This window comes from Dreissena polymorpha, chromosome 4, assembly GCF_020536995.1.
Source record: "Dreissena polymorpha isolate Duluth1 chromosome 4, UMN_Dpol_1.0, whole genome shotgun sequence".
NCBI lineage: Eukaryota > Metazoa > Mollusca > Bivalvia > Myida > Dreissenidae > Dreissena > Dreissena polymorpha.
Window position 1 is genome coordinate 73,107,286 of NC_068358.1, and position 144,179 is coordinate 73,251,464.

General features: G+C 34.9%; 3 protein-coding genes and 2 long non-coding RNA genes across 5 annotated transcripts; 4 read left to right on the forward strand and 1 right to left on the reverse strand.

The window, feature by feature from the left end:
* The first annotated feature begins 13,546 nt into the window (after positions 1–13,546).
* On the forward strand, positions 13,547–26,847 carry LOC127878508 (putative nuclease HARBI1). Its single transcript, XM_052425039.1, has 5 exons — positions 13,547–14,041; positions 15,824–16,370; positions 16,922–17,057; positions 17,555–17,705; positions 26,608–26,847. Exons 1-5 carry the CDS (start codon positions 13,547–13,549, stop codon positions 26,809–26,811), a joined length of 1,533 nt encoding a protein of 510 aa, XP_052280999.1. The 3' UTR covers positions 26,812–26,847.
* A 16,480-nt stretch (positions 26,848–43,327) lies between these two features.
* On the forward strand, positions 43,328–44,460 carry LOC127878509 (FMRFamide receptor-like). Its single transcript, XM_052425040.1, has one exon. It carries the CDS (start codon positions 43,328–43,330, stop codon positions 44,378–44,380), a length of 1,053 nt encoding a protein of 350 aa, XP_052281000.1. The 3' UTR covers positions 44,381–44,460.
* Positions 44,461–52,329: 7,869 nt separating this feature from the next.
* Positions 52,330–68,405, forward strand: LOC127879144 (uncharacterized). The gene is made up of 5 exons (XR_008048935.1): positions 52,330–52,406; positions 66,606–66,662; positions 66,878–67,008; positions 67,267–67,723; positions 68,039–68,405. It is a non-coding gene; the product is annotated as an uncharacterized LOC127879144 (long non-coding RNA).
* A 981-nt stretch (positions 68,406–69,386) lies between these two features.
* On the reverse strand, positions 69,387–112,034 carry LOC127877604 (F-box only protein 22-like). The gene is made up of 5 exons (XM_052423636.1): positions 111,867–112,034; positions 93,847–93,961; positions 78,586–78,799; positions 77,514–77,802; positions 69,387–70,894 (listed from the first exon to the last, which is right to left on the reverse strand). Exons 1-5 carry the CDS (start codon positions 111,992–111,994, stop codon positions 70,462–70,464), a joined length of 1,179 nt encoding a protein of 392 aa, XP_052279596.1. The 5' UTR covers positions 111,995–112,034; the 3' UTR covers positions 69,387–70,461.
* Positions 112,035–130,440: 18,406 nt separating this feature from the next.
* LOC127877216 (uncharacterized) lies at positions 130,441–130,930 on the forward strand. Its single transcript, XR_008048289.1, has 2 exons — positions 130,441–130,628; positions 130,722–130,930. It is a non-coding gene; the product is annotated as an uncharacterized LOC127877216 (long non-coding RNA).
* The last annotated feature ends 13,249 nt before the right edge of the window (positions 130,931–144,179 follow it).

Genomic DNA, 144,179 nt, shown 5'->3' on the forward strand with positions numbered 1-144,179 from the left:
TTGGTCCGATCGCATAGATGGCATACAATCAAGACCTTTAAGTAAATGTACATGTGTCGAAGTTTTGAAAGTGTACAGTGATGCAAGTGGGTTTGCCTGCGGGACTTACATTGTTGATGGGCTAGATTTCATTTTTCATGATATATGGTCCAATGATGATTGCAATAAAAGTTCTACTTATAGAGAAATTAAAGCATTATTTCTAGCTTTACGGGCTTACGGTAACTTTTTAAGGGGGAAAATTGTAAAGTGGTTTTCTGACTCTCAATCAAGTGTACAAGTGGTGAAGATAGGAAGTTCTAATCTCGAGTTACATGATCTAGCTCTGAGCATTTTTAGTATTTGTTTGAAGATGAACATAGGACTAGAAATACAATGGGTTCCTAGAGAATTAAACTCCATTGCCGATAGTATTAGTAAAATTAATAATACAGATGAATGGGAAGTTTCACGAGATTTCTTTGAGTAATTGAATAGCATCTGGGGTCCATTTTCGATTGATCGCTTTGCTACTTTTAATAATAAAAAGACTTTGAGATATAATTCAAAATTCTATGATTTTGAAACGGAAGCAGTTGATTGTTTTACCCAGTTTTGGGGTACCGATTTGAATTGGTTAGTATCACCTATTTATCTGGTAGGAAAAACAATTATGCACCTTCTAGAATGCAACGCGCGTGGCGTTTTGGTGGTACCCAGATGGCCTAGTGCAGCCTTTTGACCATTCTTATTTGAGGCCGGCAATGTACAACAGCATTTTATAAAGGATATTATTGTGTTCGACAAAGGTCAGAATATTTTTGTGAACAACAATCACTCTGTATTAACCCTTTACCACTTAGATACGTATTTTGACGTTTTTGTAGTCCCTTAGAAAGTTAAATTGAATTTAAGACCATTCTTACTAGATTCAAATTTTAAAAGCTTCATTTTCAACCCTTAGATACTGATGAGAAGCAAACAGCATAAAACCTGAACAGACTGCGAGTTACTCGCAGGCTGTTCTGGTTTTATGCTGGTTGCAAAAGCCATTTTCACTTTGCTTCTGAGTGGGAAAGGGTTAAGCTCAAGACGTTGTTCTAGTAAAGTACTTGCTATTCGAATATAACTACACTATTAGTGCGTTGTTAGGTGAATGTGATATGAATGTTTTCGACTGTTTTGCTATACTTATGGTATAGTTTGGATACGTCACGTGTTTTTATTAGTATTTATGATTTAATGGATATGGTTTTGCATGTATGGCTATGAAGAATGTATAGAAACCTTGTTTGTTGAATATTTTGTTCGACTGGTACCGTTTGCACCTGGTGCTTACGAAGTCGTGTACAGTACACGAGGAATGGAATATTTGCAAAAAAGAAAGCACATGATATGTTTTTAAAAGGATAATACTTGCAAAAGAGAAAGCCAGGGTTAAAATTAACACTTTATAAATTATAATACTTGCAAAAAAGAGAGCAAGGGTAATGTAAATTCAAATTGGAGATTACTTGCAAAAAAGAGAGCAAGGAAATTATTAAAGTAAGTAAATTTACAGTATTAATGTATGCTTTTATTGGAAATGATTTATACATTTGACAGATGCCTTTAAGATGGGTCGCTGGGTCAGCAGAGAATGTCTTCCATCAGAATTGCAAAAGTCTCAAGAAATTCTGAAGGATTTGGTCAAAACATCAAAGTCAGATAACACCTACAAACAGTATAATACTTATTTTAAACCATATAGTGCATGGTGTAAAAAGTACGACTTTAATCCTTTTCCATCGACGGATTATCATGTTAGTCTGTTCTTGGCTACCCTTGAAAATTCTTGTCCGTCTGCCTCAAAAATTAACGCGATTGTATATGGTATTTCATCGGCTCATAAAATTGCGGGATTTTGTGATCCTTGTGAGTCTGATCTGGTTACTTTTGCTAAAAATGGATAAATAAGGTCAAATTCAAAACCACCAGTTCAGAAATGCCCGATAACTATAGAGGATATGATAAAGATTGTTAAACAATTTGGACACTCTGATTCCTTATTAGATTTGAGATTCGTCACAACGTGTTTGGTATGTTTTTCAGGTTTTTTTTTAGATTTAGCGAATTGGTTGCTTTAAAAAGATGCGATGTATCATTTTTTTGAGGATTGTGCTAAAATTAACATTTGTAAGAGTAAAACGGATCAATTGTGCAAGGGCGAACAGGTGACTAGTTGTAAAACAAATTCAGATCTATGCCCTGTATATTACTTACAAAAATATATCTTTGAAGCAGCTATTCCAGATACTTCAAAAGATTTTTTGTTTAGGAATATAAAACATTGTAAGAAAATGCATAAAGAAGTGTTAGTTGGCTCAAAGCAGATGAGTTACAGTAGGGCACGAGAAATCTTACGCGACAAACTTAGTGCTATTGGACTTATTCCTAATGTTTACGGTTTGCATTCATTTCGGTCAGGGGGAGCAACTGCTGCTGCAAATAGCGGTGTGGCTGATAGCTTGTTAAAAAAGCATGGGCGGTGGAAAACTGATAATGCTAAGGATCGATACGTGAGAGATTCAGAGGAAACACAAAAAAGTGTTTCTTCTCATTTGGGTTTGTAAATATATATGGTACTTGATGTTTGAAATTCAAAATTTTACATCATATTTTGCCCCGTTCTTTTTCTGTCGATAAATGACCCTGCTTGTCATGACACCTTAACAAATGTGTTTGTTTTTATTATAAATGGTTAGATGATAAATTATTTATGTTTGACATAAAATGAAATGGAATATAAAACATAAATGTATTTATTATCGGTGTTTGATTGAATTAAGTTGTTATACAGGTTTTGAAGGTGCGCATGTTCAATGATGCGGAAATCAAGATTTCCTCGTGCATAGATTTGTAGGTTTGTTCATTCGACAGGCAAGCAGGATAGAGCGTTGACGTGCTTTAAATCGTTTTATTTTTTATTTGCTAATGCTTTGTTTTGTTTAAAGGCTAATATTATGCTAGAAAGGGGCATTGGTTCCGGACATTAACGAGTATACTTGTTATACTCCATTTTTCACAGTTCTATGTATAATGACACTTATTTGCCATTCATACTTTATGGCAATTTTTTTTTGAACCAGTGTCTGTGCGTGTGTTTTCAAGAAATAAATTACCTTGCTTGTCATGACACCTAAACAAATGTGTTTGTTTTTATTATAAATGGTTAGATGATAAATAATTTATGTTTGACATAAAATGAAATGGAATATAAAACATAATTATTTTTATTTCTTTTGACCTTTATCTGCACAAAAATGTTCGGTATAATATAAGAATTAGACAAACCTCACTTCAGGCCCAATGGCAGAATAGTGACCAGCCAGGCAGCCCCATAAAGTATATGTACCGAAACCTCAATGAGGTTTTCTATTTCTTTAATAAAAACTTTAACATAACATTATTCACAGCGACTTCTTCAGTTCAGATTCAATACAAAGAGTGTGTAATATCTGGTAAAAAGTATCGAGTAATCGGGAATAGAAGTGCCCTTGTCATACAGATGATCGTAAAAGAAATGTCAATGAAAATTTGAATCTCAAAACATTTGAAAATCCTCAAATATGTAAAGTAAAATGTTCATGGTGTAACATTAATGGACATCTTGGTCTTTCGATGAATAAGCATGTTCCGATATATTTCGAAATATGTTTTTTTTAATATGTAAAGATCATCAAATTGTTGTTGTTTATCGATGGAATATTATCGTTTTTAATATATAATCCACCGTTCTTCCGGAAATACCAAGTGCTATACCATTGCACGGCCAAACAATGTTCCGTGTATGAAAACCAAATGAACAAAACATAAATGCAAACAAATTGAAGAACTCTCTTCTCGCGCGTAGCATTGGTTGTTTTCTGTTATCGAAGTGTCATCTGTTTTCAAAGTATCGCCATACCCAGCGTGTTATAGGTGAATTTAAATTTCCTTTCATTTCCCATTACATTCATATAAAACAGAATCACGATAAGGACATCTTGCCGTCGGTGTAAACAGGTGTACGGAAGAAACCCCCTCCGGAAGAAACCCCCTTCTCTAAAAACAGCAGGGCGGAAGAAACCCCCTTGCTAATTTTGCATAGGCGGAAGAAACCCCCTCGCTAGTTTTGCATAGGCGGAAGAAACCCCCTTCCATAGCGGAACAAACCCCCTTCCAGACGATTTAGTTACATTCAAACGCACGGTAATTGTTGACAGAAATTCACTTTCATTTTCAGAAAGTTCCCGGGGAGCATGATTCAATTTTTTTTTAAAGACGAATGCTTCGGTTATTGTAGGTAAATATGTACGAAATATCTTCGTCACTATTGGCTTTGGGCGCTAATTTTGTGTTTTTGTTATTTTTATCAATCTAGTACAAGTTAACGCATATAAAATGGTATAATCTCACTGAAACGAGTGCAAGACAAATTCACACGAGCATCTCATCATTAACAACTTGTGAACACACGGCCGGTACACCTCTTTACTCAGCACATAACAGTTTAGAAATAGATGTTCGCACCTCCATTTATTTATATAAAAGGTCCTTTAATGTACCGGCTATTGTAGATAATGATGAGAAGTTGTGTCATGATCGGCGCCTTTGCGGCTCGTGTGAAGTTATGTACAGTTTTTTCGGCGTAAGCTGCATAAGCCAGCTTTTCACCTTAGCCTGACCTTTGTAAGTGTCCAATAAAATTCCAATAAAATTTCCCGCGGCTAGGTACGAATGAATACACTTCATTTATTCCATTGGCTGATTTGAGTATACCACCAGAACATTGGAAACATATCCGCGTCTTTGTAACACTGTTTTACTGTATGAAACAATTTTATCTCGAATGAAAAGGCTTAATAGATAGAACAGTTTTACACTCAATTCTCGACATCAATACAGTTTGTGCGTACACCTTTTATTTTCAGAGTATTACCAGCGCAAGAGCGTTTATACTTAAAAGGCTATGTTCTCATATTTAGTACTTACTTCCTTATTCCTGTCAACATGTTAACATGTAAAAGTATAAAGAGCAATGGAAGCGAGGCCTCACTTTAAAGCATTGCATTTCAACCCGCGATGTATATCGGGTCAATTCGCGGACATTCAGAGTTTATATACAGGTCATCACCGGAGTTGGCGGCCAGTAAAATAATCGTTATATAATAAAGACGCTATCCGTGAACTAGGTGACCTGGAATTTTCTTTAGACCAGAAATATGTTAAATGAAGATATTCAGCAATATAATTATGGTATGTAAATAATAGATTCTTAATGTGTTTTCAACAATACAATGATAAATATTATTGTTGATAAATTTAACAATAATTATTCGTCCATATTGCCTAATGTACTAAAGTGATATTATGAGCATGTAACAGTTTATAGGTGTCTATCGCAACCGTTGATTATTTTTGATGTTTCTACTTCATATACACTTATATTAATTAATGCAGCATCATCATACTAAAACAATATACCAGAAAGAGAAAAATAATGCATTTGAATATCAACCGTACTTTCGTTTGACAACTGATCATGCGTTTACGAGTTGAACCTAAATTTAGTTTTAGTGCAGATTTGTTCATACGACACAAAGACACGAAATTGTTTTACGGATCATTTCAGCTTACAGGACTGGGTGGGTCACGTAAGAATATCGAATATAAAATATATTTTTATAAACAACTGGTAGCAAGGTGAGTTGCAGATAATTAATCAGTAACCACATATTAACTAACTATTTTGACCTGTTAATTCTTTTCAGCTCAATTCAACAGTGCAAAATGCCCATAATATCACTTTAAGCATTAGCACGATGATAATTGATACTGTTAATAATCGAATCAAATAGCAATGCCCGGCAAACCACTAAAACAGGTTTGTCTGACTATTGGGGTTATTTACCCTCGGGACTTCGGTTAAAAACCATTGCCCGAGCACACTGCTTAACATAGAACTCTGCATAAAAAGCCGAAAACGGCCATAAAATGGACAGCCCGATTTTACTGGGCTGTACCATTGGTATAAATATAAAACTTTGCAGTGTTGGTGCGGTGCCTTAATAAAAATCTATTGGTTTAAAAATATATAACCTTTATATGAAGCGTTAAAAAGACGCAGTGCTATACAGTGAATAGGCCTAACGCGGTTAAAAAGCGGCGTTTTAATTGGTTGATGCGCTTATATAACGATGGCGCTGATTGGCCGAAATTTCTTATTAAGGATTGCCAGTAGGTCAATCCGTTTTAAAATAGATTTTCCCACGGCTGACTTTGTACTTTTAAGAAAAAGTAAACAATGATGGTTGATATGCAAAAATATAAATGAAAGAACAAGAATGAGTTAATACAAAAAAGATTACTATGTTTTGTTACATTACTGTACTTATTATTAATTTATAGACGAGTTAACGCGTGACGTCACACGCACCTGCAAAGTTTAGACTCCGCCCACTGGTTGGCAAAAGAGGTGGAATTTATATAAGCGCATATAGAGAAGGTTGACGAAATCTTCTTTTTTAATGATAATCATGCACAATATCAAATATAATTTTACTAATTATGTCTGAATAAAACATTAGCATGCAAGGAAATGCATCTTTGGAACGATTACATTGTTGTTATTATTATTTGTTTTTACTGACAACGAACTCGGGAGTGGAACACAATCTAAGAGTTCGGTATGTGGTTAAACAAAAATCTCTCTATTCTTGGCACTTCCTCGCGACCATTTTTAGTTAAAAAATGCTCAGAAATTGAAATTCTTTCAGAATAAATTAAATTTAATGAACGAAAACAAATAAGGATAAAAACAAACGACGAATAGGTCAATTGTATGTACGCGACTTATAGGGTAACTGATTTGAACCTTATATGTCTGGAAAAACTTACCTTCTTACACATTCAATAAATTATATTGTTTAATGTAATTGTTTTATTTAATTGTTCACACTAATTTAGGCACTCTTTGTAGCAGCATTTATATCCCGGTGTTTAATTGCACCTTTGTTATCACTAACCGATTATCTCGTTATGATCGGATACTGTCCAGACAATTACAAAGAAAACATGGTGTCATCAACCCAGGGACCTATACTTGGGCCCCTGCATAAACCACATGTTGCAGACGAGTGTCTGGTCAGTAAACATAAGTCACGATACCTCAATGTCATCTCTTGGCATATTGAGCAATCATTTAAGCCACATTTTAAAGCTTAAAATACTGATAAGTTAATGTTAAAATGAAATATTTTAAAATTTTAACAAAAATGAAGTAATTTGCCGGAAATGTATTAACGGGAACGAGTGTATAAATTTATTAGCCAGTTAAACTTAATAATACATTGTTTAATAACTATACATTTTAAATATTGGGCAATTTTACTGCTATGCAATTAAGGTATTAAACGGGTACCGGCAAAAGTTAACTCCGCTATTACGTGTAAAGATTGTACATTACTGCAGTGTACGAAACACGATCATGAACATAAGCAGTCACAAAAGGGGCCGTTAGATAAATTAAATATATGCATTTAAAAGCCATTTATCATAAAATGCTATATTTTCATCACTCCTTATTACTAATAGAGATTTCAATAGACATGCAAAAACAGTTCAATTTGCGTAATTAATATGCAGGGTTTTTCCGTTTGCATGCTAAATTGAATTTATATTCATTCAATGTAAACGAAACGTAAATTCATTCAATGTAAAAGAAAATTACCACAATATTTAAAAACAGTACTGTATGCCGCTTTTTAGGGCTTTGTTTTTATAATTGATTAAATGCACCTCTGACTCTATCGATCGCTGATGAAATAAAACACTATCCACACCACTATTAATTATAATACAATTAATATATGTTTTATTAGTGTTGAAATATAATTTATTCAAGTCTTATTATCAGAAAGAATACGGATAATTTATTATTTTGTTTTGCGGAATTGTCAGTATTAAATCTTCCGATCACGTTTACTATATGCTAATAACTACTTCGTATTTTTATGAAGAGGGAATTTTATTTGTGAATATACATTTATTTGGTACTAAATATGCTATACTTGCACTTTTTAAAAAAGGGTTTTAATGTTTATTTCGTTTTTATTATCAATTTATTGACTAAACAAAAGCCCTTTATACATGTTTTACGTTACTGTAACCAGTGTTTTTGCCAACCAGTCAGTGCGCATGCGCGGAAAATCCCGAATGTAAACAATAACAATTAACTCGTCTATATCATTCATATGATGTTGTTATTGTATGTTATTCTTTGTATTGTTTTTTAAGGAGGAGAGAGAGAAAGAATAGCCCAATTTTTATAAGTAAAGATGGTGAAAACACACATACTGTTGTATGTGGCAGCATCATTACCAGACCCACTGTTCAGTATATACTGCAATGGGTTTGTTGGAGTCTTTAGACTTTGTGATCTGTGGTTTAAAAATTTTAATCCAAATAGGACTATTTAATATATTAATTATAGAAAAAGGAATACACAGATGTGTATTATGTTTGTGTAACAATATAATAATATTTGAGGGTTTTCCAGATCACAAAGTGGTTGAACATTGCCACAATATGTTTACATGCATAGTCAAGTACCATTTTTATGTGTATGTTTAAAGTTTAAACTAAACGCCAAACAACAAGATCTAATCATAAGAGAGATATGTTTATATCTAAGAACATTTATTAATAGGGATGCCAGAGCCTGATTTAACAGCTCTCAATTGTAGAGTGAAGTTGCATGTGCAAATGCAATTATATGAGAAGGAAAGGAAAAAAAAGACAATATATGATATCACATAGAGTGTGTAACTCTCAATTATATATTAATATTGCAATTGAGTATTGAGTTGTTAAAAAATTAATGAGTACAAGTTTATGTATGTGGCTCAATGTTGAACACTTGCAGACAGGGAATATAGCCGTAATGCTCCAACATAAGACCCTGTCTGTATGGAACTTAAGGAGGATTGGGCTATGGAAAAGAGAGATCCCCCCAGAGTGGCATTAAAACAATATTTAAAAGTGGGTTTAGTAATAAACCCTTATATGTTAAGGGCAATAACTTACGTGTCTCCAAACGGTCACCTTCATAGGGCCACATAAAAATTAAGGGTAAGACAATGTACTTTACAGTTAAAAATAAGACAAAGACAGCTAAATTTGTACAAGATGTACATTATTTACAATATGTACAGGACTATATGCATATATATATTTAAAATACATGTTGCCACCCTGGAGGGTTGAAAGAAGGAGAGATTTTATGGAAGTGTAGGCCGATGTGGGTGGGGGAAAAGAAGAGCCAGCAGGGGTGGTGTCACTCAGTTGTACTAAGGGAGATAATTGTGATGATGAAGTCTACAATGGTTGTTTCCCCTGAACCAGAGGGAGTGCACGGTAAATGAAAAATAGTTTGTATACTATTGAAGGAAAATTGATAATGGTGAAATGGTGAAATGTAAAATGGTAAAAAGACCAAATATTACCTAGATACGTTAAGATATACCCAAAAAGTTCTAATCTATCCAATATTATTAGTATACTGATGATAACATTGTAGGAAATAATAGTAAAGTACCTTATATGGTATCCAAATGACAATTAGACAGTAAAACCGAGGCAATTTGCTATATAAAATAGCAATTTAATATAAAAAATTAGGATATTTGCTATAAAAGTAGCAATTTTAACATGAGTTAATGCAATAATAATAAAATTAAGGCAATTTGCTATATAAAATAGCAGTTTTCACAAAAAATAAGGAAATTGCTACACAAGATAGCAGTTATAATAATCCTTAATGTGCTCCAAGGTACAAGATTAGTACTTTCAGCAAGGTCGACAATACTTTGTCCTAGATAGGGCTAAATAGGTGTTTATAATGGTATAAGGCCCTGCACCGTGCACTCCAGTCCGACATGGTTCTTCGAGTTTGAAGGGGAAAGGGTGGGGTGTCAAAGAGGAAGGGAGGGGGTGCAATGCAGCGCACAATCCCAGGTTACTGGACAGCCTCGTCCTTTCTTGTAAACAGGTTTGTTCGAAGAACGCGCCTATAAATACGGATACTTCTCGTGTGGCCGGTTGACTCATATGTTTAAATTTCACTTCCATTCTTCTTTTGGTTTTCTGTTTTGTATCTATAGGTTTATGACCAGCAATATGTTATAATGTAAAATAAGCCGCGAAAACTCCCCGTAACATCCCGTACTGCGTGTGATGCAGCTAAGAACTGCACAGAAAAAGACATTCGCTATCCTTGATCTCATTCATTAAACTATTTACGCCGTATATTTTTTTAAAAGATATTTCTTGTTTAAATTACATTAGCATTCGGCTATAATTGTGTGATTTTAGGGAATGATTTGATCTTTGTAAATAAATGTAAATATATGCCTGTTTATCGTTAATAAATGCGTGTCTTTTTTTAACAACAAATTGTTTATTGCTTTTTAATATATGCTTGTTTGAGATCTTTGTAAATAAATGTAAATATATGGCTGTTTTATCATTAAATGCGTGTCGTTTTTTGCAAAAACAAACTTGAAAAGTAGCAAGCATGCAGTAATAGAGTCGGGTTGAAACAGATGTATTGGGGAATCGTTCGGGTCGGGATTTTTCTACCTCTGCGTTAAAGACTTAACACTTAGGAAGGGGGTTTATTCCGCCTCTCTGAAAACACGAAGGGGGTTTATTCCACCTGTCTGAAAACTCGAAGGGGGTTTGTTCCGCCTATGCAAAACTAGCGAGGGGGTTTCTTCCGCGTATGCAAAATGTGAAAGGGGGTTTCTTCCGCTATGCCGTTTTTAGGGAAGGGGGTTTCTTCCGAAGGGGGTTTATTCCGGTAATCCTTGCCGTCGTTCAATGGCACTCATCTCGATTCAAAACCTCAACTAGTCATAAAGCCGATATGAATGTTTACAAACACCTGATATCCGATTAGTTTTGTGTTTGTTACGTATTGTGCTATTTCGTACTGTTTTGGCAATTGGTCACTTCCCTTAAATGAAGGACCAACACATTGTATACAATGAGAATGCAATACTGCTCCAGCAGCTGGAGTTCCACTTCTTTATATTGAAACACATCGCCATGTGGGCCCGACATCGACATTCGTTATATCGATATCATAAAGGCGTTCATCGTAATGGCACACATATTAATAATTATGTCTCTATTTTAACCCTTTTTTTGGACACTGAGTATACGATTTGTGAGCAGTCAATGCTTTAATACTCATATTTGAATCAAAACCAAAATGCCTTATGTTGTTATTTGAAGATATATAAAAGGGAAATAACACACAATACATTAGCAAAATTGTATAGTCTTGTGTTTTTACGATTTGTATTATAACATATACAGATTATTTTACTGAATTTTTAATTTACGGAAAAATTAAGAAGGACACACTCACACCGTGTATGTTTAAGAAATAAACGATCAACCCTGGCCCCACTGTATACTGCTGCTGGTGACAACAGTGTTGGAAAGTCTTGGTTGTTGCTATCTATCGATTAAACAGAAACATAAATATAACAAATCCATTTCTGTTATTCCAGATGCTAAGCATAAATTGTTTTAATATGAATGATCATGTAACCCGGGAACACGTCTTAAGGCATGTGAAAATAATAAGATGGTCAAGGAAAGTGTCGTGGAGATGTATAAAACATAAACACATATAAAAGATTCGCATCTTCATACAATCAAGTGTAGCTGAAACAAAAGAATATTACCTCTTATTTTATATATATTCATTAGGTAACGATCAATGTAAACATATTAAAACAACAGCTTCCTTAAAACATGAATAGTTAATAATGTGCATTATTTAGAAACATCCTGCAAAAGAATGACTATAGTAACATTTCCTGGTACGTTCCAAACGCAACAAGATAACGATATACACCCATTGATTTTTTTTACTTAAAATATGATTCGCTCTAAACTACTTAGAATATAGCCTCTATACTGGTAGCTTCGGACAGTCCGGTAGGTTCGGACGTTTTAAAAATGACGTAAAATCGAAGGTATAAACGCGACGTCGCGAGCCAATCTTCTGACAATATTTTGACAAGAAGACACACTGTCGTATTCCAGTAAGAAAAATCAGCAAAATGCGCCATAAACAGGTAAGAATTAAACAGTTTGTGTAAGAAAAACATAAAACGAACCTATTTATCAACGGTCTCCATGGCGAAACTCACAAATTTATCAAGAAATCAACAAAAATCGTCTGTCTTATATCCGACAGGGAATTCAGCAAAGGGAGACAATCATAATATTATGATTATACGTCACAACCAATAGGCGCTTTAAATAAATAGAGGCCCCGTATGGGGAAGTTTTATGCGTGTAAATTTTATGTTGCAAATAACGTCATCTGGTTTTCAATTAGCGGTCAATTAGTATAGTAGTAAAGTTTGATATCATATATTAATGGATATCTTGTACTATGTATTACCCTTTCTTTTAGCCGAAAGCATCGAAATATCATGGTAAATACAGGGGATACATAAAAGAGGCACTTGTTCTGGCTGTCGAAGCTGTCCAAAAGGGATTGTCGGTGCGGAGAGCCGCAGCACAATTTTGTGTGCCACGGGCCACCCTTGCTGATAGAGTATCGGGACGGATAAGTGGTACAGTAACCAAGGAGACACTCTTTAACCAAGAGGAGGAATTGAGGTTAGTGGAGTATTTAGAGTTACTGGCAAAGCTCGGATATGGGGCCACTAGAAGTCGACTCAAAGATTTGGCTGGGGATTTAGACTTTAGCCTTGGTAAACGGGGAAAGAATAAGCCTTTAATCAACGACTGGGTCTAGGGATTTTTACAGAGATGGAAAACACGCCTGTCATCTGTTCGCCCAAGTGCATTGGAATCTTACCGTGCGAAGTATGCAACTCCGGAATCGGTGGATCATTATTTCAAAAATCTTGAAGAAACATTAAAAAAGTATGACTTATTAAACAAGCCAGAGTGCATTTACAATTTAGATGAGACCGGTATCCAGCCAGAACATCGCCCCCTTAACATTATTGCCCCCACCTGTGAAAAGGCGCAGTCAGTTACATCCCCGAGATCAACAACAACTACCGTAATTGGGTGCGCAAATGCTATGGGCAATCACGTTCCACCTTTCTTTGTTTTTAAAGGTAAACGGGAGAATCCCGAGCTTATGAAAGGTAGCTCTCCGGGTTCAAGATTTTGTATGTCCGACTCTGGGTGGTCAAACAGTAACGTTTTAAAAATTTATCTTGAGCAGCATTTCATTCCGAACGTCCGACGTGGAGAGAATGACAAGCAACCGATATTGCTTCTTTTTGATGGGCATAGTTCTCACACATCCACTGATCTTATTGAATGGGCCATTTCAAAAAATATTATCTTATTTGTATTACCTGCTCATACATCACACATATTGCAGCCATTGGACGTAGCTATTTTTGGCCCCTTTAAAGGTCATTATTACAGGGAATGCGCTGCATTTATGCATAGGCATATGGGTAGATCAGTCACCAAATACGACATGGCAGAAATTGCGTGCACGGCATATTTGCATGCAATGAGTCCCTTAAATATTGTATCGGCCTTTAGAAAGACGGGAATATACCCCTTTAACCAACAGGAGATTCAGGCTGAAAAATTGTTCCCATGTGAGACTTTCAGGGAAGACACGCCCTTACAGAAGGTGATTGCAATGAAAACTGGTAAAGAGGCAGTTGATAAATACTTCGAAGACAAGTACAACCGTAGAAGTTCTAGCCCTATGTCACCAAAGACAGGTGTTCAAGTATCCAAATGCACTTGCAAAAAGGCCATATTGAAACCTAAACCCAGTGGAAAACAAATAACCGAGGCCACTTTCTTGCAACAGCTGTACGAATACGAGCATGCAAAAGAAACCCGTACTGGCACAACTGCAACGAATCCGAAGAGTCCCCAACCATCGACAAGTGGAATTCACAACAACTCCATTGAAATTGCTTTAAGCGATAATGACATTTCCGATGAAGACTCTGAGGTTTGCTGTGTATGTAAGAGTTTTTACCCACCATCGGAAAAAAATCCTTATCTTAAAATTGTTAATTGGGCCTATTGCGATAAATGCAGTCATTGTGTGCATCTATCTTTTTGTCACGAGAAACGAGTCATAAGGAGAGGAGACACGTTTTTGTGTCCCCACTGTGTTTAGTTAATTAATTATTGCGTTACGTGTTCTCCCTTATCATGCTTTTCATATTGTTCTCGTCTTAACATTTATATAATCGTGCGTAGTCTTTTAAACGAGAAACATAAGTACCAATCTTAAAAACACCAAGTCGGAAGGGATGTGTGTATAGTTGTGATTGACGGCAAAACCATACACATATCCGTACTGTTATCATTTTTCAATTTTTGCTGTGTAAAATCTGAAAAGGATATTGTCGTTTCAAATTATATATATATATATATATATATATATATATATATATATATAAGCAGGATAAGGGAAGTTAGATACAGTTAAAATTTATTTTACGACACGGGGTCTCGATCGAAAAGGATACTAGTCCGTTTTATCAGCTCGAATTGTAAACGTCATTTGCAATTGAGACCGTCGAAACGTTACTGACGTTATATTTATTTCTTCATGGTTATATCACAATTGTACCTATTTATTATTCGTTTGAGCCCATTTTGGCATGTTAATTGTTTTAAAATGAAGAAGACACTCTCCTTATACCGTTGCACTAAAAATCAATGTAAATCCCCCTTCGAGAGCCTCATGCAACTTCACAACATCCGGGCGTCCGAACCTACCGGTGCGCCCAAGCGGCACAGAGAGGTCAAATGGGTCATTCTCTATTTTTAGTAAGTAAATGTTTTCGGATTGTTATGATGAAATTTCATGTTGTTGTTAGTTTGTTTACTGTTCATATTTCAATAATCCTGCACTTTTTTGCTACTTTTTGCTTAATGTCAATACGCATGCGCCAGTCGTATAATTAAAGTGTCCGAACCTACCAGTTTCCAGGCTATGTACATTACATTTGTTATAATACATTATGATTTCATACGCAACCGTTGTTATGTCTGCCCCGTGTCCCACCGATATTACTGAGACCTGAAATGACATGGCTTTCTTCAATCAAAATAATCCAAAACATAATAGCACCGCTTACTCGTTAGGCACTGCCATTACACGGCCAACATCCGGTCAGTTTGAACACGTGTCAGTGTTATATTGTCCGAATTATTTTGTGTGATCTACATAACGTTACTGAGTCTTCAAAGCGCATGATTCCATTACTATTATATACTATGGTCGAGAGAACTGTAAATTATTCGAAATGACAAGGTTTCGATATTGCTCCTAAAAATTCTTTGTTGCCACAACATGGCCCTTTGATCAAGCTTTAGTAAGACTTTACGATCTATATAGACCATGCTTGATGTATATTTCTTTATTTGGAATACATTAACGAATAGTAAGTTGTTATTCTCGCGCCATAGTGCTTTACCATCGGAGAAGCCTTAATTGTGCAATTTCCTTTAAAGCCACACACCTTGAAATGAAATACATGGCGTAGTAAATTTAAGTATAAATAAGAAACATATATTATTTATGCCAATTAGAATATATCTGGGCCCGGTTGCTCAAAGCATCGTTAAGTCTTTACGGACCGTTAAATGATAACGGGCCTGTTAAAATAAGTGTTAGCGTTAACATTGGGTTGCTCAAAATAACGCTGGCTTTTAACGGCCAGTTTAACGCCAGTTTCTGCCGTTAACTTTAATTGAGGTTTAAAGCACAATTAAACAGTTAACGCAAGGTTTAAAAATGGCTGCTATAGCTGTTCTGCCATTTAGGAAACCAAAGGAATTTCGACTGTCACATCATCTTGATGAATTAACTAGTGAAGAGTTTATTGCACGTTATCGTTTTTCTAAGAATGGAGTCTCTTTCTTGGAAAATCTTCTTAAGGACGATTTGCAACGGCAAACAAACAGAAACCATGCGCTGACATCAATCCAACAAATCCTCATAACATTGAGATTTTTTGGTACTGGTGCATTTTATTCAGTCATTGGAGACACTCTAGGATTCCACAAATGTACGGTATCTAGAGTTGTTGAAAATGTAACGGATGCCATCATCAAGCACTTGCACGAGTTCGTTGTGTGGCCATCACCAGCGGAGAAGGAAAGAGTTAAACAAGGCTTTTATGCAGTTGCTGGATTCCCGAATGTAATTGGCTGCATAGATGGAACACACATCCGCATTCAGGCACCTCATGATGATGAAGCTTCATATGTCAATCGGAAAGGCTTTCACAGCATAAATGTCCAAGCTGTCTGTGATCATCAAGGTAAACTTAATGCTGTTTTATTGTTTCCATTGCATATATATATATATATATATATATATATATATATATATATATATATATATATATATATATATATATATATATATATCATCTGAAATGAATAAATAAATGCATTAAGATCATGTGCTTATTTGTTTGTACTTGTAGATTTTTATTTGCAAAATCAGCGTTCAAATGAAATGTTTTGTAAGCATTGTTAGCAGTGAGATATCTAAATTAATCAAGTAAATACTAAGGATATTATAAATTTGTATCTGATTATTTAATATGTAAAATAAGTTTTACATGTACAACTTACCTGTTATTATTTTTCTTTATCAAATGTTTGAACGTTTATTTTTGGGTGCAAGGTTTTAATGGTAATATTAAAAACATGGGAGATAATTTATTGCAGCATTTTAAGAGTCAAAACGGTCGTTAGTTAAAACGGGTTTCGAAAGGGGTAAATTGTGCCTCATCTTAAATAACTTTAAGGTGTCACACTCAAATACAAAGCCTTCGTGTTCATTTATAGTTTGTGTGTGATACAGGGAAATTTACAAGTGTCAATGCCAGTTGGCCAGGGTCATGCCATGACAGCCACATCTTCAGGACGTCGGGTCTTTGTGCAAAGCTGGAGCGGGAGCATACAAACTTTGCAGATGGTGTGCTGTTAGGAGATAGTGGGTATGTTAAACTTGTTTTAGCTAAATAAAACTTATTGGTGTATATTCAATGGAAACTAGGATAGAATAATATTAAGTTATCACAGAAATAAAATTTCATCTAGTGCGGGGTTCGAGTTTGCAACTTGCTTTACCAACTGAGCTGATCTTTCTGACTCACGCACAATTAACGCCTCCTGCAATTTAACTTTGACGCAGACTTCCTGATATTCCTACCTATAACATCTGGCCTCATATAGGTCACCCCAAAGGAAAATTGCGCCCGCTGCGGATCTCGAATCCGTGACAGACACAACAAAATCATAGCAATCTGGCTTACCGCACGGCTGATTCTTTCAAAATACCTCACAATAGTTTTAAACAATACTAATATGGTTTTCATACAATTCAAATGTAACATTCCCATATTAAATCTTATTTTAATGAAATGGACATATGCAAATAGTTATGGTGTCTGTTCAAAAGCACTGAACAAATATAAACTTTCACCACTTTCAGTTACCAATGTAAAGTGTATATGATGACTCCTTTCCTGGCGACGGATTCTGTGGCAAAGGAAAGGTATCAGCAGGCCCAAACCCGGACACGTGCAGTCATTGAAAGAAGCTTTGGGAGACTCAAGCGTAGATTTGCTGTTCTACACTCTGAGGTATTTTTTAATGAAGCATTTAAAGTGGGTAGGACATACACTTTTCAACCAAATTAACATACAGTGAATATGTACATTTGCCATCTAACAATAACACTATGCATTTGTATATTTCCTTTTTTATTGCATTTAAATTACTTTGATTTCTAAAAAAAATTTAACACTTGACATTTTTAAAATAATACAAAATATATTTGACCTTTGACCTTGAAGGATGACCTTGACCTTTCACCATTCAAAATGTGCAGCTCCATGAGATACACATGCATTCCAAATATCAAGTTGCTATCTTCAATATTGCAAAAGGTATGACAAAACTTTAAGATTTCTTAAAGTTTTTGACAGACAGACAGACAGAATGACAGACAGACAGGCCAAAAACAATATACCCCTTTTTTTAAGGGGCCATAACAATTAGTAAATGTTCATTACATAATTTAACCTAGAAATCATTAAATGTTTCTATATTTAATATGCCCATACCTGTTATATAATTTCAATATTTTTTTTTTTTTTTTTTTTTTTTTTAAATATATATATTTATTCATCAATACACAATACACTTACACGCATGGAGTTATAACAGAAAAAAATACAAAGAAAAAACAATACTACAAACATCTGTCGAGAGTCTTACAAGAGACTGTAGCAAAAAATAATTTAATACAATTCGACAAAATATATCGAAGCATAAAGATGCATATTCAGACTACAATTTTAAATGAATTATCTTAAAAAACTATTCCAAGTTGTTCTAAAAGTTTCTATTTGATTTTTATTGAAAGCAATTATCTCCTCAATTTTGAGCCTATTCTGAAGAAATGTTATAAAATGATTAATATTGGGTATATTGTTCTGGCACTTACTTCTAAAAATATAAAATTTTGCCAACAATGTGATAAAATTAACAATCTGTGACATGTTCGAATGACCTGTTGAAACGTTACAGAAGCTTATATGTTCATAATCAAAATATGAAATAAACGGCAAGTTCGCTGTTTGTTCGATATACACTTTAACACCGTTCCAAAAATGTTGAATTACAGGACATTCCCAAAACATATGCACATTCGAATCTACTGACATACTACAAAAATCACAAATATTGGATTGTGTTAAACCACATAACAATAGATAGCTATTGTTTGGAATAATTTGCATAATATATTTATACTGGAATGATCTTAGCTTGGTATCATGTGTCAGTCTAAATGGTTGAATAAACAATTTATTCGTTTGCATTTCTTTGTTAAAATATAGTTCCCATTTAGCAATTGCCTTAATTGGATTGATCTGCTTTGACAGTACGAGTTTTTGATATACTAATTTACAAATTTTAGTTGACTCTGAAATTGATGAGAGAAAATATTCTTGCGGTTGATTACTAATGTTTTCAGATTTCAGCTTTTCTTTCCATTCTAGTGGCACACTTTTTATAAGACTAAAGTATTTTAGAAAATCTCTGGTACTTAACCCGTACAAGTTTTGTAATTGCTCAAAACTATAAAATTGCCTTGTTCCATAGTCGTATATTTGTTCTATATGGATGATTCCTTTAATATGCCATTCTTTATAGAAAAAATAAACCGTTTGAATTTTTTATAAATGAATTATTCCAAATAATTTCTTTTCCGATTTGTGCGATTTTATTTTGTGCGTTAACCTTATTCCAGACCTTTAATATGTCCTTTAAAAATACTGAACGAATGTTTAGTGTGTTTATATCGTCAGGTTTGATGCGATTCTTTAAAATAAAGTAATTACCATAATTTTCTAGAAAAATACTGTATAATTTGGTTATTTTTGATTCAGGTTGATGTATAAATCGTTTAATCCAAGTAGATTTGAGACCATCCACAAAGCTATCTATATCAATCATTTTCAAACCGCCGTTTTCATATTCCTGTATAATTTGATCACGTTTTATCCTGTCGGGTTTATCATTCCACAAAAATGTGAACATTTTTGTTTTTAAGGTTTTCATTTTATTTTCGTCTGGTCTTTCTAAAACTGTAAATGGATATATTAGTTTTGGTAATGCAAAAGTTTTGATTACTGTGATTTTTCCTATCAGTGAAAGATTCCACTTTCTCCATTTATGTAAACAGTTTTCAAATTCTTGAATTTTATTACATATATTGTGTTCAGCCGTTAAATAAGTATTATTGTATATTGTTATTCCCAGTGTGGTCGCGCTTTCACAGTTCCAATCAAATTTTTTATGTGGACAAAATTTTACATTTTTGTTTATAAGTGCACCTAATTTCATTACAGAGCATTTATTGTTATTTAATTTTAAGCCGGATATAGCGGAGAATTTGTCAAGGGTAATAATTAAAAATTCAAATGACCTTTGACTGCCATCGAGAAGAAAACAGGCATCATCTGCGAATAATGTTTGTTTGAGTTCGATGTTACCAATGTGAATTCCTTTTATATTTGTATTATGTCGTATATAGTTAGCTAGTAATTCAATGCATATGATAAAAAGATAAGGTGAGAGGGGACAACCTTGCCGTACTCCCTTTTTTATGTCGAAGAATTCAGAGAAATATCCATTATTAATTACACAAGATTTTGCATTATTATAAAACAGTTTCACCCACTGTATTAAAGACTGGCTAAAGCCCATGCCATCTAAACATTTGTACATAAAATTATGGTCTAAGCTATCAAAAGCTTTCTGAAAATCGGAGAAAAATATCAATCCTGTTTCATTTAAATCGTTCACTTTATCAATTACTTCATTCAAAATTCTTATGTTTTCTCCAATATATCTCCCTTTTATGAATCCTGTTTGATCTGAGTTAATAAGTGTTTGAAGAAAAGGTTTAATTCTATTAGCTATAGATTTACTTGCAATTTTATAGTCAACGTTTAACAAAGAGACTGGTCGCCAATTATTGATAGATAGAATATCTTTATCTTTTTTTGGCAAAAGTGAAATAAGCCCTTGTGTTTGTAGTTCAGTTAAATGTCCGGTATCAAAAGAATAATTTATCGAGCTGATTAAGTATTTTTTTATGACAGTCCAAAAGAGTTTATAAAATTCTGTTGTTAGTCCATCTGCGCCTGGGCTTTTGTTATTTTTCATGTCTTTTAGTGCCTGGAAGCATTCGTTTTCGGATAAATGGTCGGGGTATTGTTCTCTATCTTCGTTTGATAATTTCGTAAGATCTTGAAAAAATGGGTCACTGTTTTCTTGATCCAGAGTTACGTCTATTTTATAGAGTGAGGCGAAATATTGCTTAACGTGTTCTAAAATTTTTGCATGATCATGTTCTATTTCATCATTAATTTTAAGCTGTTTAAGTACTTTTTGTTCCGATCTTTTTGATTCCAAATTGGAGAAATATTTAGTATTTTTCTCGGCTACCTCAATCCAGTCTGCTTTTGCCCTTATTAGAATGCCTTTGATTTTCTCTTCATTTATAGCATTAAAATTATCTTTTTCTGTTTGATATGTTTGTTGTAATATTACGTCATTAGGGTTCTTTTTTAATTGTTCTTCAATATCATGTAATTTTGCTTCGATTTCTGATTCTTTTTTTAAACTAAGTTTCTTTTTATATGTTGAGTATTTTATGCTCTCATCCCTTATCCTACCCTTAATTAATTCCCATAAAATATTAGGAGTCGTTTCTTTATTAAAATCAACTACCTCTTTTATTGAATTTTTAATTGAAGTTTTATAATCTTGATCAAATAGAAGTGAGCTATTTAGCTTAAAATAACCTGGGCCTCGTGTTAGCGTATCAAAAAGAATGCTGAGTAAAACAATTGAGTGATCCGATTTGAAGCCAGGATTGATAGTGCATTTTTTCGCATTACTAACCAGTGAAGATGCTAACAGAAAATAATCGAGTCTGCAAAATATTGGCGGGTCTGAATTCGAATGCCATGTATATTCCTTTGCATTTGGGTTAAAATTTCTGTAAATATCCACTAAATCGTGTATTTCCTTTATATCATTAATTTTATCAGAACACTTTTTATTGGTGTCATTTCTACCATTTAATTTGTCTTTTAAAAAGTTTTGCACGGCATTGAAGTCACCACCCACTATCGGCAAGAATTCATCTAGGTCAGCAATAGTATTTTCAAGTGTATTAAAAAACGTAATGTCATCATTATTTGGTGCATAAATGTTTATTATAGCTATTTTGTTATTGTTGACCAATAGTTTTAACACCTGGAGTCTTCCTACTATAATTTCATTATGTTCTATAAATTGTATTTCACTTTTTCTATTTATCAAAATTCCTACTCCTAAACTGTTGGTACTTTGGCCACTTAAAAACGTATCCCCTGCCCAATCTTTGCCCCAGGCCGAATTATCGAGTTTGTTATCATAATGAATTTCTTGCAGCAGTGCTATGTCAATTGATTTTGATTTTATATAAGTTATAACTTGTTCACGTTTATTTTTACAATTAAGACCCTTGACATTAAAGGTGCACATATTAAGACTCGTCATGTTTTCCAGTGAAATAATTGGACTATGTTCTCATTATATTTATCATTGTGTTCGCGATACAATATCCTGATTTTTAGTTTTAAATATGCTTTCTTACATGAAGTAGATGAATTATATGTAGACCCGTATGCATTTTTGTAAGAAATGTAAATAATAAAGTTTTGCATTTTGTATGTAGAAAAAAAAAGGTGAAGTGTCAAGGTTATTTGAGATGTACTCACAACAGCAATTTGACGTTAACAGAAATTCATATAAGTCAAAATATTATTTACATAGGGTTTGACAAAAACGCACGTATTTACATTCGTTATGTAAATAAAGGAAAATATAACTTATTATAAAAAAATTTGAGGGATACAAAGTTCTCCAACAACAAAAAATTCATTATTGTAAAAACAAAAATTTACAATTGTTCTTAGACAGATAGACCGCCAAAAAAACACTTTGTAATATGTGTTAAAAGTGTTGTTGTATTGCATTTCTGAAGCATTTAAAAGAGACGTCGTCTCTTACTACAGTATCATACAATATATAAGGGGAAACACATATGCATATAGACACGCATACAAATACATCTTAAAAAACATATGTACACATACATACACAGACATTAACGGCAGTTGCATGAAAGATGCAACAATGTTTTCTTTAATTGTTTAAAAAGTAAATGTGTTAATATTATCTACGTTTCATTTTTTTTACTAAAATTGTCCTTATTAATTAAACCTCCTACATTACTTAAACCTCATACTATATGTAGAAATAATCATTTGGGTCTATTATTTGTGCTTTTAAATTCCATCTCGCAAAGTCACTTTTAAACATGCGAAAACGAAATTACAGAGCATAATTTTGCATAATTTTTTTTAACAATTATTGTTGTGTACCTTGATGAAGTTAAGGGCAATATATTAAATGTTAAAACGTGTTTGAATATAACAGTTTGTAACCATATTACTCATATTGCATACTTTACACGCCGTCCAATAGCTATGAATACATTATAAGTACGTAATAATGTTGTATCGCAATAAATTCTAAAACTTTATTTTGTATCTATATTGTATGAAAAACCTATGTGTTGATCTCACTTAACCCCATACTATAATCTTACATGGATATAAGAAAAACGATGGGGTCGGCGACTTTAAGCTGTAAATTTCAATAATGCTAAGTAATCTTAGATTTGCGAAAGCGAAATTTTCTAAGATTATTTTAGGCATTCATTCTTAGTTCCTTTTTGATCGAATGTTAACATAAAAATATGCTTTCTTAACAATATATTTTATATTTAAATGTTTATTTCTGAATGTGTCTATCTAAGTAACTCTTTGTATTCCTGTGCTCATATAACATATCGCGTAATATTTTGTTTTTAAAAGCACACACGTATAACCATCCTATTGCAAAAACCAATACACTAGAACCTTATTTTAAAACACATAATGTGTACACAATTCGTCCTACTGTTATTCATACAAGACAGAGACATCTTTTTTCACATACTATAAACAAAATATTGCCATAATTTCAACTAAAAAGGCCTGCACACATATCACCGCTTATAAACGTACTTATAGCACACACTAATATATATAATAGACAAAAAAGCAACTGTGATGCTATAAAGATAAAGAATAAGATAAAGATAATCGCATCAACCTCGGGAGCATGTCATGCATCATAAATTTTATTCAATAGATTGTCCGATTTACATTGTAACGTGTTGTGAATATCACCGTTAGAAAATGGCTGCATTACAAGATTCAATGACTTATCATCATTTCGGGCTTTACAGTGTATAACAAATAATAACGTTTTTGAATACAACAATTTGTAGCCATATTACTCCTATTGCATACTTTACACACCAGTCCAATAGCTATGAATACATTATAAGTACGTAATAATGTTATATCGCAATAAATTCTAAAACTTTATTTTGTATCTATATTGTATGAAAAACCTATGTGTTGATCTCACTTAACCCCATACTATAATCTTACATGGATATAAGAAAACGATGGAGTCGGCGACTTTTAGCTGTAAATTTCAATAATGCTAAGTAATCTTAAATTTGCAAAAGCGAAATTATCTAAGATTATTTTAGGCATTCATTCTTAGTTCCTTTTTGATCGAATGTTAACATAAAAATATGCTTTCCTAACAATAGTTTTTATATTTGAATGTTTATTGCTGAATGTATCTATCTAAGTAACTCTTTGTATTCCTGTGCTCATATAACATATCGCGTAATATTTTGTTTTTAGAAACACACACGTATAACCATCCTATTGCAAAACCAATAGACTACATTCTTATTTTAAAGCACATAATGTGTACACAATTCGTCCTACTGTTATTCATACAAGACAGAGATATCTTTTTTTATATACTATAAACAAAATATTGCCATAATTTCAGTTAAAAGGGCCTGCACATATATCACCGCTGATAAACATACTTATAGCACACACTAATATATATAATACACAAAAAGGCAACTGTGATGCTATCGTCGCATCAACCTCGGGAGCATGTCATGCATCATTAATTTTATTCAATAGATTGTCCGATTTACATTGTAACGTGTTGTGAATATCACCGTTAGAAAATGGCTTCATTACAAGATTCAATGACTTATCATCATTTCGGGCTTTACAGTGTATAACAAAGAATAACGTTTTTGAATACAACAGTTTGTAACCATATTACTCATATTGCATACTTTACACACCGTCCAATAGCTATGAATACATTATAAGTACGTAATAATGTTATATCGCAATAAATTCTAAAACTTTATTTTGTATCTATATTGTATGAAAAACCTATATGTTGATCTAACTTAACCCTATACTATAATCTTAAATGGATATAAGAAAACGATGGAGTCGGCGACTTTTAGCTGTAAATTTCAATAATGCTAAGTAATCTTAAATTTGCGAAAGCGAAATTATCTAAGATTATTTTAGGCATTCATTCTTAGTTCCTTTTTGATCGAGTGTTAACTTAAAAATATGCTTTCCTAACAATAGTTTTTATATTTGAATGTTTATTGCTGAATGTATCTATCTAAGAAACTCTTTGTATTCCTGTGCTCATATAACATATCGCGTAATATTTTGTTTTTAGAAACACACAGGTGTAACCATCCTATTGCAAAACCAATAGACTAGATTCTTATTTTTAAGCACATAATGTGTACACAATTCGTCCTACTGATATTCATACAAGACAGAGACATATTTGTTTACATAGTATAAACCAAATTTTTACATAATTTCAATTAAAAAGGCCTGCACATATATCACCGCTTATAAACATACTTATAGCACACATAAATATATATAATAGACAAAAAAGCAACTGTGATGCTATCATCGCATCGACCTCGGGAGCATGTCATGCATCATTAATTTTATTCAATAGATTGTACGATTTACATTATAACGTGTTGTGAATATCACCGTTAGAAAATGATTGCATTACAAGTTTCAATGACTTATAATCATTGCGGACTTTACAGTGTATAACAAAGAAAAGGCGGTTTATTTTTTTAAATACTATTAATATGTGTACGAGCATTTAATATAGTATAACAGTAGTGTTCGTAGTACATGTAAATAATTCTGTATCTATAACAACATTTTTATTTTTTATTTTTATCTAGAAATTTACATTTTTATTTATTTATGTAGATCTATTTATTTATATATTTATTAACTTATTTATTGTTTACACGTGTGAACTTTTATGATTATTCCCGATGTCTAGGATATTTATGGCCATGGTAGATCAATCCATTCTTGGTAGTCTTCATACCGAACCACTATGATCTTTCCGGCCTTGTCTTTATAACGAATAGAGCCGTTGACCGTCCAGGCATCTTGAACCTCGTCGTTCATTTTTTTCTTAATGCACATCAAGACGTTAAGTCTTCATTTATAAAAACACCAGTATTTTTAAGTTTCCTTCTCTGGCTCATAACTTCATCCCTCACCAGCCGAGATACGAAACGCACTATAATGTCTCTGTTCTTGTTATGGGTATTGGGAAGACGATGAGCTATATCGATATCTGAAAGACTCAGACTCGCTATATCTTTTTCTTTCAAGAACTGAACAATCTTCTTGGCTGAATCAAGGGCTGTTTCTCTAGGGTCTGTATCAGGAAGCCCACGAATTTTTATATTGTTCCTCCTGCTGTATTGTTCTGTTTCATTTTCTAATTTCTTTATGATTTCTCCCTGTTTTCGGATGGATTCTTCTATATTTTCTTTTTCCAGATTCTTTTCAAGAATTGTTTTATCTAGTGATTGAATTGATTCTTTTAACTTGTCATACTCCTGTTCTCTCTCGAACATTTTTCCTTCTAGATGCTCAATTCTATTAATGACCGACTTTATAATTTCAATATTTGCAGGTTAGATTGAAGCCTGCAAAGATTTGCAAGATAACAACAGCATGTGTGATACTGTACAATATTTGCATCAAACTCAATGAGCCTGACATTGGGGATTCTGATGAAAATCAAGACAATAATGATGCAGTATTCAATCTTGCGATGAACGGGAATGGAAGCGGGACACACATACGTGAATACATTGTGAATAGATATTTCACATAATGGAAAAAAATTGTTTCTCAAATTTATGTAAGGACATTAAATATCGAAAAAAAATTCCATTGATGATCTCATCTACAACGTTCTGGTCACATCTCATTTCCTCTTTCAGCAGCATACGAATCCTTATATCAAGTAGTTGTTTCTGAAATATAATATTGCATTCTTAAAGACTGGTTCTTAACAAGTAATTAAAACTGAAACTTAATACAAACATAGATCATTTTGATTTTTTATGCATTAACAGTACAGTAAGATAAGTAGTCAGTCTGAACAATTTAACATTAGTTCTTTTGTAGACCTGGTGAATGTTATTGGTTGAATTTTCATATTTAAAACATGTCAGAAGACATTTTCTCAACAGAGGTAGTATGTAACAGGGTATTCACATACACTTATTAACATTTATTTGAAAGTATGATATTTGAATAATAATATGGAATAAATAATGCCACATTGTTATCACATTCTTACCTCCCGTTCCTGCTTTTCCACCTCCCCTTTGAAGTATTGTACCTGCCAGTACTGCAGTTCTTCAGACTTTGTTGCAAACTTCTTTTGCTTCTTTGCTGGACCTTTATTACAACACTCACTGAAGTTAAAAAAAATACATATGCAATAAACACTAGGCTAATTTTAATCTTGAATTAAAATGTTTAATGTATAACACAATTATACTCTGGTTCAAAGTTGTTACTTTACCTTTCTTAAAATAGATTTCTGAGTGAAGTTAACCTTTTTAGTATTGATTTGTAAACTCGACCGCACGGGTTTTTTAAGATTGTTTATAATTGTTTTTTGTAAGCGTTGAACACCCAGTGTTAAAAAATTTGAATTTCCCAGTTCAACCCTCCCAAATAAAAGTAGTTTTGCGTAAATCATTTTATAGAATAGGTCAGTGTGATAAGAGAATTGATCATTTGTTATTGCTTACTAATTTGCTTTGTATCTTTTGTTTGTAAAGGGCTTGCATTTATGACATTGTCTATTTATTTACATATTTAATATTTGTTTTCAGCTTGAATTGTTATTAACATATTGTATAATGTTTAATGCAAGGAATGCTTGTATTATGCTTTGAATGCGTTTGCATGAATATTCTACGAATTATAACACGTGACTTATAATTGTCATAAATGAAATTGTATGTATGATCAATTTATATTTTTGATTTACATTACTTCGTGTTCGATTTAGTAATTCAATTATGATATTATTTGAATTAATTTTGCTGTGTTACAAGGCTAATAAAATTTGACTATCGTTGAATTTGTTATTTATTGTAGTTATTACTATATATATATATAATTTCTCGACGAATAAAACTTAAGGAAAGAAATTGCAAATTGTATGATGAAGTACATGGAGTTTACAAATATTTTAAATACAGCATTCTTAACAGCATTTGATCATTAAATAGTACGTAATATAATTATCACAAATAATAATAGTTAATACTGATAGTAGAAGAAGTGTGGTTGGAGAGGCAGCAACTACTACTTAAGTAACTAGCCATTATATTAGTAACTACTTTTAGTAGCATTAACTACAATTAGTTAAAGTCAAAACTACTAGAAGTGGTAAATTTTATTAGTATAAGTAAATACTAAAAATAGCAGTAACTTTAATTAGTATTTGTGTTATTTTATCAATACTTTATTCTTACCTTTACTGCTCCATAGATAGTTGTATTTGTGTTATTATTATTTTAGAAACATTATTTTATATACCTTGACTGCTCCGTTTGTTCAACTGTTCCCACAGCGGGCGCAACTGTGGTGTTGGACAGAAAGTGACGACCATCTGTAAAAATAAACACAACACCATCAGAATTGTGTGTAACCTTTGCAGCTCACGACGGTGAAAATAAAACTCATACTGTAACCCGCAAATGGCGCAATGCCATGTGTCTAAGCGAGTGTCATTGTGAGAAATTGGATACTTATTGGACATAATTTCACATGAAATGGTGAGTATTATTGTTGCATTATGATTTGTGAATGTTTGTATGCAGTTTGAAATATCACATCAATAAAACTGGACTTAATTGTTGGTTTAAACAGTGTTGAACATGGGAAAAACCCTGTTACTATTGTTGTGACTTTGCCTTCGATCTGTACCGAGCCGAGAGAAGACGGGACGTAGACCAGACGAGTAGTGCGGGTTTTAGCGTGTACCGGTAGTGACGACAGACGATGCGGGTTCAACTCTGGCATTCGAAGGACCGAGACGAAGCGAGAAACATCAATTGCTCTTATCTTGTAAATAGTGTAAATAAATTGGTATTTTAACTCTGAATAGTCTCGGTTATAATAGTAGAAATACATAATTTCACATTACTATAAATAGCATATATCAAAGCAGACGGCCGTTGACATTTCATTATTTACTTTTTATTAATTGTTTCAATTGGTCGTTTTTTAATGATATATTTAAAAAAAAAGATTGTTAGAACAAACCAGCTTCATCGCTGTCCAATCCTCCAATAATCCCATTGAAGGATGCCGAATCTTTATACATTTCGGCGATCCGAACTTTTTGTTCATCGGCGACAGCTGTCAGTGTCAGGGTCCCTCCGCCCGTTTTACGCCGTTCTAACTTTTCACTGGTAACTGCTGCCTTGCTCTCTCTTTTCAAGTTCTGCCATTTATTACTACATTCATCCGCAGTTCTAACTGCAATTCCTTGTGCAGAAATTACTTCAGCAATTTTCGTCCACATATCTTTTTTCATTTTATTATTTACAGTGTTTGAAAATTTATTAGTTAATATTGAAAATGTTTTCTCATCTTTAACCAGCTCTTCCAATTTCAATATTTCTGTATTGCTAAAGTTAATGCTCCTTTTCTTTCTTTTAATTTCAGGTGAAGTCACTGAAGATGCGTCTGCTTGGGATGCCATTTTGGAATTGGATAACAGGAACAGGAAGTGGAAATTTGGAATGGATTGTGGGATTTAACATGGATGTTAAAGTCTTAACGCTGCGTTAATTAACGCTAGCGTTAAAACTTGTTGAGCAACATGAAGTTAACGGCTGATTAAATTACGCTGCGTTAGGGTACTTAACAGAGGTAAAGCTTAACGGTAATGTTATCTTAACGATGCTTTGAGCAACCGGGCCCTGGTGTTTACAAGGTAGAATCCCGTCTCTTTTGCGCTTAAAAACTTAAAAATAATCGCGTTTGTCGAAATGGACGTATACGTCAAGAAATCCTACTTTCAGTTTTAAAAGCGATACCGTTTGAAAAATAATAAATTTCTTACTTCCTAGGCTATAGATTTAATTATATCTATCTCAATTGGAACATATCTGGTGGTAACAAGGTATAAATCCGTCATTTTTTGCGCTTTAAAACTTTAAAGAAATCGCGTTTGTCGAAATGGACGTTTAAACGGATCTTTTCACGCTTTGGTAAATTGACAAAATTGAAAAAAGTTGTTTCAGATTCGCAAATTTTCGTTTTAGTTATGATATTTGTGAGGAAACAGTAATACTGAACATTTACCATGGTCTTATATAGCAATTATATGCATCTTTTGACGATTTAAAAACCAAAAAATTATAAAGCGTTGCAACGCGAAACGATTGAATAATTTGGAGAGTTCTGTTTTTGTCGTTAAATTTTGTGAAACTACGAAGATTGCTTATATAAGGTATAAAATACTTCATGTATATGTACTCGGCGGAATAGCTCAGTAGGCTAAAGCGTTTTTACTTCAGGACTCTGGCAGGACTCCAGGGGTCACTGGTTCGAAACCTGGTCCGGGCGATATTCTTTTCCTTTTTTTAATTTTATTCTTGATTTTTTACTGGAGCTTTTACGATCCAATGTTTACATTTATCGATATAAAGCATTTAATGAATAAGTTAAAAAATGCCAAAATCTGTGAAAAGGCCCCTTTAAGTATAGAACTCCTACGTTCGATTTTAAAATTAAAAATAAATAAATTACTTGCTAACTAGGCTAAAGATTTAATGACAAGTTTGAACACTTTCAAACTGCATCTATATGTATTGATTTACATGTACTTCATTTCAAGGTGTGTGGCTTTAAGACGTTATAAAATATCCAAAACTGTTATACTAAAATGATATATAACTATTTGAAATTTGATATAAATATTTACATTCAATAATTGAACACGATTTCTAACGTTCAATCAGTCTAAAAACAGCACAGGAAAGAAATAAAATAAGAAATCAAAAGACATTCAACACATAATATATATACATGTATATATATATATAGATATATATTTATTTATATGTATATATATATATATATATATATATATATATATATATATATATATATATATATATATATTCACTATTCACTTTTATTTAAATATTTTCAATGAATTATTTTTTTTTATAAGTAAGGACTAATATTAATTTTGTTGGTTTGTCGGTTTGCATGTTTCGCATGAAACGTGCTTCATCGTAATTTTCATAGGTAAATGGATAGAACATGACATGTTTCTTTTACTTTTCGGTATTGAGTTATTTATTTATGATCATCTGATGGTCATCTTTAGAGAATTGCAAACTATATTTACCCCTAAACAGGCTTTTTAAACATCTTAATATCTCTGTGTTTCGCGTTTTTTTTTTGGCAAAATGAAATTGTTTACAAGCAACCCGCATCACAAAATCAAATTTAATGCATTTAATCGCAAACAACAAAATTATTTCTATAAGTTGATTTGTTACTTCGAGATTGTGTTGCAAACACGAATATGGCAGCACGAAATTTTAACTAGAACAGAAGAACAAAAAAGATCAATTGTTTGAGCTAATAATTGCACGAACTCTTATTCATCCCCAAGCTCTTTGCTACTGAATGGCACACTCAATATGTGAAAGCTTCTTTGTTTCATTTTCAATGGCGGAATCGACTAATAAAGTAACTTACACTGGAAATTCAATACGAAATGATCTTCAAATGACATATAGGCAATTTACTGATTGGTAAACATGTATTTATAAAGGTCAATGTAGCACGTGATAACAGCTGGGAAGAGTGATACTGATCTATGATTTATCTACACTTGTGAAAAAACATATTGTGCGATTTCTTAACATTAATATTATGACAACATGTATATCTTTCCGAATAACTGCGGCTTGCATGTACGCATATATGTACATGTGTGCACTCGATTTTTAAGAGTAGCTAAAACAACTGCGACTGGGCTATTAAATTGTACCAGATGATTGGAATCGTTTGGAGTGTTTTCTGATTTCTTAATCTAGTGGTACTAGCATAAGGTGAAAAGACTCGTTCCATGCGTGTAGAACACGGGAATAAGAACTAGGTAAGTTTTTTAAACAATAGTAATACGCACACACTAAATGTATTGCTAACGTAAGGTGATCTCGGTTTTTTATATTGATCATTTGTATACCCGGGATCTGTAACATTATTTCTTTATTTCGACTTACTTTTTTATTGTAACTACAGTAAATATGAACTCTATTTGTAATATCTTTAAAGAAAGTACATTCACATTTCAAATTAAAAAATATGTTTTCAAGCATATATACAGCTCATCGACATTTAGTAATAAGTAATAACCTACCTTAACGATTTAGTACAGTATTACACATATCATAGCACATGTTACCGTATGGCCAACATGTTGACGTGGCGTCCCTTTGATTGTGTATTTATGTATTTAACAGCTTAAGCAAATTCGTCCATTGGGCTGCGAATACAATGTAAAGAAATTGAATAAGTCTTAAGCAGATTATATATAAGCGTACCCAATTTTAAAATGTTATTTCATGAGCGATAATAATAGCAATAACACAAGTCTGTGATGTTCATTTGTTAAACAACGTTACGAACAACCAGGACACGGATTTTTTTCCAAATTGCATTAACAATTTTAATTATTCTAATAAAACAGTAACATATTAATGTATCCATAATAGGCACGATACAATGTATAGTCCTGCAAACATATACTACTATATAATGTTTAAGACTAAATTATCGTATTAAAAATATTTAGATTGCATCTATAGTAATTTCACAAACAAAATTCATCAAGATTTAGACTAAGCGCTCATACATTGGAAATATATTCCGGTAGACATAATAACATAATGAAAGATGAACGCAAATGTAAACTATGTATCGCAAACGCTGTTGAATCCGAATATCGTTTCTTTCTAACTTGCCCAATCTATGAATATCTACGAACAAATTATATTCGATCAAATTTAGTGAACTTCGAAACATACTGTCTTGTCAAAATAATGAAGTAATTAACAATGTTGTCACATTTATTACTTATGGAATGAAACTCCGTGAGGCAAAATAACAAGCCTTTACATTATTGCTTCTGAAATAGATATATGCATTATATGCTTTCCGATGGTTTATAGAGAAATATCAGTTAATTAAAACTAACTGTTTCATACATTAACAAATAACAGTGAACCGTACATATTTTTAGTAATCTTGATTTTACCTATTGTGACCCCAACTCTGCATTGAATGTTCATTAAAACATGCGGATAAGCTTCCCTTAAACATTCATGTAATAACATTTCGGGGCGCCTAACGGGAAATTATATTGTCCGAAATGGAAAAAATACAAAAATAATCATTTGTAAGAATAACATAAAGATAAAGTATGTTTGATTTAGTGGAATATCGATTTTAATTCACTCGTAATCATAGAACAAATATAATTTCATTCGTTGCTGGGCCACTCGTGAAATATCATTTTCTTCGATCACTCGTGAATTAAAATCGATATTCCACCACATCCAACAAATATCATCTATATGTAAACCAAAATATATTGTTTATATTTTTACTCATTTCTTAGTGTTGAGTTGTTGTTAAAACTTACACGTTTGTGCATATTTTTTAACACTTTCATTGAAATTTCATGTTAGTGTGTGTTTATTTACACAATGCATTCTGACTATACGTGTTAACCTGTATGTAATAGTCAAAGGCGGTTTGTCGAGTTTCCAAATTAAAAAAAGACTCGAACTTGAACTTGTACATGCAGCTGTATTAGCTATGGCGTATGTGGGTCTGATTGCATACATGCAATGACATGGTGATATGGTTTAATACGAAATTGTACATGTGCAACAAACGTTCCGCTTGATAATGCAAAAATTATAAAGAACCGGTTCTTCTAATTATGTTGGACTGTATTGAAGTAATTTAAAGACACGCACGTAGTCGTAGTGTGAATTGATACGATTTCTTTTTTGAGATAACACTTTCTATATACCATACAATTTGTAAATATAATTTAATATATTCGTGGAAAGGTAACATTTTTTTTATTTAAATATATTCATCATTTTGTTCCTTATGTATACGTCTTTACGTAACAGTCTGACCACTCTATACCAGACTGTAACGTAATTGAATGTTCACTATGATAATGGGAAAACAGGTTTTGTAATGTATTCGTTATGCTTATAATTACTTTGTGCTGTATACATTACTCTGTGTTTACATATGTAGTGTAAAGATTCGTTTGTATGTCGACAAAATGGTCTGTATTTATATATGTAGCATAAAGATTCGTTTTTATTTCGACAATCTGTGCGTCAAACAAAATCACCGTGTTAATATAAAACATATTTGTTTGATTTAAACATTTTCTCCAGTACTAAAACAAATTCATAGCGAATGCCTGTGTCCGTTTGCTTGGTAGTGGAAGAGTTGCATATTTGTGTACAACTCAATAGGTGTTCCGTTTTGCAAAGCGTTAAATGCATGAAAACAGTTCGGTTGGCCGAGTTGTTTGGTCCACAGCTTCTACTTTGCTTCTTTAGTTACCATTTTGAGATTTCAAATGAGAGTACTAGAAAATCAACTACGAACATTTCCGAAAACTGCTAACACGTCCATTTGAAACTCGTATCAGCAATTCAGATAAACTGTGTTCATTAACAAAGAACGTAAATGGATGTTAAATGTCACCAAACGTAAAGATAACGGTTAACACAATATCAAGCAAAATCATTCGAAATATGGAAATATTTGTATTTTCTTACTTTTTTTCTTTTTATGAATAATGTCTAAACAATCTACCTTTATAATCATATTTTACAGTCCACAATGAAATAACATCATTAAATAACAACACTATTTTTCTTTACCACCATCATGCTGTGTATAATTGTGGCAGAAATATAATAGAACTTAGCTAGGTAAAAATTTTATCTCGCGGTATTTGAAATAGTGCTATTAGTTAAAAATAAATAAAAACTTACAGCGTAAATAGCAACACAATACTATTGCATTTGTTTATAATATCAGTATAGACAGCTTCAATACATATCTAATACATATCAACGTAACTAGATATCAAATTAGGTATAATCTAATGTAAAGGTTTCGTTTCCCAGCGACGAACTTGTTCATATGTATTGACACTTGCGGAGCATTGTACATACCCTATTATGGTCGGAAAACAGACCAGTAACCCATCGCTTTTTATAAAGAGATATATAGCGTATTAATGTAAAACGATACAACATCTGTGAACATGGATCAATATATATGTCATATATATATGATAAGTTGTTAAATGCAACCTGTTGACATAATTGCAAAAAATATAATTATTATGATAACTTGTCAATATGCATTAATGCATGCGTAGTGTGTACTTCCAAACAGTAACATTTATGTATACGTTAGTAAGAGCAGCTTAAACTACGTCGGATAAAATATAAAATGGTAAATAAGTGTTGTTTTAATCAGTAATCTATAATTTGCACTTACTACTACTTATGTTATTAAATGCAAAACATGCAGTAAAGAAAATAGTGTATAGTGTAAACATCAGGTATTTGTATATAGCACAATATAATAATGCTTTTGACAAATAACGATGTTTATCGGTTTTTGACAGTGTTAATTGTTTGAAACATTTCTATTTGTTCTATGCTGAACCGAAACGATCGGGTTATAACGATTTTAGAAAATAATGAATCAAATGGTATAGCTTATTCAGAAGTGCATTATCAGGCTTCGATTATCGGAAAAATATTCTTTTTAACGTCGCATGTTTAAATCACAGCTGGTTAGCGTGTGGATATGATTTAAATTAGTGAAAACATCATTTTGAATGATAAATTATCATATATTAACGAAAAATCAACTTTCCTGAAAAACAATTTTCACTATCAATATATATATATATATATATATATATATATATATATATATATATATATATATATATATATATATATATATATATATATATATATGGTATGATATAACAACGAGTGTCAGATTTTTTTTATCACATGCTTTTAAATGAGCAAATTAAATAAATATTTAAGCAAACATAATGATTAATCCCGAATATTGTTTACATTTCGTGACGTCATTTGACGTTGCAACATCATTTCAGCAAAATAACAAAATGCGATTGGTCAATAAACGAAAACTAAGCAAATGAAAACGCTTAAAAATGTTTAATAACACATGTGTAATAAAAATATATGTAATGGTTGTATTACATGGGAAACAGGGTATAGTATTTGATATATATGTATATAACAAGGTATCCAACTCAAAATCACCCGAAAACGGGGTGCATCACTTTGAACAGCCATTACTACATCAATTTTGCAGCGATTTTTACGATCTTGGTCTTATTCAACGCAGAAATAAGTTTTCTTTCTGAAATGTATATGTCTTACAAATACTGGGTCAACTTTAAACAAATAACACGATACACAACTCGCGTGACCCAGTTAGCATCGATCAGACAGTATTCATGACTGAAATCTTCAAGGAGTAAAGGGCATTTTCCCTGCCACGTTTACGGACCTCGATACCATAATTTAATAAAACGTATGAAAAAACATTCTTACCGTGCTTGCCGTTACATTATGCATCAAAACTAGCTGTCCAGCGCCGTTTGAAACCTTTGTTTACATACATATCAACTAACCGACATTTTAAACACACTAGTGATTTCATTGGTCCAATGCGAAGGTGTGTCTTTTCAACAGGAGATTTCATTCATGAATACTGTCTGATAATTGTCAAGTAGGTCAAGCGAATCGTGTATCGTGTTATTTCTTAACATTTGACCCAGCATGTGTAGAAATATAACAATATATTTGCATTTCCAGAATGGAAATTCATTTCTGCGTTGAATGAGACCGGGTTCATGAAAATCGCTGCAAAATTGATGATGTAAAATCTGTTTAAAGCGACACACCCCGTTTTCGGGTGATTTCGAGTTGGATACCTTGTTATATATATATTTGATAGTGAAATTGTTTTTTCAGAAAAGTTGATTTTATTATTATATGATAATTTATCATTCAAAAAGATGTTTTCACTAATTAATATCATAGTTGTTTAAATCAACGTAGCGTCAAATAGCATCAATTATAACATCAGTTACAGCGGTATTGATGTTAGATATAACGCGTCATTTGGATTGACTAAGAATGTATACCTCTAGAATGATCACATTAGTAAATCTAGGAAAACATGGTTCAGGGGATGTTTTTGTATTTATAGTGTTAAAATACATAATTCATGCAAATACAAATCTTTAAATGAAGAACAACTGAAGTGAGAAAATCCGCATTGGGTTCACCAAAAAGACGTAGATCTTCTCAATAAGTCTTAAAATAGGAAAATGCCAAAGTTAAAATGAGGTCAAGTGATGTGACATACGCTAATGAGCGTTTGTCAGGTTATGTAGGTGTGTTGATAGTGTTAATGGATAAAATTCAAACGCGTATCAAAACTTTGTAGAATGGGGTATTGATATGAGAAGAAATTTTTCTAGCAGGAGGTATCAATATGAAAATTAACTTTGTAGCAGGAGGTATTGATATGAGAAGACACTTTATAGAAGGAGGAATTGATATGAGAACAAACTTTGTAGCAGGATAAATTGATATGAGAACAAACTTTGTAGCAGGAGGTATTGATATGAGAAGAAATTTTGTATAAGGTTGTATTGATATGAGAACAAACTTTGAAGCAGGAGTTATAAATGTGAGAGGAAACTTTGTCGCAGGAGTTATTGATATGCGAAATAACTTTTTAGCATGAGGTATTGATATGAAAAGAAATGTTGTAGCAAGATGTATTGATATGAGAAGAAACTTTGTAGCAGTCGGTATTGATATAAGACTGGACTTTGTAGCAGGATGTATTGCTATGAGAAGAGACTTTGAAGCAGGAGTTATTAATGTGAAAAGAAACTTTGTCGCCGGAGTTATTGATATGCGAAGAAACTTTGTTGCAGGATGTATTGATATGAGAAGACACTTTGTAGCATGATGTATTGAAAAGAGAAAAAAACTTTGTAGCGGGAAGTATTGATATGGGACGGCACTTTATAGCAGGAGGTATTGATATGCGAAGAAACTTTGTAGCAGAATGTATTGATATGAGAAGAAATTTTGTAGCAGAAGGTATTGATATGAGAAGAAACTTTGTATAAGGAGTTATTGGTATGATAAGAAACGTTGTCGCAGGAGTTATTGATATGCGAAGAAACTTTATAGCATGAGGTATTGATATGAGACGGCACTTTATAGCATGAGGTATTGATATGAGAAGAAACTTTGTAGCAGCATGTATTGATATGAGAAGAAACTTTGTAGCAGGAGGTATTGATATGAGAAGAAACTTTGTAGAAGAAGTTATTGATATGAGAAGAAACTTTGTCGCAGGAGTTATTGATATGTGAAGAATCTTTATAGCAAGAGGTATTGATATGAGACGGCACTTAATAGCAGGATGTATTGATATAAGAAGGCACTTTATAGCAGGAAGTATTTTTATGGGATGAAACTTTGTAGAAGGAGGTATTGATATGTGAAGTACTCAGAAGCAGGAGGTAATGATATGAGAAGAAATTTAGTATCAGGAATGATTGGTAAAAGAAGAAACACGTATTTTAACCTAGAATGGAGACCTTCTGAACTAATCCTAATGTAGGTCGAATTCGGTATGCGAATGAGGTCAGATATTGTGACCGTGTTATTAGTGTTTCAAGTATTGTTAATTGACTCATTTAAATAAGCCTTTGTCAAAAATAAGATGAACGTCAGGTTGAAACTGTAAGGTGATGCGTGTGTTGATAGTATTCAATGACAACATACATAAAAGTATCACAGATTTGAAGAATGCATTATGGATGTTAAACGAAACGCGTCATTTTGGGTTAACACATTATATTGAGTCAAATATTCCAAAAAAGGTCAATTTGAAGATCATATGCAGATCAAGTGATGAGTTTATGGTGTTAAAAGACGTCATCAGTTAAAGAATCAGAACTTTAAAGAAAGAATATTTTGATAGTTGACTTAGTTGCCATTTCTGTTAATTTCGTGCGGACGTGCGGACGTACCTATAAACGGACAGGCGGACAAACCAACAGGCCAATATTTGAGTGCCTCCCGGCATTTATAGATACTGTGGGCATAAGTAAAACGCCGAGTAAATGCTTCAAATAAAAGAGAAAACGAAACAACCAAAAAAAACACATTATTTCCATAGGAATAGCGCCTATTTTGATGCGAAATATAAATATATGTGTAATTCTAACTCGTGCATAATAGGCAAAATATATCTAAATAAATAATCAAACAGTGAACCACATAACAAGCTTAAATTTTGCGATCCGCACTTTGCATGTTATAAATGTAGATGTATTACCGAATTTGGATCTATCTTAGTTGGATTTTATATTCAGCAATATGATAACTGTTTACTTGCAGGCTATGATACTACAGCTGAAAACCACAACCCGTAGTCGTCAAATGTCAACGTTATGGTGGGTATGATCGTTACAAGTCTTATCGTCAAGAACGCCAAAAGCATAAACTTTAATGCAAAACATCTTCGTCAAAACCAATAATTATTGCCAAGAGAATATAAGCCTCCTTTAAAATGCAACAATTAGACTTGTCACGAGCATGCGTTCGGGCATATGAATTAAAGTTTATCTATTGGTTAATATTATACAATTATTTTCTAAATGACCATTGAATATGAAACCGATTTTACTTGTAGAAAGGTATAGTGATCTATGTGCAGTCGATGGATAATATGTATTCTGTCAGTTAATAGCAAACCGTCTTCTATGGGTCTTTCGTCAAAGTTATCATGATGAAATGACTGCTTGTTATTAATTAATGGCATGACGCGTCCTTGTTACAATCACATAAGCGTTATTTCGAGCTCCTAGAAACATGTAGCCACAACACCTTTAGAACAAAATACAATATAATTGCAGCAACCTAAACTCAGACTTATTCATTAATCATTTAAAAAACACTCCCCTATGTGCGTGCGGAAATGATGCTGAAAATGCGGAGCATTACTTCTTTCATTGCCATACATACCATTTGCAGCGAATAGCTCTATTCACTGCGCTAAGATCGTTTCATCCGCTTAATTGTGAGGTGCTCCTCTATGGTAAGCCTTCACTAAATAATGAAAACAACACCATCATTTTTAACGAAGTTAAAAAATATATTATTACGACAAAGCGATTCATTGCTTAGCTACTTTTTTCCATTTTGCTGGACAGGACTTATTACTATCTTTATTAATATCTTTATTACTATATGTATTATTATCATTATTAATATCCTTTTTTGTATAAGTTATATGTATATTTTCTTAACACTCATTATTATATTTTTGATTAATTATTATTATTACTATTTGTATTACTATTTTTGGTAACAACTGTTATTATTAGTAGTACTGATGTCATCATATAATAAATATAATTATTGAGATTTATGTTCCCAAGTGTATATACTGTGTAAATGACATGATTAATATTTTATGTAAATCTGTCACCATTTCAACATGTTAAAACTATCGCAAGGGAAGGACCCCCGATAATGTTGAAGAACTTCAGGTCTAACCCTTTTTCCATTTTGTATGTATGGACCAATGTATATATTTGTATAATGTCATTATCTGGAAATAAAATATGTTTAAAGTAAAAAACAAAATACGACCGCAAACAGGGACTTTCGAAAATATGACATGTTTATTGGTGCACGCTGATCGCTGTCTGAACCAATAAATTGAGTTTATTTATAGATTATATGATTTTCAAAATTATGTGCCAAATGCATAACGGCATACAACTCAAAACATATATTGTGACATGACAGTACCGATAACAGCTATGTTGTCATTTTGAAACGATTTTACACTCGAAACCCGATGGCTCGAACTCGCTTGCATCGAATTTCCGGTTGGCTCGAACTCGCATCAAAGCACCGATTTATTATGCCTATATATTCATATAAACTTTTGTCGGATGGCTCGAACTCGCTTGGCTCGAATTATCGGATGGCTTGAACTGTTTTCACAGTCCCGGCTACAGTTTTCACACATTCTTTGGTTCGGATGGCTCGAACTCGCTTAGGTACCCAAAAAGTGTTATTCGATTATGACCGCTTGATGAAAGGCGTGACTTTTAACCACTGAATAATAAATTAAATAATCGTTACATTAGACACTTAGTTAAATTATAAATTTTTAGCTGGTTTATAAAGATCCGCAAAAGTAGTGATATAAAAAGCCAGGGCTATAAATAGCAAACAAATTTATGTACAGATTTGTAACGTATTAAAAAGATGCAGGCTTTTTTATTAAATAACTCGTGTAGAAAAAAAATAATAAAAAATATGCTTATGTTAAACGCATGGGAATTTATAGGGGTACAGTCATGATAAATACATAATACAATATAAGACAAACAATATAAGCAAAAACAATACAAAATCAATACAATCACATGTAAGCGAATGCAATAATAATATAACACATTTATTTGCATTTTACACACTGATAAACACATTAAGTATTTTCAAAAAAGAAAAGGGAGGATAGGTTATACATTTGTATCTATGTTGGTAGAGCAATGTAATGATGAACATAAATCGTTACTCTTAAATCAAATATAGAATCTGACTATTTTCCCAAATTTGATACATGTTGTGTCAGATCACCTATACAAACAATGAAATATATAGGTGATCTTTTGGAATAGAGTACAAAGGTGAAAAGAAAAATGATTTCTTAGACATAACAGTTATATATTTATAAACATTTAAGGGAAACTGCGCTTATACATTTAAGAGCGTAAATATTAATGAACTTTTGTCGGTTTTCAATATGATCATTTTGTTCCCCTGTAACGACCACCTAAACGAACGAAAAAGGATTATAGATGGTCTATGGGGAATTAACCTGGTAGAGAGTGTGTAAATGCACCACTATTTATTTATATAAAATACTAAGACACTACAATACAGTAAGTAAACTACGGCATTTAGAATATAATTCTATATAACGTATTTACATGTAAAAATGATAATACAACAACATTAATTATGGCTAGAAGATATATTCTAGGGCTTCATGAGCAATAAACAATGTATAAGTGTATTTAGAAAAAAATGAGACATTATTGATAATAAATAGGTGGCTACAGTACACAGGTTTGAAACAGAATTTCATTTCTAAGTGCATAATAAGGCATAAGATAAAAAACTAAACATACGCTTGCGATCAAACAATGCACTATGGTATAAAATATGGTATGATTTTGGAAGTCGGGTGGCATTTGCATTTATAAACAAGTATGTTGTAGTATTTGATCTTTGTTAGCGTTTAAATTTACTGAATATGGAGCGAATAAATTTACTTGTACTTTTAAGTACAGGTAAGGATTCAGTTGATAAGAATGAGCTTAGAGTAGCATTGCGGAGACTTCTTATATTAACATTTAATTATCCCTTATTTAATTATAGTCTATCAATCAGGAGAGTTGTGTTTTAAATATATATTTAAGCCGTTAGAAGATTTTCTTACTTCTTAATATGATTTGTTAATGAACAATGCAACTTGTTTTAGAATGACTATTTTGTAAAGAATCAATCTTTGGTTATTACATGATACTTAGAAAAACTGATTTAATATTATTCCTAAAAGTAATAATATCGACCAACCTTATTAATGTATACATTAAAATTAATATCATATTCCGAGAAGTTGATAAAATCAGTTTACGACTGATATTGCTATTAGTTCATATAACATGATACATATATTGCATATTATCGTTTGCTTTCTATTGCAGATAAGGTACGCTGATGACAGAGTGTTAATTCAGACGGAGACAGACAGTTGACAGGCGTTTGTATAGGTTTTCTATCACAAACACTTATTAACGCTTGTGGGTTTTTTTTCAAAAAATTAAATGGCGTGATTGATTTCAGCATTATATTCAAATGTCAGCCATAATGTCCACGGATTGATGAAACTAGTATTTACATCCAACACGATTATAAGATAATAGTAATGATGATAAAACCGAGATAAATCAAACCAAAATGAACATTTAAAATATTAATCAAACGAAAATATACAATCTTTTGACGAATTGATCGAAGTGGGGATTGACACTGTTGACTTAATTTTATTACTTATACAATGAAACTTGGATATTCCAAATGACCAACGAAACTGAGAACGACCATTATAAGCAGCTCGGTCTTTACAAGGCGAGTATCCTCATCTGGAAGATAGTGCCACCTATACTCATCTTGCTGGGAACCATCGGGAATAGTCTTTCAATCCTGGTCCTCACTCGTCGCTCCATCCGCGTCTCATCTACGGCACTATTCTTGACGGTTCTTGCGTGCTCGGACCTGCTGGTTTTGTATTCGGGTCTACTTAGACAGTGGTTGATTTACTTGTTTGACACCGACGTTCGAAATCTTAGTGAGGCGGGCTGTAAGATTAACGTTTGGTTGGTATATAGTTCTCTTGATTTTTCAGCCTGGATTCTTATCGTTCTTACTTTGGAACGAGTGGTTTCCACTTGGATGCCACATCGTGCTAGGACATTGTGCACAAAAAAGACTGCATTTGCCTTCATAATAGCAGTAGGTGTATTCATATTAGGTATAAATTCGCATATATTATACGGCATCGGGTATAAAATAACACAAGACGAAAACTATTATCCTATTGAAAATAAGTGTATTGAAATCGATAGAAATTACGCATATTTTTTCGAGAATGTCTGGCCGTGGATAGACTTATGCGTGTACTGCGCTGTCCCATTTGTGGTTATAGTAATAGGAAACGCTTTGATACTGTTCAAAGTTTTAAACAGTCAGAAGAAATCTAAATCGACAATTGCAAGTCGACTTGCAAAAAAGTCGTCAATGCCAGCAATGCTGTTCACACTTAATATTGTTTTTCTCTTAAGCACTTTACCCGTAAGTATATATACTATCGGCCAGGCTTACTGGCCAAAAGACCTAGATGATTATAAAATGGCGAAACTGGATTTCTGGTGGGCAGTTGTTAACATGCTTATGTACACCAACAACTCCTTGAATTTCTTGTTGTACTGTCTCAGTGGAACTAAATTCAGAAGGGAAGTTATTCGGTTGTTAACCTGGAAAAAATGTTTTCGACTGAACCATATAAACCCGGCACAAAGAAACTACACGAGTACACGATTTGACAATCAATCACGCTCCTCGACTGCATGAGAACAGTAATTGAAGTTAAGAAGAAGAAACTGAAATTATAATAAATTAGAGATTTATTTATTTGTTCATAATATTTCTTTGATCAGTAAAAGACTATTGTGTCCAAAAACCACGCACACTGTTCGTAAATCCCTGCAAGTCTGTGCAAAATAATTCATACGAGACCTACACGCCAGTTTTGCTCTTCCACTTGTACGAGTAAACGTGTCGGTATCGGCGTAAAATGTTAGTAATTAATGTGATTTTAAGTTAACAATACCTGATGTGTTGTTCTTTATAGAAAGTGCTTAAGTGTACAAATGTATGTAATTTCATCGTTCATATCAATATATGGTTTGAAGATTGTTTAAATACAATGTTGACATTACAATCGTAAAATCGCATGTACTCGCTTTATGAATTTTTCGATACAAGTATTTTTTTTGACGATGCTGCTTCAGCAGCTCGTCTAAGTTTTCCTACCAGGAAAAAAATCTTCAAAATGGCGACCTATGTAAAAGACCGAGCCAGTCCAATTGAAATAGCACGATTTTTCTACCGTACACGGGAAATTTTACCCTAAATCAGTTGTTGTCGGCTATTTTTAATTAATTATATATTCACATTTATTCTAATCGGCATACCTCGCTGATTTTCATTAATAAAGGTAAAGGAAGCTCAGCTATAAATAGGACAGCATATTCTGGGAAAAAGAGTTAATAATAGTTTTAAAAGTTTAATTTAAATCAGTTATATTCAATCCATTATATGTTTATAGATCAATGAAACAACTATGCATTTTCTGTATTGTATTTGACATTTGTGGTGAATCTGTAAATAAATTGCGAATGAAAACGTGTATAATTAACGTTTAACGCGATCATGAGTATAAAGAAAACGAATTATTTCGAACCTGCCATATGTAAACGTTATAGCGAGTATGGTATATAAACAGTATAATAGCCTTACGGCATCTATGAAACTCGCTTTTATGCGTGCTTTCTCATTTCACATATTTAAAAAACTTTTCAAACAGAAATTACAGAGCCACATCAGTGCACATACTATGTTTGATAATTCATTCGTTTATTTGGGTATTGTTTGCTGTTTTAAACACATATTAGGTCATATCGCGGAGATTTAGTTAACCTTACCATGTGTTCATGGGCGAACTCACGTATTCAAGTGCTCTTACAACTATGTGCTCATACCTACTTTCGGAAATCATCATGAAATTATTGCCGTACTTGACGAACAAACATGCTTATGCTTATTGAATTAGAGAAAAAACAATAATCAAACGCGAAAAATTATATGTTCATGCACATGGCCTTGTGAAATCATGTCCGAACACATAACAGCATAAACTTAGGAAAGGAAAAAACGAAATATAAAGTTTGTTCGTTATTGTCACCTCTATGCTAGGACGCATCACATTCCCCTGATTTGGGGATTTGTGCTTCCGCCAAAATAGCTCCGCGTAGGAATGAATATTTTTCTATAATGAGATAAACGGTGTTAAATATGTGTTTGAAATGGAATGTTGTTTAAAGAAATGTTATTTAGTATGTTTAAATGCGATTTTGAATCTCTATTAAGACTGATAGCGATGTTTAGAAGCACGATTACTTGACTTACTTTCGCTTTTACTTTTCAATTGTAAAAGAAGTGCTACCCACAATTCCTTGCGCGTTAGTACACAGGTCAGTAAGACCGGTGTGTACACAATGCTACTACTACTACTATTATTACTACTTGTAGTCGTAGTAGCAGTAGTATAAGTAGTAGTAGTAGTAGTAGTAGTAGTAGTAGTAGTAGTAGTAGTAGTAGTAGTAGTAGTAGTAGTAGTAGTAGTAGTAGTAGTAGTAGTTGTAGTAGTAGTAGTAGTAGTAGAAGCAGTATTAGTAGAAGTAGTAGTAGTAGTAGTAGTAGTAGTAGTAGTAGTAGTAGTAGTAGTAGTAGTAGTAGTAGTAGTAGTGGTAGTATGAACATATTAAAATTTATTCGTATTCACTTGTTTACCACAATGTCCTTTTTGTGATAATTCCAGGTACCTTAACATTAATAACATTTCAAACTCATTAACAATTAACAAAAAATGCCTAATATGTTTTTACTTAAACAAACGACACAATTGATCAAGTATTCATTATTAACAACAAGACATATCTTTCAAAATGATATTCGGCGTATATCCTGACTTTGAAATGAAGGAAGAAAATTAGCGTTTCTAAATAATTAATTTGAAAAGAAAGGTTTTATTGTTGTTGATGGTTTTTCACTTCTAAGTCATAAACCCTCTGCATGAAATATGTGTTTTTAAAAGCACGTATATTTAAACCACACGATGCACTTGTTCGCATATGAAAATTTAACAACGATTGATCACATCATATTTGTCATTATGACGCTTTTTATGAGTCTATTTCTTTACCATCGACATATATGGTATATAAATATTTGATAAACACACAGTTTTCTCCCGACGCATTTGAAGTACACTTTCAGAGCCGCGTCAAGGGAAACTGGGTCTAATGGCATTTTGGCCAGCGTAGCTCAAGCCCAGTCTGCGCAATTCCGCAGCTTGGGCAGGAGCTATGCTGATATCTATACAATCACGCAAGGCATATGGTCACAATATACTTAACGATATCCTTAACACATTCAATTTGAAAGCAAAAACTTCAACAACAAAGTCAAACTTTTGAGCATAGAGGTACTCATAACCATTCCTTTTCTTAAAGAGCATTCCAAGCCGCAATGCTTAAAACAATAGAAACGAAAGACCACGAATTCGACGCATCAACGGTCACTGCTTTCCGGCATTCATTAAACCATATTTTCTCCAGTTTATAAGGGTGTCCCGCACACCGTCAAAGCGTCAGGTAGTCTTACTTTTAAGCAAACTAGTGAATGTGCAGTACACAACCATGTTTTTCTATCACATGCACACATAACGGAACTAAACTAAAGTCATGGCAAGTTTCATACACAGAATTGTGTCTTCAAATAAATGATGTTTTTTTATAGAGAGTATAGTAATAAACATCGAAAATATTTATTATACTGTAACATTCTTGATCTCATGGTATATCCTAACCAGACTCCGAATGACATTAGACCTAGAACGGAAATTCATCTCTGCGTTGAATAAGACCGGGTTCATGAAAATCGCTTCAAAATTGAAGAAGTTATTGCTGTTCAAAGGATATACCCCGTTTTCGGGTGATTTTGAGTTGGATACCTTGTTATATATTTATTTGATAGTGAATGTGTTTCCCCGAAATGTTGATTTTTCGTTATAATATGATAATTTATCATTCAAAATGATGTTTTCACTAATTAGTATCATAACCACACGCTAACTACCTGTGATTCACTTGAGGAAATCAAGAGTTATCTTTTTTATTAATTGTTATATTAATAAATGTTTTATCGCGTACTTAAGGCTAACATTTAGTGTGTGTAATATATTCTACGGTATTATTAACACAGTGTAATTCTTATACCTGTTTATTTGAACACATATGGGCATACTTATGTTTGAATATGCATCAAACGGAATACTATGCCTACAAACGGAATACTATGCTTACTACTAGTATTTCCAGATATCAAGTCGCCAGTTATATATGTTGAGGATGCCAAGATTTAAAAAAGACGGCGTAACGAAGTGTGTACCGTCCTAGAAAGCGAAAGGTACATGAAAACCCACCAATCAAATAAAAAAGATTACGTCGAAGTACCACGCCAAACAATCACATATACGTGCAATGTAAGTGTAATGAAAAACAGAAAAGGGTAAAGCCGGTTTCGATACTAGTATAAGGTTGCTGTAACTAAATACTGCCATTGTCGGAATACATGAAGCAATTTGGAATAACTGACACCTGCTTAGAAGATGCATATCGGTGGATGTTTTTTTATAAAACTTAAATATTAATTGTCTATTTAAAACAATGACATTTGACGCGTTTTACCACAACGATACTGATACATGTATGTGATTTTGATGTGACACATTTTGGACGACCTTCTTTTAAACCAGTTCTGAGTTGGTCACTTTATTATAATCGCAAAATGTGCATTTGTAGTGGAGAGAAAGATTTGTGCAAATGCAATACACGTTATGATTTCAGTAGAAGTGATCAATATATACATGTATTTTCTCTCTTTTATACCTGAGTGAATACGTATTATTGAAGACTGTTCTATTGAGGGAATAAAGTATTCGTTCACTTAGAAAGATTATTTCGTCTGTTCCTAACATTGCCTTCAAATCGTAAGTAATGCATAACGAATTCATTCCGACCCTAATCTTTTTTTATTATGTATGTAAGTGCTGAATACAATTGAAAATGTATGCAGAGACATCGTTGGAAGAAATGACGTAACACAGATGATGGTTTATTTTCATAAAAAAAGTGAGAAACTGGCGTCATGACATATACGGAACGAAACGTGCAATTACGTAGCACTCATAGCAATTATATGTCAGACTGGTCTATGTAGAAATAATCAAATAAAAAACACACATAATACATCAGCTGTACATTTTTTTGTTTGGTTCGTTTGTTTTATTTGCTGTTTTAGTCCGGCTCCGTTGAAGGACTTTTAAAATCGGTGAATTGATTCAGTTGGTCGGCAGGCTTTTTGTACTTTATTTTTATAATTCTATAGTAAAAAGATTTAGAAAACGATTATATTGCACCACATAAAATACTATAAAACTATACTATTGAAGTACACATATATAAACTTTATTATAGATGGGTAGGTATTTCGTGTCAATCTCTTTCACATATGAAAGAGCTATTGGTCATTTGGAAGTCATGTTATGCTGCTTAAAGTACATATAGATGCATAACTTAATTTAGATTAAGCAACATAAAACACTAAGTATTTGCCAAGATTCATAAGAGTCAAATATAAACGAGAAGTAAGAGCGTAATCGTGTTCAGCGAGACTTGCTCATACAGCATTGAACCTCTTATTGCTTTCTTTCGAAATAGTTTCATGACTCCGAACTAATATGCAATACGCCCGGTGTTGTTTTTTTTATGCGGATAAATGCTCTGTTTTCAAAAATTAACACCGGATTAATGTTCACCGACATTTTTTCATACACAGATTTAATATAAATAATATAGAGCTGAACAAAAAAATACATTAAGCTCTGTTTTCCCGGCACACGCACTGGACATACACCTTATAAAACGCTATACCAATTCCAGTACTTGTGCACTTAGTTAATTGTTAACAATTACGGTTGAAATCCGTGCGTGGGAATTTTTCTGGTAACCAAGAGCGACGTCAACGTTCATGAAGCCTTTCATTATGCGTCGGGTGTCAAAACCAGCATCACCGGATGTAAAATCTATTTCGATTACATAACATCAGAGCATAATATCCCTTCCAAAAAGGGCGCTATGCTGCTTAATTGTACATGTATATTGCAAAAAAGTGAAGCCCCCCACATACAATGTCGCAGTTTATAACAATACAAGTTATGTGTCATCTTTTGTAATGTAGCTTGAGGTTTCGTATCTTTGAAAAGTATGAAAGAGGTAAACATTTAAACATAGGAAACGTTCTTTAAAACATGCATATCAATGGTAAATTCATTCACGACAGAAAGTTCGTGTATTAACTTCTCACATGGGTATGAGCTGTGTTGGTCATTTGGAAGTCATGTCACAAAATGTGCTTAAAAGGAAGTAAAGTTCCAAAACGAGGGGTTAAACCAACAGTTTTTGGCAATAAATTAGTTATCAGAGATAAAAAGGCGTCGGGAAAATAAAAATAATCATGATTTTAGTTATATTTACCGTACACGTGCGTCCATACTGTGTATTATAAGAGAAAATGATATTTGTACATCACATTTCTCGAATGCCACGTTAGGAGAAAATATATTTGTTGACGGTTTTCCTTCAATAACTTTTTTATTCCGACGTCTACGATCTTGAAACAAAAAAAAACGAGGGAAGCACAAACACCGGAGAGCCGAAAGTGCGTATTCATTTAAAATAATTATAAATACAAATGGGCTTACCGGGTGAAAATATCCTCTCTTCCTTCATTTTAACTCGTTTTTGTACTTGGGCGAATATTTGTGTCTATGTGTTGTATGAACATGCAGAGAATAGTATGGAGAAGCTTTATCTTATACGGATAGACTGCAGATGAAAATAAATGTATACCAAATACGTGATGATATTATGCATTGATATGTATTTGTTGTACTTTTGTTTGCAAATATTTTGTTAAATACCTGTTGCATTATGCTCGCGTATTTGCATGAAACAAATTGTGTACCAGAGAATCATTCATTTTTTTGTTGTTTTTTTAATTATACATTTTTTTATTCATTATAAATCATATATTGTATACATAATTACATTTTTTTTATATTTGCAAACAATGGTTCTAACAAAGTATACAGAAACTATGCCTGATAAAGTTTTAGACCTTGGTGTGAGACATTTCGATCTATGACAAGAGAAGCAATCATGGTGCCGTGTTCTCGAAGTCGTAATCGGGCATGCGTAAGTCGAAAAAAACACACATAATTAATAACATATTTTTAAGAACGAAATTCGTTTAAATTTCTAACAACGTTTTTTTGAATTGGAATGATTTTAGAAAAACTTTAGAAAAAAGTATTTAGTAAAAAATTGCAATAATTAGAAAACCTATGTGAAATATCTTGAGAAACGTCCAAAATACCGCCCGGATATCCTTACACCGAACAGTGTAACTGTGGCCACATTTTTTTCGAACCAATCCATGAAATGAATGAAGTGTATTTATTCGGGTCTGCAGGTCATGTCAAGCGAAAAGCTGGGTTGAACAGCTACACCGAAAAGTAACGTTCATGTGCAATAAAACACGTTCGAAATTTTAAACTCAAATACGGGAAACAGACATAATATCTGGGAGTTGCCTAGACCGGCAATTACTTTATAAAATTACCATTGAATGTGGTGTCTTGGGCGTGCGTGGGCGGAAAGAAAGGGTCCGTTTGAACATCGCAGATGGAAATAGGAGGTTATTTAACAACTGAATCTATGTAACAGCTACCTACATGTACTTTCATTGTCATCTTTAATGTACTAATATAAGTGAATGTTTATATATTATAAGATGTTTGTTTTATTATAAAAATAAAGAACACTACGTAGTATTCGAAAAAGTCTATAATTCCACAGCCCTCGTCTTATGGTTGGCCTTTTAAAATGATAACTAGAGACATTTACAATACAATATAATTGGTCATTGGATAACTTGGTATGAGGTTATAATCAAAACAAAAAGGTAGTATAGTTGCAGTTAACGAGGATTGAGAAATCAATTATATGACTCAAAGAGTATATTCAGTTGTATTAAAGTAGTAAACATAATACTTGCATATTTAACTTAATCAATAAACTAACCCAGATGATAAAATTCAATATACAGAAAATATTATGCCACCGTTAATAAATAGGCGTCGTGACAAGAACCCGAAGAGGCGATGACACGCCATTCACACTAGTAAATTGGCAAAAAAGAGAACCAAAAACAACATTTGTCAAGTTTATCTAGATTGCAAAGTAAATAAAATGCAGTACTTTAGTTTCTGAGAAACAAAAACAAGTCATAATGAAAGCGATTTGGAATCATAAACGCATTATTATTTAAAAGATTAAAGATAGTCACAGGTAGATCTAACCGCTGAATAGAATTGTTAAATTAAGTTTTGTGCAATAAAAAATAACAATCGATTTTACTTTATTAAATTTACAACTTAAACATGAGGCAAGATTCAATTTGACACACTATAACTGTATTCATCAATCTTAAAACAAACTGCCGCAAACAACTAATATATATATAAATACGATGAATTCTACTCTTAGCGGTGATTTGCATACGATTATCCTGTAAGGTGCCCCATGACGTCATCCACGTACATTTACATTTTACATGACGTTTCATATGACGTAGATACAGAAGTACAGAAATAGTGCGCATCGGAGTATTTACGGGTAACTTAACTCACAAGGTACGGTTTTTTGTAACAAATTTGTAGAGGCTAGTAAGTTAGTCTTATTAGCATAAGATTACAGTTGCCATTCAAGTAAGCGTGTCTAGTTTTGACATTTTGTTTAATGACTCCTGTTAAAGCTCAAATAATGTCAAAAATGTTAGGCCTAACTGAAGTTCCACAAGGAATATCTGGGACCGATGGCGATAGTTTTCATTTTATATTTCAACGATGTTCCAGACCTTGCTACATTAAAAAAACATTCAATCGACACACAGATTTATAATAACACTGATAAGTGTAAAATCTTACAAGATGACCTTAGCCTAACAACTAGGGAAATTAATTTTAATATGGAAAAATAATACTTAAGGTGATGTACTACGGAAGGTCTAACGACAAAATTGAATATAGCATGAATGCAAACAAATTCATTATAGAGTAAAGGAGGAGTGTAACCTCGGCAGTCGGCAGACATTCCCAAAAGAATTTTGAGTGGTCCTGTGGACTTAAAAAACTTGCAGGACCGGACTGGGATTTATAGAACCGAAACATCCCGTCATCGACTAAAATTTATTGACATAATGATAATTGGGAAAATGTAATGGAAAATAAGCAGCACAACACTGAACACTAACAAATCACAAAACACTTACAGTATTCTAAATAAAAATATTTTAACCAAAAATTAGTTAAAGGGATCTTTTCACGTTTTGGTAAATTTAAAAAAGTTGTTTTAGATTCGCAAGTTTTCGTTTAAGTAATGATATTTGTTAGGAAAAAGTAATACTGAACATTTACCATTGTCTAATATAGCCATAATATGCATCTTTTGACGACTAAAAAACCTGAAAGTTATAAAGCGTTGCAACGCGAAACGATTGAATAATTTGGAGAGTTCTGTTGTTGTCGTTTAATTTTGTGAAACTACAAAGATTGCTTATATAAACTATAAAATCAGACCTGTTTACTTCTACGGATTCGCTGTAGTTACTACGGATTATTTGGCTAAACTACGCACTACGGATTTGTACTGAAAAACTACGGATCCATCGATCAAAATGGTCAAATTTCAGTTTTTAATCGTACTTAGGCTTATTTTTTGCCGGTAATTTATCAATCATAATCATTATGGCGCTTGTGTAGTAAGAAACGTTCAAATTCAAGCCTCCCGAGGAACGAGTGCTGATCGAGCTGGTCGAGTCGTCACCGAACGACAACTGACTTACGTATTGGTTCGCAAATTTAGCCGAATATATACGATTTTACGTTGCTAATCAGAATACACATCTCTCTCTCTATTGCGGAGAATACCGACGATAGTCGATGTATCGGGATTGAGCATGCCTGTTTTTACACACGTCCAAGATGGCGGCAAGCAGACGAGAAATTGCGATCAACGGCGAAAATAATATATACCATTCATATTAACAACGGATTACATATGGTCATTAGGGAATAATGTAATGCGTGTGTTAATTAACGCAAAATACTACGTTTGAGATAAAAACAACAACAAATATTTATCAGAAATCTGCACAGTGAATGTGCGTCACGGAAACGAGTGTTGGGAAATTGGTGTTCAGTCTACTCACAATGAGTATCGTTTGAAAATGGAAAGAGACAAACATGATTTGATTTATATGTTAGTCGATCTGTGTATACTCAGATTCATATGCATATTCTGCTTTATTATGTTTGTTACGCTGTACAGTTTAATGAAATAGCATTGAACTGAGGTTGTCAAGTGCAAGATATTGAAAGGTAAACAAATAAAATATATTACTTTAACTCCATTTAATACATCATTAACACAACAAGAACACTAAAGGGTGTTTGTCAATATTTGTTTATGTTTTCCCCATATGATATTTAATTTAAAAAAATACTGAATGAAATTAATAGCTTCTCTTAAAGAGCTTATGATCAAATGGTGTATTTAAGAATCTATAGATTATTGCAAGTTTAATATGCATGTGGATGGATATTAACTAAATATTGTCTTCATTGTAAGAAGACGTTAAAGCAGCACTTTATAATATAAAAATGCTGTCAAACATGCACTTTAAAACAATTTTAATTCTGTTACTTATAATCATATTCATAATACTTAATGTTTCCCAATTTCATGGTTTATCGCGCTATTTTATCCAATTTCATGGTTTATCACGCTAATTTTCCCAATCCAAATGGCACAGGCTGTAACAAATAAAAGCAAAAAAAAATCACTTAACAGATTAAATTATTAGCAAGTAAATTCATCTAATGCTTTATTTACCATTAAACTGATATGTGACCCAGTCATGGTGTTTTAATGCTCAAAATGATTGAAAAGGTTAAAACTACTGACAACAGCCCAAAACTACTGAGAGATGCCCTCCATACTACTGAGAAGCAATCGGTAGGGTAAACAGGTCTGTAAAATACGTCTTTCATACATACTTGGCAGGATGTCCGAGCGGTCTAATTGGTTTTTACTTCAGGACCCCGGGGGTTACTGGTTCGAGCCCTGCTGCGGGCTACTTTTTTTCCTTTTTTTAATTTTATTCTTCCTGCTGCGGGCTACTTTTTTTCCTTTTTTTAATTTTATTCTTGATGTTTTACTGGAGCTTTTTAGATCCAATGTTTACATCTATCAATATAAAGCATTTAATGACAAACTTCAAAATATGCCAACATCTGTGAAAAGGCCCCTTTAAAAACAAAACAATTTATCAATTTAAAATACAATTATTGTATGCAAATTGCTGTATAAACAAAAGTTTTCAGATACTAATGAGGTTTTTTTTCCTTCTTTAGCAGGGGCCTTATATAGGCACCTTCCCCCAAACTAAATGTCTTTAAAATCATGCATATTTCCCCATAAGGTCAAGTTTACCTTGGAATATTTTTCCCACTTTCTTAGTTGTGTGGGTATTTTTCCCCCCTAAAATTGAAGGCCAGGTCTTTTCCACACATTAAGAAAAAAAGCATTGCTGGTAGTTAAATGACTGTGTCAGTGACTGAAGCCAGTGAAGAATGTAAATAAATTATTTTTACACACTCACACAAAACATTTTTACTTGTTAGGAATCAATGAAGTACCTTAAACATGGGGGATGTCAAAAACATAAGTAAACAGACTAGGTTTTAAAAGCAAAAAGCAATTATCGGTATTCCGAAATTTTCATTTACAACTACTTACCGGTCGCGAAATTTTATGACAACTCAGAATTTTACTACAAAAGTCAATACAATGGCCACACGGATATACAGATCAGTTAAAATGCACTATAAAGCGTAAATTTGAACCGGAAAAACTGCTCATGCCCAGATTACAACGATCTAAGTTGCAGAACGTATTTTCGTTTAACCGTAAATACTATTGACATTTACTCGGAAGTAGATCTATTTGGTGCGCATGCGCAGGACAATTTCATGAATGTTAACGAAAATACGACATTTTTCTTACTGCGCATATTTCTTTAAAGCTCTCTTTTATTTTCAGATTCTAATTAAATGAAATAAATTAATTTCTGCTGTTTTATTATTTACCGGACATTCGGACCGGCAACATAGCATTTTCAATCGGACCTGTCTTAAAAACGTCGGTCAGGTCCGACGGTCTGGCACTTTTGGGAATGTCTGCTCGGTATCATCTTCGAGGACAATCTGAAATTTCAGCTGGGTTGAACAGCAACGCCGAAAAGTAACGTACATGTACAATAAATCACGTTCGAAACTTTGAACTCAAATACGGAAAACAGACATAACATATATATTCAGTATACTTTGGAAAAAATATAATTAGTTTTTATCTTTTCTTCTAAAGCATGTTATGTATTTTAATGACTTTTTGTGTTTCTGTCATCTTGTATAACAAATTTCCTACACTGTCGACTGAGAATGAAAAACTTACAAAACATGTTAAGTTTTGTTATCTAGAAAAACACCTTATGCCCATTCAAAGGAGCTCACCAAACTTAATAGTGTTGACAAGGTTTTACTATAGCCATATAGGAACAATACCCCACCTCCCTGGCGGCCATATTTTGTAAAGAAAAGGAACCATTTCCGAACTCGTCTAAGATTTAATAAGGACAAATCTTCTCATAAAGTTTCATGAAGAGCGGACAATAAATGTGGTATCTAGGGTTGCACACGGTTTTGCACTAGCCATATAAGGATAAATGCGCCGCCCCCCTGGTGGCCAAATTGTTCAACCAAACGGAACCATTTTCGAAATTCTGACCATGTTTCTAGAAGAGTCGACAATAAATGCGGCCTCTAGACTTTTTACAAGGCAATTGTTTATGCTGCAAGACGCTTTTTTTTAGTACATAAGATGGGCAAAAGGCGATTACAAAAGCTCATCATGGGCACATTGTGCTAAGGAGAGCTCAAAGCGTGATATATAAGATAAGGATAAATTTATAGTCGAAAGTTTGAGATATACTTCTTGGCGCTATAATGCATAAAACTTCAACTCTATAAGAGGTCCATTCTTCTGAACTGTTAGAGTCTTAAAGTATCATTACTATTCAAAATCAACGAAAATTTCGTACAATTGTTCGTAAAATAAACCTAACCAATTAAAAATCAGTGTTCCTTATGGCAATTGCCGAAATTTCAACATCCGATATGGTCTGGTAAAATAGATGTTTGTAGATACAAAATGCTCGTTTTTATTATTGTTTTGAATATCTATTCATACGACACATGAACACTAAAATGGTGTTCGTGTGTCGTATGAAAAGATATATTCGCGGGAATTAATTGTGGCCACACATAAATAAAAACGAGCATTTCGTATCTACAAAAATCTATGTAATCATACCACATCTAGCGTTGAAATTTTGGCTTATGCTATAAGGAACACTGATTGTTAAGGTGTTAACTTTATTTTACGAAATACTTAACGAAATTGTCGTTGATTTTGAGCGTTATAGAGACTTTAAGTACTAACAAGAGGGCCAAGATGGCCCTAGTTCGCTCACCTGAAAGGAGTCGGTTCATTCAATCTTTACCAAATGTCAAACTTGACCAGACAAACATCCTGGTCAAGTTTCATCATTATTTCATCTGCGAGTCATGATAAATGTACCTATGAAGTTTCATGATCCTAGGCGTAAGCTTTCTTCAGTTATCATCCGGAAACCATTTTTCTAAGTTGAGTCACCGCGACCTTTACAGCCATTGTGTGAATACGTTTTTTTGGCACTGTGAGCTTGACCTTTGACCTAGTGACCTGAAAATCAATAGGGGTCATCTTCGAGTCATGATCAATGTACCTATGAAGTTTCATGATCCTAGACATAAGCGTTCTTGAGTTATCATCCAGAAACCATTTTACTATTTCAGGTCACCTTGACCTTTGACCTAGTGACCTGAAAATCAATAGGGGTCATCTGCGAGTCATGATCATTGTACCTATGAAGTTTCAAGATCCTAGGCATAAGCGTTCTTGAGTTATCATCCGGAAACCATTTTACTATTTCGGGTCATCGTGACCATGACCTTTGACTTAGTGACCTGAAAATCTAAAGGGATCATCTACGAGTTATGATCAATCTACCTATCAAGTTTCATGATCCTAGGCCTAAGCGTTCTTGAGTTATCATCCGGAAACCATTTTACTATTTCGGGTCATCGTGACTTTGACCTAGTGACCTGAAAATAAATAGGGGTTATCTGCGAGTCATGATCAATGTATCTATGAAGTTTCATGATCCTAGGCATAAGCGTTCTTGAGTTATCATCCGGAAACCATTTTACTGCTTTGGGTCACCGTGACCTTGACCTTTGACCTAGTGACCTGAAAATCAATAGGGATCATCTGCGAGTCATGATCGATGTATTAATGAAGTTTCATGATCCTAGGCATAACTTGATAAGTGTTCTTGAGTTATCATCCGGAAACCATTTTACTATTTCGGGTCATCATGACCTTGACCTTTGACCTAGTGACCTGAAAATCAATAGGAGTCATCTGCAAGTCATGATCAATGTACCTATGAAGTTTCATGATCCTTGGCATAAGCGCTCTTGAGTTATCATCCGGAAACCATCTGGTGGACGGACGAACCGACATGAGCAAAACAATATACCCCCTCTTCTTCGAAAGGGGGGGGAGCATAATGAGAAAACTGCCCCCCCCCCCTCCCAGCAGCCACGTTATTCAACTGACCGGAACCATTTTAGAACTCAACTCTCGTATCAAGAAAACAAATGTTCTGAGCAAGTTTCATGAAAATTGGGCCAAACATGTGACTTCTACTGTGTTCACATGTTTTCACTATATACATATAGAGAAAAATGCCCCGCCCACTGGCGGCCATGATTTTTCACGGATCCCAACCATTTTCGAACCAATGTTTTGACCAACTTTCATGATGATTGGGCAAAAATTGTGACTTCTAGAGTGTTTACAAGGTTTCTCTATAGCCAAATAAGGAAAACTGCTCCGCCCACTGGCAGACATGTTTTTAACGGATCGGAACCACTTTTGAACTCAACCAAGATATCATTAAGGCAAACATTTTGACAAAGTTACATGAAGATTGGGCATGAAATGTGACATCTACACTGTTTACAAGGTTTTTCTTTTTTTTTTACCTAGTGACCTAGTTTTTTACCCGGCACAATCAAGTTTCGAACTCGGCCGAGATTTCATTAGGACGACCCTTGTCAAAAAATAACCCACTTTCATACCAAAACCCACTTAAACCAACATAAAACTGTGTTTATAATGGGTTTTTCTGAGTGGAAGTTGGTTTTTGTTAGTTAAAGCGAGTTTTATGTGCGTTTAACTGAGTTTAAAGTTGTTTATTTTAAGAAGATGTGTGTTTAAGCGAGTTTTTCCCTGATAGGAGTTGTTTTTTTGTGTTTGAAAAGTGAGTCTTTTTAGTAATGAGTTGGTTAATGTGTGTTTAAGTGTGTCTTTTTGATTCAGAAGCGGGTCTTTCACAACAGAGGTTGGTCTTTTTTCTAAAACAGAAGTTGGTATAAGCGAGTTTAAGTTGGTTTTATTAAAAATAATTTGAGAGTTGCAACGAGGCTAAAAGACTCACTTTAACACACTTTTTTAATAAGTTGGTCTTTTGTTCATTAATGTAATTAAAAATGAAACAATTATTCTTCAACTGGGTATTTTTTTCCATGTTAATAGCCCTTTAAAATAACAGTGAATTTTAAATGAGAAAGGTCATTTTTATCAACAACAATGTTATTTTATAAATAAATATATCCTAAAACGATTTAAATCATCAAAAAACATTTTGATACTATAAACAATAATAATATTATGTGGGCTTGCCAGTATCTATTATATTTCCTCAACATCAAACAAATAAGTGTGTGAACTTTCTTTCACTAATATTTAACCCAAATAAATTATTGTCTTCTACACAAAATATTAATATACATTTTAAAAGGCAATTAGAATAATATTTATTATTTTATTATTATCTGCTAATATCATTCAGTATGTAATATTAAAATATTCATAATAAAATGAACTTACCAGTTCTGTGTATTATGGCTATTTGAGTATCGTAATGTGCCTTATAAGTGGGTACATCTGAAGTAGATTATGGCATTAGATAACCTTTGCATAATATCATTAATATCTATCAGTGCTCCATCTACTAGGCCTAACAAAGGGTGGCAGCACTCGGTCACACCACTGTCCCACACTGTCCCCCTTGGACCAACACCATGCCCTTGTTTTTATACCATCACATTATTATGAAGAAAGTTGTATTTGTAGTTTCCATTAATTAATTATTCAACATTTTCTCACTGAAACTAGTTTTTTTTTATTATAAACAGTCAGTGTTTTAAATGCAAATCCAAAAGAAGTAAAAAAAATAATTGTGGATAAATAAATTCCTTCCCATTTACAGGGGGGCACGCGTATACGGGAGCTTACCGCGTTTAAGTGAGAAAGTTGTTGCAAAACTTCAAAGATGGCGTCGTTTGTTGGATTTTCTTAAAGGAAGGGAGGATATTATCACCCAGTAAGCCCCTTTGTATTTATAATTATTTTAAATGAATACGCCGTTTCGGCTCTCCGGTGTGTGTGCTTCCCTCGGTTTTTTGTTTCAAGGTCGTAGACGTCGGGATAAAAAAGTTATTGAAGGAAAACCGTCCACAAATCTGTTGTCTACTTTCTCTGATCGAGAAATTGGATGTACAAATATCATTTTCTCATATAATACACAGTATTGACACACGTAAACAGTTAAATATAAATAAAATCATGATTATTTCATTTTACCGACGCCGTTTTATCACTGATAATTAATTTTTTGGCAAACATTATTGGTTTAACCCCCTTATTTTGGAACTGACTGCCTTTTAAGCACATTTTGGGACCTGACTTCCAAATGACAAACAGCTCTTTCATATGTAAAAGAGCTTGACATGATATACCTAACCATCTTAAATAAAGTGTTTATGTGTACTTCAATATTATAGTTTTATAGCATGTTACGTGGTGCAATATAAGTGTTTTCTTAATCACGTTACTTACTGTAGAATAATAATAATGCTGTTCGAAAAACCTGCCGACCAATTGAATCAATTCACCTATTTTCAAGATGGCTTGGGTGGTGGCTGATGTACGAGATAATAGAACGTTTATCTTTCAGTAATATTATAATTAATTCCATGTATTTTATGACGTGTCGACCTTTTTCTGCTATGAACTTTTTTTAACCATTCTTTTACTGTCTTTTCAGATGATGCAGGTTAAAGGGCGAAAATAAGTGCATCTTTCGTTGCAGTATATGTAATCAGGAATTTTACATCAGGGGAGGATTGAGATATCAAGACCCATTAATGGGCCACATGAGTTTAAATGTAGAATATGCAAGAAAGAATCCTTCAACAGAGCCGGACTAAAACAGCAAATAAAAAACACGAACATAACAAAACGTGTACAGCTGATGTTTGTAGTGTTTTTGTTTTATTTATAAAGTCTACATAGACACGTCTGACATATAAATGCTATGAGTGCTACTTACTTACAAGTTTTATTCCGTATATGTCATGATGCTAGTTTCTCACTTTGTTATGAAAATAAACCATTATCTGTGTTACGTCATTTCTTCCCACGATGTCTCTGCATAAATTTTCAATTGTATTCAGCACTTACACACATGATAAAAAAAAAGATTTGGGTCGGATTTAATTCGTTATGCATTTGACATATTAACATTACTAACGATTACAAGGGAATGTTAGGAACAAACGAAATAATCTTTCTAAGTGAACCAATACTTTATTCCCTCAATACAACAGTCATAAATAATATTTATTCACATAGGTATAAAAGAGAAAAAACATACATGTATAAAATTATATTGATCACTTCTACTGAAATCATATCGTGTATTGCATTTGCACAAATCTTTCTATCCACTACAAATTCACTTTTTTGCGGTTATAATATAGTGACCTACTCAGAACTGGTTTAAAAGAAGGTCGTCCAAAATGTGTCACATCAAAGTCACATACATGTATCAGTATCGTTATGGTTAAACGCGTCAAATGTCATTGTATTAAATAAACAATTCATATTTAAGTATCATAAAAAAACATCCACCGATATGCATCTTCTAAGCAGATGTCAGGTATTCCAAATTGCTTCATGTATTCCGAATCGCAACAATGGCAGTATTTGGTTACATCAACCTTATACTAGTATCAAACCGGCTTTACCCTCTTCTGTTTTTCATTTCACGCTTATTGCACGTATATGTGATTGTTTGGCAAGGTACTTCGACGTAATCTTTTTTGTTTGAATGGTGGGTTTTCATGGACCTATCGCATTCTAGAGCGGTACACACTTCGTTACGCCGTCTTTTTTAATCTTGGCATCCTCAACATATATAACTGGCGTCTAGATATCTGGAAATAGTTAGCATAGTATTCCGTTGGATGCATATTCAAACATAAGTATGTCCATATGTGTTAAAATAAACAGGTAAGAATTACACTGTGTTTATAATACCGTCGAATGTCTTATATTACACACACTAAATGTTAGCGTTAAAGCGGGTATATACGATTTTTTATATGAGTTTAATTGTAATATATTGATAAAATATGTTACAATAACACAAAATAGGCAAGAAAAAGTATACATTAAAGCCGAATTTCATAAAATGCAGCAAAGACAAATTAGCGCCCCGAGCCGATAGTGACGTACATATTTTCCTACAATAACCGAAGCATTCGTCTTTTGTATTATAAACCGTTAAACTACGAGGGGTGTTCCAGACGTTCGTGGATTTTCGCTATAACTTATTAGTTTGCTGGTAAAAGTCAATGAAATTTACATATTATACAAACCAATTATCACGGACTTTATATATAAGCTAAAATGCATGAAATCGATAAAGCGCGTTTGAAACGCGTTGCCATAGAGACCCCAGTAACGACATGCGGCGCACGCGTGTATTTTATTATAAGTATGAGCGTTACGCGAATTTAAATTTGGTTTAAATTTCGTTGATAAACAGAATTTACGGCAAATTTCACGTTACAGCGCCTAAGTCCTCCTTACAGCCCGGATTTGGCCCCTATGGACTTCCGCGTCTTCCCGGAAGTTAAATCACAGTTGCGCGGTATTCGCTTTGCACGTAAACAGGAACTTACAGTTGCAGCAAAGCGAATCGTGTCGTCTTTTGACGCTGACTGGTATAGAGACACTTTTGATAAGTGGATTTCCCGACACATAAAGTGCATTCGCGTTGGAGGTGATTATGTGGAAAAGATTTGACAGTTGTTAACTTCATAACGTCATTGACGTTGAACAGAAACGCTACACGTGCGTCGGTCTGCGCATTGTGCACATGTTTAAATCTCTGATATATATTTATTGTTTTATGTATTTCCATGATATTTGGAGAGTAGATTTGGAAAGGACGAAATATTCTTAACATGCTATGTGTTTGTCCATTTATGTTACCAAATGAAAGTTATAGCGAAAATCCACGAACTTCTGGAACACTCCTCGTAAGTTTAGATGCACATCGTACATGTATGGTATACATGCTGGCGAATTCGGCTGTACAGCCGTTTTCAATTTCAGAATTAAATATCTGGCTTATTTCGCATTTTTCGACACATGTTCTTTTTAACTTTTATTTTAATATATATTGAAATATATATATAATAAGTTTTTACACGGTTTATATAAATTCATAAATATTTGACAAAATCGTATAAACCCGCTTTAAGTATGCGATAAAACATAATAATACAAATTAATAATAAAACAAGTAATAGAAAAAAAGAAAACTCTTAATTCCTTCAAGTGAAAATGTTTTCCAAGACATTCGCACCAATGCGGAATTCATTCACGAAAGTTATTTCGCATCAAACCTTGTAACATAGGAAAGAGCTGTTAATCAATTGGAAGTCAGGTCCCAAAATGTGCTTAGAAGGAAGTTTAGTTCCAAAAATGGGGGTTAACCCGTTATAATTCGGCATTAAATGAATTAATAGACATAACAACGCGTCGAGATAATAAAATATTCGTGATTTATGTTATATTTTACTGTACACATGCACAAATACTGTTTATTATGAGAGAAAATGATATTCGAACATCCAACATCTCGAAGGTCAAGAAATTAAACAACAAATTTGTCGACGGTTTTGCTTCAATAACTTTTTTATTCCGACGTCTACGGTTTTGAAACAAAAAACCGAGGGGAGCACAAACACCGTAGAGCCGAAAGGGCTTATTCATTTAAAAGAAATAGAAATATAAACTGGCTTACCGGGTGAAAATATCCGCTACTCCTTCACGAAAAACACTTAAACGACGCCATCTTTGAAGTTTTGCAACAACTTTCTCACTTAAACGCGGTAAGCTCCCGTATACGCGTGCCCCCCCTGCATTTAGAACTGGTGCAAGTATAATTTTGAGCTGATATGTTTGTTTTTTACTTTGCACCAATAATACAATATTAAATAAATTCTTAGTACATTCTCGAATCTATATCTAATATACTTTGGATTTATGGTGGGCTTTTTTTGTTGGGGTGGGGGGGGGGGGGGGCTTGCCTTTTATTAACAGATGGATTGGAGGTTTTAAACGCGTATTTGGCAATTATGGGGAAAATAATACAAGCTATAAAACATGAACTTGATGAAGTGATATTGAAGTTCTTAACGTCCATCTCTAGTCCAACTTAGTCCATCTCACATTCGTGCCATTAATGACGAGTGACAAACATGATAAAGCAAAAGTATGCGAATGAATCTGATTATACACAGATCCACTCACGTATAAATCCAACCATGTTTGTCTTTTCGTTTTTCAAACAAAAGCCCGATAACATGTTTGTCTCAGCCACTATGCTGGTCATCCATTTAAAACGAGTTTTTCCATCGACAAACGTTCACTGTGTAAATTTATAATTCACATGATGTTCGTCTCTAGAACGTATTTTTAATCGTTCATCGACACACACATTGTATTAATCCACGCCAAGATTATTATATTCGTCGCTTATTCGATTGTTATTTATCATAAACGCAGATAAGGTTACATTACACTAAATCATTTTGTATCCCTCCGTGGTCCATTCGAAAGTAGTGCCTATTTTTAAAGAGTTACTTTTCTCTTCGGCCTTTAAAGCGATTAAGCGCTCGCACCCATGCTTTTTTGTGATTATTTCCTGCATCCTATGTGTGTCTACAACATTTTGGCGCATTTCATTGGGGATTACGTTGAAAGATGACTGTTTGGGGTGCGTTTATTGAAGTACGGGGCTTTTGTCGAAATTCGTTTTTTTTTTATACCACATTTATATAGCGCCCTTTTCATACTCGAGGTTGCGTCCAAAGGCGCTTTACATATTTTTCCCTGATCACTGAGTCACAAGTCGTCCGTTAACATCTTGGCGCAGTATGCAGCCACGGCACATTGGCTTTATTTCCCTCAAGGTACCCATTTATACACCTGGGTGGAGAGGAGCAGATGTGAGATAAATTTCTTGCTCAAGGAAATTCCAGTGGTCAGGGCGGGATTCGAACCCGGGATCTCTAAGCCAGCGTCCTACCATTAGACCACTGCTGCCACTAAATTTCACTTTCCAAACTCTGTTTTCCGAGGGTGCTTACCTTTGGGCGAATTTTACTTTCTTAGAAGTTGCGAAACCATATATTTTTGACTTCATTTACTGAAAGAGGACAGATTTATCTTTAAAATGATACCGGTCTTGCAAAATTTGATATATAAGGAGATACAAGAAAAATGCATTGAAAGTTGGCAGTTTTATAATGGGACCCTATGGTAAATGGAATTAGTGTTATATGACCATAACAATATTCGTTTCCCGAATATCCGCCATCTTGACAAAAAGAGTAGTCAGTAAATCGTGTATTTCCGACTACATTCGCCATCCAATAGTTTATCAGATTGTCGCTCGGTTAGAGACTCATGGGGAATTTCATTTTACTCATGTGCAACGTTTTTTTTCTTAAAAACAACAAAAATATGTTTACGTCGTCAAGTCTATTTTTACGAAACAAAAATGAATATTTTAAAAACATCGAACAGAAATACATTAAAATCGCAATCGTAATTACTCGTTAATTAACGCCGAGTAATTGGGACGCTCGGTTAAGTTCGTAAATTGTAAAAAGTAATAGGAAAAGACACTCGTAAATTTTCGTTATTGACGTAAGTTTACGATATGCCGAAACGTTATTTTGATTGGTCGATTTTCAACGCGCCAAATTCGTCGTACAAAGTTTCTGCTTGATTTCATCTGTTTATGTGTAATGTTCTCTTTCCTATTTTGCCAATTATTAAAGGGGAAATCGCGCCTATTCGGTGGTAAGACTGAGGGCCATTCTTTCTTCGATAAATGAAGTGTACTAATACGTTATTGGTGATTTCGTTTCGGCAAAATTTCAAGGAAAAGCGGTAAGCGTTTCTTCATTCAAAATTACGATTTTTTCTTTCTTACCTTTGGTATCTCATATACACTAAGTGAAAGTACCGTCTGCGTTCATTTTAAGAAGCAGGAACAATATGAATTATAAATTAATTGCCTTGTACTGTACATGAACATAGGTAACATGTTAAAAATCATGCAAAAAATTGCTAACGATTGAAGACCTTTCGCTTAACCACGTGTCCCACAGCCTGTCCTGCTTCAGATCTAATTTAAATGTTTGTTTTTCCCCATTTATATTATTTTCCATAAATTGCAGGTGATCGTTGGGCCCTGATCAGAATCCTTTATGACAGATTGAAGGGTGAACTTTCAAGTAAGTACCTGTCATTTTTCTTAATAATAATAAAGTTGCTTGAAAATATTTCAAGGAAGCAAAGACCATAACAATAATGATTGAACAAGAAACAACTTGTGTAAATTTAGTAAACATTTTTTTATCTTAATCTCTTGTCTTTGTTTAGATGTGACTAACACATATTCAAGTTTATGCTATTTTACAAAGGAAAGTTTAAACCTGTTGATTTATAGGAATGCTCGACTCAGATGACGCCAATAACCCACCAAACGACTACTCTCCACCAGCTGCTTCTCAGGTGAAACAGAAAAGGCGTCACTTCCGACCAGCCCACAGACACAGCCAAATGAGACCAATCATCTTGGTACATTTTCAAACTGTATTTTCTGTCAAACACTAAATCTTTTAATTATTTATGAAAAGAGTTAAGTCACATGTGATCACGGGATTAAACTTGCAAAAAATAAACAAACAAAACAACAAGCAACCTTACTCATTTTAACGATGAGCATTTAAAAGCAATATTTTCACATTTAGGTGGAACGATAAGATTACATTCAAATTAACATGTTTGAAGAATGCCTTGCCCTTTTGAAAGTGTTTTGGTGTTTATCTTTTGCAGATCAACCGGCACTAAGAGATCCTGAAGAACAGAAAGACACAAGCAGAATCAGTGTCCCGTCAGCGCCTGCTTTCCTGGTCTTTCCACACACTGCTTTCCAGGTCCTTCCAGACTCCAATATCAGGTTTAGGCATGTGCTGCCATCCAGGTCCCCCAAATGGCCAAGGTCCTTCCAATTGCTGCTATACAGGTCCCACCACCTTATGCGGTCAAAGTCCCTCCATACTTTGAATTCCATGTTCCTCTGTCCGTTAGCCTGCTGTTCAGTTACCTCAAACAGCTGTGATCCATTCCTCTACGAGACGTGGCTGCTGAGTGCATTACCTGCTGCATTGCCCTCATGTTTACACCTGAGCAACTGGACACATGCTCCCCCAACAACAACTGGAACGCCGGGACCAGAACTTCCTTGTACAAAGCGGAATGCGATCATTGGTTAATATTGTAGAGAGGACTAGTAAGAATCTCTTTGCCTCTGATTTTTAAGTTATATTTTGATGTACCCAATTTAAAAAATAGCATTGTATATTCATGATGCTAATTAGCTTTGTATTAAATGTTTATCTACTCTTTGTACAGGCAATAATCTGTCAATAAAAAGATTACTAACAAAGTGTAGAAATCATTTCATTACATGTGTTAATTTAAATCTAACCAACTATGAATAAATGTGGTCATTGTACTCGAAAGTTTATGTTGATTTATGTCTTTCTCATCACATCATTTTTTTTGTTATGTTGAAAAACATGGTTTGTGGATTTAATATTTTCAGATGCTTTTGCCAAAAAATTCCATTTGCCTCTGGTGGAAGTGGAGGACATGTATGGGGTGCATTGAGGCGCGCTGGCGATGTACAAAGATATTTAATGTATAATGCTAGGATGGTATGTAATAATACTATTTATTTATATACCTTTTGATGCTTCGACTAATTTATTTTGCACTAATTATTACTTAATGATTTTGTTTAATAAGTTCAATATAACGCAAATTCGAAATGGGACAATGCACTTTTTTGTGTTTTTATGTCAATTTTTTTTGTTGGTATTAATCTTTATATCAATTTTTATCAATAACCTGTTAACTCAAAAAATATATATGTGAAATTGAGTACTTCGTTCTGTTATATGAATGATGAATAATTGCCATGTCTTTCATGCTGTAAAAATAAATATGAATTTTCGCATTCAGACTGTAAATTTTTAATTCATTTGTTCCTGTTCTGTTTTATTATATAATGTTCATTGAGTGCAAATTACGCTTTCAGTGAATTAACATATGCTTATAAATTTTTTTCACAGATACAATACTGTTTAAACTAGGTTTAAAGCGAGTTTAGAGCATGTTTTACAGCGCAAAAATTAAAAAGGCTTGCTTTCAGCCCACTTTTCTCTCACTTAAAAACCGAGGTAAGCCCGCTTTAATCTCCATAAAAAACATTTTAACATCTTAAAACCAACTCTTCAGACAGAAGTTGGTCTTAGCGTGTTAAAAAACCCTCAAAAAACCAACTTGTAGACAATAATGTTCACTTTAAACCCACTAAAGTTGGTTAAAAAAACACTGTTGGTTTTAAACAAGTTAAACCAAGATTAAACATAGAAAAAACCAAGTCGGTAAGCTGAAAAAAGCAGTCGGTAGGCTAAAAGCGTGTCTGAAAAACTCGCTTTAAACACTGAGCCAATACGGCAGAGATTAACACAGTTTAAGAAAACTAACTTATAACCCACTTAAAAATGATTAAAAAACCCACTAAGTTGGTTTTAAGCGAGTTAAAACAAGATTAAACTTTAAAAAAAACAAGTCAGTAAGCTAAAAAACTAAGTCGGTAAGCTTAAAAACCAAGTCTGTAAGCTAAAAGCTTGTCTAAAAAACTCGCTTTAAGGCCCGGTGCCAATATCGCAGGGTTTAACACGGTTTTAAACTGGGTTATAACAGGATTTTGATCACGTTTTTGACAAGGGGAAGCTTCTGACCAAGTTTCATGAAGATCGGACAATAAATGTTGCCTCTAGAGTGTTAAGAACAAATGTTAACGGACAGACGCACGACGGACAAAGACCGGTCACAAAAGCTCACCTGAGCAATCAGGTGAGCTAATAAAAGGGGATTCAAACGCATTCAATTTAATTACAATTTAATTATTCAATGGTAGAGAAGCGACCAGAGCAACAGAGTTACTTTTTGAGTAATGATGAAATGAAACAACGAACGAGTGTCAACTTCATCCTTCTTTTAAGAAAAAGATTTAAGAATATAGCATCATAAAGTTGATATTTCACATCATCATCGCACAAACACAGGAAGAAGCAGCAATAATTGGTGTAAAAGACCCATATTTCAAAGTTTGGTTGTTTATGTGACAGCTAAAAAAAAAAACATAAATCAAACAAGAAACGTCCGTAAGAGAGAAAATATTATTTAACTGCATGTAGACTAAAACAGTGAAAGTGTGTCGTATGAAGCAATATAGAAGCAATGACGTCAAAAAAATCAATGTAGCCAACAACAGTGCAAGTGTATCGTATGGCGCATCTGAGAAGCGATGACAAGATGACGTGAAAAAAAACCAGGGACAGTACTGTAAAATAAACAAAAGATGAGTTTGTCAGAAACACAATGACCCCTATTGCGCCATTTTTAATTTTTTTTTCAATATATCAATTGGCAGGTTTAGAAATTATCTCCCTTTTAAAGCTTATTACTTGCCTTGGATTGTATTTTTTTAACTTTTTACCTTGAAGGATGGCCTTGACCTTTTATCACTCAAAATGTGCAGCTTAATGAGATACACATGCATGCCAAATATCAAGTTGCTATCTTCAATATTGCAAAAGTTAACGCAAAACTTTGACCAAGGTTAAAGTTTTTGGACAGAAGGTTAAAGTTTTTGGACAGAATGACAGGCCAAAAACAATTTGCCGCCGATCATTCGATCCAGGGGAATAAAAATATTAAAGGGGTAGTACTGTAAAATCGAATTACTAATAACACCTTAAAGTAAAAGTAAAGTTAAATAATTTCTTGATGGATTTGAATGAAATTTAAAATATAAACACAATGTAAGGTGCTTTTTATGAAGATACCAATACATGTTTTTAAAACAATGAAAATAAATTAATGTAGGCCCTTTCCGAAAACCGAAAGCTCTTTTCGCGGAAAGGGGCCCTTTCCGCTATTCAGTCATACCGTTACTTATTTCACACAAACTAGCACCAGCACTGTTGTATAAGAATGGAACAGTTTTGGTGGAGATTTTCTTTTTCTTTCTTCTGTGCTTGGTTTATTCAAAACACCTTCATGAAAGTTGCACCCAATTTCACCATCCCCAAACAGCCCAAACAGGGGCGTTCTTGGAAAATGTTTCCGAAACAACGAAGACTCCACATTTGGTTCTTCAAACAAACCCTCCCCCCTTCCTACACAAGCGATCATCAGTGCAAAACTGTTTTTGTCAGGCAGATTCATGTCTTTAAGAGTGATAATGCTCTTTTCAATATCTGCTTTTGTCATTTCACAGTGTTCACTTCCCCAGTTTTTCGGCTGTGGTAAGATGACAGAGGCCGTTTCCACTTGGTTCCCATATAACGACAGTGACATGCACGTTATGAAGTCATGTTTTTCATTCCTGAAAACCAAACCAAAAGAATTTGGTAACTTTAAAAGTATTTCCATTTCGATTTTAGCATCTCAATATACAGTCATTAAAAAGTCCATTATTTAACAGAATAATCTGTAATTATCCTTATGTTGTTTTGAGGAAAACCAGATCAGTGTCACTAAACTAGAGTCAACAAATATAAATGCAAACAGAAATCTTTAGACCATGATCAGCTGATGAGCATCTGAAATACTATCTAAGTAAGTAATAACTGTAAATATGAACATTTTGAACAGGTTTCATCCAGACTTAGTCATTAATGTAGCCTCTAGAGTGGTAAAAACGTTTTGACCTGGTGACCTAGCATTTAGATGCACGTTACAGCCCAACTCAAACTTGAAAAAATAAAGACACAAATCCAAACCTTGATTTGTCAAGATGTCATAAATGTGACCCATAAATGTTAAACAGGGTTTTTCTTAGATTTGACTTGGTAACCATGTTTATGCAGCACATGATCAAGACATAACCTGGCCTTGAAATTGACAAAATATACATTCCGACATGTTGCATCAACATTGGATAAAAAGTTTGGCATCTAAAATAGTAATCTGACAATGCACTTTTATCCGGCATACCTTAGATTATGGACGTCTGACATAAGGTCATCACAATAGCACGCCTCGAAATGCGTGCTCAGTTGACCTAAGACAACTGGGGCATGGCCAGTTTTTTATCCCAGGGGTAAGTATTACATTTCAACAAACCTTTCTATGTAAGTAATCTTTAAAAACGTTACTATATTCATAAGAAAACAAGTGACGCCATTGAAGGGGCCTATTTTGATAACAATAAAATAATTTCAACAAACGTGAAAAAGCACTATGTAATATGCAAAATACTAATTTAAAACTTCTAGGCTTTGCAGTTTCAAAAATAAACATTTTATAAATTATCGCCGTGTACATTAACAACTTGGTAGTGGACCATGATGATACATGACAAATAACCAAACCTCTATGGTTTGCGCTTTAATAGGACTTCTTACTGTTTATGTATAAGGAAAACCAATAACCCAAAGGGCAGGGTATGTTAATATCCCAGAAGCATGATTTGAAAATAACTTGGCGAAGCACCATGTAATGCTACATGCCAATTATCAAAGCTCTGTGCCGTACGGTTTCAGTGGACAAGATTATAAAAGTTTGAACTATTTACTTACAATTGAAACAAGTAGGCCTCTGGGCGGGTACAGTTTTGACCAAAGTTTTATTATTTTAATTAACTAGGGCAGGGCAAATACAGTAGGACTATCATCCGATGCCAAATATAACATCTCTGGGCCTTGTTGTTTTAGATAAATTTTATAACATTTCTAAGCCATTTTAATATATAATGTATCATGTTACCCAAATGGTGGAGCCATTTTTTACCCTTGGGATGTGACCTACATACACAATTTACTTGTACAATTTAAACAATTCGAACAAAGCTGAAAGAGGACCATGCATGTAAAGTTTCATTCAAAATTTGGCAGGCGCTTTAGTAAGAGATAAAAAAAAAATATTGGGCACATGGACAAACTATATGACTAGCAGACGATGGACAGCACCGTATTCTCAAAGCTCACCATGAGAAATCTGTACTCATTAATTAAGATGAACCCAAAATGCAAGCGTTCATGTAAATTGTTGTGTTATTTGTGCGTGAATAATTGAAAAAATGATGTTATTATATTTGTTTTATGTTACTCTCACATCAAGTATAACTTTCTCACTTGGATTGTATGCTTATTGATTAAATGCGTGATAAATTGTTATCCTTCATAATTTTATTTAGACCTGTTTCATGTGTGAAAAGTTCAATACACATAGGTATATGTCGATATCATAGGCTGTCCCATTTGCATATGGCGCTGTAATGTAAATTGCTAACTATTTACAGTTTGTTATATTTAACATCTCTGGGCCAAGTTGTAAGTTTCTTGTTTTTATAAAAAGGGTGTGATAAAAAGAATAATTGGTTGGTGACTTTTGCTATCCTGTGATATCATCTTGGTCTAATATGATGTATGGAAAGGATTGGAAAGCCTTGCCTTTGATAGGCCATATGTGACTTATCTGATATCAAATGATATCATTAGTCAGCAACCACATATTCTCTATATGTTAGTCTATATAAATATAAACAAGCAAATTCGTTGAATAGATATCCCCAGCCAATATGCTTCTGGACACAAAAGTGTTATATTTGACACTCAAAAAAGCATTTTTACAAGATACAGGGGGGGAAAGGGCCATAACTCTGTTATTAACAGATGGTGTAAAATGCCATTTGGCGTGCATCATCCTCTTCTCCATATATATATACTCACACCAAGTTTCAATGAAATCCACCAAAGCACTTCCAAGATATGGCTCCGGACGGACGGAAAGACAGACGGACAGACAACGCCAAAACAATATCCCTCCGCCTATGGCAAGGGATAATAATGTTATCACTGGGTTTGGCAAGTTTATTTCATAGACAGATTCATTATTTCAACAAACTAAGTCGAGGATTATTGGACATTTTAGACAATGTTATAAACCTAATTATAAACCCCTTACCCTTGTGGTTTTAGAGATTTTTTAAAGTCACTTAGTCTTACCGGTAGTACATAAGTGTATATAAATCATGTGACCATAAGGGCAATACAAGTTCTAAGCCAAGCAAGGTGCAAACTTTATGAAGGACTGCTACAAACACAATATTTTACCCCAGACCAATGTGCTTTCAGAGATTGTACACTGTTATTTAACTTATATATCAGTCTATGTTAATCATGTGACCTCATGGGGCATGATTTTAACAAAATTTGTAGACCACTACTAGAAAATTGATACACCAAATACTATATCTGGAATCCTTGCGGTTTCAGAAGAGTCTTAAAGTTGCATTTTTTAAACCTCTTTAAAAATTATTGAATAAGCAGGTAACACATTTTGCTTAATTTTAATTGCATGCATATTCATGCGGTATTTACTTTGTATACTGTCATATTAGGAAACAACAAACCACTTGGATTTGAGGAACACTTTAAATGTCCTTTTCGCAAACAAGTTATTTATTAAGTTGAATACGATTTGCAGCTTTCCACATGATAATTGTCATCCTTTTTTTTGCAGAACAAAATTTGAATAACATAAATATAAAACAAGAGGCCCCAAAGGGCCCTGGGTCGCTCACCTGAGAGACTTAGATGGAAAGAAACAAAGATAAAAACTCTTCAGCAAATGTTTTAAGTTATTAGTATGACAAGACTGACTTTAAAAATAAGGTGTTCCAAAGTATTCACAATAGGCCTATATAGAAAATTACCCCACCCACCCTGGCGGCCATGTTTTTAATACCCAGATTTTTTAAAAATATATATATAAGGGAAATGCTTCTTGCAAACATATAGAGCAAACTGCCCCATCCCCTGGCAGCAATGTTTTTCCACTGATCACGACCATTTCCATACTTATCCGACATATCAATAAAACCAATGTTTTGACCAAGCTTCATGATGATTGGCCAAAATAGTTACTAGATGGATCAAAACCATTTTTGAACTCAACCGTCGTATCCAGGAAACAAGGGTTGTTAACATTGTTGTGTGAAAAGAAAAGGTTTGCTGTTTCGGCAGATATATACATATATGCGCTATCAGTAGTTTTGTGTGTGTGCTAAAAAAAATTTCAATAGACATGTGTTACCCGTTGCGACAAAGCTATTATTTTGGATAAAAGAAATATGAGGACAGTAATTTAATAATGAGCATCAGCAAAAGAAAATGGAAGTACATTTTTCAACAAATAATTTTCCAAATTTGAGATCATGAGATTAGCATCTCAGCATCTTATAGGGGATGACTGTTTACAATCTGTTTAGCAAGAACACTTTTAGATACTGAAAACAACCGTATTTGTTCAAAAGATTGTGTTTTTGTAAAAAAGTTTTTGCATAATTAAATAAAATATGTTGAATTGTTATCATATATCAAAGTCAGTTATAAAAAGGTAAATGAGTATGAGAATATGTACAGCTACTAGAAATTCAATATTGATCTTCTTTTATAGAACATAACATCACTTGATCTTTCTTATAGTTATAAATGTGTGCAAATATAGAAGTAAACACACACAAGACATTTGAAAATGTATCATATCAAAAAAACTATCAAACTATTTGTAATTTAAATGCACAAAAAATCTGTAGTATAAAAACCTTATTTTTGCAAAAACAAATGCAAATCAACTTTTCTTTAAACAGCTGTTTGTGCTTCTTAAAAGATGTGATAAGTTGTTGTTTTTTTACTACCAAATTGTTCACATTTTTGACAAAGTGTTTTTAAACAACTGGTACAATTTTAGGACTCACCTTGCATTAATATTTCCAATTGAAACAACAATAAAACCTGCTAAAATCAAAAATCTTTCATTATCACACACAAACTACTGACTAACTGAAAATTGTAGGGGTAAAACATTTCAAGTTGTTATGTCTTTGATGAAAGTGCCCAGTTAATTGGGGTCAATTTCCAGGAGTGTTACACAATTACCAACTGGCAACAATTCAAGCACAGGTATGAGTTTTATAGAGAGTAGCCTATGATAAGTGAATGAAAAGTAACATAAGATTCATATGTAGCACTTCTTGTTGTTTAATTGATTTTACCACTATGTTAAATTTCTGCAAAGATATAGATAACAATCATAAGTAATGGCAATAATTAATTTGAGTAATGCAATAATTATAATTAGATATTTGGGTTGTGGTTAATGTTTCTGAATCAATTACCAGTATCATCATAATCATCATCATCAGCATCATCATCATCATCATCATCATTGTGCACCAACATCGGCATTACAACTAGAGTGTTAACATGGTTTTAATATAGTCATATTATGAAAACTGCCGCTAACCAAGCGGCCATGTTTTTCAACAAACCGTAACCATTTTCGAACACAGCCAAGCTATCAATACAACAAATTGTTGGACCTAGTTCCATGAAGATTGGGCTATAAATGTTACTTCTAGAGTGTTAACAAGGTTTCAGTATAGCCATATAAGCAAAGCTGCCCCGCCCCCTGGCAGAAATATTTTTCAACAGACCAAAATTATTTTCAAACTCAGCCTAGCTATCATAACAACAAATGTTCAGACCAAGTTTCATGAAGATTGGACAATAACTGTGACTCCTAGAGTGTTAACAAGGTTTTAAGATAGCCATATAAGCAAAACTGCCCTGCCCCCTGGCGACCATGTTCTTTTACCGATCCGAACCATTTTCAAACTCAAATGTCGTATCCAGGAAACAAATGTTCTGACTAAATTGAATGAAGATTGGACCAAAAATGTGACTTATAGAGCGTTCACATGTTTTCACTATATACATTTAGAGAAAACTACCCCGCCCCCTGGCGGCCATGATTTTTCACCGAGCAGGACCATTTTCGAACTCGTCCGAGATATCAATGAAACCAATGTTTTTACCAAGTTTTATGATGATTGGGCCCGGCAAAAATTGTGACTTCTAGAGTGTTTTCTCTTGAGCCATATAAGAAATACTGCCCCGCCCCCGGGAGGCCATGTTTTTCAATGGACCAAAACCATTTTTAAACTCAACCAACATATCATTAAGACAAACATATTGACAAAGTAATATGAAGATTGGGTATCAAATGTGACTTCTACAGTGTTCACAAGGTTTTTCTTTTTTTCACCTAGTTTTTGACCCAGCATGACCCAGTTTCAAACTCGGTCGGACAATAAATGTGGCCTCTAGAGTGTTCACAAGGCAAATGTTTACGACGGACGCACGACGCATGACGGATGACGGAAAAAAGGCGATCACAATAGCTCACAATGAGCACGTTGTGCTCAGGTAAGCTTAACAAAATTGCTTTCACTGATTAAAAAGATTTATTTGGATATGAAATTCCACTTATTATAACTTAAGCCGTTTGAACTAACTACAAATAATCGTGTTCTTTTGTTTTGGAATCAAAATTGATTCTTTAAAATACTCAGCAACAACATTATTAATGTAACCAAAAGAAAATAGATGGATATGTTGTGATCTACAAACTCTGCCCATGGAGTGACAAACTTGCAGCTTGAGGACAACCTAATAAATGGTAAAAAAGTCTGTAAATATTCAAAATTGCAAGAAGTAAGCACAACGGCAGGAGCATGGAAAAGTACTAAAATTACGCCTACCTAAGAACAATTTGTGATTACGGCAATTACTTTAAGTTTTCGGACACTCTAAATTCTCGGAAACACACATTTTTAGCCAAAATAATCATTGATAATGACTCTGAATTTTCGGACATAATTCATGACTAAGTTTTCCGACAGTTTAATTTACCATGCTATTTTACCAGAATTCTTGCCTGTTGTGCTTATCTGGGGACATTTTGATCATGCGTTTATAACTGGATTAAGATAAAACATGAGAGACAAATGCCTTAGGACAATAATTTATTGACAACTACATTTGCATTTATTGACAACCAACTACTGACTACAGATTTAAGGCGCTCCAAAAAATTCACCATGCGCATGTTGTGCACACGTAAAGAAAATAAAAGGACTTAGTTCTGTCAAAACTTACCGTTGCGATTGTGAATAAAGGCCAGCAACAAATGCACCAGCTACCAGAACTGAGTGCTTGTCTACAAGATTTGAAACCAAAGACTTGCTGAGAAAACCTGGATCCGAACAGAATAGAAAACACGCCTTCAGTGTCTTAGAATCGTGGATGAGAAGTATATCTTCAATAGTTGTTACATCCGATTGTGTGACCACCTTAAGACCCTCATTGTTGTGAAGTTTGGGGATACTTAGGAATGTTATTGCTTCAGCTGATTCAAATTCTTCAGTCTTCATATCAGTGGTTGTACCTGAAAAAAGTGAACATAATTTAAATATTATAGCACATTTATGATGAGAAAAGATTAATATGTTACGCTGTTTGGAATGTACTGATACAATTGTATAATTTTTAATTTTCACAGGATTTATCACATTGTAAATCAAATGGCCATGTTTAGAATGATGTTATTAATTGAACATTGCCAGCCAAAAATAGAATTGTTTAATTGCAGTCTTTGTATATTCCATAATTATAAGGGAAAGAAAGCAGTAAGTACTATTACCATACATAACTTAGAATACATTTGGTTACACCAACAATAAAAGCAACTAAGCAGCAAATGCATCCATGCTGTCTTTCTTCTTAATAACTAATTACCGTATTTGTCTTAATTACCATCTTTTCCCCCCTAATAAGTCCATGATACTTAAAGTTTAAACCATGTTGCTGGCTTGGTATTTTACCACCACCCCTGGCCACCCTAGATAGTTAAATATGTGCCAACATAAAAGTGAGTAAGTTTCAAAAATTTTACTGTGAAATTTTTAAAATATTATACTAATAAGCCACACAACATTTATTTTTCACAAATACTACACCTATTTATCTTGCATGTTGAAATGGATGTTGTTTCAATAATAGAAAGTGGGTAAAAGTAGTTTTATACGAGGTTACAAAAGTTTGAATAGAAATTTTTTAAAGGAGTTATATTTGGTTCACACATGCTTTTTATTTTACGTTAGGGTGCATGCTAATTTGGGGAAGGGGGTGTTATAAAGGATAAAGATAGACCATGGTAGAATAAAATTACCAACAATTCCTGCCGCTTCGATGATAGCAACCTCACAGGACTTTGGAACAAACAGTTTGATGAACTCCATAAGGCTCATGCGTATGAGTACTTCTTCACTGATGTGAAGTAATCCTGCCAACTCCTCCCCTCTTTTCACATACAGGTCGGCCAAGGATGTGTTCATCGAATTGTGGCAAAATGCAATCAGGGTTTGTGGTTCACTGAATAAGTTCTAGAAAAAGCCAATTAAATGTCTATGGATAGAAATTCTGGTTATTTGACCCTATAAATATCTTATGATTGTTTCCAAACCATCAACCAGGGCTTTTCATCAGGATATTGGAAAGAGGCCCTAGCCTTTCAATTTGGGAATTTCATGTGCGATAACTGCTCATTTTGGGAATGCCAAGTTTTTAAAAGTTTTTGAAACAGGGTCTTTTTCATTGTGCACTCGTATTAAAAGACACATTGTGGTGCATTCTTAATCATATTAGAGGCCATTGCTTTCAATTTGGGAAATGCTCAATATGTCTAATTTAAAAAAAGAAAAAAAAAATACAATTTGGGAAATTCCTCTATTTGGGAAAAAATGACCTTAATTTTCAATTGGAAGGGAGCCGAAATTCGGCCCCTGTTATATAAAGGTGAAAAGCCATGGATCAACATTCCTTTTTTTTTACCAAATAACCATTGTAATTAATAATTAAATTACATTTTAAACAGTAGTAAATAAAAACTCATGACAGATATTTGGTTACATATGTATTATACTTTAACAAGTTATCAAGGAGAATTAAAGTAATGTTTTGACAGATATTCACAAGGTTTTAAGAGTGATCGATCATGAATGCCTGTTTGTCGTTAAATACTTGCCCATTTCTATTTTAACTAGAACTCCGCTAGTTGGATGTGTCGCCTTATGGTAGCATACCTGTGTTACAATGTACTTGTTTACTATTATATCGGGGATGGGACATTAATTCTTAATGTTGTTAACCCTTTTTTGTCCTATTTAGTAACATATTGAATAAGCAAAACTTTTTTACAATCAATGACCAAAATAATTTTGTATGAATATTGTACATTTACCGGTAATAGCAAACAGACAAAAAAACACAGACAGTCCAAACGCAATAAAAAAAATATAATTATGCCCTCCTTTGTGCTATATTTTGTGAATTCTCTTCAATTCTAAACAGCTATCCACACAGGTTTGTGGTGGCTGTAGTACTTTTCTAGTTCGACAACATCTTTATAACTGTCAAATTTTACAAATATTTTATATAGTTTATTATTATTATTATTAACAAGAAACCGTCGGAGACGGGTGATGCTCCCAAAGGTTTTTTTTGTCACAATATTGCACTATATATTCAGATAAAAGGAAACGTCTTGAGGGCACAGTAGTAGCCATAACTCTGTGAATAATCATCCGACCAGAACCCGCTGATAATATGCACATCTCTTGGAAGTGAAGCTTCCGGTTTTCAAGTTTCATTGAATTCCGGTCATTAGTTGCTGAGAAATAGCCCAGACAAGAATTGCACTAAATGTACAGTTAATGAAAAATTTCAAAAATTTCAAAGGGACATAACTCTGTGAAAAATCATCCGACCAGAACCCGCTGATAATGTGCACATCTCCTTTTGATAGTGAAGCTTCCCATAAAGTTTCATTGAATTTCGGTCATTAGTTGCTGAGAAATAGCCCATACAAAAATTGTGCACGGACGGACACACGGATAGACAAACGAAAGGTCGACTATATGCTCCCCCCAAAATAAATTTTGGGGGAGCATAAAAATGCTTAAAGTAAAGCTCAAGACATAGTAGTTATGAACCTTTTTTGGGTCACGGTCGCAGATTTCAAAATCTAAACGCAAATAAGTTCAAAGTCAGGGTCACAGGGGTCAAAACTTGTATGCGCATGGAAAGGTCTTGTCCAGATACACACGCGTACCAAATATGAAAGCAATATCTGAAAGGACACAGACGTTATGAGCTTTTGTTGAATCGAGGTCACAGATTTCGAAACCTGAACGCGAACCCAAAGTTCAAAATTTCATGCAAATGGAAAGGTGTTGTCCAGATATACATGCATGCCAAATATACAAGCAGTATCTGAAGGGACATAGTAGGTATGAGCCTTTTTCGAATCCCGGTCGCAGATTTTGAAACCTGAACACTCAACTTAAGTTCAAGGTCAATGTCACAGGGGTCAAAAATTTATTCACATGGAAAGGTGTTGTCCAGAAACACATGCACACCAATTATGAAAGCAATATCTGAAGGAACATGTCAAAATTTGTATGCGCATGGATAGGTGTTGTCCAGATACACATGCCCCTTCTCAAAATAAAATGCTCTTTTTAACAAAATACGCTTTAAAAAGTGTATTTTTTCTGCATTTACCAAAACAGGGTATTTTTTTGCGCTTTTTTCATAACTAAGTGCACTGAAGTGCATTTTTTCTGTATTTTCATTATCTTTAAGTGTATTTTACTGTACTTTTAGTGTATCTTCTGTAGACAAAGTGCATCTTTTTATGAAATAAGTGCATTTTTTTAATGAATGGCATTTTTTGTGCATATAAGTGTATCTTCTGACTTGCCAAAAAATATTCTTTCTGTACAAGTGTAGTTTTAGTGCATCTTCATAAAAAAGAGCAACACTATAGCAAATAACTGAAGTTAAAGGACAGAGATATAGTGTTAAATAGGAGGATTGTATTCTTTTTGAACTTCACATAATGTTTATGGTCTTATTGTTGCAATTTGTTCGCTCATAAAATATGTGAATCAGTAGAGCAGCTTTTAAAGGGAAAAGTACAACTTAATCAGGCTGTGGGTAACTTATTAAAAATATTGAAAGTGTCAAAATTATTATGTGGGCTTGCCAGAATCAATTATATATCCATATTATAAAAAATAAGTATTTTAACTTTCTTACACTGATATTTAACCCCAATTCAATTAATGTCTACCACATTGACTATTAACATACATTTTAAAAGACAATCTAAATAATATTTAAAATATTATTATTATTTGCTAACACCATTCAGTATGTTATATTGAAATATTCACAATTAAATATAATATGCTAAGTGTGCTGTGTATTATTCAATAAATATCAGATAAGATCAGGATCAGATAAGAGATCCATTAGCATCATAAACACTAATCCCTATCAGTGCTCCATCTAGACTACGACTATTGGGGTTATTTACCCTCGGGACTTCGGTTAAAAACCATTGCCCGAGCACACTGCTTAACATAGAACTCTGCATAAAAAGCCGAAAACGGCCATAAAATGGACAGCCCGATTTTACTGGGCTGTACCATTTGTATAAATATAAAACTTTGCAGTGTTGGTGCGGTGCCTTAATAAAAATCTATTGGTTTAAAAATATATAACCTTTATATGAAGCGTTAAAAAGACGCAGTGCTATACAGTGAATAGGCCTAACGCGGTTAAAAAGCGGCGTTTTAATTGGTTGATGCGCTTATATAACGATGGCGCTGATTGGCCGAAATTTCTTGTTAAGGATTGCCAGTAGGTCAATCCGTTTTAAAATAGATTTTCCCACGGCTGACTTTGTACTTTTAAGAAAAAGTAAACAATAATGGTTGATATGCAAAAATATAAATGAAAGAACAAGAATGAGTTAATACAAAAAAGATTACTATGTTTTTGTTACATTACTGTACTTATTATTAATTTATATCATTCATATGATGTTGTTATTGTATGTTATTCTTTGTATTGTTTTTTAAGGAGGAGAGAGAGAAAGAATAGCCCAATTTTTATAAGTAAAGATGGTGAAAACACACATACAGTCCAACCTGTCAATAAAGACCACTCAAGGGATTTGGTCGTTGTGGTCTTTGTTCACAGGTGGTCTTTATTCGCAGGGTCGATCGAAACTTTGCAAAATATGCTAGTAGTTTTTTAACAGGTACCTTATCTATGTATGTGCTCTATTGTTTAAATGTTTGAATACTTATGCATGTATAATGAAATAAAGAATTGAAAACACAGTTTTGTTTTACATTTTTATATTTATTACATGTTGTATTTCTATCCCCTTATGTTTTTATTATTTATTTCATTTATGATATACTGTATAAATAACTATTGACATACATGTATACGTACATGTACATGTAATTCTACAAAGAACAAAGTACAAAATACACATAACATAGCAAACATTTATACATGAAATACATGAATCACTACTACACAACCAGTAAATGCACTAAGTCATTCACTGACGCGAATTCCGACTCACGCTTAGGGCGTTTACTTTCACAGTTTACGTTCTCCTCGAATTCGTCCATAATCTCATGTTTACGCTTTAAAATGCTCTGAATTTGAGTTTTTCCTACACCAAGCTCACTAGCCACTCGTCTACAACTGTGTCCTTTACCTAACAAACTAATGACCTTAACGCGTTCTTCCAACGTCAAGAACTTACGCTTGGAAGCCACGATGGTTAACTTGAACTGACAATTTACTTTTCCATAATCTATGAACGTCTTATTACGGAGAAATTTAAGAAGAGAATGACTATCAAAATGTTTGTCTTTATTAGGCATCGTAAATGATAGGAAACCGTTAATTTCCTTAATGAGTTTATGAAACCCCCAAATTTGTCTTTGATATTTTCGGCAATTAGTACATTAATCGCGAGTCACTTAAATACAAAGGGAAATTTTTACACTTTTGACAAACTGTCAAATGCAAAAACGAAGCAGGCGACTACCAATTAGCAATGCATGTTCAATAAACAAACAACTGTCACTTGCCAATATCTCCATAGCGACCGACAGTCCACTGGTAAGATGTGTATCACGTGACTACGCAGCGTCCTGGCGGCCATTTTGTGTTTTGAAAGTTGCGAAATCGTTGATTTTTATGATTGCAGTGGTCGTTGTAAGCTATCAAAATGTAGATTTGGGAATGTAAAAGGGTGGTCGTTGGTCTTTGTTCACAGATGGGCTTTATTCGCAGGTTCAATATATAGTGAAATTGTTCGGGAGGAAATCGGTGTGGTCGTTATTGACTGTTGGTCGCTATTAACAGGCGGTCGCTCGGGCAGGTCGGACTGTACTGTTGTATGTGGCAGCATCATTACCAGACCCACTGTTCAGCATATACTGCAATGGGTTTGTTGGAGTCTTTAGACTTTGTGATCTGTGGTTTAAAAATTTGAATCCAAATAGGACTATTTAATATATTAATTATAGAAAAAGGAATACACAGATGTGTATTATGTTTGTGTAACAATATAATAATATTTGAGGGTTTTCCAGATCACAAAGTGGTTGAACATTGCCACAATATGTTTACATGCATAGTCAAGTACCATTTTTATGTGTATGTTTAAAGTTTAAACTAAACGCCAAACAACAAGATCTAATCATAAGAGAGATATGTTTATATCTAAGAACATTTATTAATAGGGATGCCAGAGCCTGATTTAACAGCTCTCAATTGTAGAGTGAAGTTGCATGTGCAAATGCAATTATATGAGAAGGAAAGGAAAAAAAAAGACAATATATGATATCACATAGAGTGTGTAACTCTCAATTATATATTAATATTGCAATTGAGTATTGAGTTGTTAAAAAATTAATGAGTACAAGTTTATGTATGTGGCTCAATGTTGAACACTTGCAGACAGGGAATATAGCCGTAATGCTCCAACATAAGACCCTGTCTGTATGGAACTTAAGGAGGATTGGGCTATGGAAAAGAGAGATCCCCCCAGAGTGGCATTAAAACAATATTTAAAAGTGGGTTTAGTAATAAACCCTTATATGTTAAGGGCAATAACTTACGTGTCTCCAAACGGTCACCTTCATAGGGCCACATAAAAATTAAGGGTAAGACAATGTACTTTACAGTTAAAAATAAGACAAAGACAGCTAAATTTGTACAAGATGTACATTATTTACAATATGTACAGGACTATATGCATATATATATATTTAAAATACATGTTGCCACCCTGGAGGGTTGAAAGAAGGAGAGATTTTATGGAAGTGTAGGCCGATGTGGGTGGGGGAAAAGAAGAGCCAGCAGGGGTGGTGTCACTCAGTTGTACTAAGGGAGATAATTGTGATGATGAAGTCTACAATGGTTGTTTCCCCTGAACCAGAGGGAGTGCACGGTAAATGAAAAATAGTTTGTATACTATTGAAGGAAAATTGATAATGGTGAAATGTAAAATGGTAAAAAGACCAAATATTACCTAGATACGTTAAGATAAACCCAAAAAGCTCTAATCTATCCAATATTATTAGTATACTGATGATAACATTGTAGGAAATAATACTAAAGTACCTTATATGGTATCCAAATGACAATTAGACAGTAAAACCGAGGCAATTTGCTATATAAAATAGCAATTTAATATAAAAAATTAGGATATTTGCTATAAAAGTAGCAATTTTAACGTGAGTTAATGCAATAATAATAAAATTAAGGCAATTTGCTATATAAAATAGCAGTTTTCACAAAAATAAGGAAATTGCTACACAAGATAGCAGTTATAATAATCCTTAATGTGCTCCAAGGTACAAGATTAGTACTTTCAGCAAGGTTGACAATACTTTGTCCTAGATAGGGCTAAATAGGTGTTTATAATGGTATAAGGCCCTGCACCGTGCACTCCAGTCCGACATGGTTCTTCGAGTTTGAAGGGGAAAGGGTGGGGTGTCAAAGAGGAAGGGAGGGGGTGCAATGCAGCCAACAATCCCAGGTTACTGGACAGCCTCGTCCTTTCTTGTAATAAGAAATGCCATAAAATATGATTATATTAAAAAACTGAAAAATGTAAATGGTGGACTAACGTCATGCTCTCATAAAAAATGTATTAAAATAAAGAAGACCAGGTCAATGCCATTGGCCTGATTTAGAAAGGGCGGGGTAGAACAATAAACCCATTAAAAACTAAAATAAAGGTTGTGTAAAAGCGACACAAATCCAACACAATTATTTGATTACATCAGGTTTGTGCAGAGATTACACATTTTTAAAAGAAAACAGTCACAAGACTGTATAATTAGGTGGGTGTTGGCTGCTCTCCCTCCCCCAATGACCTAGATTTTGTCAGTTATTTAACAATCTAGTAAGTATTTGGCGAGGGCAGAGAAGACCGGGCCCCTAGCTGCTCCCTTGGGGTCTAGCACGTTGGTAAGGTTAAAAACTAGTCCATGGGAGTGCAATGCAGCTTCAAGGTGGTCCCTCTGCGCCTTATGGTTAGGACAGTGTAGCAGCATGTGGGGCGCAGTGAGAGGTTCCTGGCACCTAGGACATGCAGGGTCTATACCGAGGACATACTTTCCTGCGCCACCGGGTAATAGGGTGGTTCCCATCCTCAGGCGCGTGATGGCTCTGTCAAGCACAATGCTTGCCGAGTATCTGTCAGGCGGCCTGAGGGTTTTCGCAGGTCTAGTAAAAGTATGTCGACGGGAAGACAAATTGTCGGTCCGGAGATTCCACTTGCCCAAAACAAATTTCTTTGTCAGGGAGTAGATCTCAGAAGGTGCCAGCAACATCTACGGCCCCCCTCAAGAGGCCCTCTTTGGCCCCCATGTCGGCCTGTTCATTCCCACTGATGTTGACATGTGCTGGACACCATACTAATGTGACCTTTAAAGATTTATCTAGGCACTGTTGATGAAGTTCCAAAATGCTAGCTAAAATATCAGGCCTAGATCTGCTATTTCTGTTTTTTATGGACTCAAGAGATGACATTGAGTCTGATAAAATAGCAGTTTTAGTAGGTTTATTGACCAATATCCAGCACAGAGAGAATTTAATTGCCAAAAGTTCTGCTGTAAAAATAGAGAGATTGTTGCTGAGCCTGTGCGTTTTACTAATGTTTTTTGAAGGGATTACAAAAGAGTTGGCTACCAAACCAGAGTTAGGGCATTTGGAGCCGTCAGTGTAGATTTTTAGATGCTCAGCATACATATTATCTATAAGAGAGAGAGCTTCTGACTTGATGAGTTGTGGCAAGTCAGTTTTCGTTATCTTATTAGAGAGTGATAGGTCAACATCAATGGGTCCAAGCGTCCAGGGGGGGGCCTTGGAGGGCCTCAGGTCTGCTACATGTACCTTGTCGAGACCGGCATCCTCAACCAGGGTCCTAATACTCGCACCAAAAGGTAGGGCGACATGCTTACGCTTAAGTATTTTCCCCTTGACGAAGGTGCCAGTCCCGACAAGTTTGTTTACGGGGTTTGAACCATGCCGAGACTTAACCCTGGCCCAGAAATTGAGGGACTGTTGTTTTCTACGCAAGTCAAGAGGTAACACACCGGCCTCCTCCTCTAGCAGTGCACCCGGTGTACAGTTTAGGGCTCTCAGAGCTATCCTTAGGGCCTTGTGTTGAATGGCATCAACCATTTTTAGGGCGTTTGGCTTAGCACATGCATAGATTTGGGCTCCATAATCTAGCTTTGGACGTATAAGGGACTTGTAGAGTGTTAAGAGGCTATTTTTATCTGATCCGAAACCTGTGCCTCTTAACATTCTCATTAAATTTAGGTCCCTTTCGCACCTTTCTGCCAAATATTTAAAGTGGTGAGTAAAGGTTAACTGTTTATCTAGGTACATACCTAGAAATTTCACCACTTTTTCAAAGATAATTTTGGTGCCGCCTAAATTTAAGTCCAAAGAGTGCTGAAATTGTTCGCCAAATAGTACTCCTACTGTTTTGGTTGGAGAAATTTTGAATCCCCATTCAATTGCGCATTTCCATATGGAGTCTAAGCCTGCTTGAGCCCTCTTTTGCAGGCGTAACATGTTAGACCCCTTTAACCAAGTGCCTGAGTCATCGGCAAACTGGGAGATAACCATTCCTGAGTCTTTTACGGCATCAGGTAGACCGTTTACGATGAGGGAGAACAGAGTTGGGGATATTACGGACCCCTGAGGGGTTCCGCGATCAGTTATGGCTACCTCTGATAACTCCCCATCGACCCTGACCTGGATTTTACGGCCCTCTAGGAATGCTCTGAGGTAGTGGAAACAGTATCCAGTGATTCCATAGTCAGCTAGCTTTTTTAGTATGCCGAAGGTCCATGTTAAATCAAAGGCAGCCTGAAGGTCCAAAAAAATTGCTAATACTGATTGCCCTTGATTTTTTGCAGAAAGAATATCATGTTGTAATCTAGCTAGCTGATCAAGAGTAGATCGCCCCTTCCTAAAGCCAGACTGGAAGGGGTTTAGTATGTTATTTGATTCCAATAAGTGTTCTAATCTATTTTTGACCATTATTTCTAGTAATTTACCTGCATGTGATGTTAGACTTATTGGTCGATATGAGTTTGGATCATTTTTGTCTTTACCAGGTTTAGGAATTGGAATCACTGTGGCCTGCTTCCACTCGGGTGGTATCCTGCCTGTCCTATACACCTGATTGAATAGGTTAAGCCAGATTTTTAGAGTTATGGCTGGCATATTTTTAAACATTAAATATGCTATTTTGTCAGGCCCCGTGGCGGTGTTGCTCCTGCTGTTAATGGCACTTAATAATTCTGTAATAGTGAAAGGTAAATTGAGAGGCGTGCTATTATCCCCAGGCTCATTTAAAATATTTCGGTGCTCAGTCTCAAACCGCTTTTGATAATTCAGAGTTTCAACGGGAAGGTTTGAGTCACTGGAGACAGATTGGAAATGTCGTACCAAAAATTGAGCCTTGTCCCTTGGGGTTGTGGCAATTTCGCCTTTGTATTTAAGTAGCGGTACAGGAGTGAATGAATTTCCTTTAATTCTGTGAATTTTTTGCCAAAAATCCCTAGTATTTTTCTTATTAATGATAGCTGAATCACAGAATTCTTTCCAATTTTGTGTTTTTGCGTCCAAAATAACCCGCTTTGCCTGATTTTCGAGGGACCTATAATTAAGAAGATTATGCTCAGCGGGGTTCTTTTTAAGGATTTTTAAAGCATTTTTACGATCCTGTACCGCATTGGAGCACGCCTCATTCCACCACGGGACCCTATTTCTGGCTTTGACCTTGCCGGAGGAGACCGGTATGCTACATTCCGCTATGGACAGTATCCTGCTGGTTAAGTTAATACAAAACAGATTTGGATCCTGGGAGTGAACATCTGCAAGGGAGAGATCTGAGCAGAGGTCCCTAAACTGAGCCCAATTAGCTTTATCCAATAAAAACTTTTGCTCCCCTGAGCATTGGGCCTCAGTTCCCTGTGCAATATAGTTGAGCAGGGTAACCTGTTGTGGGAGGTGATCAGATCCCATGGTATCTTTAACAGTTGCCCATGCAGACGCACTTGCTATCCTGGCATTAACAGCAGTAAGGTCAATGTGGGAGTTTAAACCAGTGGGGTTAAGCCTGGTTGGAGAACCGTCATTGAGCAGTATAAGATCTTGCTCGTCCAACCATTCTATTACCGCCCGACCTTCTGCATCTGAATTTATGGAACCCCAAGCAGGGTGATGTGCATTAAAGTCGCCTGTGAATATTACATCAAAGGGTCCTTTAATGGTCCTTAATTCCTTAAAGAGGCCGTTCAGGGTTTCAAGATCACATCCTCTTGAATATAAGTTGACCAGGATAAGAGGCCGGTTCTTGTCAATAACCAATTTAATTGCTAATGCCTCAATAGCAGTGCTACCATCAGATTTAAATTGGTTGTTCACTCCCAGGTGTTCATAATTAATTGTATTTTTAACATATATGGCAAGACCACCAGCAATATTTTGGTTTGAAGTAACATAATTCTTAAATTCGCAGTTATACCCTGGTATTTGCTTTACAGAAATATTTGAAAATTTAGTTTCCTGTAAACATATAATATGGGTATTAGGGTTGCAGTCAATAAAATATTTTAATTCAGTAAATTTGTTGGCGGAAAGACCACCAACATTGAATGATATTATTTGCAGGTTACTGTCCATAGTGGTGCCAAATTAACTTGCGTTTAATCTGATTAATTGAGTGGTGAGGAGATTTAACTCCTAGTTTGTGGCCTGCACTGGCCCCTTTGAGTTTCGCGGGGGTCCTGGCAAGCCGAACGTGTTTCTTATTTGCAGGGCGGGTACCGCTGGCCGGGGGGGGGGCATCCTGGATCTGCTACTACTATTGGAGGATCCCCAGTTCCAGAATGGATTTTATAAGTTAAAATTTTATCAGGGGGGATAACCTTTGTTATTGATTCTCTGCAATTTTTGAATCGAGAATCAATTTTATTATAAATGTAAGATATAACTCGACTCCCAGTGGGCCTTTTCTGGTCCTTTATTATCTCAGCAACCAGATCCGCCAGCTCGCTGAGATATATTTTCCTATAGGTGGGACCTGTTGCTGGCGGACCCTTGATTTGAATAAATGAGTCCCCAGCAAACGAGTTGCGTCTGCTGGTGTTGTCGGAAGGGGAGCTCATTGGGGATGTCTGGGAGTCGACCATTCTGGGACGGTTAGGGGGGACACTAACTCGGGGTTCCTCCTCTATTTCACAGATACCAGAGATAGAAAGGTTCTCCAATATACTGGAGTGCACTGACACCAGAGAGTCTCTCCCCGTGATATCAAACATAGAGTCGTCCGACAGTGTAGGACCACTACAGGTGGTGTCGCTAGCACCGTCGGTCAACGTGGTGGACGGGGAGGACCCCCTGGTAGCAACAGGAGGGCGTCTCTGAGTGGGTGGATCCCCCTGGATAGGCGATACAGGGGGGCCGGTGCATAAATCTGATGTGTGTTTGGTTACCGGTTCCACAATAGTAACCTTAGGGGGGGATTTCCTATTTAAAGGTTGAGGGGGGGTACTCTTACCCACTAGCTTCTCAACTAAAGGACATGACCTCTCGGTTTGGGGCGTGATAATACCGGCAGAGGCATGTTTGGTTGATGACTTGGAACCGGTTGTGTTGATTGTGTTACGGGCGCCCACGCTGTGGCTCGCAGTGTCAGGCATAAATAGCCTGCTCTCCGCCTCGGACCAGGTGACCCCATAAAAATGAGCGAAGGTGGCTAAGGAGACAGCCTTCTTATAGGAGGGGCACCCCTGGTAGGAAGCAGAGTGCGGGCCGCCACAGTTGGCGCACCAACGTGTTTTGTTGGTGCACCTTCTCTGGCAAGTAGTTCCGGCGCAGCAGCAACAGGTAGTGATGCTGGAGCATTTACCCCTGCTGGCTATGTGTCCAAAACCCTGGCAGTTAAAACACCGGGCAGGTTGGACCGGGCAGGGACGAATGTCAAGGGCAATATTCGTGCCCTTCACAAGTATTTTATTAGGGACTGGGATAGATGTAAGGAAAGTTATTTTGACCAGTCTCGGAAAGCCAGGGGGCGCAGGGCGATAGGGGTTAACCCTTTCCAAGTTAGTTATAGAGAGTTCGGAAAGGGGAATCACAGGGCTAAATATAAGATTTCCTTGAAGTTCCATGAGTTCCTGACTTTCCGGGATCCCTGCTATGAAACCTGAAACTGACCTCATGTTTGAAGGTGATAAGGCCCGGACTGCGACGCTGCCAAGGTGGAAAGTCCCCCTAGAGAGTAGGGTGGCAAGCGCCTGAGCGGACTTGAGTTGCAGTAAAATGCAACCGGACGCAAGAGGCACAGTCCGCTCAACGAGTCCAGGGAGCTCCTTAGCCAAACACGAGGCCAGTTGAAATATAGTGAAAAAAGACATAATGGGGCCTACGCTTCCAACTGACTGGAGGAGGCACTTAAAGGGCATGATGTTGTGAGTAAGATGATGGGAATCTAACCCTGAAAGTGCCTCCCCTAGTAAAGGGGCCAGGTTCTTGCTCTGCCCCTTGGATGTTTTGTTGTGAGAGGACATTGTAGGAATTGAATGAGAAAAAGAAATCGACAAGGTATAATGAAAGAATAATCACTACAAACGCAATCCTGGGACAATCAACCAATATATATAAATATATATAAATTTAATCTAATTGCCGTTAATAACCTGACAGTATAACATAAATAACACGCACCGCACCGGTAAATAACCCAAAAAGTTTATATAAATCAATAATAATGCTATGTTAAGTCATTTGGTAGTTGCTGTATACTGTAATATAAAAACCAAGAAAAAAGTTTCCGAAAACCAAATGACGTCCGAAATAGTGCTATTAAAGAATTTACGAAAAAGAAAAAAAAATTAGTCATGGACGGGCAGGGAATCAATAGCGGTAGTGTAGTGGATTTGGATTTCTCTGTACTTGCAGGGCCTCTCTGTTTTCCTGTAACTTTGGCGGTTAATTTCAGAAGCTTTAATATATTCTTTATTTACAATAATGGCGGCCGGAAACACGATGATGTGTGTGCTCCATCTAGCCCAAACAAAGGGGTGTTTATAGACTTTTTATTGGTTCTGGCACCATCTATTTTAAAACAAACCACTTTTGATTGGTTGGAGCACAGCAAGTTATTTGGAGCACAAGGAAGTTTTTTTTTGTAAACAATGTGTAACTCAACGATAAGTTTGTTGCAAAGAAGATACAAAGTGGGTGGTTAAAGTGATATGGTCTCATAGTTCAACAACTGCCGTTTTTTTTAATACTGAAGAACAGCTGTAACAGGTTTGTATTTTCATTTCTGCATCTCTTTTTAATTTAATTAATTATGATCATTATCACATTTGTGTATTGTCACTGGGAAATGTAAATGGATAAGAAAATGTAATGCAATTTTAAGGAAAAAACACCATTTGAATTATTATGGCTGTATTTTATGGTTGTCATCTTAAAATATATTTATACCTATTTCTTGTCATTAATGAACAGATTTCTTTCCCCCATATTTAATAAGAACTTTTATATTTCATATTTGAAGGTTAAACCTCCAGGTGAAATTTATATGTTCGGAAGATCCATTGGACAGAATGTGCATCATCGCCTGCCAAAAAAGGGAGCAAAAGGGGGACTACCTGATGTATGGACCTGATGTAAAATACACTTATATGTATAAACAAACTAGTAAAAAGTGTTTTTTTTAACAAAATAAAATGCACATTATAGCAAAAATACTTGCCAATAACATGCACATTTAATGCCCATTTTAATGCACATTAAATGTGCATTTAATGCGCTCTAAATGCGCATTTAGTGCACTTTTTCGAGAAGGAGCATACCAAATATAAAATCAATATTTGAAGGGGCACAATAGTTATGAGCCTTTTTTTTAATCGCAATCGCATATTTTGAAAACTGAACGCTGACCTCAAGTTCAAGGTCAAGGTCACAGGGGTAAAAAATTGTATGCGCATGAAAAGCTGTTGTCCAGATACACATGCATACCAAATATGAAAGCAATATCTGAAGGGACACAGAAGTTATTAGCCTTTTTTGAAACACGGTCACAGATTTTGAAACCTGAACCCTGACCTAAAGTTCAAGGTCAAGGTCACAGGGGTCAAACATTTTATGCGCATGGAAAGCTGTTGTCCAGATACACATGCATACCAAATATGAAAGCAATATCTGAAGAGACACAGAAGTTATCATATGAGCATTTTTCAAAAAGTGTGACTCCGCGGATGCTGACGCAAGTAACACCTTTATGACCCCTGACCATAGTCAGGCGACTCAAACATTGTATTGATGCTTCTTGAATGATGTTTAAGCTTACATTAAACTTAATAATTGAAAGTATTGCCTAATTCTAAAGAGTTCCTTTTCTTCTTTGATAAAAGCAAATTTAACAAAGTGAGACATGTCTGTTGTTGTTATTTCTAATAATAAATATAATGTATGTGTCTGGAGTACTTTGATGCCTTTGATTGGAAGCTGAACTTTGGGGGGGTCTATTTATGGGTATTTTGTCAAAATAAGGCTTCCAAAAAACTGATTTCTATGGTGGATCCATTTTACAGCGATGAACTTTCTTAGAAGTTAAAAGAAAGTATGGTTTTTATTGCAATAATTAGAAGAGGACAGATCCATCTTTAGAATTAAACCAGGTTTGGAAAATTTTATATGTCGGAAAGGCAAGAAAAATGCGTTTAAAGTTGTCAGTCTTATAATGGGACCCTATGGGAATCAGAATGAGTGTAATATAACCAAAACAATTATGTATTATAAACAGTTTATTCAGATAGATTTTTCAAAAGTGATTGTCCAGGATTTTTAACCAACTAAAACTATGCTTTCACATTGTATATCATCTGCACTATTTTTGCTTTATGATTCACAAAGCTGCTCTTCAGATAATATATTAACACACAAAATTCACTTTTTCAGTTTTCAAAGGCAAGTGAAGATATACAAATCCTGGAATTTAACATACCCGAAGGAATCTCATAGTGTTCCAGACACTGTCTTCTCTTGTAGAACAAGAAAACCCAAGTGAATTCCGTTTGAGTTTGATGGTGTTCACTATTTTTCTCCATAGTTGGCAGACCCTTAAATAGAAAATATTATACGACATAATTTGCAAACAAACAATTTTATTCAAATTATTCAAATTAATCAATTTGTCATAAATTCACATTGTTGATGACTGTTACTATTATGAAATTGTTTTTAGGAAATTAATCCAGTGGAAATCATTTTTAACAATTGTATTTGTTTTCAAGTCACAAAATTGCTGCATTGTGGTGAGGCGAATTTTTTCAGAAGCTCACACAGTCACCATGTGCGCTTTTAAATCTGGTAATATACTTTTTCCATGTCTTTTCCCGTAGGTTAAGGTTGTGTAACAAATTGAAAATATGGGAAGTGCACTGTATCCACTATTAATGAAAATTTCCTAGCCCACTGACGTTTATAAGCCAACATTTTAAGAAACTTTTTATGACGGAAGTACATTTTTTAGTTTGAGATTCAATAATTTAGAGGATTTTTATAGAATATTGATATAAATATGAACATCATTCATTTGAATAAATATGAAAACAATGACCAATTTAGTCATTGTATTTCCATGTAAGTTTTAGTATATTTTACCTACTGGGGGTACATCATGGTATTATACTTAAGAGTATACCTAGGAAACTCTTAAGCAGTACCTGATCTGAAAATGACCAATCAAGCTTAGCTATATTAAATGTTGGGCTCCAAATGATTATTTTCATAATTTTAAGAAATTAAAAAAAATTAAAATAAATAATCTCACTCAAAAGAATACTAAGTCAGAGATTATATTATTTGATTGTGCAAAATATATAGTATTGAGTGTTGGCGAATTTATAGACATCAACAAAATCACGCCCTTAAATAATCAAAGCGCTGAATGCATTGAAGTTGTTTGGTATCCCTTACAGAAACGAAAAGGTTGCCGCTATGTAGCGGCAATGTTGTGGCTACAAAGCCGCTTTCATTTTTTTGAAGCCACAATTACTAGCCAGAAAGTAGCCAATAGTAGCCGCTAGAGGCTACCTTGTGGCAATCTTGTGGCTATTAGTGGCCGCCAACTGCTCATAGTAGCCGCTAGCGGCTCATAGTAGCAAGATGGTCAGAAAATATTCTTGTATCAAAAAAGTGCAATTTTGAGCCAGATGGTAGCCACAACCAATATTTTCATATTAATCTTGAAAACACAAAAGGCTTATAGTAGTCACTAATTGGCTCTTAGTAGCCAGAAGGTGGCCAGAAAATTGTCTTCGTCAATAGAATGGCACTGGTGTTACAGAAGGTAGCCACAATTGTAGAATGACATCATATTTTGTATGACGTCATGACATCACTGATAATGTGATCAGACAAAAAATCAAAATGGCTGAAGAATCTGACAAACAAAAAGAAGTTACTGGGGAAGAGTTAAAGTCATTGTACATGTAAGTTGTGGTGATTAATACAGTTTCAATTGGTGTATAATAATGAAAAATCATGGTTTTGGAAATAAAAACCTGCATTATTAAAATATTAAATTTTATTTTTCATACCCAAAAAAGGACATCCGTTTCAAGTTTTAACTCTGACATTTTTCGTTGACATTTGATTTGGCTAAAAACAAAGGTTTTGAATAAAAATCATTTTTTCATTCATGTGTAGAAGGTTTGTATCTATACTTATTTATTATAACATAATTTATTTTACATTTCAATTGTTGTTGTTTTTAAACAAAAGCAGTAAAATACCATGTACCAGAGCAAGATTATTTTTATCTCTGGATTATTTCAAAAGGTTTTCATGATGTTTTAATTCTAGCTGTTGGGCTGGCCATTTGTCAAGTCAACATTAAAGACAAAAGCAATCCGTATATATTCTTTCTAAGAGAGTTTCTGATAAAAAAATAAATAATGTTGAAGTGTTTTAGATTGGCCCCACTTTCCGCAGGACAGGTGTCTTAAATGGTTAAATTTTTTCCGAACATTTAAGTCCTAAATCATGAAAAAACTTTCAGACAGTTTTGTTATCGTAAAGTTAATAAACAAGAGCTGTCAGAGGACAGCTCCCTCGACTATTCCAGTGCTTGACAGTATAACATAAGCCATCATGGGGTAATTATTCAAATTATTCAGGTCAAGGTAATAGTTCAGGTATGTTTTCCGCAATCTATTGAACATTTGTAAAGACATAAAATTAAAACAAAGTAATAAGATTTTATTTCAAGTTCGATAGCAATAGCTTAGGTGGGAAGTTTGGACTGTCCTTCAAAAATAAAGTCAATAAATATTTGTTGTTTTTTTAACCATGTTTCAAAGAAAAAAATAATTTTTTTGGGTTGGGTGGGGAGGGGTTTAATGTGGGGTGCGGTCATTTATTAAACGATCTTTCAAAAATAAAAATAGGAAAAAAAAATGGGTGGGGGTACGGGGGGGGGGGATTGAGAGGGGGGTATAATGTGAGGTGTGGTCATTTATTAGATGATCTTTCAAAAATAAAAAAAGGAAAAAATATATAAAACATTGGGGGGAGGGGGGAGGGGGGGCAGGAATTCTGGGTTGGGGGGTGGGGTATTATTTGGGTGGAATTCGTTGTGGTATTCAGGAAAGTCAGTTGTTTTGTCAAAGTATTAATAAAATCTTATCATAAATAAAGAAGTTATGGCAATTTAAATAAAATTTACTCTTGACCTTGAGAGTCAAGGTCATTCAAAGGTCAAGGTCAAATTTAACTTGGCAGGTACAGTACCCTCATGATAGTAAGAAAATATTTGAAGTTTGAAAGCAATAGCTTTGATACTTTAGAAGTCAAGTGGATTTAAACACAAAATTTAACAAAATATTCAGTTACTAAGACAAAAAGGGCCATAATTGTTACAAATTGCTTGATACAGTTGTCTGCTCTTGTTTATAGATTGGGGTCATGTTGGCAAAGAAGTTTGCAAAATATGAAAGCAATATGTCAAGGGACATTGACAATATTTGAGGTGGTACGAAAACTTTAACATAGATTTATCAATAATATGCATATTCTAAGTGAAAAAAGGCCATAAAACAAATTTCTTACAAAATGCTTGATACAGTTGTCTGCTCTTGTTTATAGATTTGGGTCACATTGGTAAAGAAGTTTGCAAAATATGAAAGCAATATGTCAAGGGACATTGAAAATATTTGAGGTGGTACGCAAACTTTAACATAGATTTATCATTAATATGCATATTCTAAGTGAAAAAAGGGCCATAATTTTTACAAAATGCTTGATACAGTTGTCTGCTCTTGTTTATAGGTTGGGGTCATGTTTGTTAAGAAGTATGCAAAATATTAAAGCAATATGTCAAGGGACATAGGAAATGGGGTAGTACGCAAACTTTAACATTGCACGCTAAAGCTAACGGGAACGCTAACGGGAACGCTTACGCCGACGCTGGGGTGAGTAGGATAGCTCCACTATATATATTTCATATTTAAAAGTCGAGCTAAAAAACAAGTCAAAACGAAATCTAATAACATTTTAATTCAAATAACACTATAGACTAGTTTTTTAGTAGAAAATGCATTGGTTTGCAATTTATAATATGGTATTGTAGTTTCATATGTGTTCATGGCTGTTAAAGATTGCAATCATTACAGTCTGGAACAGCAGACCATTTATTTCATAAGTCTTTTGGAGCCATCCCAGAACTAGTAGCGGCAAGGTAGCCGCAACTTGTAGCGGCAACATAGCCGCAACTAGTAGCAGCAACAAAGCCGCAACTAGTAGCGGCTATACAGCGGCAACTTGTAGCCGCAACGTAGCCAGAACTAGTAGCGGCAACATAGCCAGAACTAGTAGCGGCTACCTAGCCGCAACTAGTAGCCAGAGAGCTCATTTGCATACGAAAAACCACCTTGCAGCTATATAGCAGCAACTAGTAGTGGCAACTAATAGCTGCAATATTGCGGCTTACTAGTAGCCACAGGGCCTAAATTTTCGTAAGGGATTGCATAATCTCAGACGCAACTCAGTTTCCAAAATTATGTTATAGTTTTTTATATCCCAAGGTTGAAATCAATACAACCCATTCAAATTTATAATGAGTGTGTCTTAAAGCACAGGTCGAGATGTGTGTGCACTGTTTATCATCATACTTATGTTATAGAAAAAATAACAACAACATGTCTCTTTTTTTTCGCAATCGGTTGCTGCACTGGCAACCATCTTAAGAAATTTTGGTTGCCTTGCTAAAGAATAACAAGTCTAGAATCATGTGCATGTTGTGTTATGTGTATCTAATACTTTATTAATTTTCTTTAAATTATTGGGCAGCAATTTTGCTGACATGACAGACTTTTAATGCATCTTGTCTTGTTGTGAGCCGGAATAGAATCATTTCCTAGGCCTAATTGATCCATAGTTGCCAATTTGTATTTGTATTCTTTGTTTAATTGGATTGAGTTGTTCACTTTGTTGTAGCTTTGAAAAAGCTAGTTGCCCTGCTTTTTAGACCAACTGTAACCAACTTTTGAAATTGAGTTTCCTGGGCTTAAATCTACTGGCCCCAGGCTATCAGGCAACCACTAAACCTGTAAGTTATTCATGATGTTAGATCTGACAGTGTATTGAGCTTATTTATTTTGCAAGTCTGACGACATTAAAGGTACCTTTTCACATTTTGGTAGATTGACAAAATTAAATGATTTAATAATTTGGAGAGTTCTGTTGTTGTCGTTATATTTTTTCATACTACGAGGATTGCTTATATAAAGTATAAAATACATCCCTCATTGTATGAGCAAGGATGGCCAAGTGGTCTAAATGATATACTTTTATTCCAGGGGTCAGTGGTTCGAGCCCAGTTGATGGTAACTTTTTTGTTTCTTCAATTGTATTCTTGTTGTTTTTTTAATGGAGCTTTAAAGATCCAATGTTTACATTTATCAATATTCAGCATTTAATGACAAACTGTGATAAGGTCCCATTAAGATGTTTACTAAAAAATGCCACAAGTTAATTTGTACAACTCATTGGTTGTTTATTTGATTTAAAAGTGATTTTGTTTATTGCCTTGTCAGCGCGATTATTTTGAAGTTATTATCACTTTTATCTTTTTTTTAATCATAAAAAGAAAAGATAATGTAAGCTTCATTTTAGGAAAACAGGGTTTAATGCATTATGCATTAATTGCCATCCCAGTACCAGAGACTCACTTTAAACGAAAAACACAATAATTCAGAAAGTGTAGTCCTAGATTAGCTTGTGCCCATTGCATAGGCTAATCAGTGTTCACAGGCTAATCTGGGACACCACTTATTTTACATGAATTAAGCCCCGTTTTCCCTAAAGCAGCCAATATGTACAGATTTAAATGACAAACAGGCCAATGTCGTCGCACAAGCTGTTAAACAGTATTGATTATATACACACACTCACTGTCTGCAGTGTACCAGTGGTGAAGTATAAACATGCAGATGCGGTGGTTATTGTTCTTAGCATAGTTAAGAGCAGACCAACTTGCAACGCATACAACTAATATTAGTTGTACGCAAGTGAACAACTAAAAATTAAATGGATTACTTTTAAGACAAAAGACTAATCAACAGACCTTGATTGATATTTTATTTAGCCAATGAAAAAGCCGAACGTTACATAAGTTAAACAGAAAAAAACAAACATTCAAACTAAACTTAAACTAGAAATCGTCAGAGGCCGACACGTATTCCCACGCCGCATTTTTTACCCAGGGGCGCCCCAGGGTTGGTTATGGGGCAATGCATAGTTGAGATTGGCCGTATTGTCATAAGAGAAGTTCAGTATCAATTACAAGTGAATGGGTGTAGAAATGAAGAAATTATAGTAAAAGGCAATTTTGGGTGGGCGTGGCCTATGTGGGCGGGGCGCCCAGGGTTGGTAATGGGGCCATACATAGTTGAGATTGACCATATTGTCATAAGAGAGGTTCAGTATCAATTTGAAGTACACTTCAACACCGTTATTTCGAACACCGATAATCCGAAGTCACCGTTATTTCGAAGTATTATTCGGGTCCCGATTTTGGTTCTTCTTTGTTAAAAGTAAAATATCATTGTTAATCCGAACTTCATTAAACTGAAGAAATCGTTATTTCGACGTGATTCAGTCGGTCCCAACACTATAATTCGCACCTTATTATCAATCTTTAATCCGAAGTCAAAACTGCAAAATACTGAGCGTATTTTCACACCTTGTCGTGGCGTGTCAAAAGCCGATAATTACACCTTTGTCGTCTGTGCGAAAGCTGGTGTTCAGAGAGACAACGCGTATAAGTTAAAAAAAGTTAATTAATTTCCGAAAATGTATTCATGTGTTTGTATGTCTGATAATTTGTGCTATTCGTTATATTTTATATGTTCTGTAATTAGACAAAAATAAAAACAAGAAAAAGAAGACTTTTTATTCCTCCGTTTGTTACAAGTGGAAATCTATTGCTATATGACTAGTTTACGCTTTTAAGTAAGCGTGTAACTGAACCATGCGACTTCCACAACGTTCTATTTTTACAGAATCAAAGAAGTCTTCTGTAAAATGTTTATTTCAAATTATCGTTAATCCGAAGTTTTTTTAACGGTCCTGACGACTTAGAAATAACGGTGTTGAAGTGTAAATGGATGTAGAAATGAAGAAATTAGAGTAAAAGGCAATTTTGGGCGGGCGTGGCCTATGTGGGCCGGGCACCCCAGTATTGGTAATGGGGCCATACATAGTTGAGATTGACCGTATTGTCATAAAAGAGGTTCAGTATCAACTTGAAGTAAATGGGTGTAGAAATGAAGAAATTATAGTAAAAGGCAATTGTGGGTGGGTGTGGCCTATGTGGGCGGGGCGCCCCAGGGTTGGTAATGGGGCAATGCATAATTGAGATTAATCATATTGTCATAAGAGAGGTTCAGTATCAATTTGAAGTGAATCGGTCTAGAAATGAAGAAATTATAGTAAAAGGCAATATTAGGTGAGCATGGCCTATGTGGGTGGGGCTCCCCAGGGTTGGTAATGGGGCCATGCATAGCTGAGATTGACCGTATTGTCATAAGAGAGGCTCAGTATCATTGAAGACAATCGGTGTAGAAATGAAGAAATTATAGTTAATAAACCTAAAAAAATGCGTAAAAATCTCTGACCCGGCCCCACCTCAACCCCCATAACTTTTGACCCAGAGGTCAGATCAAAATTCCAAATAGTGCAGGGTCGCTCATACGCTCATAGCTACCATGTGTGTAAGTTTCAAGGTTCTAGTGCTAATAGTGTAAGAGGAGAAAGTGGCCAGGACGGAGAGACAGACGGATGGACAGACAGACAGCAGAAATAACCACAATATTCAACGCTTTTCAAAAAGCGTGGGGATAAAAAAAAATCCTTGGGTATCTGAAGAACTCAAACAAAAAAGAACACATATAAATGCAAAATTTAATAAGCATCTTAAATCTAAATAATTTAACTGTAAAAGAAATAACCTAATGAAATTTAAAAAAGCTAAATCCAAAAAGAGCAGCACCAGGCATATTATGGGCAATACATTGAAAACCTCATCTTTGACCCAATCTCAGAACAAGAAAACCCATCACACTCTAAAATTTCAAAAAACTTTTCTCAGAATCAAAACTAAAATAACTGAAAGTAAGAGCATACCTCCTCTGTAAATAAAAAGCAATTATTTCTTGCTATAATTGTACCATTTGCATGAGTTTGTGCTTTAGACAGGTAAGCGCTGATAAGTTTTAGCATTATCAGTGTTCCTTAGCCTTTGCAGTGGTGTTGAAATTATGCACCTTTGGACAGTAGACGCATTGCAATTCTCAGCAACTCTTTTGGTTGTAAAGCTGAGTTGAAATATTGCAACTAGGTCGCAGTTCACCAATCTTTTTCCCATCTTGATATTTTCTGTCAAACAGATGTCGAATATTAACACTGTTCCAGATTTCAAAAAGAAAATGTATAGTGTGTTGAAAGTCTTGTTTTTTAGGTTGAATGCAAAGGATAACGTCAGTAGGATGCCATTTAATGTGTTTTTTAAGTTTATTAAGTCTGGATGGGTAAAGTTCCCCACGGGAACTACTTCCCCATACCCCGGGTACTTTGAAGTATACTTCACCGTACACAGATTTTCAAATGATACTTTTCAGTACCCCTGTATACTTACAGGTACCCAATCTTTCCTAATTAAAAAAAACAGTTCCAAATTTTTTTTGTTCCCATTTTTTTTCGTTCCCATTTTTTTTCCTACCCAAATTTTTTTTCCTACCCAAATTTTTGTTTGTAGCGCAATGTCGTGTAATTCCGACAGTCGTCTAATTTCAACACTTTTCACAATATTTATTAGACTTGTCTTAAATCATCATCATCCCATATGATTTCGTTGTTAGATGTGAGGTACAATGTAACTCCAATATAGTGCGGTCCTTATAACGCTGTGTCCAATATAACGCGGGGGTTGCTTGGATCCCGTTTTTGTAGTTGGTGTTGTAACGTCACCAGATAACATCTCTCTATCAAGTGTCTCGCTGTTTGCATGTAGGTGAGTCATTTAAAATACGTACATTGTATTACTTAGCAAATTTTTATAGCGTTATGGGCTTCGCTAAGGAAGGTTACATAATTGTCAATTACGTCTCTTCAGTATTTCGCTGTTTTTCTGGTATTTGTGCAAGTTCTATTTGTTTCTATTTGAAAAATTAGTTTCACTTCACAATGTATTTGTGTTTGAAAAGCGCCAAGCGTTTTTAAACTATGATTTGTAGGGTGTCGAAATTATCCTTCGATTTTATACGGTGGTGGGTAATTCCGACACTCCAAATGTTTTCAAGCATTCCCTGCGCAGATGGCAAGATAGATTCGTTAAATAGAATTACTTTTTTAATTGTTGTTGATGCAGCTTATTGAATATTATATGTAGCTCTCTCTATATTTTTCTCAAGCAGATTATATAAAAACAAGGGACAAAATTGTCACAAAACCAGGTTTTCATTGTGAAAAAAAAATCTGATAAAGGGAGAAAACTCAAACTGAACTTTTGAAATGACCAAAAAAAATTAACCCCCTTTGTAAGTTTTTTTTTTTTTTTTAAATCTATTTTTAGTCGTGGCGACCTTGACATTGGAGATATTGACGTGATTCTTTCGTGGGACACACCGTCCCATGATGGTGAACAAATGTGCCAAATGATTTTAAAATCTCACAATGAATGACATAGTTATGGCCAGGACAAGCTCATTTATGGCCATTTTTGACCTTTGAACTCAAAGTGTGACCTTGACCTTGGAGATATCGACGTAATTATTTCGCGCGACACACCGTCCAATGATGGTGAACAAATGTGCCAAATGATTTTAAAATCTGACGATGAACGACATAGTTATGGCTCGGACAAGCTCATTTATGGCCATTTTTGACCTTTGAACTCAAAGTGTGACCTTGACCTTGGAGATATCGACGTAATTATTTCGCGCGACACACCGTCCAATGATGGTGAACAAATGTGCCAAATGATTTTAAAATCTGACAATGAACGACATAGTTATGGCCCGGACAAGCTTATTCCGCCAGCCCGCCAGCCAGCCCGCCAGCCAGCCAGCCAGCCAGCCCGCCAGCCCGCCCGCATTCGCCAATCTAATAACCAGTTTTTTCCTTCGGAAAACCTGGTTAATTTTTCCTTCGGAAAACCTGGTTAAAAAGAGCTATTTAAAGATTGTGAAGGTGATTAATTAATGAAATTGTATTTATTTCTTTTAGGCACGATGTCACGTCAAATTGCGTCAAAACCTTAGTACAGGCAATATTTTCCTTCAAAATTAAACACAGCAATAAAAATGGTCGAAAATGGAATGTCTAAGAAAAAAGCTGCATAAACTTTTGGGATTCCACTCACCACACTTCTCGACAACTGTCTGGGAGAACATCTTTAAGTGCAACACCTGGTCGCACAACTGTACTCACAAACGCAGAAAAGCAAGTGTTGGTTGATTACTGCAAGCACTGTGTGAAAATCGGTTACCCACTTAAACGATATGAACTTTGCCTAGAAATCAAGAAAGTCCGACGGTCGATCAAACCCTTTTAAGAACAATCTGCCCGGAAAAGATTGGTACAGCGGGTTCATGAAGCGCCACCCTGATATTTCCAAGCGAACAGCGTCTACTTCTTGTCAACAACGAGCTATTGTGAACCGAGTGATGATTGCCAATTGGTTTCAAAACTTAACCACCTACCTTAAAACAAAAGTAGATGATTGGGAACGTCTTGTCGGTGATCCTAAGAGGTTCTTCAGTGGAGATGCCATCCTGTGTGAAATCCAAACCAAGCAGATCGAGCAATATCCATTCATATGCAAAGTTTGCATGTGACAATTGGTGAAAAAGCAACCACCGTGGCTCATTTGAAACATGTATATTTTTTGCGCTTGTAAGTCGTTTTTGCGACTTTGCTCTACCCAATTAATTTTTTTGGCATAATTATTTGTCATACCAAAAATGTTCGTACCCAATTATTTTTCGTACCGAAAATTTTCGTATCCACATTTTGTTTTTGTTCCCAAAATTTTCATACCCACATTTTTCACATATGGCTACAAAAAACAAGAGGGCCTGAAAGGCCCAAAGTCGCTCACCTGAGATGACAAGATATTATTGGGAAAAATTTTCTGACCAAGTTTCACGAAGATGGGAAAATAAATGTGGCCTCTAGTGTGTTAACAAGGTTTTACTAAAGCCATATAAGGAAAAATGCCCCGCCCCCTGGCAGCCATGTTTTAAAACCAACCCGCATCAGTTTTAAACTCATCCAAGATATTATCGGGATGAATCTTCTGACCAAGTTTCATGAAGATCGGACAGTAAATGTGGCCTCTAGAGTGTTAACAAGATTTTACTATAGCCATATAAGGAAATATGCCCCGCCCCTTGGAAGCCATTTATTTCAAGCAAACATAATTATTTTTAAACTCATCCAAGATATCATTGACACCAATGTTCAGACCAAATTTCATGAAGATTGGACAAAAAATGTGGCCTCTAGAGTGTTAACAAGGTTTTACTATCAAGGGTTTTTCAGCACTGTCAGCGCCTCCAGAAAACGGAGGCACTCCCAAAGCAAACGGACCCGATCCCAAACCGAAATTATAAAAAAAATCCCAATTTCCAAAAAAAAATAAAAAAAAATTCTTTTTTTAAGATTGAAGTGTCTTCTAACTTGTGTGACTAACCAGTGTTTGTTTTGGTAAAAAATATCTGCTATAAGGTTTTGACTGTACAGTTCTTATCTCAGAGTTTAACTGTAACTAAAAAAAAAATGCAGTACTTGAATAAACGTTGAACATGCCCAATATTGCATCTTTTTTATATAAAGAAGACAAAATAACAAATTAAAACAAATTTATTTGTTAAACCACTGAATTATTTGAGCATGATAAATTCCCAATTTTTTCCCATATGAGCCGTTTCATCGAAGCAAAAATTCCCAAAATGACCAATTTTGTCGATAAAAAATTCCCAATTTGCTCAGACTCCTTTTCCCAAAATAGGCAGAAAAACCCTTGACTATAGCAATTATAGCCATATAAGGACAAATGCCCCACCCCTGGTGGCCACGTTTTCAAAGCAACCAAAACCATTTTCGAACTCATCCAAGATATCATTGGGACAAATCTTCTGACCAAGTTTCATGATGATCGGAAAATAAATGTGACCTCTAGAGTGTTATCAAGGTTTTACTATAGCCATATAAGGAAAATAGCCCTGCCCCTGTGGTGGCCATGTTTTTCAACCAACTGGCATCATTTTTGAAATCTTTCAAGATATTATTGGAATGAATATTCTGACCGAGTTTCATGAAGATCGGACTATAAATGTGGCCTCTAGAGTGTTAACAAGATTTTACTAAAGCCTGTATATAGCCATAGAACGAAAAATGCCCCGCCCCTTGGCGGCTATGTTTTTCAAGCGAACGTAACTATTTTCGAAATCATCCAAGATATCATTAAGACAAATCTTCTTACCAAATTTCATCAAGATTGGAAATAAATGTGGCCTCTAGAGTGTTAACAAGGTTTTACTATAGCCATATAAGGAAAAATTCCCCGCCCCTGGTGGCCATGTTTTTCAACTAACCGGCATCATTTTCCAGCTCATCCAAGATATTATTGGGATGAGTCTTCTGACCAAGTTTCATGAAGATTGGACAATAAATGTGGCCTCTAGAGTGTTAACAAGATTTTACTATAGTCATATATAGCCATATAAGGAAAAATGCCCCGCCCCTTGGCAGCCATGTTTTTCAAGCAAAGGTAACCATTTCTGAACTCATCCAATATATCAGTGGGACAAATCTTCTGAGCAAGTTTCATGAAGATCGGAAAATAAATGTGGTCTCTTGAGTGTTAACAAGGTTTTACTATAGCCATATAAGGAAAAATGCCTTGCCCCCTGGCAGCCATGATTTTCAACAACCGACGTCATTATCGAATTCGTCCAAGATATTATTGGGATGAATCTTCTGACCAAGTTTTATGAGGATCGGACAATAAATGTGGCCTCTAGAGTGTTAACAAGATTTTGCTACAGCCATATAAAGAAAAATGCCTTGCCCCTTGACAGCCATGTTTTTCAAGCAAACATCACCATTTTTGAACTCATCCAAGATATCATTGAAACCAATCTTCTGAGCAAATTTCATGACGATTGGACAATAAATGTGGCCTCTAGAGAGTGAACAAGGCAAATGTTGACGTTGCACAACGGACAACGGACGACGAACAAATGGCGATCACAAATGCTCACCATGAGCATGTTGTGCTCAGGTGAGCTCAAAAAGTGGGAACAAAAATTGTGGGTAAGAAAACAAGATGGCCTGAAAGGCCCAAAGTCGCTCACCTGAGATAACAAGATATTATTTGGTCAAATCTTCTGACCAAGTTTCATGAAGATCGGAAAATAAATGTGGCCTCTAGAGTGTTAACAAGGTTTTACTAAAGCCATATAAGAAAAAATGCCCCGCCCCCTGGCAGCAATGTTTTTCAATCAACCGGCATCATTTTTGAACTTGTCCAAGATATTATCAGGATGAATTTTCCAACCAAGTTTCATGAAGATCGGACAGTAAATGTGGCCTCTTAGAGTGTTGACAAGATTTTATTATAGCAATGTATGAAAAAATACCCCGCCCCTTGGAAGCCATGTTTTTCAAGCAAACATAAGTATTTTCAAACTCATTCAAGATATCATTGAGACCAATCTTCTGACCAAATTTCATGAAGATTGGACAATAAATGTGGCCTCTAGAGTGTTAACGAGGTTTTACTATAGCCATATATAGCCATTTTAGGAAAAATGCCCTGCCCCCTGGTGGCCATGTTTTTAAAGCAACCAAAACCATTTTCAAACTAATCCAAGATATCATTGGGACAAATCTTCTGACCAAGTTTCATGATGATCGGAAAATAAATGTGACCTCTAGTGTTAACAAGGTTTTACTATAGCCATTTAAGGAAAAATGCACCGCCCCCGTGGTGGCCATGTTTTTCAACCAACCCGCATCATTTTTGAACTCCTTCAAGATATTATTGGGATGAATCTTCTGACCGAGTTTGATGAAAATCGGACTATAAATGTGGCCACTAGAGTGTTAACAAGATTTTACTAAAGCCATATATAGCCATATAAAGAAAAATGCCCCGCCCCTTAGCAGCCAAGTTTTTCAAGCAAACATAACTATTTTCGAACTCATCCAAGATAACAATAAGACAAATCTTCTCACCAAATTTCATGAAGATTGGACAATAAATGTGGCCTCTAGAGTGTTAACAAGGTTTTACTATAGCCATATAAGGAAAAATGCTCCGCCCCTTGGAAGCCATGTTTTTCAAGCAAACATAATTATTTTCAAACTCATCCAAGATATTATTCAGACCAATCTTCTGACCAAATTTCATGAGAGTGGACAATAAAAGTGGCCTCTAGAGTGTTAACAAGGTTTTACTATAGCCATACATGTATATAGCCATATAAGGAAAAATGCCCCGCCCCCTGGTGGCCATGTTTTTAATGCAACCAAAACCATTTTCGAACTCATCCAAGATATCATTGGGTCAAATCTTCTGACCAAGTTTCCTGATGATCGGAAAATAAATGTGACCTCTTAAGTGTTAAAAGTTTTTTTTATAGACATATAAGGAAAAATGCCCCGCCCCTGTGGTGGCCATGTTTGTCAACCAACTGGCATCATTTTTTAAACTGACTTCCAAGATATTATTGGGATGAATCTTCTGACCGAGTTTCATGAAAATCAGACTATAAATGTGGCCTCTAGAGTGTTAACAAGATTTTACTATAGCCATATATAGCCATTTAAGGAAAAATGCCCCACCCCTTGGCAGCCATGATGACCATTTTCGTACTCATCCAAGATATCAATAAGACAAATCTTCTGACTGAATTTCATGAAGATCAGAAAATAAATGTGGCCTCTAGAGTGTTAACAAGTTTTACTATAGCCATATAAGGAAACATGCCCCGCCCCCTGGCGGCCATGTTTTTCAACCAACCGACATCATTTTCGAACTCGTACGAGATATTATTTGGATGAATCTTCTGACCAAATTTCATGAAGATTGGACAATAAATGTGGCCTCTAGAGTGTTAACAAGATTTAACTACAATGTATAGCCATATAATAGCCATTTACGGAAAAATGCCCCGCCTCTTGGCAGCCATGATTTTCAAGCAGAGGTTACCATTTTTTAACTCATCCACGATATCATTGGGACAAATCTTCTGAGCAAGTTTCATGAAGATCGGAAAATAAATGTGGCCTCTAGAGTGTTAACAAGGTTTTACTATAGCCATATAAGGAAATATAGATAAAAACTGCCCCGCCCCCTGGCGGCCATGTTTTTTCATTGATCTGGACCATTTTCGAAATCGTCAGAGATATCAATGAAACCAATGTTTTGACCAAGTTTCATGATGATTGGGCAAAAATTGTGACTTCTAGAGTGTTCACAAGGTTTTTCTATAGCCATATAAGGAATACTGCCACGCCCCCTGGTGGCCATGTTTTTCAACGGACCGGAACCATTTTTGAACTCAACCAACATGTCATTTAGACAAACATTTTGACAAGGTTACATGAAGATTGGGCATCAAATGTGACTTCTACAGTGTTCACAAAGATTTTATTTTTTTGACCTAGTGACCTAGTTTTTGACCCAGCATGACCCAGTTTCGAACTCAGTCGAGGTATCAATGGGACAAATGTTCTGACCAAGTTTCATGAAGATCGGACAATAAATGTGGCCTCTAGAGTGTTCACAAGGTAAAATGTTGACGCTGCACCATGGACGACAGACAAAAGGCGATCACAAAAGCTCACTATGAGCACGTTGTGCGTAGGTGAGCTAATAATGTGGGTACGAAAATTTTTGGTACGAACAAATTATGCCAAAATAAAATGTGGGTACGAACACAAATTTGGGCATGCAAAAAACTTTGGGAATGAAAAATAATTTAGGTACAAAAAAAAATTGGTTCTAAAATTTTGGGTACAAATGTTTTTTATAAGGAAGATGGGGTACTTGTATGTATACCAGGGTACCCAAAAGTATCGTTTGAAATTGGTGTACAGTGAAGTACACTTCAAAGTACCCGGGGTACAGGGAAGTAGTACCAGTTGGGAATTTGACCCATTCAGCTTTATTAATTGCTGTCCTGGAATTTGTTGGTAGTTGCAATATTTCAACTCTAAGCTTCAGGGCTCGAAATTAACACTCGCACACTCGCAAAATGCGAGTGAAAAATACCGATTGCGAGTTAAGTTTTAAGCCACTAGTAATTGTTTGCGAGTAAAGACATAGTGAAAAAAAGTTATATTGCTAAATGCGTTCGACTTCCTGAACGCTAAACCATAGGTCATAGAACGTCCTCATACCCATATGCGGAAGCGCGCAGCTTGAATATAGACTAGTATACTTATAGTACAGATACGAGGATCGTATTGGTACAAAGAAACGTTAAACAGTCGACTAATTCACACGTACTGTTCATTGAACTTGAACAGACATGGCGTCGAAGCGAAAAATAACTAGTTTCTTTTTGCCCACAGATGGATTTAACAATACGAAAGATAAAGCAAAGTTAACTCACAATAACTGTTGAATAAAAAAAACGAAATTAAATTATGTTTCCAGCAAAATTTGCGATAAAGTTTTTGATTTTGCGAGTTGGTATTAAAGCTGCTCGCAATGTTTTGCAAGGAGAAAAAAAAGTTAAATTCGAGCCCTGAAGCTTTATAGCCCAATGGGCTGCTTCGAGTTGCAATGCGCTCTCTCTTGTCCATGGGTGCAAAATGTTATCAACAATGCAAGGGTTAAGGAACACTGAAACTGCAAGAACTTATAAAAGTTTAACTATCTAAACCACAAACTTATCTAAATGGTACCATTAAAGCAAGAAATAATTGATTTTATTGACTTAGGTTTTGTTTTGTACGCTGTATCCGCCATATTGGAAAATTGACCCAATATTGGTTAGGTCGCAGTACACCAATATTTTGCACGTCAGGTGATATGCTCCAGCCTATAAAGTCGATAGCGATGTGGTATTCGATACAGATTGCACTGTTTCAAATTTAAGCATACACATGTCAGCGAGAAAAGTGTGTTGAAACATCGTTGTGTTTTAATAGGGTGCATGCAAAGGATAATATCTGTAGGTTGCCATTCAGGTTAATTTAACATGTTAATGAAGTTTATTCATTATTTTCCTCAATTTGTCTGGAACCACGTTTGTTTATTGAAGCGCACGGATTCGCTGCGCTGAACTGCACCCATGTTTATGAAGGGGTGCAGATGGACTTTGAGAGCCGCCATAGCAAAAATTATCAAAGGCTCTGGGAGTCCGTTTATATGCCTCGTTCTCATACTTTCGTGTCTTCTCATTGGATTCGTGCTCAATTTAATACATCATTTTCGCTTTCGCCAAATACTTCGCGTGTCAGGATTCTATTCATTCAAGTAGATCGAGCGTTTACAACTGCTGACTATTTTGCCGAGAAAATGAGTTTTAAACAAGAAATGTTCCACACAGACATAGATATTGCTTAAATTGTGGTAAAAAATACCATTGCAGAGTATTATTGCATCATAAATCGCCAGCACTTAAAACAAAAAAGTTTAGAAATTTTGTGCAAGTGGCAGAAGCATTTCTAAGGATTGCCACGCTCTATTTAATTCAGAGCACTGAGAGGTACCCGACAGAGTATTGTAACTCAATATGCAAGACGCGCGAGACAATTATATTTCAATTAACACGTTTGCATTGTTTTGTTGAAAGTAACCATGGTTAAAAAAATGTACATCCCTGCTCTTATTTGGAATTTTATATTTGAAAATAAATCGCTTCCATCATTAAATACACATTCAATTGTGTCTTAGAATTTAAAGGACATTGCAATCCGTTAAGTAAAAAATAACTTCCCCACTGGGAGCCCCATTTAGAACGCGGTCAAGTGAGGAGCACGAATCCAATGAGAATAATCTTCTGGATAATGCAGATCATTGGCCTTCACCTTCACGAGTTGAAAAAAAAGTAAATATGTAAGCAAAAACGATTTTCAGATGGTTTAATACTGAAATAGTATTTTATTGAGGATATAAAAATTATACAATGCTAAAAATACTTGTCATTGTATGCTCATGCCCGAGATACATAGTTAACTTAAGGGGCACAAATGTATGAGAACATAGCATATGGACTAAATTTGTTGGTAACAATGACTGTTAAGTGATGCGCATGAAATCTGTGCACAAACCTGCAATTGTGTTAATGAAGGGGTGCATATGTACTCCCAGAGCCGCAATGCCAATAGCAACAATTATCAAATGCTGTGGGAGAACGTTTATATAACTAGTTTTCCTTTTTATGCAGTAAAATATTGCAAGATATTATAATTATTTCCGAACATTTGAAATGACAACTCTACCTTGCTGACTTGTACAAATCAATGTAAGGAAGGAAGCTAAGAACCAGCTCCACAACCGGATAAACCGATGTCAAAGTCTGAGAAACGTCGATTTCACGGAAATCTCCCTGTTTTGTTTTGGTCGCCATTTTAGGTCACATTACACAAGCCATGTCAAGGGTTACACACTACTACAAGAAGTGACACATACAAATATTGTTTTCCAACGACACTCTGGCTCTCGAACTTAGTTACAACAATTTTAAATCAAATGTAGGGTTGCTGTTTTTACACTTTTAAAGCGAGTGTGTACAATCGTATTACTTTTTTCGAAACAGATAAAACGTTGATGAACAACACCTATTATTTTCATGTTTTTACGGATATATGCTAACTAAATGCTATATGACAAGTAACAAAGCCGTATTATAAATGCTTTATACTTGAAACAATGGCTTAAACCTACTACCTATTTTACAACATATCTAGTGGATAGTTTATTCTTTTTAGTAAATAATTATCTGACTTTTAAGTAGATTAATCTAAACCTTTTTAAAATATCCATATCTGATGTTTAATATCATGCTTTATATTTTATGTATATTTGTCTTTTAATTTACAAAATTGATTTCAGTCTTTCAGCTGTTGTACAATTGTAATCCTTATTCTAAATGTTTTATAGTCGGTTGTACAAGCTGCATAAGCTTATGTTCATTGTTTTTATTCACTCTTGCCGACTCAAAATAAATCTTATCTTATCTTATCTTAGAGAAGTTCGGCATAAGCAGAATAAAAAATAAACGAAACAAAAGTTTGATTCTATTGCTTATAATTTTCTGCTGTACAGCACATAACTCCTTAATATACACAAAACATGTGCTCTATTGCAGAATCTCCATGCATGTGTGCAAATCGTTCATACTTGAAATATAATATATAATACTGTATAAGATGTAAATACTTGCGTGACTCATATTTGCGGAAATGAACAAAATTAACAAATATAAACGAATAAAGGAAAAACTCTCGCATTTTTTTCTGCATTTTTTATAAGAAAGCAAAGTTAAAATCACTATTTGTGAAATAAATCCGTTTATACATTTCTTAAAAGAGAGTATTCAAACAGTCATGGCATGAGAAGCCTAAAGCGGAGTTTTGGTATGCGCCTCATATTCGCGGATATGAGTTTGGATTTTTTTCAATGATAATTTAATAAAAAAAATGATTTTTCTATCAATCTTAACAGTATTTATATAATCATGGTATTTTCATTTGTATAAAACACACTGAAAACGTATCAGAAAAGCCTTTTTCTGTTCAAATTTGGTATTTTTAGTCATATTTGGAAATATAAGTCATATAAGGTAGGACCCCTACACATAGGCACAGTTTTTATTCTACAACTAATACAAGTAAAGGTTTAAGTATTGGCTTTAATTTACTCATTGATTTTCCCAAGTTAACAATATTTGATTTATGGTCCCATGTTAAGATTGTAAATTAAGCTTTTTCAAAATACATCGGTCATGCATGTATACACGTCGTTTTAGATTGCGAGAGTAAAATAATGACATTGAATGGTATATATTCGCTTTAAATCGAGTCTAAGCGATCTTATTTACTTGTTTAAACGATCGTATTTACTTGTTTAAACAGACGAAACATTAATTAATAGAAAAGACTACCATACAAGTTCCCATTAAGTAGTGCCACGAAGTTACTAACTATACTCGTTATTCGATTGAAATTAAGTGTATTCTGCCCAGAAAAATCTCCTTCATATACACGAGCAATGTGCTCTGATAGAAAATCCCCATTCGTGTGTGAAGATTTGTTCATACGACACAAGTTCTATTAAACTTGCGAGTAAGCTAAACTGTATAGTTATACATTTCACTTAAGTAAGCAATATTTGATGATGAAGGGTACCATATACAGATTGTTTAGTAATTTTGTTTAATATTCCTTAATAATATTTATATGTTGTTTAAAGATTGCGAGCGTAACATTTTTACATTGAAATCGTAGATACTCTCTTTAAAGTGTCGTGTTCTACATGTGGACACACTAAATGCACATACAATCGTATGTAGTTGATACTTCAAATATATTAATTGGTTTGATAATCATATTAGGATGTTAATATAGTCGGCTGTGTACATGTGAATATGAACGTTTATGTCAAACAATCATATCCATGATGCTTACTTAACATTTCTAAGCGTTAAGAAATGGATAGCGATACGTTTCTAACGATTAAGATAATTAAAGATTCAGTAGGATGTGCATACAAGATTTGTCAAAATTTAATAAGTAAAATTTAAAATGAATGTATTAATTAGATCAACAAATTATGCGAAAATCGTCTAGTGATTCGTTTGATCGACATTTCTATGGGTTCCATGATACTAAAACAATTACACTAATAAGTTAATTCACTATGTAAGGGTTATTGTGACTACTTCATTTGTAAGCATACAATATAAATCTATTGACATTACATAATAAATCAGCGACCCATTGCGTAAGAACCCCCCCCCCCCTCTCGCACTAATTCTAAGCGCTATCACATCAATCGTAAAGACGTCCATTCGAGTTTAATACGCTGCACACTCTGCAATAGGTTCATTAGCACATATCAGGAGCTCAAACAACTTTCGAAATGCGAGGCAGTTGACATATCAGACATGAAATAATAAGAGATCCCTTACCCACTGACAGAACCGAGATAATAGCTAGAAAATACCCTCAGAAATGTCGAAGCCATGTGTGTTCTGAACCTTCGCCCAAGAATTATCTTCGAAGCACTCAAAACATTGTTTGCGCATCAAGCAAGCTTCCCGACAAGATGATCACTACACGTACCATATGGCAACCGTTAAATAATAGGGTATATCTGAATAATGTGGAAATCAATCTACCGGTTAGTATGTTTACAACAGTGGAAATAATTTCTCTATATACAGGATCTTGCATGAGTGGTCGTTTTGTGTTGAATTTATTAAACAAATCATCTTAATGAAGATAAAAACGAGGCTTGCCGAGTTTTTATCTTTATTTAGATGACGAGTTTAACGAATTCAATACACAATGACCACGAATCTAAGATCCTATTTATAACATGACCAACACATTTTATTTTTATTTTTTGCTTTTTTCAACGTTTAATCACATTATAAAAGAGTTTAACTGAAAAAATTCGCTTGAATAATGACGTAATTTCGTAAAAAATGACGTCATTTCACAGTTATATAACTAGTGTAATAACACCCGTGTAATAAACACAATTGAGCATTACATTATTTCACTCCAAACTGCTGGAGCGTAGTTCACGCTATAATGATATTTACAACTGCATGACACTAAGTTTTGCAATTTGATGACAAAACGTTCATTATCGCAATTGTGCATAGAGGTTTGTAAAATGCATTGGATAAATAATCATGCAGGTGTTTCTTTAATTACATGCATGCTTAATGTACGTAAGAAATAAATATAGATATGGATGCTTGATTTTTTCAAGTTTACGTAATACTTGAGAGATACCTGGTCAATATACCAAGCCACAAACATGCATTATCTCAATAATAATCAAATATCGACTCACAGCATGATACTAATTGTGTGTTGCTATTTCAGTTAGACTATTGTGTAACATATGCTCTGCAAATAAGCATCATTATTTTGCTTACAATCAGAATGTAATGACTACTAAATGATGCTGAATTTGGCTTGATTTGGATGCGACTTCAGCTATGATTAATATCTTGCGCTATAGTGATAAAATCGCACAGAACGGAGCAATTTGTCTTCCCTATGTTTGGTTGATAATAGTGCTTATGGGTATACGATCGTAAAGAACGGGGCTTCCAGACTTTCTATAGATGGCAAGGTAATTATTAAGTAAGTTAATGTGTGTGTTGTACAACAATAGCCGATAAAACAATCGCTATAATGGCAATGTGGTTTTAAAAAGGACAAACAGAGGGGATTGCGAAGTATTTTTTAAGTTGTTTTCCTGTATTAGTCGTGAAAGTTAGCGAAATGTAGCAAACATATGTCTTTATATGCAATGTTTCTGCTTTACGTAAAGGTGTGTATGTTGACTGTAGAGAGATCCTATTTCCTTTTATTTATGTATGAGGCGCCGTCGACACCCGATATCCGTCCCATATGGGGCCTTTCTTAATGTTCACAATGTTCCATTATTTCCCCCGTACCTGTTAAAAGGCTTCTAAATGAAAAGCATTTGTTTTCTTTACAGTAAATGAAGAATTTGTAAACTAAAATGAGCATTGCTGTGAACTCGTACCTTTGTATTTATGTATAAATAAAACCCTATAAGTAGGATGAACTTAAACCATGACTGTCCATATTATTTGCGGATTTATAGCAAGTATTGTTCGTGACACCAAAGAGATATGATCAAACGATGACAATTTATTGTTTAAGGAGTATTTCACCTAAAACAAAATATGTAAATAAGCTAAATTTCCATTAATGTATATTTTTTTTTTTAACAACTCGATGATGATCTGCAAATATTCTCAAACTTACAAAATAAGTATAAAATCCACAGCCACTTTTTTCTTGTGTGCATTTTTGGTGCGGGATGCGGCGCTATATGATATGCCCGGAAAATGTTCTGACGGTTTAATAAGGGGGGTGGGGTTTTAAAAAAGACCCCCCCGCTAATTTTGCCGGGCGTTTTATTTTTCTGACAATAAGGCATTTGATCGCTACATGGATGGACATAAAATTTACATTACAATTTTTTGTATAAATAGCAGATGAATGCTTTACTGAGTCTAAGAACGTTCGTTCGCAAACATGTCGTTGTATCAGAGACTTCAATCGTTTAAAAACATGCCTTCCCATTTCGGCGTGTCAAAGGAAGACCTGGCTAGCCAAGGGTTCATCTACGACACTTGTGTAATCTCCGAAAATATTGAGTGTGTTCGATGCGTGTTTTGCCATGTGCACATTTCCATTTGGAACATGGATAAAGAAGATGTAAAACTGAGGCATCGACAGCTGTGCCCCGTTTGCCCTTTTGTGTTCGATTGGGTCATGAACACAGAAGAAGAAGTGAAACTGAAACTTAGTCAGCGACGGTTTAGCCCTGCTTGTCCTTTTGACAATGAATCATTCGGTCGGTACTTACAAAATGAGTTTTCCAAGCTATATCAAAAAGCGAACAATGGAATTGCGAAAACAGAAAGCAATAACCAACGATGTTCAACGAAATCGGTTGATATCCTTCAAACCAAAGATAACCAAAATGATGACGAATACGATGATTACAGTGATTTCGATGACCTGCTTACGGCGAAAATTGAAAAGACTTGTACTCGTACCCGCCCCAATTCCTATAAAAAACAAACTGAAAAGCAACGTAAAAAGGCTGAACAAAGGCGTTTGCAAAGGCAACTTTCAAAACGAAGAACAAAAATACGCAATGCAAATCGAGATCAAAAACAAACATATTGCCAGGAAAAAAACGACGATGATAATTACACAACTCAAACAGTTTCCAATGATCGAGATGTAAAAATACATGATCGAAAAATGTGTTGGGTTTGCAGAAGCCGTGATATCGATGATATGATAGAAGATCAGTTTTTGCAATCTTACGAACGTTTTTTGGAGGAAAAATATAAAGAAGAATTCGACAATTGTTTTGCGGACGAAATCGGTGGCGTCGATGATGAAGAACAAAATCAAATTGAACGTGTACCCTATGTTCTATCGCCATATGAATATTTGATTGATAAAAAGGTGGAAGAAGAGGCCCACCATATTTATTTTTCTGATTATGAGGCATTCGATGAGGCATACGATCGATTGCTAATCAACGAACCAAAAGATATATACCATCAGTACGTAGCACAAGGATGGATATGAAAATCAACACATGCTTATCAACGACCCAAATTTATAGCATGTTTGTTCTGTTGTGTTCGATTGTATGTGTTAATAAAAAACCTTGAAACAATTTTGCGTGTTGTTTGTTATTTGAGTATGTTCTGAACAAATCACGAAAACACAAGCTATGATACAATACGTTTTATTGAGCAATCACAATGTGATACAATATTACTCATGGTAATTTTATTGGTATATCTAGTCATCGCGTGTGCGCTAAACATTTCAAAAACGTGCTCTGTTTCAAGAATATCTTTGGCAATATCTTTTGACTTTTCAACACCATGAAAATCAATTGCACCACATACCCAGTTTTCGGCATGAATGAAACTATACAATAAATCGAATCTACACAGATTTGCTTTCGTAGCAAGAACGTTCAGAGTTTCTTTTGTCACATCTTTGATCAGAAACGACCAAACTGAAAAGGTTTTCCTTGAAGTACAAGAGTCCATCAGCGCGTGTTGAATCTTGATTTTGCTTATGTTTGTTTTGCTGCAAACGAATTCAACAATTTCATCAAATAGACACATTATCAACTTCGTTGGTTGTAGAGAAGCTTTGAGTCTTGCGTACGTTTCGAATTGATGTGCAAAATGTTCTCTTGTATTTATTTCCACATGCTGGAAATCTGTCCACAGACACATAGGAATGCTATTTGTGGTGTAATCCATGTGAATGACTGGAAGACAAATAACTTCAATTTGTTTGTAGAAAATACTTATATAGGAACTTTCCAAAATGACAATGCATCAAAAACTCGTCATGTATATGTTTGTGCATATAGTTGCCCTGTTTTGTCCCATAGTTTTACAAACAAATGCGTTAGGACGTCCTAAACCAAATTTTTATGAACCGTCTTGTTTCAAGCATGTACAGAATACACCGATTGACGTTACGAATGGTTTATTTTATGTGTTGATAAACGTAACCTATGAGTATTTGTCATTATACGACGATGTCAAAGAAAATTTACAATTTTTCAACAAATGGATGCAAAACCCAGAGTTTAGTTTAGAAGGTCATGAGCAACAATGCAAATCCATAGGTCTATCTAGATGTCCGAACAAGAAAAAAGCGTTTTCAAAACCGGTATACAGTGTAGTTGATGGTTTTGTAGCGGGATCAATGTTTATCACTTACGACTTACCAAGTCTTTTAGTTAGATTGCAAATTGAGCCGAAAACGTACTCTATCAGTGAGTTTGTAGAATCTGTGTTTACTGAGATTTACACACACGCTTGGATACCTTTGTTTCCGTACAATTTTTCATTGACCTATGATGGAAGTGAAATTTGTGCAAATGGGATGCACGGTCATGCCTTCATCAGATTTAATACTGAACTGTGTACAACGTTCGGAACATGGTGCGATGTGAATTTAGAAGGTGCTAGTCCCGAGAAACAGGATCATGCGTTAACACGAATCAAAAATGCGTTATTGAAGAGAAAAATGAATGATTTGTCAGTCGCCAAGTATATCAAAGAATATGATCTAGGTTTGGAAATAATCCCTTCTAAGTCCAAAGAATTGCGAGACACAATTACACAAATAGAGCAAGAAATGAGTGAGATCCGCTTAAAAATCGATGATAAGTTCGACTTTGACTATGATCAATCTGACGAGGATTACTCTGACGAGGATAACTTTGATGAGGATTACTCTGACGATAATTTGGATGAAAAGCAAAGCGCTGAAAATGTACCAATTATCGATTTTTCTGCCTTTTTTTTCAAAAACACTAAAGTTCTGTCAGTAACAAACAAACCTATCGTTGAACCTATCGTAAGCCAAAAAGTTCACGATATTCAAAATGCCAATACTTTCGTTAGCCAAAAATTTTACGATATTCAAACTTCTACCAACAAGCCAAAAAACAAGATAAGTCCAACAGTTAAAAAAAATACTGTTGATAACCAAACTTCTCACAAAATTCAAAATGCTCTTACCAAGCCAAAACTCACCGTTAGTCTGCCAGTTAAAAACGATAACATTGTTAACCAACAATTTCAAAATATGCAAGATGCTATCAACAAGCATAAAATGGGAATTAAGCACCACAAGCAGACCGTTGCAGAAGTATCTACGTATGGATTGCAAAATTGTTACTGCCTAACATGTAATCGTTCAACTACAATCGGTAAAGTACATAACAATCGTTGCTATTTCATCAACTTGGATTCATCATTCAAGATTTCCTCTAATACGCATTTTTCTCCGTTTCGTGAATACACACTCTTGATTATCAACGAACGTAATCATGCTTTACGTGCGATGCTAAGTCAAATAGTGAAACAAGTGAGTAACGAAGTTATTCTCGCGAAAAAGGCTTCATCATATCGACTTACTGTCTTCAGCACCAAAGATGGCACAACTGTTGATAAGATTTGTATGTCGTTATTCAGAAATACGTATCAAATTGAGAATTGTACCGAGAGCACGAATGCTGTGCTTATAGCGAGAAATGGTCATTTCATTCGCGTACCACAAATACAATTGGCTAATTTCACGTACTGCGATATTGGTGCTGTGAAAGCGGACAATGGCAAATGTTTTCGGATTGATGCAAATTGTTCGCACTCAAGTATTGCGAGTGTTTACGATTTGGATGATAAGTTAGTTTCATATTTGGTTAGCATTACTCAGAACACTGCACACAATATGAGTGAGGCAAAGTTTCAAATAAAAAATATAGATGACAGTTCTGTCACAAGCGAACACTTCATTGTGTACAACAAAAGGACGAACAGTGGACAAGAATGCACGTATGTCGATATGCGATCAAAGACCATTTCAATCGAAAAATGCAGACACAGTCCCACGATTTGCGAGGTTTTGTTGGGTAAAAGTACATTGAATGACGAACCGGGACTAAGAAAATTAACGTTTTGGGAAACTGTCGCTGTTTGTGTTGGTGGATTCATTGTGCTTGTGATAGCTGCTATTTGCTTCATAATTGTACTACACAGCATAGCTCGGCATAACGATACTGTTGTAAACAGTTAACATATATCAAAGCGTTTGTATCCGCTATTGTCATAACTCACAATGACTTCGTATGACAACATGTATACCATTGAACGCGAGAGCATTGGTAACACTCAAGAATTTTCCATCCACGTTTTTAAATGCATCAGTGTTTTGATCAATGAACAAGAACTGCTCGAAAGCATTTTTGAAACCATACTAGACGATATTGGAGACGAAAACGTGTTCATATTCGACTTGACAATCGAGTTTTGTTTCACAAAAGTTAGTAAAACTCTACATATCAGTCAGCTAAATTCGCAAAACTGTTCGTGTTTTGACATTACTTGTGCTATGCAGGAACACGGAATCAATTTCACGGTACCAGCTGATCTTCACGTCTCAGTAACAAAAAGCGTATAAACACATTTTCAGTCATAATTTCACTATTTCGAGTTGTTGATGGACTACAAAGTTAAACCATGTAACGGTGAGCGCTGCACTCTATGTTCTCAAATAAAGAGTGGAAATAGTTTTCAGTTTAAATGTGGTTTTGTGTATAAGGTGGAAGATGGAGAGAACTTAACTTGTAAATCAACAGATGTTATATACGTACTGACGTGCAACACTTGCTGCGGTGAGTACATTGGAGAGACCATTAATCTGAGAAAACGCATTCATACACACAACTCTCATATTCGAACAGAGCAGCATTTGTGTCGAGCTACTGACCATTTGATAGAATGTGGGAAACACTTGTGCGATGTTAAGGAACGGTACACTGTATTCGTTTTGGAGACAGAGCGAGACAAGCACGTGCGTAAAGCCAAAGAGGCGTACTACATTCGATTATTCAAGCCAATGATGAACAAGTAAGGCGTGCATTATTTTTCAAGCGTATATATATAGCTGCAGTTAACAAAATAAGCACACTCGCAATCACTTTCTACGATGGCACAAGCAATGTTGACCTCGAGCTATGCTATAAAAACGAACAACCGAGAACGAATACAGCAGTTTGCGAACACTGTACTCAATCACGGCGTGAAAAGGAATTTGGTTTCTGAAGTCGAGTCAGGTGTCTTCTTGTCGCCTAACGATTATTTGAAGATAAAAGAACTTTCAGAGAAACTAAAACAGATTGATGCCAAACTAGCGCAGTACAAAAGCCTCAAAGTAAGAACGCAGAATCTGATAAAGGGCATCAAGAAAACAAAAAACCTGCAGGACGATGTTGTGAAGACTGTGAGCTCTAACGTTTTCGATCGAATTCCAATTGATGTGATTAACAAAATACTCGGTTCTGGGGAAGACGAAAACATGTTTGCGCTAATAGAGCGAATAAAATCTTCCAATGTTGAGGAAAAACGCAAATATGCCGATATCGACATCTCCGATACAGAAATCTCAGATACGCTAAACGATGATGAAAAGGAAATTATGAACGGTCTGGCTGTTAAAAGAATGCGCAAATCTGGTGAAACGAAAGCTGCAAAGAAACCGAAAAAGGAAAAGACTATACTCAGTGATCTAGAATTGAGCGATGATGACGAATGACTACGTTGTTGCAATATTGTATGATTATGTTGACTTGTGTGTGTTACATTTTTTGTATATGTTGTAAATAAATTGTATCAATGAACTGTAAACATTTGTTGCCTTATCAATGGATATTGACGAGGTTTTGATTGTTGACGAAGACGAACAGTTAGCACAAAACACCTACTTGCTTTCACCCATGTACTCTAGACATCACCACGAATGCTCGCTATGCATTTTTCAATACATAACAGAATATGAAGAACCAATACGAATATTCGAAAGCAAGCTAGTAGAAATGAACTCAAAACTCGGGTGTGGAATTCAAACGTGTGTCACAATGGTTCTCAATGAGTTCAAAGACGATGAACGCATGTCATTGTTCAAAAAATTGACAACTAGCGAAATTACAAGCCATTTTGATTCAGTATTTGGCGATCCTATTTGTGGATACAACCGACTTAAAGCTTACAATTTTTTCTCTCTGTTTGACGAAAGTACGGTTAACAATTCCACATACATAAAGTTTATTTACGATACATACAAAACTTCGAGAAACACTTCACTCTGTCCTTATTCGCTTTTAGGAGTTTATGTTTTTCTTGTTATGATTAACACTATAGGATGTGATTCCCAGCTCAAGAACAAACATGACTTTTTGTGGATGTTCAACTGTCTATACAATCACAAATTACGGTTTGGAAAACTGCGATAAAAATCTATTTAAGGTTAGTTTTTCTATAGAAACACTCAAACCACACACAACCATGTCAACCATGTCAACCATAAACGTTAAAGATATTAAACGGGTCACTGACACCGAAGCCACTAATCGCTTGTTCACTAAACTGAAGTACGATATTGGTATTGAAATCTCTTCAAAGCTCATTCAGTCGCTTAAACAAAGCAAAGACAGGGTTGTATTTTATGTGGGCAAAGAACAAAAATCATACCCAGCAGCAATTGTGAAAATGTTCACTAACGTTAAGACAAATCATGTCAAGATTCAGCCGAAGTACAGTGTTCAAGAATTGATGAACGTGTTTGAAATTCTCATGAACCTGTCTGAGTACCAATGTAACGGTCTCACGCTAGATTACTCGGATTGGCAGTCAATCTCTAGTCTGGTAAACATGATCGAACTCGCTGAGCACCTAGGCATGACAGAAGTGGTGATGTTTCTTAAACGCATTCCACAACTTCTTACATTTCACAACAAAACCGCGTATGATAACGAATTGCTCAGAAGAGAAAACGAGTCTAAGGAAAACCAAAAACCAATGTCTGTCAACGAACCTAGCGAAAACGATGAAAAGCGGTCGAGAACTAGAAAGAGAAGCTTTACAAAGGTGTTCAGTCGTAGTCTGAGTCGAAAGCGCAGAGAAGAAAATGTTATGAACTAAATGTTGTATGTTGTTTGTTGTATGTTGAAAATAAAGAGCAAAAACAGTAAACTTGTGTGTTTGTTTTCTTCATGAAAGAAGATAAAACCCAAAACGTCAATATACTTGCATCTTCTCTACCAAACTAACAACCAAAACATAAAATGCATTTCAACATTTTATTTGACGATACTATTCAAACAAATACACACACAAGCATGCACTAAAAGTCATAACACTAATCAGTCCAATGAATCCGCTTCCAATCAAATATTTCAGATCTACAAACAGCGCATTTGTTCCCGTATATATGCATGTGCCAGCAACAGTGTACGCATAAAAGGTGCATGCATGGTGCTACGGCAAAGGTTTTCTCTTCATTGCAGCAAATTATACAAGTACGCGAGTCTTTCACTGCTTGCTCTTTTTCCAGGTGAAGTTGAGCCATACGTTTTTTGCAGTCTTTGCAATCACAGCAACTATTTGCTTGAAAGCGTTCACGAAGTTCTTTCATAACCTGTATGCATTCTTTTCGTATTTTTCTAACAGAAAACCACCATCGTAAGTCTTGAATACAGATTATCGCAAGCATTGTAACACCGATCATGGCTTCTTGTTGTTGTCAAGTTTAGTCTTTTTGCGATCCCAAAAATCGGGGTTTCGTTCTTCGATGATGAATCGAATAAGCAAAATGCCAAGAAATATAGTCGCAAACATCAAGAAATGAAATGAAGCTTACTTTTTGTGCAGAACTTTTATATGCAAATTTTGTAACGATCTATATCACAAACCATTTCACTTTGTCTGCTATCGTTGCCATTTGATTACGGGCATTGTAAACCACCACGACCATGCAAGGAAAAATTGCACAAAAACAAAAGCTATAACCAAAGCAACAACCACAAATGTTAGTGCAATAAAAAAGACCCAAAAGCTGTTTATTTTGAAATCATCGTCACTCGATGAATCAAGTCCCATGCCAGGAATTCGAATCTGACACAGAGTTCGTTTTGTTGTACAATTTTCATTCGAAATACATTTTTCATTCACGTCGATATACAAGCACGTATTGTTCCCATCAAATGACACTCGCGAATAAACTATCACATAATCGTTTAATTCGAGCGTTTCGTTCAGACTGTCAATTTTAAGCATCAAATTATGAGATATCGCATTCACCGTCGGGTCGCATTGCAAGTCTTGAATACAAATCAACGCAAGGATTGTAACAGCAATCGTGGCTTTTTCTTGTTGTTTTAACGTTTAGTCTTTTTGCGATCCCAAAAATCTGGGTTTCGTTCTTCGATGATTAATTGAATTAGCAAAATGCCAAGAAATATAGTCGCAAACATCAACAAATGAAGTTAACTCTGCGTAGCGCTAATATATATGCACATTTTGTAACGATTTCGATCACAAACCATTTAAGTGTCAGTTAATATGGGAAAGTGTTACATTTCAAAACATGTACTTTGGACGCAGATGGTCATCTTATGATCGTCCGCAAATGTCGAAGTATGATCGCATTGAAAAAAGGAAAAGGAAAATCAAGTCACAAGCTGATGCAAAACAGTTGTGGGAAATAGTATCGAAGCATTTGAGCATCACATCAACGGAAAAGCCCAAAGTTAAGAAGTTCTATGCGTATAGATCTGAAACGTTTCAACCGGGTTGGTCAAATTGTTATTTCGAGCCAAGACCTGAGTTTAAGTACGAAATTAAACTAACGTGCTTTGGAATCACAGTTCATCTTAGCGTGTACTTAATGCTTGTTGAAGATGTTGTTGGAAACGTCGAAATCAACGACGATAATTACGCCGATGTCGATCTAATAATACGGGATACACTAGATGAAACGAAACTGCTTTTCAGTATTTCTGATCGAGATGGCGAGACTGAAAAGAAATATGATTTACTGAAATCCAACGGCTGTGCTATGTGTAAGGAAATCATCGATATGATTGGTATCAAAAACATTTTCGATAAAAACGATTTGTTTGTAGAGTTGGAATCAAATTTATCGTTTAGTTTACAGAGCGACCGTGAATGTGATGATTGAACATATGAATAAAACAACCCAAAACGTATTTTTCTGTTTTCTACTTTTTATTCAACAAACTCGCTTACAATACTGTACAAACGATGTCCATTTACCAGGTTGATTTGCAACCCAGTCAGTAAGTCTATATTTACGAAACACGTTCTGTAGTTTATTCAGGTGGTAGAAGCCTTCAGCGTTGTAATTCGATATTTCACGTACGACGGCCGCAAACAAAACAAATGCTGTCACAAACACATCCCAGCTCAAACCATTGTTCAGCTTTTGTTCAAGCAATTCGGCGAAATAGTCTTCATCAAAACAAGCTATGGTCAGTTCATCTTTTGTAAGAACATGCATCGTAACAGTGCTATTTACAAGCAAAATCACACATTCAACAATGTCACAAAGAGTGTCATTTGAGTCCTCAAACTGCTTGCATTCCAAGTAATTTGCTACCATCGCAGCCACAAACTCACAGCTGAACATTTTTTACGTTATGACAACTACTGACTTTGCGTGAATGGTTTTATACTCGAGTTAGGCGCTTGTTATTTGAACTGTTGTAGTAGTTTGTAAACGTCTAGATTGAAATCCTTGCAACACATACGCAATAACTATTACTATAACCAAAGAAACAACCACAAATGTTAGTGCAATAAATAAGACCCAAAAGCTGTTTATTTTGGAATCATCGTCACTCGCTGAATCCGGTCCCATACCAGGAATTCTAATCTGACACAGAGTTCGTTTTGTTGTACAATCTTCATACGAAATAGATTTTTCATTCACGTCGATATACAAGCACGTATTGTTCTCATCATATGACACTCGCGAATAGACTATCGCGTAATCGTTTAATTCGAGCGTTTCGTTCAGACTGTCAATTTTGAACATCAAATTTTGAGATATTGCATTCACCTTCGGGTCGTGCGTTCTGTTAATCAGATAGTCAAAAGCGTTTTGCAACTCTTCTTCTGTTTGCAGCACTGCTGGTAAGCACTGGCCATCTTCATTCACCACGAAACAAGTTTTAGGTGATGTGATCGACGCTGCTGCGTTTTCGTCAAATGAACATGTCTTGTACGCACGCGGATTGAAAGGTGACACAGTCACAAACTCTCCTCGATCCGCTTTTAACAGCGCTACGTTAGCCGTTTCGCATGAAATGCCCAAATATTTTCGTTTGAACAAATGAACGCATTGAGCAGGCCTATCTTTGTTGTTGAACAGCGCTATCTTGATAGAACCTTGAATGTTGTTCAAAATAAATTCGTTGCTTACTTGAGTGAAAACCGTTTTTAGATGAATGTTTTTATGTCCAAAAATGACCACATCGTATGCATTATAGTCGGTACTGTTTACAGTTTTACGTACATTGACGTGCGTTGAAAACTGGTTTCCAACTTTGAACTGTTGCTCAATACTGATAAAGTAGCAAGATCCATCATATATTTTACCAATACTTTTAGTCGGATCACACACATTGCAATAACAGTTTTGTAAACCGTAAGAAGAAACGCTTTGAACTGTTGTGTTTGCGCGGACAACAATGAACAAACACAAAATGATAAACGACCGCATGCTTGGCTTAGAACATCAAGAATGACAAGATCCGTTTGTATAAGTGTGTTTTATATTTATTTTAGTTCCTGTGTTTTTTTTATAACGTTATACACAAATCCTATTAGTCCAAGAACGATTGCAAACACGGCTAGAATGCAAAACACAACTTCGATTATAACAAGGACAGATCCTGTTTCGCTATTTTCGTTAGCCTTTGTGGTTGTTGAGCCATTATTTGTGATATTACCACTCGTTATGTTATGGATTTCACTGTAGTTTTGTCGTGTGCTAGTTTCGTTTGCAACTCTCGATGTGCCAAGATCGCTATTTTCTTCAACCTTTGTGGTTGTTGAACCATTGTTAAGGGCATTGACAACTGATGTGTTAAGGTTTTTACTTAATGTTTTAGTTGTATGTTCGTGTGCAACTCTCAGTGTTGCTTGCGTGCTTTTTTTGTTAACCTTTGTGGTTGTCCAACCATTGTTGGGGATAAAAGCAAGCGTTGAGTTTTCCATTTCGCTGTTTGTGTGTGTGTCAATTTCGTTTGAAACTGTCGATGTGACGAAATTATTATCGCTACTGCGTTTTTCGATGTCTGCAACATGATTAGATGTATTGTCTGGTACCAAGAATCGCCATAGAGAATCAGTAGCTAGCATCCTACCTATATTCGGGGTCAAAATCAAAAAGAGTGTGCCTTTGATTTGGAAACAAAACCTGTCCCTGTGATTATCAATGGTCAAATAATTGTCTTTCACGCCCAAATTTTGATTTATGACTTTTCGTATGGCCTCGAGAATATCATATTGCGCTGTGTACATTCTCTCAGGAATATATACAATTTTGCGTAACTTGTCTAGCTCATCATCATAGGAAACGATTGAGAATGCACCATTGTATATACCCAGATCGCGCTCTGGCGATTTCTTGAAGCAGTTATCGTTACAGCTACATAGAGACACAAACAAGACAAATAGTATGAAGCGCAACATTGCTGGTTTTTATTTCATTCATCTAACAAAACACATGTAATAGCTATATAACAAAAAATTTGCACACAACAGACTACAACACAAAATCTGCAGGAATGTACAAAACGAGGCCGTTTGTCAGCAATTCCTTCGACACACAAAATGCAAAAAAGTTCGGTGGGATGTGAATGTTGGGAATGCATGTTCTAACCGCATGAGAGAGCATATCTTCGTGTTCTTCGTTTTGACACTGATTGATGAAATAAACTTTACATGGGTCTTCTTCGGGCAACATATCGCTTACGGGCATCGGGTTTTCTTGTACCTCTTGTTCTGGGGTGAACGTTTCCACGATTTCTTCTTTCACGACTGCCAAATCGACCGGCATACTGATTATCTCGTTTTGCTCCGAACACGCCTTCTTATCAGAACAAGGCAAGTCATTCCATGTTTGTTCTTGTGTTTTGCAAAGCATCTTTTTGGGGAGACTGGACTGATCCTTTGAATGTTCAGCAAATTTGCGTTTACGATTAGGAATAGCATTGGTTAGTCTTCCCTTTCCCCCATCAATCAGCTCCGTTTCAATTTGAAGACTCTTCCAATGCTTTATGTACAAAGGATGCATCACAAACAAAACCTCTAACGCCTGACACAAATTTGTATTTGGATATCCATATTTTGGTTGCAGTGAGTATACGTTAGCATTCATCTCTCTCATTTCGATGCCAGTTTGCAACGCTTCGTATATTTCACCACAGCTTCTCACAATTTTCAGACCTATTGTGAGCTCTTTCTGTGTACTGACAAGCTGAAAGTTTTTACTCGGTAGCACTCCTTTTTTCACCAATATTTCCACGATATCATTTTCCGAACAATCGAGTAATGTCATGACTGCTCGAAAGTAGGTGTTCAGCTTCAATCGTATCTGTGTCCTTTCCAAAGATAGGCAAGTGGATTTCACCGAATAGACTTTGCTAAACTCCTCGATTCCGTGCAACTCCAACACTGGTATTATGCATATCGGCAGTCTGTAGTTTAACGTGGGATTCGACTGCATGTATCTACCCTTCTTTATGCGCTCGTTTAGAGTTGCGAAATGTTCTGGTACTAATGTTTTCAATATTTTGAAGTAGCACATATCAATCTTTTCATCGGCAACAGAAAACATCAAGTCAACATATCGTTCAAACGCAGCTAGTGTCGGTTCATCGAGAAACACATGGTCCAGCGTTGGCTTGTAGTTCAAGTAGTCATACGGACTGTTATTTATCGACGTAAAACGCAGTCCCTCGACATCTGTGAAAGGACATGTAACGCTGAACATGTACTTCTTTTGGTGACCATTCGCATTGAAATTTCTTTTCTCACGAATGAATTTTTCGCACAATGTTTGGACCGACATGTTGTCGCTTCTGTTGTCAGATTGTAAATGAGACACATTCAGTTTTTGTTGCAGTATTTATACAAGTCGTCGTATTACAAATTCCATGATAAAAACCTAAATTGTTGAATTTGAATAACAGAAATGGCTCGTTGCAGCGAAAGGAAAGGCGAAAGCAAATTGAATACACTCATCAAAGCAAACCAACCCGAGTTGCTAGCTACACACATTAATCAAAACTTTGGTTTCGATTCATCGTGTTACATTGTTATCAAAGAAAAACATGTTTTGCCTGTTGGTTTCACACAAACAGACCTAGAACAAGTTGTCATTCATATATCAAAATCTGAATTCATACAGTTTGTGAAGCTCAGGTTTAGTGATTCTAAAAGCAATGGGTTTGATTTTCTGCTGTGTGAACAGACCGATTACGAAGATATCTACGGCAATGAGGTTCATCAGTGTCACCTTTATTTTTCAAACACATGTACCAAAGATATGGCAGCTACAAGCTATTACTTGACAAACGCGTTGAGTATGATTGGAGTACTTACATTTTCAAAGCATACGCATGACAAACTGGCTTCGTGTCTAATCAAACGTTATGGTCAAACACTCGTACCCAAATGCACCACTGAATTTTGGAACAAACAACTTGACTCATTTCGCACAAAAAATATTCGTGATAAAATAGATAAGGTCTCACAACAAGATGACTCAACAACACTTCGTGATGAAATTGAGCGTTTGGTGCAAACAAAGTACAACTTTGTTTCTTGTCAATACAATACTGCAAACAAAATTCTCAATATTCTGTACACGAACACAAGTGACAACAACTTTGGGTTAGTGGTTCTCAAACAGTCGCTGAATATAAAATGCGCTACATGACTATTGATTCAAATCATTTTTGATTTAAACACCAAAGCGACAACATGTCTGTACCAGCAAATAAATTTCAAGTTCCACAGACTGAGAATTGGGACTTAGAAATAAGCCAGTCCGAGATGAAAAGTAAGTTGTGTTGATAAGATATTGTGTTTTCATAGCAGTTTTTATTGTAAGCATTGTTCATTTAGTTGTTAACTTTTGCTTTTTCTGTTTCAGAAAATACCAGCATCGGGGTGGTAACTCCAAAAACGAAAACCGAAGACTGGGAAGCTGAAATTGCGGTGGCGAAACGTCCTCCATTCTTTCTCAGCGTGGGCAAAATAACACAGCGACGTATAAACCGAATGCACCGATGCTGGACCTGTCACTGCGTGCCTGTCAATTGTCGATGTGCAAAATATTGAATAAACTTGTTGAAACGTTAACATGTGTTTGTTTGTTTGGTAGAAAATGTTATATAGGTAGTAACTTGAAAATTGATTCTATACACCTAAACAATGCTAGCCGTTGAACTCAAAGATTTGGGATTTTTTCGACATATGTTGCGTTTGAATATTGAAAAGTGGAACAAAGCTGTCGAAATATACATCATGGATCTCTATCCAGATGTGAAGTTTACATTTTCGACGCGAGATCAATGTTGGAAAGCGACAGATACGGAAATTGTGTACTATGTCGATATTGAGGTTATTCTGATCAATCCGAAATATGATTTGTGCTGGACACACCAAGATCCCACAAAACGACTTCAAACCATTAATGGGATTTTGTTGAGCTCAAAAGCCAAGAGAACAAAACTCGTAACGTTTGACCAAGAGTATTTTTGAGACAAAAAATGTATAAAGATGTTGAAATAACCAATTGCATGTGTAATATAATATCATATCATATCATGGATGATACCGACGCTTTTTGCACGAATGAAACAAGTATGTTTATGAACAACTATATCGACAGACTGAAAACGTTTGAGCATTGGTCTCCCCAAATACAACCAAACAAATACCAGCTTGCTTCTTGCGGGTTGTACTACTTGGGACAACACGACCGTTGCAAATGTTTTCGTTGTGGCATTGTGTTGTATCATTGGAAATCTACAGACGATGCGTTCTTTGAACACCATAAACATTCACCGAATTGCCAGTTTTTGCGAATGGTGGGTCCAGGTACAAGACTATTGATAGACACATGAGTATGTTTCGTATGATCGTGTTGTAAATAAATATCATGAACCGTTCAATTCGATTTGTTCTTATTCTTGTAGTAACATATACTTATTCATGCAACTACCAAACGCAAAGTTGAAAAACAAGTACTATTGTGTGCACGAATGTTTGATTTTGCTATTGCGTTAGTTATTGATATAACCCAGTGTCGTATGTTTTCTCAAACTATATTATCCAACTCTAATCAAAGCAAATACAAACAACTATGTATATGTAGTTTCAAACGATTTTATTCTGCAACAATCAATATTTCAAACATTCAAACTTTTGCAACAACAACGTACAACAGTTTACATAGTCCACTAGATCAGCCCACATAGTCCACTCGATCAGTCCATCACAGATGCAAAAGCCTCGCTTCTCTGTTTTGGCCGTAACCCTGAATTTCGCCACACCATTCGCAGCGATCGTCGATCCGCGTACATGACACACAGCTGAGGGCCTCGCATCTACGGCAAAAGTTCACCATCGAAAAAAAGTTTTTGCACCTATGACACACAATCACTAACGTAGTGTCATACACAGTTGGCAGCATTTCGCCCATGCTCTTAATCCATCTGTCACAAGCTGCTTTGTTGTTTCCAGCTGACGACTTATTCTCACGATGCTTATTCTGCCTCTCTAACCATGCCTGGAAACTGCCACTTTTCTCCACACTTGACATCCATTGCTCGCAAGCTTTTCTGTTACTCATTATGCGTGTTGTTCGTTCAGTTTCAAAAATCGAAATGATTCAAACACGATCAATTCGCTCTTTTATAGTATGCCGTTATTCAACTCAACAGCATAAAAACTCGAAATGCATGTCCCTTCCCCAGAACATGAAATTTCACAAAGTCGACAAAAGCCCCAATTGTATGTAAACAAAGTGTTTTATGTTTTCATCGACGAGTATTTTTATCAACAAGCCGAATTTTGCGGAATATGCGGTGTCATTAGTTCTAGAAAAGATAGTTTTAATTCATGCTTGACAAAAAGTTTGTAGTTTACTTTGCTTTTTGGAAAAATACAACGTTCAAAGATATGAGTTTCATCAAACCTTCCGAAAAATGGGTGTTGTTCTATGTACAGTATCGATACATGTATGTGAGGCATTTTCAGGCTTTCTTTCTTGGATTGAGAGTTCAAGAAACGATGAAATCTGTCAAAACATGGATAATTTGACAAGCAAGTACCACGAAAATCGTTTTGTTTTTTTTGTGATAGACAAAACCGTGTATTGTTGAAATGTCAACACATCTCAAATACATGTAAACAAAGCATGTTGAACTACATGATAAATCATATTGTGTAGTTGTTTGTACCAAAAGTGAAACACTCTTAGCAAAATGTGTACTTCAATTCAGATTATTGTGAAAACTTCTGGTTTATACAAAGTCAGTCAGTTTAGAACTTGATTTGTGTTGTTTTGTTTTTTTTATCTGCATCAGACTTTTTTGACTAGGTTATTTGTACACATCAAACTCTGCCATACTAAGTTGATTTCTAAAATGAATGAACACTCAGTATTTATTTGTAACTGTGTGCGGCTAACACCGTGATTTCATCTCATGGCATAAGTTGAACAATTTCTAACCAGAATTTACATTTCAATGTGACATTTTATATATGTATTAATGAAAACATGCACTGATATATCAGAATATTCTAGGCTTACTTTTCATATTTTAGACATAGAATGCACAATTGCCCATGTTAAAGTCTTATTCGCAAGCACATTTTATGTCCTAAACTCCAAAAAATCTATATACACAACAAAATGCAAATTCTGCTTTTTGCCAACATGTGAATGTTTGGTCACAACAATCTTTCTTTCAAGTCAACACAAATGTGTGTATCAACAAGCAAACCCATTTGTAAGTCTGTCCCGAGTCAGTTTTTATTATCATTGCCTATAGTGTATGTATTTGCAAATTTTTCAAGCAAGCACGCATAACAATTTCAGATGAAAGTGGATGAAAAAAAAGTATATGAATGCTATTTAGAAAAATATGGTTTTTTGTCAGCACATTCATGTCTGTCCACAAAACTCATTGTGTGTGTTTGTTGTGCAGTGATTCAGTCATTCACAAAGCGCATCTAACAGTGTCTGCTTGAGCTAGCAAGCACAACCACAAGCCATGTTTTGGTTCAGATTTGTTTTATTGAGGTCCATAAGAGAATATTTGAACATTTTGATACATGGCTCTCATAACTGGTCTCATTCAAATGCTTAGAAAAAAAGTATATAAATGCTTTTTAGAAAAATATGGTTTTTTGTCAGCACATTCATGTCTGTCCACAAAACTCATTGTGTGTGTTTGTTGTGCCGTGATACTGTGATTCACTGAGCGCATCATACAGTGTTTGCTTGAGCTAGCGAGCACAACCACAAGCCATGTTTTGGTTCAGATTTGGTTTATTCATGCATATGGATAAGAATATGAGAATTTTTATACATGGCTCTCATAAGATTTCTGATGCAAATGATGAGAAAAAAAGTATATAAATGCAATTTAGAAAAATATGGTTTTCTGTCAGCACATTCATGTCTGTCCACAAAACTCATTGTGTGTGTTTGTTGTGCAGTGATTCAGTCATTCACTTAGCGCATCTAACAGTGTCTGCTTGAGCTAGCAAGCACAACCACAAGTCAGTTTTTGGTTCAGATTGATATCTATAGAAGAATATTTGACAATTTTAGTACACATCCAACATAGCAGGTATGATGCAAATTATGAGAAAAAAAGTATATACAGGTTATTTTGAAAGCATGGTTTTTTGTCAGCACATTTATGTCTGGCCACAAAACTCATTGTGTGTGTTATGTGTGAAGTGATGTTCAGTTCATATTCTCAGAGTGGTTCAAGGAAGAACGCCTTCTCTTGCAGAAGGAGATCTAGGTTCAAGTCCTAGCTCTGATATGATTTGAGAAATCACTGAATGCAATTTACAGTGTCTGCTTGAGCTAGCAAGCACAACCACAAGTCAATTTTTTGTGCAGATTTGTTTTAGTCGTCTATATGATTAAGAATACAATAATTTTGATACTCGGCTTACATAACTGGTCTGGTACAAAAAGAGATTGCCATTCCGAGCGCATATTACAGTGTGTGTGTGACCTTGCAAGCACAACCACAAGCCAATTTTTTGTTCAGATTTGTTTTATTTGTCTATATGAATAAGAAGATGAGAATTTTCATACTCGGCTTACATAACTGGTCTGGTTCAAAAAGAGATTGCCATTCCGAGAGCCTATTACTGCTAGCAAGCACAACCTTCTACTTGTCTGATTGTGTGAAATGGCAGTTTTCAGTATTTTCAGATTCTTTCACTCACAACTCTATGTATAATCATATAACACAAAAACACAAATGTAAGGTTTAACATAGATTTTATTGATAAATTGCTAGCCAAACATGAAATAACCTGGTCCAAAACAACCAGTGTGACAATCATATGGTATTTTGCATTTCAAACAAACAATTTGTTCACCAGTGTTAGCACTTACAAATTCGATGTACTTTGGAAAGCAATTTAGACAACAAAACCCGTGCCCACACTTCTTGCTGAACACTCTATGTGGATTGCTTTCAAGTTTGCATAGTCTGCAGTAGTCGATTTTGCTGCTGCTTTTTAGATGGTTTGAAATAATCAAATCAATTGCATTGGAAATGTTTGTAGCTGCAGTTGTTACGCACGATGTTAACCTCGGCTCATCAATTGGTACAGATTTAACGTACCTTAGCGCCTTATTGAGACTGTCGATTTTTATCTGAGTTTTGCCGTGCGACGATTTTAGTATCTCTTGTTTTTTTAAATACTCTTCGAAAAAGTCTTCATGCTTCTTTTCAGTTGAAATAGCGTCCTGTTTTGCGTTTCGTTTTGGTTTTTTGACAGTTTGACCGTCAGAATTAGCAATAGCTTTTCGTTTATTCGATGTCGTTGTACTAGTTGAACCTGTTGAGTCGTTGGAACATTGCTGTGATGGCTGAGCCATGAAATTAGCTGCTGCATCGTTTTCTCGCGAACGATATTCTGTTTTAATTTCTTCGTCAGTCATTGTGAGAAGTGAGTACAAAATTGGATGCTTTCGTATCATCTCACTGGGTGTTGAATGCAATGGATGAGTTTCATCATCTACACGAACACCAGCATTGGTAAGCTGTTTGGAGAGCGCCATGTCGCTTTGAAATCTCAAGGAAGAATGATTGTGTTGTGTCAAAAACTAGCTATTTATACCCGTGACCTTAATTTTCCTTTTTTAAGGCCAATATGAGCCTGAAGTCGTGTAAGCATAAAACATTCATTTCAAGCATGTAAAACAAAACACAGATTAGATGTTTAATATGATTTATTCATACTATGTATCAACCAATAATGCCATAGCGTGAGCCAACTTGATATGTGGCGTTTTCATCGTACTGATGTTTGCATTTCAAACAAATAAGTCGCCCAGAATTTTTGTTGTAGACGTATTCCAAATACTTCACTATGCACTTCATACAGCAAAACCCGTGTCCGCACGTCTTGCTTATAACTGTTGGTGGATTGTCTTCATTTTTACAAATTCTGCAGGAGTCAACATCGCGACTGTGTAGTTCACTTGAGATGCTTTCTATGGCTTGCGAAATATTTGAAGATGCCTCGGACAGAAAAGAGCAAACCGTTGGCTCATCGCTTTCTTTGGATTGCACATACTGTAAGGATTTTTCAATGAACGCGATCCTAGTACGAGCATCAGCGTGCAGCGATTTTAGTCTCTGTTGTTTCTTCAGATACTGTTCTACAAAGTCAGTCTGCTTGTTTCCAGTTGAAATCGGGTCCTGTTTTGTATTTCGCGAACCTTTAGGTTTTTTGGCAGTTTGGCCGTTATTATTGGCAATAGCTTTGCGTTTATTCGAATCCTTTTTACTAGTCAAACCTGACGAGTCGTTGGAATTGTTATGTACAAGCTGCGCCAAAAAATCCGCAGCTTCTTCGTCTTCTCGCGATTTAAACTGATTGCCAGCTTCTTCGTCTGTCATTTGGAGAAGAGAGTGCACATTTTGACAAGTTTGGTCGAGCTCACTTGGGGTGAGATATAATTGATGACCTACATCATCCAAACATAAACCAACATCGGCACGCTGTTTGGAGACCATTTTGCTTTGCTTACTCAAATGAGAATGATTGAGCTTGTCAAAAGACTGGCTTTTTATCGTACAAGTTTGAGTTATATATTTTTTTTTTATTTCGCTGTACATTTCGAAACATGTTGATGCAACAAGATGCTAGATTCCACAATATGATCAAGGTCAACGTGAACATGGAATTGTGACGCTGTATGCAAGTTTCTCGTTCATGCATAGAAATCAAAAACACAGTTTGAAACATTGATACGGGAAAGTTCTTCAACGTTCATTTTCGTGACAATACACAACAGTTAGCTTTGTTACTCTGTACGTATTTAATGTTATAACCACTTATTTCTGAAATCAAACTTCTATTGTCATCGCATTTGTGACAAGTGAGCGTAATGTCAGGAATTGTCTGATCAAGTATTTCAATCCATCGCAATTCGATACGAAATTGTTCGTAAGCTCAACGTTATTCTACTACAGTATACAATCAAACTATATCTAACCTGCTCGACTAACAACATACACATCATATGCATTAAACATTTTATTTTACAACAAACATCAAACATATGAAAACAGTCAAAACATTTAACCCATTTGAGTCGGGATACGGTTTCATTCGTATCGCCCTGATATAAGTTTATCAAAAATAAGTATATAAGCAAACACATTTATTTCCTGCTTTTTATTGTACAGCCATGAAACGCAAACGAGAGCATTTTACATTATGGGATGCTGCAAACGTCCACAAACACAAAAGTATGTGGTATTGGTGGGCGTACATAAGACGAAAGGATATGGTTAATCACGAGAAAACTGATTGCGATGTGATTCAATTGTTACAGTCGGCTAGTGTAAAAAAGCAAAAGACACAATCAGATAAATTTCTTACATCATTTTCGGTTGGACTTCGTCCTATTAAACATCAAAAACAAGTCCTTAATGAAATGCTACGCGTGTCTAATTATACGTACAACTGGTGCTTGTGGTTAGTAAACGAAAAAGGATTAAAGCCACACCTATTCGAGCTTCAGAAAGTTGTTTGCAAAACAAATGCCAGCGATGTTGATCCATATTATAGGATGGAAAACGATGACTGGTTTTTCAACAACAAAATGTCAACTATAAAACTTACATCGTGCAAAAACTTTTGTACGTCTTACAAGTCGGCTAAGTCACTAAAATCAAAACTAAAACGACCCATGTCTGTATCGAATATCATACAGGGATCTTTTTGTGTTCAAAAACTGTTCATACGACGTCTGTCAGATAAAGATGTTTCTATCGATAATACTCAAATGCAGAACCGATACATTTGTATGATGCCGGACAATTTTGAAAAGCGTTCAAATCCTAAAGAACGATTCTTAAAATTGGCTCAACCGATAACAAAAATACCGCCTATTGATCACGATGTTAAAATTGTCAAGCGTGCTGATGGCATGTTTATCATGAATATTCCTTGTGACCCTAAGTATACACGAAGAAATGCATCAAATGATACGATAGAGAAACGTGTATGTGGCATTGATCCTGGTGGTAGAACGTTTGCTACAGTATATGACCCTATTGACTGTTGTGTTTTCCAAGTTGGAATTAAAGAAGACAAGCAGTATGTGATTAGTAAACTCCACAATAAAATTGATCATGCGCATATGCATTTGACAAAAGCGCAAAACAAAAAGCAACAACAAGCAGCACGTGAACGAATTGTATCACTGAAGAAAACACACTTAAAACTAAAAACATTTGTAGAAGATATTCACCTTAAGCTTTCCTCACATCTCGTAAAAGAATATCAGTATATTGCATTGGGTAAAATCAACGTCGCACCACTTGTAAAGAAAAAACATTTATCAAAACGCGCTAAAAGGGATTTGCTATATTGGCAACATTACAGATTTCGCCAAAGGCTAACTCACCGAACTACGAACACAGAATGCATATTGGATGTTCAAAATGAAGCATACACTTCGAAGACGTGTGGAGTGTGTGGAACAATAAACAAAAATCTAGAAAAGAGTGAAACATTTTATTGCGATAACTGCAAATATAACACACACAGAGACGTTAATGGTGCTAGAAATATTTTGCTAAAATCGTTGCGCATGTTTCCATTTGTCAATTCGCAGTAATAATTACTCTGTAACAATTAGGTCGATCCATCCTAAATTCGAAAGTCCATTGCTACGAGACTTTGCGTATGCTTAGTCCAGGGCAATTTTCTGCCGAATGAAATGGGTTAATCCGTGAAAAGCATTCGCACCCAGCCAGTAACGTCAGCTCGACACATAGCGCAGTCTCCATCGAACATCATCAGGCAGCAGTTTTCACAAAAAGTGTGCCCACACCTTGTCAAGGTACTGTTTTTTTCCTCATCGTAGCATATGGTACACGTTTTCAATCCTCGAATAGCCTCATCTTTTTCTTCTTGAAGTTTTGTTCTAAGCGAATCCAAAGCCTGCTCTTTTTCAAATAGGAGCTGCGCTATTATCCTATCGGTTTCGAGTTCATGTTGCTCTTTTAGCGCGCGTTCGCGTTTAGACCACTCATCCTCGAAGAAACGCTCTTGATCATCAACCAAATGTTCGCTCGCTTCTCGCTGATAAGATGAAGCCTTTTGAATACACGATACCATTTTCTTGCAGACATCGCGACCTTCTTTAGACATAGCGAAGTCGCTGCTGTTAACGAACGCTGTAACCTGACTTCCAAGTCTGTTCAAATGATAGCCGAACGACTTTAGATCAATTGACGCCGATTGTTCTGGTCGAGTGTATGGCTTTGTAGCATGTCGCTTGCCCTTGCCAGTCGTTTCGCTACTACCACTAGCAGCGTCTGTGTCCTCGAACTTTGGCAGTCGGTTTGCGTATTTCGGCATGATTTCGAGTCAATGTTCTCTCTTGGAGTCTCAAATCAAGAATGATGACCATACCTGTCCGTGTCGCTTTATATACCCAACGGGCTGGTGCGTTTTCAGTATATAGACAAAGCATAGCGCTTATATACCAAAGTCCTTGATAAAGATGAATAGCAAATTTTTTACGCGTGGTAGATGTCGACACTCATATTTGAGAAAAGCGCTGAGCAAAGTTGCATGTCTGAAAGATTTTGATCAAACGTACGTTAGCGAATTAGGTCAGTACTTCAGAAAGACATTTCCCACATTACGCGATGAATGTCGGTTGTACATAAAGCACGAAGTAACAATTCAGAACAGGCGACCCGATTTCGTTATTCATATACCAAATGTTGCCCTGATACTACTCGAATACAAAACATCGAATGTTACAACAAAAGTACGCAGAGAATATTTAACTCAAGTACTCGATACGTATCACAAGTTTCGACAAAGTTTATGCGCTAATCAAAATTCCAGCCATATACGTTTACTTAGCATTTTGCTCATTCGCAATTCTTCATCTCGACAAAACAAAATTGTGTGTGTGTGAAAAATGAGTTAATACCTAACAGCTGTTATTTGATATTAACTTTTATGAATATTTTTGCGAAATGTACTATGATCAATTTTTAAACGCAACAGTGCAGTGGAGTATTTTTCAAATCACAATATCTCGCTAGTACAACTTTTTGCTGTAATAATTTCACAACGCTAAAATTTCCAATCCAATACTTCATCAAATATCTACCAGCATCGCACGAGAAATTACACCCAGTACAGCGAGGTCATCAAGTGCAAATAATATCGAACGTCATTTCACAGTAAAGTACACAGATAGATGAGTATTTGCGAGAAAGTTTAAATGTAAATTTATCAAAAACCACTGCAGATATTGGGATCAAATTTTGACTATGATATTCAACTTAGAGAGCCTTACATCGATTATTCCGAACGTTTTATTCTTTTGTTGATGCTTTTTTGACAAACATACTAGTTTTTGATCGAAAATAAAGCCTTTATGAAGAAATCTTTTTGCCTTTTCGTTTTGCGATACATTGTTCAAAATGTGTACCGTTGAATATGAAGTTTTTGTGTGGATTAAATAATCACACATTGAAACGCCGATTTATCAGCAGAAAACTGAACTCAACTCTGATATTGTTTTTCTACAACGCACTTGAATTCATGACGTGCAGTAGATCTACGTAATTTCGCTTCATGTAAACAACCTTGGTGCAATATCGTTCAACGACGTTTAAGTCGATTTTTTATGAAACCACTCCAGATATCAATATGAAATTTTCAGTACATTAAACAGATGGCTATATGCTACAAATAAGTACTGATTGGTTTGTTCTGAAATATATGCCTCTATGTAAAATATCTGTCCGAAATCTTTAGTATGAAGAAAACTTTTTTGCCTTTTCGTTTTCATAAACACAATATGTACCGCTGAATAGGAAATTGTTTTCTGAAGAATTTGGTGTATAATACTTTGTATGTATGTGAATAATTTCGATTGAACACGAGTTAAACGCAACATTGATCGTTTTCTTTAAATCGGCATCGCGCAAAAATTCATGACATGCAGTACGTCATTTCGCTTAAATGTAAACAACCGAGGAAAGACTTAACATAATATCGGTTTAAGTTAAATATCTCCGGAACGATTCATGGCATCAATATCAAATTTCAAGTACAATACCCAGCTTATTGTTCGCTACAACTTTTCTATTGTTATTTTTGTTCCAACATACATGCTTATGAGATAAAAATCACGTTGAAAACGTTCGCAACAAGAAAACTTTTTCATCCTATCGCTTTTTGAAACAAAACTGATATCATCTTATAGAAAATTTCATTCCGAATATTTCGCTATGACATGCGTGTATGTTTATTGTATCGCTTGATCAAGACTAGCCGAAAACCATTTTGCCTATAATCACGAATTCACTTTTTAAAGCACGAAACATGTACTGTAGATCGAACGTCATTTCTATCCATGTAAACAACCTTGGCTTGGGTGCAATATCTTACAATGAGGTTTAAGTCAATTTTCTTTGAAACCACTCATAATATCCAGATGAAATGTTCACCACAATATTCTATCATATGATAGCTACAATTTTTGTCTCGCCTATATTGTTCTCACACGACTCATTGTGTCAGATATTCAATTTTGCAAAATTCGCTAAGAAGAAAACTTTTTCGTGTTAAGAGCATTTATCTTCATGTTGGTATGATTTTGTAGGAAATTCAATTCCACGCATTTTGATGTATTACACTTAAACGTCTGTCTAAACACACAAACAATACAGTGCAATAACGATTTCGTACTAAACGCATTTCTGTCTTTAACTTTAGATTTTTACAACGTCGTCTTTTATCCATGTAAACAAACGAAACAAGATGTTAAGTTTATACATCGGTTTAACTCAATTTGCTCGAAAACGTCTCATGATATTAAGATGAAATTTTCACCATAATATGTAATCCTATGATAGCTACATTTTTTGTTTCGCCTATATTGTTCTCACACGACTCATTGTGTCAGATATTCTACTTTGCAAAACTCGCTAACAAGAAAACTTTTTTGCGTTAAGAGCATTCATCTTTAGTTTGGTATGATTCTGTTGGAAATTCAATTCCACGCATTTTGATGTATAACACTTAGCTATATATCATAACACAACAATAAAACAGTCCGATAACGATTTTGTCATAAACGCATTTCTGTCTTTAACTTTAGATTTTTACAACGTCATTGCATTTCTATGCATGTAAACAAGCGAGGGAAAAGAGTTTAACATGCATCGGTTTAACTCAAATCTTTCGAAAACGTCTCATGATATTTAGATGAAATTTTCACCATAATATGTAATCCTATGATAGCTACAATTTTTGTCTCGCCTATATTGTTCTCACACGACACATTGTGTCAGATATTCTACTTTGCAAAACTCGCTAACAAGAAAACTTTTTTGAGTTAAGATCATTCATCTTTAGTTTGGTATGATTCTGTTGGAAATTCAATTCCACGCATTTTGATGTATAACACTTAACTATATGTCATGACACAACAATAAAACAGTCCGATAACGATTTTGTCATAAACGCATTTCTGTCTTTAAATTTAGATTTTTTTTCAACGTCATTGCATTTCTATGCATGTAAACAAGCGGGGAAAGAGTTTAAGTTGCATCGGTTTAACTCATTTTGCTCGATAGCGTCTCTTGATATTTAGATGATTTTTTCACCACAGTATTGCATCATATGATAGCTACAATTTTTGTTTCGCCTATATTGTTCTCACACGACTTATTGTATCAGATATTCAACTTTGCAAAATTCGCTAACAAGAAAACTTTTTTGTGTAATGAGCATTTATCGTTATTTTGGTACTAGCTTGTAGGAAATTCGATTCCACGCATTTTTATATATTACACTTTACCGTATGTTTAGACACAACAAAAATACAGTGCGATAACGATTTCGTACTAAACGCATTTCTGTCTTTAACTTTACATTTTGACTCAACGTCGAAAACTCTCTGCGAATAGAACAGTGATTTCGTACAAAGTTTAACTTCGCGTTTCTTCCCAACCATTTGACCGATCAACATAACATTTTCGCATTAATATGAAACGTGTTAATAGCAACAAGTTTTGTGGGGATCATTTTTTGTTAACATATTCGCATATAGAAGAAATTCTTAGCTTTTCGCATATAAATCACTTCGCTTACAAGAAAAAAAATTCCCATTTATGACAAGTACATAGCAATTGATACCATTCGATAAGGAATTCTGTTCTGCACATTTTGATGTATGATAACTCCACAATAGGTCTAATTACAAGAATACTGCTGAGAGAAAACGCATTCGTGCTTATAGAAATTTTGAACTTTAAAGTATCGAGTTAAACCGAACGTCGTTAGATAGCGAATAGTTGATAAAACTGTGTTTGTATCGAAGCGGTTTATTTTAACTGTCACAATAACGCGTGAACGCATTTCGATGAAATTTTCACTACCATAACCAGCAATCAGAGAGGAACAATAAGAGTTTAAATATTTTGCAAGTAGATAAGTGGATATATGTCAAAATTTCTGTTTATTGGTAAAACTTGGGTTGATATGAAGAAAAGATTTTCATTTCGCAATATGATACAGTAATATTTGCATCATGCGATGGGGAATTTATTTCTGTGCATTTTGGTGTAACATACTTGATGTTTTTGTAAAACGCTGCAGTTATACGGGCAGAAAACCATATCACAACAAACACACATTTCATGAATCGTAATTTTGACCCTTCGTTGTCAGTGCAAATCGACGACGTCATTTCAATAAAACTCATCTTTCAACTTAAAGGGGTGTTGACATATCGATGATACAAAATTGTGTTTATTTGAAAGTGATTTAAGTGCAATATCTCTTGAACCCG

Excerpts from the sequence above, each read along its gene's own strand:
- LOC127878508 (XM_052425039.1), top strand. The coding sequence starts at position 13,547 with ATGGCAGAAATTGCGTGCACGGCATATTTGCATGCAATGAGTCCCTTA. Across the intron at positions 14,042-15,823 it reads TTTCCGATGAAGACTCTGAG|TTAACGCAAGGTTTAAAAAT; the intron begins GTTTGCTGTGTA and ends ACAATTAAACAG. Across the intron at positions 17,706-26,607 it reads TTGCTGTTCTACACTCTGAG|GTTAGATTGAAGCCTGCAAA; the intron begins GTATTTTTTAAT and ends CAATATTTGCAG.
- LOC127877604 (XM_052423636.1), bottom strand. The coding sequence starts at position 111,994 with ATGGCGACCAAAACAAAACAGGGAGATTTCCGTGAAATCGACGTTTCT. Across the intron at positions 78,800-93,846 it reads ACACTATGAGATTCCTTCGG|AACTTATTCAGTGAACCACA; the intron begins GTATGTTAAATT and ends GGCTTTTTCTAG. Across the intron at positions 70,895-77,513 it reads CTTTATTCACAATCGCAACG|GAATGAAAAACATGACTTCA; the intron begins GTAAGTTTTGAC and ends TTTGGTTTTCAG.
- LOC127878509 (XM_052425040.1), top strand. The coding sequence starts at position 43,328 with ATGACCAACGAAACTGAGAACGACCATTATAAGCAGCTCGGTCTTTAC.